The following is a 144,179-nucleotide window of genomic DNA, read 5'->3' as shown; positions in this document are numbered from 1 at the left end:
GTAGAGGGCGCTATAAATCCACGGGTTCATGTACTTTTTATTTGCATTGTAATCCCCATAGGGGAGGATCTTAGATTGCTAGAAACAGACTATCAAATATGAGTGACTGACTGTCGTAAACGATACAGAGACACCTCCCTGACAATATAACGATACACAGACACCTCCCTGACAATATAACGATACAGAGACACCTCCCTGACAATATAACGATACAGAGACACCTCCGTGACAATATAACGATACAGAGACACCTCCTTGACAATATAACGATACAGAGACACCTCCATGACAATATAACGATACAGAGACACCTCCCTGACAATAACGCAGAGACAGCTTGTTTATTTTCGGACCACAACGCTTATATGAAACGATTTTAAGATGAGCCCATGTTGTTCTCCATAGAGAACCGGGCAGAACCAGGGGAGTGACGTCAGGACTTAGACTTCAGCCTAGGTAGGGCCCAGTTAGGGCCGGGCCTTAATTGTCAGAGAACTCCAGGTTGTCGGGGGGGTCACCTACATGTGCAACGAGGGCCTTGTGGATGGAGGCGTCGGGGTCACCGGTCCGGCCTGGCTCCCCTCCCTCCGGCTGGCTCTCTGCGCTCTGGGGGTCCGCAGGGGGGTTCTCCTGGTGGTTCTGGAGGCCCGCGGGGGGATTCTCCTGGCTCTGGGGGTCCGCGGGGATTTTCTCCTGGCTCTGGGGGTCCGCGGGGAGGTTCTCCGGGCTCTGGGGGTCCACGGGGAGGTTCTCGTGGCTCTGGGGGTCCGCGAGGGGCTTCTCCTGGTGGTTGTGGAGGTCAGGGAGGACGGGGAGCCTCTCGTCTTGTTGGGACGGGTGGTTCAGGATGGACGCCACACACAGCTCCACTTGGAAGTGCAAAAAGTTGTTCCAGGAGTACTTGAAGAACAGATCCTGTGGAGGACGGCGAACACAAAAACGAACTTTATTTGCACCTTTCATGACATGAAATGCAGCTCAGAGTGCTTTACAATGGAGAACACAAAGCAAGGGCATAACACATTAAAATAATAGCAGTGAGGACATGAATAACAACAAGGATTTTAAAAGCTCAACTAAAAGCAAGAGTGTAGAAGTAGGTCTTGAGCTGTGCTTTAAAAATGTCTACAGAGGCTTCCTGTCGAAGGTACAGTGGGAGTAAGTTCCACGCCGTCGGCCCCCAGAAGCAGAAAGCTGCTTCACCGTGTGGCCATGTTTTTTAGGCATATCGAGCAGGCCAGCAGCGGAGAACCTGAGAGGGCGGTTTGGGACATATCTAGGCAGGCAGTCAGAGGTAGGAAGGTTTGGGACATATCTAGACAGTAGAGGTAGGAAGGTTTGGGACATATCTAGGCAGGCAGTCAGAGGTAGGGAGGTTTGGGACATATCTAGACAGTAGAGGTAGGGAGGTTTGGGACATATCTAGGCAGGCAGTCAGAGGTAGGGAGGTTTGGGACATATCTAGACAGGCAGTCAGAGGTAGGGAGGTTTGGGACATATCTAGACAGGCAGTCAGAGGTAGGGAGGTTTGGGACATATCTAGACAGGCAGTCAGAGGTAGGGAGGTTTGGGACATATCTAGACAGGCAGTCAGAGGTAGGGAGGTTTGGGACATATCTAGACAGGCAGTCAGAGGTAGGGAGGTTTGGGACATATCTAGGCAGTCAGTCAGAGGTAGGGAGGTTTGGGACATATCTAGGCAGGCAGTCAGAGGTAGGAAGGTTTGGGACATATCTAGACAGTCTAGAAGGTTTGGGACATATCTAGACAGTCATAGAGGTAGGAAGGTTTGGGACATATCTAGACAGTCTAGAAGGTTTGGGACATATCTAGACAGTCTAGAAGGTTTGGGACATATCTAGACAGTCATAGAGGTAGGAAGGTTTGGGACATATCTAGACAGTCATAGAGGTAGGAAGGTTTGGGACATATCTAGACAGTCATAGAGGTAGGAAGGTTTGGGACATATCTAGACAGTCTAGAAGGTTTGGGACATAATCTAGACAGTCACAGAGGTAGGAAGGTTTGGGACATATCTAGGCAGTCACAGAGGTAGGAAGGTTTGGGACATATCTAGACAGTCTAGAAGGTTTGGGACATAATCTAGACAGTCACAGAGGTAGGAAGGTGCGAGACCATTGAGAGCTTTATAAACAAGTAAAATAAAGTAAAGAAAACAAACCTAAAAACTACGGGGAGCCAATGTGAAGAGGACAACTGGAGTGATATAATGTTCTATGGGAACGTGAGTGAGAAGCGTGAGAGTGGCCGACATACTGTGGAACAAAAACAAAGTGTCTGGAGGAGAGGTGTGAGAACGCTGAGCCGGTGGGAACAGAGGAGACATGCAGCCACTGTTGTTTTTGGCAGCAACATTTGATTTTAGTTTTAGCCATTTAATCATTTAGTCTCTTCCAATAGTTTTCATTAAGTTTCAGTCACATTTTTGTCACCTGGAATGTTTTAGTGTTAGTCTAGTTTTAGTCGACTAAATCTACAGGTGATTTAGTTGACTAAAATGTATTTTGGTGGGCCTTGAGGCCATCGTAATGACTGTTTTGACACCAGAGAGCTCCAGACTTCCCTCTCCTCCAGAGCAACATTAGTGACTTCCTCCTGGGGGATTTCGAGGTGTTCCAAGGCCAGTGAGTCGATGTATTTCCTCCAACTGCGCCTTGGTCTGCCCCGGGGACCTCCCTAGGGAGACGCCCGAGAGGCATCCTAACCAGATGCCCCGGGGTCTCCTCCATAGACTGTAAAAAATATGGACAAAGCGTTCTCTGGGTATGGACGTAAAATGAAGCCTGTCAGTCCTTGAACTGTAAGTCGCCATCTTTGTAGATCCGTTTGGGACCAGCTGGCCATTGGCTGGCCCAGACAACGAGGCGGGACTTCCCCCATTCTTCTTCGTTGGTTTTTATTTTGACTCGAACGGGGGGTGGCTCCCGATCATAGACTTTAACGGTAGCCACGCCCCTCAGAACATACGGGTCCCATTTTTTAAATAAATGGGACCATTATTTTCCAAAAATAATATTATGACATGAGACATGAGACTTTAAACTAGTGACTGGAAGCAGAAAGTATTCATGACCATGTTTATTAAGGTAATACAGTCTAGGTGAAGTTGGGCCCAAATACATGGGCCTCTATGGAGCTATTGGTTTTTTTGGGCCATGACAGCGCCACAACAGGCCATTATATGAACTTTCAGGAAGTCCCGATTCCCTTAGTGGCTTCACTAAATATCTGTCTGACTGCCCCCCGGGGTCTGCTCCCAGTGGGACGTGCCTCGAGGACCTCCCTAGGGAGACTCCCGAGAGGCATCCTAACCAGATGGCCCCGAACCACCTAAGCTAACCAGCTAAGCTAACCAGCCAAGTCGAAGGGACATAGTTCTGCCATAGTTGGACGACATGGACACCGGAGCGTTGGTTACCAGTAGTAGGTCCATGGTGGTGAGCCTGCAGAGCTCCTGGCAGACGCCGGGGGCGCTGGTCTGCAGCAGGGAGGCCACCAGACGGGCCACGTGAAGGCGGGCGTTCCCCAGAGGCTCCTCCAGAACGCCCACCGTCGTGAGTATTGCACTTTTCTGAAGAAAAAAAACAATACGTCAAATTATACAACGGGTCTTTTCCAGGAAGCAATCTGATTGGTTGAAACAACTTATCAGATGGGGGTCGGTGGCCAATTACATATAATTTTTTATATAGAAGAATAGGTTTATCAGAAAACTGTCATGATTAGAAGCTGTGTGTTAACCCATTCTGAACGGGAACACATTTTGGTGTTAGCGTCATGTTATGCTTTAGCTATTGAAAAATAGCAGATCTACAAGCTCATAGCGCGCCACCGGGTGGCGCGCTACGAGCTTGTAGGTCTGCTATTTTTGAAAAATCAAACAACGACTGACATTTTTAGAATCTGATCTCAGGTCAGAATGGGTTAATCAGACCAGTGTGTGTCCAGTAGAAACCTCGTATGAATCTGATGAGGTCAGAATGGGTTAATGTTCTGGTGTTCAGTACCTTGGGGGGGTTCATTAGAAGCTGTTGGAAGTCTTGTAGATGGGGCTCAATGGCATTTAAAATACTGCTGTTGACAGTGTAAGACCTTTCATAACCCTGAGAATACAGATCCATCAGCCCTTCCAACCTGAGAGGGAGACAGAGAGAGAGAGAGACACAATTTAGGCATTCATCAGACGCAGTGTTGTTTTCGTCGACTAAAACGAATGTTTTAGCTGTTGAAAAATAGCAGATCTACAAGCTTGTACAAGCTTGTAGGTCTGCTATTTTTGAAAAATCGTGAAAATGTGTCGGAAATCTTTGAATATATTCTTTCAGAGCGAACGTTTTTAACTTTAATCTTTGCTTATGGGGGAGGGGAGTCCCTGGAACTACATATTTTCAGATGGGGGTCGGCGGCCAATTACATATCATATTTTGGGGTCCTTGACATGAAATATTGAGCACCACTGATACAGAAACATGAGGTATTTCAGAAAACTGTCATTTTTTAAAAATTTCAACGTCTGGCCTAAATGGATTCATTTAGCGTCAGACCTCCTGGTCTCCAGTAGGGTTTAAACTAGGACTAGACTACACTCACCCAGACCTCCTGGTCTCCAGTAGGGTTTAAACTAGGACTAGACTGGACTAACCCAGACCTCCTGGTCTCCAGTAGGGTTTAAACTAGGACTAGACTAGACTCACCCAGACCTCCTGGTCTCCAGTAGGGTTTAAACTAGGACTAGACTGGACTCACCCAGACCTCCTGGTCTCCAGTAGGGTTTAAACTAGGACTAGACTAGACTCACCCAGACCTCCTGGTATCCAGTAGGGTTTAAACTAGGACTAGACTAGACTCACCCAGACCTCCTGGTCTCCAGTAGGGTTTAAACTAGGACTAGACTAGACTCACCCAGACCTCCTGGTCTCCAGTAGGGTTTAAACTAGGACTAGACTAGACTCACCCAGACCTCCTGGTCTCCAGTAGGGTTTAAACTAGGACTAGACTGGACTCACCCAGACCTCCTGGTCTCCAGTAGGGTTTAAACTAGGACTAGACTGGACTCACCCAGACCTCCTGGTCTCCAGTAGGGTTTAAACTAGGACTAGACTGGACTCACCCAGACCTCCTGGTCTCCAGTAGGGTAAGTAGCACTTGAGTTCCGTTAACGACAGAGGCCTCGCTCCTCTCCCCCTCGAACATGGACTTGAGCAGCCCGGCCACGCTGTCCTGTCTGGGAGAGGAGAGGAGAGGAGAGGAGAGGAGAGGAGAGGAGAGGAGAGGAGAGGAGAGGAGAGGAGAGGAGAGGAGAGGAGAGGAGACATTAGTAAAACCCTGTCCTGTCTTGGAGAGAGAGAGACATTAGTAAAACCCTGTCCTGTCTGGGAGAGAGAGAGACATTAGTAAAACCCTGTCCTGTCTGGGAGAGAGAGAGACATTAGTAAAACCCTGTCCTGTCTGGGAGAGAGAGAGACATTAGTAAAACCCTGTCCTGTCTGGGAGAGAGAGAGACATTAGTAAAACCCTGTCCTGTCTGGGAGAGAGAGAGACATTAGTAAAACCCTGTCCTGTCTTGGAGAGAGAGAGACATTACTAAAACCCTGTCCTGTCTGGGAGAGAGAGAGACATTAGTAAAACCCTGTCCTGTCTGGGAGAGAGAGAGACATTAGTAAAACCCTGTCCTGTCTTGGAGAGAGAGAGACATTAGTAAAACCCTGTCCTGTCTTGGAGAGAGAGAGACATTAGTAAAACCCTGTCCTGTCTTGGAGAGAGAGAGACATTACTAAAACCCTGTCCTGTCTGGGAGAGAGAGAGACATTAGTAAAACTCTGTCCTGTCTTGGAGAGAGAAAGACATTAGTAAAACCCTGTCCTGTCTTGGAGAGAGAGAGACATTAGTAAAACCCTGTCCTGTCTTGGAGAGAGAGAGACATTAGTGAAACCCTGTCCTGTCTTGGAGAGAGAGAGACATTAGTGAAACCCTGTCCTGTCTTGGAGAGAGAGAGACATTAGTAAAACCCTGTCCTGTCTGGGAGAGAGAGAGACATTAGTGAAACCCTGTCCTGTCTTGGAGAGAGAGAGACATTAGTGAAACCCTGTCCTGTCTGGGAGAGAGAGAGACATTAGTAAAACCCTGTCCTGTCTGGGAGAGAGAGAGACATTAGTAAAACCCTGTCCTGTCTGGGAGAGAGAGAGACATTAGTGAAACCCTGTCCTGTCTGGGAGAGAGAGAGACATTAGTAAAACCCTGTCCTGTCTGGGAGAGAGAGAGACATTAGTAAAACCCTGTCCTGTCTGGGAGAGAGAGAGACATTAGTAAAACCCTGTCCTGTCTGGGAGAGAGAGAGACATTAGTGAAACCCTGTCCTGTCTTGGAGAGAGAGAGACATTAGTAAAACCCTGTCCTGTCTGGGAGAGAGAGAGACATTAGTAAAACCCTGTCCTGTCTGGGAGAGAGAGAGACATTAGTGAAACCCTGACTCTGACCCTCACACTGTCCTGCCTGGGAGTTTTGATTTGATTTGATTTAATTAGAAAAGCAATCATAATACAACATTTTTATAATCAGTGATTCAAGGATTTCACAGTAAAGTCCAGAGACTTATTTCCACTGAGGCCCTCTCACACTGAACAATACTTTAGAATACATCACAAATACATAACGGTACATATACATTACATTACAAGTACGTACCTATCCATCCCTCTAAGGGAACTTTCACACCGGACATGTTTGGTTCGTTTAAAACGAACCATGGTCCGCTTACCCCTTTGGTTCGGTTGGTGTGAACGTGCATCCGAACTCTGGTGCGGATCAAAGAACCTAACCAGGGTCCGCTAAAAAAAGGCAGAACCACGGTGCGGTTCGTTACTGGTGTGAACGCATTCGGACTTTATAGAGGACCAAATACAGGACGATAGCCAAAATAGCCATCGGCAGTTGTGAGGCTGCATTAATAATTAGTTCTAAAAGCATGTCTTTTTTTACGGGGATCACTATTGATATGACAGCTAGCTGTCTGATTTTAATAGTAGATGCATATATGTCTGTCGAGGCGCAGTGCAAATTTAATGGCAGCGTACGCGGTTCACATGCGCAAAAAATAACAGATGTACAAGTTATCGACACGGAATGGTATGTATGGTATGGTACACGATGTACGATCTGTTTATTTTAAGCATGTGCCGCTGCCACCACGCAACGTTATGACGAAGCATGCAATGCATGAGACTTCATGTGAGAGTTTCTTTCCCCTCCTTTTTACTGTCGGAATTTTTCATTAAATATTGTGTGTGTCTGTGTGTGTGTGTGTGTGTGTGTGTGTTTGTGTGTGTGGGCGCGCGCGCGCGCACATGGGGGGAGAGACCCGATATATTTATATGGGAGAGACGCAGAGACAGAAATATTTAAAATCACCCTGTCACGCTCTAGCGCACGGCCGCACATATAGCCAATGGAGCAAATGTTAAATAACTAACTGACCACCTTCAAGTTTAAACCATAAGATGACATGGAAATGCCCGCCGATTTGATCTGCAGAAATAACATATCTAAATCAGGTCAAGGTGCACACATGGAAGAAAAGTCATTTTTTTATCGGGGATACCTTGTTGTAGGCTCCGTGAATTGTATGCGGCAGCAAGCACATTATTGTTCAAACACCTGCTCCTGTTCATCTGTTGCTCTTTAATAAAATAATTAATAAGAATGAATGCAATAGCAAGTTGTTGCTGTCATGTTGCTGTGTTCTCTTCTCTCTGTGTGACTGAAGGTTGCGCCCAAAAATTGTAGACAGTGATTTCCCCTCATGTTCTTTTCCCCTCCATCGTAAAATGACCTTTTCTTTTTTTTTCACTATTTGGTTCGCTTAAAATGTCATTTGTTTACATATTTGGTACGCTTTACAAAGTCCTGTGTGAACACCAAACGGACCAAAATCTAAATGCAAATATTTGGTCCTTGGTCCGGACCGTCGAAGTGAACTTTGGGTGTGAAAGCGCCCTAAGATGACCATTTATAGGGGAACCTTTTCCAGTAGCCATTGTTTAGTCTTCTGTTTAAATGTCCTCAAATTGGATGTCAGTTTAACACTGGTTTCCAGTGAGAGGGAGGCAGACATTAATAAAACCCTAACTCTGACCCTGACCATCAGCCACACTGTCCTGCCTGGAAGGGAGTGTGACTGACGCAAATATTAGACGGAAGCTCTGATCACGAGTAAAATACAGATGCTTCCGTCATACAGTCTGGAGCAACGGAAGCTCTGATCATGAGTAAAATATAAATGCTTCCGTCATACAGTCTGGAGCAACGGAAGCTCTGATCATGAGTAAAATATAAATGCTTCCGTCATACAGTCAGGAGCAACGGAAGCTCTGATCACGAGCAAAATATAAATGCTTCCGTCATACAGTCTGGAGCAACGGAAGCTCTGATCATGAGTAAAATATAAATGCTTCCGTCATACAGTCAGGAGCAACGGAAGCTCTGATCACGAGCAAAATATAAATGCTTCCGTCATACAGTCAGGAGCAAAGCAAGCGCTCAGCAGACCCATTGACATGTAAATGGTAAAGGTTTGGCAAATGGTTTATCCAAGGCGCTTTACACACACACACACACACACGGCAACTCTCCACTTACGATTCTAACACGGTCAATAGTGGGTCCGCCTCCATGTTCTCCTGCATCTGATTGGCCTGGTCTCGACTAAGGCGGATGATGTCACAAAGCGTCTGGGAGGCGTTTGATTGTCTCTGAAAGCAACAATCAGTTCAGTTTATTTTATTTATAGTACAAAATCACCCCCAACATAGCGATAAAACATAAAATGTACATAAAATGGACAAATCAACAGGAAGTTATCATTTTTATGAAAAAATAAAACCACATGAGTTTTGGTGATGCTCTTTATTGTCTGAATCAAAGTGGTCTTACCCTTTAATGATCTTAAATCCCTTTATTTTCGATTGATTTGTAGTAATAGTACATAAACATTAAAGGTATATTCAGTGATTTCACTCAAAAAAACGTAGGTTTCGTTTTTGGCTGTGGGACCCAGCCTTTCGTCCAATCAGGATAGAGAGTCAAAAACGAAACCTAAGGTTTTTTGACCCCCAGGGGTTAACTGGGGACAGGGAGGAACTCCTTATATGGCCAGCACACTCTATAGTAGGGAGGATTATCACAACAAAACAAAAAAATAAGTGATATTTGAATTAAGTGAAATCACTGAATATACCTTTAAAGAGACTTTTGTTGTTACTGTACAATACTTATATAACGGTTGACACACATGCCTAAAATATCTCTTATTTGCGCCGCCCTCGTTGAAAACAATGTATTTCCAACTCCAGCTTGTCTCAGTCCAGGCTGCATGAACGTGCGTTCGAGCGCTCGGTTTCTGCCCCCTCAATGTCGCAACTCTATTAGATGGCTCTGCATTGAATCATGAATCATTGACTCACCTCTTCATCTCTATTAGATGGCTCTGCATTGAATCATGAATCAACTATTAGATGGCTCTACATTGAATCATGAATCAACTATTAGATGGCTCTGCATTGAATCATGAATCAACTCTATTAGATGGCTCTACATTGAATCATGAATCAATTCTATTAGATGGCTCTGCATTGAATCATGAATCACCTCTATTAGATGGCTCTACATTGAATCATGAATCAACTCTATTAGATGGCTCTACATTGAATCATGAATCAACTCTATTAGATGGCTCTGCATTGAATCATGAATCACCTCTATTAGATGGCTCTACATTGAATCATGAATCATTGACTCACCTCTTCATCTCTATTAGATGGCTCTGCATTGAATCATGAATCATTGACTCACCTCTTCATCTCTATTAGATGGCTCTACATTGAATCATGAATCATTGACTCACCTCTTCATCTCTATTAGATGGCTCTGCATTGAATCATCTCTATTAGATGGCTCTGCATTGAATCATGAATCATCTATTAGATGGCTCTGCATTGAATCATGAATCACATCTATTAGATGGCTCTGCATTGAATCATGAATCACATCTATTAGATGGCTCTGCATTGAATCATGAAGCACCTCTATTAGATGGCTCTGCATTGAATCATGAATCACCTTAATTAGATGGCTCTGCATTGAATCATGAATCACCTCTATTAGATGGCTCTGCATTGAATCATGAATCACCTCTATTAGATGGCTCTGCATTGAATCATGAATCATTGACTCGCCTCTTCACCTCTATTCGATGGCTCTGCATTGAATCATGAAACATTGACTCACCTCTTCATCTCTATTAGATGGCTCTGCATTGAATAGTGAATCATTGACTCACCTCTTCATCTCTGCCTGTGTGGATGAGCTCTTTGAGTCTCTGGATCAACTTCTCCTCGTTCAACCACTGAGGAGAACAACACAAGGTCATTAACCCATTCTGGACGGGAGGAACCCCTTTTGGTGTTTTAAGCATTATGTCATATACTTTAGCTACTAAAAATAGCAGATCTACAAGCTCGTATAGGTCTGCTATTTTTGAAAGATCTTGAAAATGTGGTGCAAATCCTTGAATATATATTCTTTCAGAGCGAACGTTTTTGACTCTGGGGTGGTGGTCCCAGGAACAACATATTTTCGGATGGGGGTCGGCGGCCAATTACATATAATCTTTCGGGTCCTTGACATGAAAATGTTTGAGAACGACTGACATAGAAACATGGGTTTTTCAGAAAACTGTCAGGACTTTGAAGCCTTTTTTTTCTGAATCGTCCTCAGGTCTAAATGGGCATTCTAGGTGGGAACCCCTTTTGGTGTTATGCTTTAGCTATTGAAAAATAGCAGATCTACAAGCTCATAGCGCGCCACCGAGTGGCGCGCTAAGAGCTTGAGGGGGGGGGCGACTAAACATGGACGTGAACGCGGCTGGCTTACGTTGAGGACCTCCTGCCTCAAGGGGGCAGGCTCCACGCAGCTGATGAGTCGAAGAAGCAGGTCCATCATGGCCGAGGCGTCGATGTGTTTCAGCACCAGACCGATGAAGCCTTCCTTCCTCCTCAGGAACGAGATCACCTGATCACAGGAAGTCATCATTCAATACGTGTATATATATATATATATATCATGATTATTAAATTCAAGAACCGCTGTGTGTGTGTGTGTGTGTGTGTGTGTGTGTCCACTTCCGCATAGAGTAAAGCCTGTTTCGACACCACACTGTCCACTCCCTCCTCTACCACCTCCTTCGCCGTGCACTATACACATGAGCTACATGCACGCCGAAAGCCTGGACACTGATAGCGACAGGTTACAGCCCTGTGCTGAAAGCCTGGACACTGACAACGACAGGTTACAGCCCTGTGCTGAAAGCCTGGACACTGACAGTGACAGGTTAAAGCCCTGTGAAAGCCTGGACACTGACGACGACAGATTACAGCCCTGTGAAAGCCTGGCCACTGACAACGTGTCAACGACAGGTTACAGCCCTGTGAAAGCCTGGACACTGACGACAGGTTACAGCCCTGTGAAAGCCTGGACACTGACGACGACAGGTTACAGCCCTGTGAAAGCCTGGACACTGACAACGACAGGTTACAGCCCTGTGAAAGCCTGGACACTGACAACGACAGGTTACAGCCCTGTGAAAGCCTGGACACTGACAACGACAGGTTACAGCCCTGTGAAAGCCTGGACACTGACAACGACAGGTTACAGCCCTGTGAAAGCCTGGACACTGACAACGACAGGTTACAGCCCTGCGCGCACACAGCGTGGCTGCGTCACACACTGAACAGCTCCATCATAACGGAATGCTTATCTGTCTGGGACTCGGTCAGTGGCCAAACGGAGACGTTTTCTTAACCGCCTACCGTTAGCACGCAACAACAACAGGGTTTAACTCCACCCTGACGGGGCATTGCCTTGGCAACAGTTACAATACTGTGCACTTTTATATCTGTTGGATCATAACATATGAATACTATGATCCGGGGAAGACAGATCCCGTGCCGTCGGAACAACACAATGACAAAAATACATAGACGGATGCAATGACCAACGCTGGCTCATTAGCTCACCAACGCCACATTCCGGGCAGAATATCACCACCAAATTTACATCACACATCAATGGTGTACTTATGATTGTACTGCAGCATTTTCTTGCAAAAGAAACTAGCCTACTAATTATCCTACTTTTGTGCCCAACCCCAACTTCCCAAGACCATCTGTAAACAATCCCCCCCCCCCCCCCCTATCAGTAATGTGATCTATTACCCACACTGAACATCATTTGCTGTTCATATATTCAGAACGGGTAAGGACTAGTAAGACAATTTCCAATACCCAAAACCTGGGCCACTCGTTCACTCCAGAGCATGGCAAATGATGGAATTGGTGAATTGCCAAAATATGTGATCTTGTGGACTTCACGCAACTTACATGGACGGGAACCCCTTTTGTTGTTTTAAGCATTATATGTAATACTTTAGCTATTGAAAAATAGCAGATCTACAAGCTCATAGCGCGGCACTCTACGAGCTTGTAGGTCTGCTATTTTTTCATAGGGTTTTTCAGAAAACTGTCATGATTTAGAAGACATTTTGTAGAATCGTCGTCAGGTCTAAATGGATTAAAAAAAACAGCCGTCATCGCGGCCAAAAATGCGGCCGCACGGTCACATTAAAATAAATTAGACGGTAAAACCCCCGAGTTCACCTCTGTTATCTAATAGAGGTGTACGTTGGCACAATGCACACCTCTAGTAGACAACAGGAGGGTGAAAGCCAAGATGTCTAATTTAAAATGTATCGCAAAGTTTATTTTAGCGGCTTGAGAGCTCCGTCCAGAAAAGATCATCACAACCGTGTGAAGTGAGTGGTGCAACTAAGTGTGGGGGTTCCCGGGGGGGGGGGCTTCCAGACCCACAGGAACGCACCAAGGGTGCCGGCCCGGTTCCGGTGAGCCGCCCCGCGTCCGAAACGGTTGATAGATGACAGAGTTACCGCGTGGCGGTCCCTCTACTCTACCCTCTACTGTACTGTACTGTACTGTCACACCCGAAAGCATCATATATACCGTTAATACGTGCGTGTGTGTTTGTGTGTGCGTTAGGTTGCGCACAGGTGGTGAAAAACAACCATGCTGTTTTCGTGCTCATACCAACCCACCCAGCCAGCTACCCCAGCCACACACATAGCTCCGTAAGGGAGTGGTTGCACCACTCAAAAACCACTCTGTCAGAGCGAGTTCCTTTACCTGTTCTGTCTTCCTGGCGATGAGGTTGCCAATGGTCTTGCTGAAGAAGCTGGCCAATAGGGGGTTGAGGGGCGGCTCCTGTTCCAGGAAGTGATAGAGCATCTCCAGCAGGGATTCGTCGCCCACCAGCTTGTCGTTGATGATGCTCACGTCCGACGTCAGGAGCTCACAGGCGATGTTGGGGAACCTGAGGATGTTTTACACATTATTATACATCTAATCTAATTACAGGCCATGTTGGGGAACCTGAGGATGTTTACACATTAAGGGCCTTTCAAACGGGAAGCGAGGAACGCAGGCGTTGTCGCCTGGATCAACGACAAGTCTGCTCCAGGTCTGCTCTAGAGGGGTGCGACAACGCAAGCGTAAAAAAAAACAAAAGCGGGTCAGACTCCTCTCCTCCAGGCCCGGGTCAGACTCCTCCTCACAGTGACTCACCTGAAGAGGCTCATCTCCTCCAGGCCCGGGTCAGACTCCTCCTCACAGTGACTCACCTGAAGAGGCTCCTCTCCTCCAGGCCCGGGTCAGACTCCTCCTCACAGTGACTCACCTGAAGAGGCTCCTCCTCACAGTGACTCACCTGAAGCCTCCTCTCCTCCTCACAGTGACTCACCTGAAGCCTCCTCTCCTCCTCACAGTGACTCACCTGAAGCCTCCTCTCCTCCTCACAGTGACTCACCTGAAGAGGCTCCTCTCCTCCAGGCCCGGATCAGGCTCCGTGGTGACTCACCTGAAGCGGCTCCTCTCCTCCAGGCCCGGGTCAGGCTCCGTGGTGACTCACCTGAAGCGGCTCCTCTCCTCCAGGCCCGGGTCAGGCTCCGTGGTGATCAGCGCCACCAGCTCCGCCATGCACTGCTCCTGGGACAGGAACAGCAGCAGGCGGCGGTTCTGGGCCTTGCACTCCTGCAGCACGTCGTCCTCCTCCATCAGCTCCCGCAGCGTCACGTCCTCGCGGTCCAGCAGCTGGTCGATGTGGGACGTGGTGTGGAGGTCGAACTTCCAGAACATGGTGGCGGTGACGGTGGGGGGGGCCGCCGGGACGCGGGGCTCAGCCCTGGGGGGGGGGGGGGGGGGGGGGGGGAATTATTTGCAGCTTTTGATAAGTCAAAAACGACAACCTTCTTCTTTGTAATATGAAACTTTATATCAGTTGAACGAAGCACAAAATAACAACCTGGCCATTGATTCACATAATAGACTGTCTGCCAAAGCCCACGCATATAGTGCAAAGCCCACTGGGTAGTGGGAAGTACCATAGAAAACACCAATAGAGTGACAGAACCGTAAGTACCATAATAGTGCAAGGTAAAAAACTGAATATTTACAGCTTTGATTCACAAAACTCTGGCAGAAAAAAGTCCCATGGTTTGTTGTTGAAGAGACACCTGAACACAGCCTCCACAGCATGTTGTAGTCCAAACAAACCGCCCCGTTCACTTGCATTGAACTCATTTTCCCAGAAGCCCTAGCAGCCCAGAGCATGGCTAGATTTCGGGTTTAACGTGACGGCCTCGTCACCAGGACAAATCCACTCTTTCTTTATCATTATTAAAAAACTGTGAATTAAACACATCAAACAAATAGCGGGGAACGCCTTTTACGCAGTAGAAAAGCCAATTTTATTTTTGTTTCCTTACAGACAGACAGCCTATTAAACTTTACCAGAATTATTCAAAAGAGTAAATGTAGCAAATTAGGCTACTTTGATTACAAATGGTGTCATTGACACAGAACAGAAATGGAAGGCCAAGCCAGAATGCACATTGCATTAAGTCTTTACACATGAATAAAGTTAAGTATCAATGTTGCATTAACAACCGGCCCCTTGCTATAGAGCACCAAAGTCTGACAATATAACGATACAGAGACACCTCCCTGACAATATAACGATACAGAGACACCTACCCTGACAATATAACGATACAGAGACACCTACCCTGACAATATAACGATACAGAGACACCTACCCTGACAATATAACGATACAGAGACACCTCCCTGACAATATAACGATACAGAGACACCTACCCTGACAATATAACGATACAGAGACACCTACCCTGACAATATAACGATACAGAGACACCTACCCTGACAATATAACGATACAGAGACACCTCCCCTGACAATATAACGATACAGAGACACCTACCCTGACAATATAACGATACAGAGACACCTACCCTGACAATATAACGATACAGAGACACCTCCCTGACAATATAACGATACAGAGACACCTCCCTGACAATATAACGATACAGAGACACCTCCCTGACAATATTACGATACACAACGGACCACAACGTTTATATGAAACGATTTTAAGATCACCCCATGTTATTCTCCATTACTTCTGTGAACCGGGCAGAACAGGATGAGCGAGTTGACGTCAGGACTTGGGCACTGGTATTCCTACCCTACAGTTCATACCAGTGGGTGAAATGTGGTTGTTCAGAGATCAGAGCTGGTCCTACGGTAGCCTACGTACCAGAGGGTGAAATGTGGGTATGTTCAGAGATCAGAGGCGGCCCGCGGGCAGGCAGGCATCGGTGTGTGTGCAGACGGCAGAGGGTGTGGCGAAGCCTGGCATTTATCAGCATGGGTCTCCTCCGAGGGCGCAGGGTTCGAGACGAGATGAGACCACTAGGGGGCGCTCACCATCACCTGGGAAACACACACACACACACACACACACACACACACACACACACACACACACACACACACACACACACACGTTGTCAAGATTTTAAATCATAGTATTTTGAATAGAATTCCATTTAGTAGTTTTAAAGTCATAGTATTTTGAATAAAATTCCATTTAGTTAAGTTTTAAAGTCATAGGGCTCCATTAAGTAATTCATATAATATGACATATAATATTACAGTTTTATGAGCTGGGGGCGTGTTGTATGTCATATTGCAATTTTGGGCATGTTAAGAAGCGCTTTCGACACCCTGTGGATTGCGCAAAACGGCCTTGAATTAGTCATGGGTGTGTTTAAGGAGTGTTTGAGACGTACCCAATCAACATGTCCGTACTATTCCCTTTACCAGTCAGCTGATGTCACATACGGAATGCGCACTTTGGGGGTCGTGGTATTACATTTCTTCAGGCTGGCACCATAGAAGACATGACATGACTTTGTCACATTTGGGTTAATTATTCCTATTGCACTGCATGCTGTCACCTTTATGCCTCAAAATAATTTGTTTCTATTGAAAAACACCAGTAAAATAACGTTTATTATATTTTATTTCATTCAAGTCATGATGAAGGAATGAGTTGAATGCTGCTGCTTAATGCTGTGCCTGTGGCCCCGATGGTGTATGGTCTTCGCTCGTAGCATTTTATTGAAGAAGACTTGAATCGGGTGTGATACAGCATATGAAAGCAAACTTCCCAAGGATTATGGAGATGTTTTTATTTAAGGTTTAAGGTTTAAGGTTGAGAAATGAAAGAATTATGGCCGTTTCTAATCAACATTTTACAAAAAAAAGACGCAAAAAGAGGCTGTTGCCATGTCTCATAGAAACAAGTAAATAGGTCCATAAATATAAGCACATATAACAGGGGTCTGTAACCTATTTTAAATGAAGTGCCATGTTTTTATTTTCTAGATAGTGAGTCTGCCATATCCAGATTAATTTTAATGACACCACATTAAAATAAAAAAACATATTTTGATTGTCCACAAATATAAAGTTCTTCCTTCTTTTTAAATATGTTCTTGCACATTGTTATAATGATCATTATATATATCCCCCTGCAGTCAGAGATCATAGTTTTAATGAATGAATGTGATGCATTGTGAGCTGGTATAGATCTGCTATTTTCAAAAGTAGGGGGCGCTCACCATCACCTGGGAAACACACACACACACACACACACACACACACACGTTGTCAAGATTTTAAATCATAGTATTTTGAATAGAATTCCATTTAGTAGTTTTAAAGTCATAGTATTTTGAATAAAATTCCATTTAGTTAAGTTTTAAAGTCATAGGGCTCCATTAAGTAATTCATATAATATGACATATAATATTACAGTTTTATGAGCTGGGGGCGTGTTGTATGTCATATTGCAATTTTGGGCATGTTAAGAAGCGCTTTCGACACCCTGTGGATTGCGCAAAACGGCCTTGAATTAGTCATGGGTGTGTTTAAGGAGTGTTTGAGACGTACCCAATCAACATGTCCGTACTATTCTCTTTACCAGTCAGCTGATGTCACATACGGAATGCGCACTTTGGGGGTCGTGGTATTACATTTCTTCAGGCTGGCACCATAGAAGACATGACATGACTTTGTCACATTTGGGTTAATTATTCCTATTGCACTGCATGCTGTCACCTTTATGCCTCAAAATAATTTGTTTCTATTGAAAAACACCAGTAAAATAACGTTTATTATATTTTATTTCATTCAAGTCATGATGAAGAAATGAGTTGAATGCTGCTGCTTAATGCTGTGCCTGTGGCCCCGATGGTGTATGGTCTTCGCTCGTAGCATTTTATTGAAGAAGACTTGAATCGGGTGTGATACAGCATATGAAAGCAAACTTCCCAAGGATTATGGAGATGTTTTTATTTAAGGTTTAAGGTTGAGAAATGATAGAATTATGGCCGTTTCTAATCTCAACAATTTACAAAAAAAAGACGCAAAAAGAGGCTGTTGCCATGTCTCATAGAAACAAGTAAATAGGTCTATAAAAATAAGCGCATATAACAGGGGTCTGTAACCTATTTTAAATGAAGTGCCATGTTTTTATTTTCTAGATAGTGAGTCTGCCATATCCAGATTAATTTTAATGACACCACATTAAAATAAAAAAACATATTTTGATTGTCCACAAATATAAAGTTCTTCCTTCTTTTTAAATATGTTCTTGCACATTGTTATAATGATCATTATATATATCCCCCTGCAGTCAGAGATCATAGTTTTAATGAATTAATGTGATGCATTGTGAGCTGGTATAGATCTGCTATTTTCAAAAGTAATCTTGGAAAAGTTTAATTTAATCTTTGGATTAGCCGTCCTTAGTTGGGCAAATGCATTCATCTGGGGATCCTTGACATGGGAATGTGCTGTGTGAGGATCACTGGTTTAAACAACATTAGGAGAAAAGCCCAAATAACCACTTTAGAAACAAGAAAAGCAACCACAACTAGTAGGCTACAACTACCAATATTTACAAGCAACTTTACAGAAAAAGAAGCCGCTTATAATAAACAGACATGGCAACACTCCAGCAGCCTCCCAGAGCCGCTCAAGTGTAAAATCAAACAGTGCTTTTTGCGTTTATGAGGTGGTCAGACCCACGTCTAATCGTTATGCGCGTTTTTAGGTCAAGGGGCTTAATAGCAAATTGCGCAAAGCGAAAATAATTAACATATGGACACTCCCACAATGCTAAAATATTCAGGAACGCCGTATGCCATATGTGTGTGCGTTCAACACTGGCCAATATGCCTTTCATAATACGATTGTGCGCAGAGCGAGGGCAATTTATGTATTACCCCATTGTAAAACGGATCTTCAAAATGGCACCCATAGTATTTTGAATAGAATTCCATTTAGTTTTTGTCATATTTTACTCACCTAATGTTTTTCTGTTTAAGTCGACTAAATCTGCAGTTGATTTCGTTGACAAAACATTGTTTTGATGAGCCTTGATGGCGTTTTACACTTGCATGCTCAAAATAGCCGATCTACAAGCTCACAACGTGTCGCAGCGCGGATGGATAGTTAGGAACCAAATGGACCCTTATGGGTCTGTAACTCTGAGAGTGTAACACATGGAACCAAATGGACCCTCTGTAACTCTGAGTGTAACATATGGAACCAAATGGACCCTCTGTAACTCTGAGTGTAACACATGGAACCAAATGGACCCTTATGGGTGTGTATGTATGTAAACTCTTAATTTCCATTTTCCAGCCATTCAGTTGCAGTTTATTTATTTATTTATCTATATATTTTAAGAATCTGGGTACCCCCCAAATTAATTTGGTGACCCAAACCCATAGAAGACCACCCCCCCTACCCCCCCCCCCCCCCCCTACCGAGGGGTCGCGACCCCCAGGTTGAAGAGCACTGTGCGCCAATAGAAGACCTTGCGTAAGAACAGGGCTGAGTGTTGCCATGACAACAGATCCACAGTAAACACACACCAGTAGTCTGGGAGCTTGCTGTGATTAGTCACGGAGGTCACGACCTCACAGTGCCCTCCTCCTGGGCAAACACAGGTGTACGAGGAGGTCGCGACCTCATAGTGCCCGCCTCATAGTGACCTCATAGTGACCTCATAGTTCCCCCCGCCTGGGCAAACACAGGTATACGAGACACAGGTCTGACGTAACAAATTTTGACCGGAGTTCTACAAAATGTTGTGAGTGTGACGGTTATGTTTCTGTGTCAGCGGTTCTCAAACTATTTCAGGTCAAGGAGCCCCAAAAATATATGTAATTGGCCGCTGACCCCCATCTCAAAATATGTTGTTCCAGGGACCCCACCCAGAAGCAAAGATTTGAGTTAAAAACATTCGCTCTGAAGAATATATATTCCAAATCTGTGACACATTTTCACGATTTTTCAAAAATAGCAGACCTACAAGCTCGTAGCGCTATGAGCTTGTAGATCTGCTTTTTTTCAATAGCTAAAGTTTAAAATAATGTACATCAGTAAAGAAATACAAACTGACAGAGTTACGCAAACTGCGTTCACTTCATGGGGCTTCAGTCCAATGGAGGCTCTCCTACAATGATCTTAAATCCCTTTATTTTAGATTGTTTTGTAGTAATAGTACAACGTAGACATTAAAGAGACTTTAGTTGTTCTGTTAATTCTGGGTGTCCTTGACATGAAAAAGGTTGAGCACCACTGACACAAAGAAACATGGGTTTTTCAGAAAGATGTTAGGATTTTAGAAGCCTTTAAAAAAAAAAAAAAAAAAAACTCAGTCCAAAATGGGTTAAGATCGAGTGACTGCAGTTTTTTCCCCCAGATGTGAACTGTCCCTTTAAACGATACAACCAGTTTTATCAATGACAAGCGACAGGGACAGAGCTTCTTTGTCCAGACTTGCCCCAGTCTGGCAGCCGTGGCTTTACAACAATCCTATTAAACTGGCTCGACAGAAAGAAACGCTGATAACCCCGGCCGATGATTTATCCACACAGAACCGGAGTTTAAAAACACACACAGACGACGTATTGTGGTGCGTTTCGGACAACAGCAAACTAGTATGAACTGGATTAAGATCTCTGTCTGTGCCTTCTCGAGGACGAGGAATTACGTTGTTTTTTGTTGACACAATGGAAATATTCTATAGCACGTTAAGCATGCCCACATGTATAACATGATGCCATACAAAACAAGATAGCTGGCCTGGGCCGTGGCTCAGTGGTCCAGGCACCTTGGCTGGTATGTCATTGTCACCATGCAATAACAAGAAGAAAAGGTGACAGTATAACTAGCTTGTGCTACAGTATGTAATGTGATTATGTCACAATATGATGTCTGTGTTCTACGGCTGCCGGCATGTAATGTGCAGGGATGCACCGAAAGGGAAATTCTTGGCCGAAACCGAATATAGGATGGAAACAGTTGGCCGAAAACCGAATACTACCCGATTTATGACAAAAGAAATGGTTATGGCAAAACTTAACTCAAATAATAATCACTATTATGGGTCCATAAAACATTTATTCAGCTCTTTTGAATGCATTGATTGCATACACTATTCAGTGATATATTTTCTGCCTATTCGGGCTGAAACCGAATAGGCCGACATTTTTTAGCCGTTTTCTGCCGAATATTCTCTGCGGCCGAATATTCTCTGCGGCCGAATATTCGGTGCATCACTAAATGTGATGTCACAATATGTTTGTTTTGATACAGACAGTCATGGCGGCAAGACTAACTGTTCAGGAAAGGAGAAAAACTTTTAAATCCAAAATGAGTTAATAGCACAGGCAGACTCTTCACATATTAGAGCATGTCTGAAATAAGTGTCAGAGCTGATTCGACATGTAAATATGAAATAAATGAATTAAACGTGTAGCTAGATAGGTGTAATTTCAGGGGCGATTCACACTATGGTCCCGGGTGCGCACTCGGGACCACTTGGCAGATGTTGTGGTAGTGTGAATGATGCGTACCGTTCCCGGGAGCGGATCGCCCAACCGTCCCCGGGACCGCATGGGGGGAGGGTCTCTGGACCATTGAAGTGTATTCAGATGCGGATCGTTCCAATGTGAATGCATGCGTACCTAAAGAAGGAAGTGGACTGTTTTTTTTAAAGAACGTGACATAATCTCTAGTCGACGAGCCAAGCGTCAACAAAAAAAAACACAGCCGCTGCACGATGCGTAACACCAGCGCATTTCTCAACGCCGCCCTTCTCCTGTTGAATCTGCTTATACGGGCAGCACCGCAGTACGCGCTGATCTTATTCTGCGGACTACACGTGGCTCTTGGGCTTTGCTTGGCACAGTTTCCAAAGTAAAACAAAATAATAATAATGCTATTAGTAGAATCCATAGCAAACTAATACACTGGAGCACAGAACTGACTGACACAGTGAATAGCAGGCAGGCTGACAGTGAAGTAGTATAACGGCAAAAAGCCAAAGAGGCAATGCAATGCAGTGTGTCTGGATTTATTTGAGACAATGTCGCAGAGTTGATGGTCAGTGTCCGGGCACGCCAGCCATCAAGCAAACCGCCATCTGGAGGATTAAAGTGTGTTATGCAAGTGTACCCGGGTGCGCTGTTGTATCTCGGGCAATGTGAATCATGGCCATCGGGGACCAGGCAACCGTATTTGGAAACGGTTCCAATGAAACGGATTCAGTCCGTCTCAGTGTGAATTGCCTATTAGAGACCACGGAAGTGAAGCTTTTTCAAGCATGTTTTTGCAAGACATCACTCTAAGCCATATATCCAAAACTGGTGGGTCAAACTGAACAACCAATCTGTCAATTTGAATGCTTTCACATGACGTGAAAAAACGGAAATTCAATTTTTTTTTAAAAAAAAGTCAAATTTAGTCACATATAATGTCCGTGTTCTACGTCTGTTGCTGCCGACCCACCATCATGAAAAGTTGGGTTTGTTTGTTAGTCAGTGATTGCCGTTTGAAGCTGCATTGAAACCACAAGCTCTGTGCGTGCACGCACACACACACACACACACACACACACACACACACACACACACAGTCACACACACAAAAAGTTACCATGTTGTCATCATCTCTTCCTCATTCACTTAGCAGGCAGCGCAAGAAGAATTTCATGAAAAATATTATGTCTTCAAAATCCTGACAGTTTTCTGAAATAAACCTTACGATTCTGTATCAGTGGTGCTCACTATTTCATGTCAAGGACCCCAAAAATGTTATGTAATTTGCCTCCCTCCGCCCCACATCTAAAAATATGTTGTTCCAGGGACCCCCCCAGAAGCAAATATTTGAGTTAAAATGTTCACTCTGTAAAATATATTCAAAGATTTGAGGCCCATTTTCACGATTTCTCAAAAAATAGCAGACCTACAAGTTTGTAGCTTGTAGATCTGTTATTTTTCAACAGCTAAAGTATAACATGATGCTTTAAAACACCAGAAAGGGTCCCCGCCAAAAATGGGTTAAGAGAGAGAGAGAACAGCGTCCCATATTATGTTTACCTTAACTCGTCTCAATTTTGTGTAAGACCCATAAGCTTGTAAGGGAAATAATTCTACTCTACTTTAAGTCCAACATTAACCCATTCTGGGCGGGAACCCCTTTTGGTATTTTAAGCATTATGTTATACTTTAGCTGTTGAAAAATAGCAGAACTACAAGCTGTGAATTAACTCAGTCAGTCAGTCAGTGTCAGTCAGTCTGTGAATTAACTCTCAGAGTGTCCGTCAGTCAGTCTGTGAATTAACTCTGAGTGTCAGTCAGTCAGTCAGTCTGTGAATTAACTCTCAGAGTGTCAGTCAGTCAGTCTGTGAATTAACTCTCAGAGTGTCAGTCAGTCAGTCTGTGAATGAACTCTCAGAGTGTCAGTCAGTCAGTCAGTCTGTGAATTAACTCTCAAGAGTGTCAGTCAGTCAGTGAATGAACTCTCAGAGTGTCAGTCAGTCAGTGAATTAACTCTCAGAGTGTCAGTCAGTCAGTCTGTGAATTAACAGCCCAAACACGTCTCAGACTCACAGACCTGTCCATCATGGACAGAAGCAAACCAGTGTTGTTTTCGTCGACTAAAACTAAGACGAAAAATGTCCGTCGGCTACCTTTTTCCACTGACGGAAACTAGACGGAAACTACATGAAAACTAAGCTATGATGACTAAGACCAAGACTAGTACCGACTACTGACTACTGACTATTTCAACAAATCAACAAATAAAAACTAGACTCAAATGTTAGGAAGGGACTATAGTGGACAAGAGATCCAGTACAAGTCATTTTACACTTGGTTGCATGTGCGACGCGTTGTGGGCTTGTAGATCGGCTATTTTCAGCAAGTGAAAAAAAATATTGATCAACGTCATTAGGCCCGTCTAAACACATTTTGTTTGACTAAATCAACTGTAGATTTTAGTTGACTAAAACTAGACTAACACTAAAACATTCCAGGTGACAAAAAATGTGACTAAAATTAAAAGAAAACTATTCAAGAGACTATGTGCTGTATTTTGCGTGTCTTAAGTGCCAGGTCTTATTACCTAACTTGAGTAAACTAAAGACCTGGAGGCGTGATCAATGCTCTTTGGCCACTCAGAATAGCCAAATGGCATGGATCACGCCTCCAGGTCTTTCGTTTACTCAAGTTAGGGAATAAGACATGGTACTTAAGACACACAAAATACATCCCAATATGACTAAAACTAAACTAAAACTGAAGGAGGAAATCCAAGTCCTTCCGCTCGGTGACATCGTGCCCTGCCGTGGCGTGGCGTAGCGTGCCACGCTCAGAGCGGGCGACCATCTGGCATACATTTACAGTGTACACTGTAATCTGCCATACATTTACAGTGTACACACAGACACAAAAGTCTGCAATAATAACAACCCGTAGAATACAAGCAAGGGTCGTCCCCCGCGGCCCGCGGACGGTCCGACAGGAAAGCAAAAGCCCCGAGTTCACCACCGAAATAGAACTGACCAGATGACGGCTCCACCGAAAAGCCTACTGACCTGCACTTAGAATGGAACAGCCTAACTGACCACACAGAATACAATAGAACAGGGCTTCTACTGACCTCTTAGAATGTAATAATGGTGATGTTTTAGGGCCAACCAGAGCCATCTAATAGAAGAGGTACGACATTGAGGGGGCAGAAACCGAGCGCTCGAGCGCTGTTCATGCAGCCTGAACTGAGACGAGCTGGAGTTGGAAATACATTGTTTTCAACGAGGCCGGCGCAAATAAGAGCTATTTTAAGCATGTTGTGTGCAACATGACAAACTGTTTTAAAGTATTGTACATTAAAAACTAAAGTCTCTGTAATGTTTATGTTGTACGATTACTACAAAACAATCTAAAATAAAGGGATTTAAGATTAAAGCTGGGCTGTTGCCCCGGGTACAATGCATTTCTGCCTATACTTCCGGTCCAGGACTTGTCCCAGTTGGTTGTCCCCCATTCTCAATAGAAGTCAACGTAGGAGAGTCGCCATTGGACTGAAGCCCCATGAAGTGAACACAGTTTGCGTAACTCTGTCTATATCTTAAGGCTCTGGGGCCTACCAGCTGAAGAAATCATGACATTTCTTTCTGATGACCATTCATGCTTCTGGCAGATGCTTAAAAACTTGTATTCTATTGCTAGTTTGCTCACTTCAAATACTCTTTCATCTTAAAATAACTGACTGCAGGTGGTTTAACCTTTTTCATAATCAAGGCTCATTAATTGTGTATTTGTCATTTGAGCCACGTACCACCATTTGATGACATTAAGCATCTCAGACCCATTTGAGCCACAGACCACCTTTGACGACATTAAGCCTCTCAGACCCATTTGAGCCACGTACCACCATTTGATGACATTTAGCCTCTCAGACCCATTTGAGCCACGGACCGCCGTTTGATGACATTTGGCCTCTCAGACCCATTTGAGCCACGGACCACCATTTGACGACATTAAGCCTCTCAGACCCATTTGAGCCACGGACCACCATTTGACGACATTTAGCCTCTCAGACCCATTTGAGCCACGGACCACCGTTTGATGACATTTAGCCTCTCAGACCCATTTGAGCCACGGACCACCGTTTGATGACATTTAGCCTCTCAGACCCAAAACTAACCGTTTCCGTGCTTTGAATGGATTACTCCAGGTTAATGTCGCTGCCATATCGGAGATACGCGACTTTTGTTTTATGTGTTTAATCCGCCGCAATGTAATAATTAAAAAGAAAATCCGTCTTCGCCGCAGAGAAAAAGTGTAGATGCATCTGTTGTGATGAGGAAACTGAAATCGTCACATGCTGTGGGCTGCTAGGGCTTCTGGGAAATTGAGGCCAATGTAAACGAATGGGGTTCAACGCCTCATGGAGGAGGGTCCTGTGCTGCGTCTTCCGGGTGTACCAAGATGGCGGGTGGTCCAGCCGTTTATAACAAACGGTGGAAGCTTTTTTCGCTCGATTTTCGCGGATTAAAAGCCCAAATAATTCAGCGTATGCTCTAAAGGTAATACAACAATCTCGGCAGTGAAGGGGGGTTGATTAAAAGTCTGATAAATCGTTTTCCGCAGTCAAACTGTTAAAGAATATTTTGTTATCGTTGGATATCATCTTAATTGTGTAGACTTCTTGTAAATTAACAGTAAAGGGCCTTTCAAACGTGATGCGATATAACATGGTGCATTTATATAGCGCCTTTATCCAAGGTTGCTTTACATAGATTGTGCACAAGTAAGACGCGCAAACGCGGGAAGCGAACGCAGCTCGTGTGTGTGTGGTTGTGTGTGTGTGTGTGTGTGTGTGTGCTACAGCTGCGCCCTGTGTGTGTGTGTGTGTGTGTGTGTGCTACAGCTGCGCCCTGTGTGTGTGTGTGTGTGTGCTACAGCTGCGCCCTCTGGTGGCGGGCGGGTGGTGTAACAGCGGGACAGACACACAGACACACAGACACACACACACACACACACACACACACAGACATTCAGCCCTTGCTGTCATAGTAAGTGGCTCACTGCGTTCGCAATTACATTCACCCATTCACACACACATTCATACACCGATGGCAGCAGAAACCAAACCATGCAAGGCACCAACCAGCACATCAGGAGCAATTAGGGGTTCAGAGTCTTGCTCAAGGACACTTCGACACCAACTCTGGGGGAGCCCGGGTTCGAACAGGCAACCTTGTGGTTTAATACCATCCAGCCACTCTACCCCTGAGCCACCGCCGAATAAGGACGGAATCATTATGCCGTAGTTTTACGTTGTCAACTATTCCCTTCACCTCCACCTGCCGCATTGATTGATTGATTGATTGGATTGATTGAATACTTTATTAACAGTTTGCAGAATCATTTGTGGTGGTCTTTTTATGTATATATGCATATTGTTGCTGTCGGGGGGGAGAACCCACCCAACTAATTTTTATTTTATTTTTAATTTCATAAATCATTGCTGTTACGTTTATCTTTTTGTGTTGGTTAAAAGATATATTGAACCAATTAAAAGTATTATAAAAAGTGCTTGGGACAAAACCTCTCAACACTATTGGACCCTCAAACTGTCTGCTAAAGCAGCCAACTCCACCACCTCTCCTCCTCTCAAACTGTCTGCTAAAGCAACTAACTCCACCACATCTCCTCCTCTCAAACTGTCTGTTAGAGCAGCTAACTCCACCACATCTCCTCCTCTCAAACTGTCTGCTAGAGCAGCTAACTCCACAACCTCTCCCCCTCTCAAACTGTCTGCTATAAAACAGCTAACTCCACCACCTCTCCCTCTCAAACTGTCTGCTAAAACAACTAACTCCACCACCTCCCACCCCTCTCAAACTGTCTGCTAAAGCAGCTAACTCCACCACCTCTCCTCCTCTCAAACTGTCTGCTAGAGCAGCTAACTCCACCACATCTCCTCTCAAACTGTCTGCTAGAGCAGCTAACTCCACCACATCTCCTCCTCTCAAACTGTCTGCTAGAGCAGCTAACTACACAAGCTCTCCCCCTCTCAAACTGTCTGCTATAAAACAGCTAACTCCACCACCTCTCCCTCTCAAACTGTCTGCTAAAGCAGCTAACTCCACCACCTCACAATACAGACGATGAGGCAGCTAGTATTGCTTTGTTTTAAATCTTTAAAAAGAATCACACCTGTTGGGACAAATGTTGGGTTACACTTACACACACCAAAAGCTGCACATAAATAGGCCCTCAAAAATATAAGGTTTTCTTAATTTCCTACATTTTGTTTGAGTTAGGTGGTTGATTTTACAATATAAATTGGGGGTCCCAGAGATACAGTAGAAATGCCATTAAATGGGGGGGTCCGTAGCCTAATGCATGTCAAACTGGGGAGTCCTTGAAATTAACCCATTTTGGGCGACAACCCCTTTTGGTGTTAGCATTATGTTATGCTTTAACTATTGAAAAATAGCAGATCTACAAGCTCTACAAGAACTTGTAGGTCTGCTATTTTTGAAAAATGTGGTGCAAAGCTTTGAAGTTTGAATATATACTCTTTCAGAGTGAACGTTTTTAACTCAAATCTTTGCTTCTGGGAGGTGGTCCCTGAAATAACACATTTTCAGATGGGGGTCAGCGGCCAATTTCATATATTTTTGGGTGTCCTTGACCGATTCTGAAACACGTTTTAACAAAACATTTTAAAAAAAGACATTATTTTTAGGTCTAAATGGGTTAAACGGGTTGAGAATCACTATAGAGCCGTACAAATCTTCTCTTGACTTATTGGGGGGGGGGGGGTGTCCTGGAGGGGTCTGCGGGCAAATTAGTGTAAATTTGGGGGTCCTTGACAAGACATGAAGGTTTGTGAAGCAGTGATATAAATGTAAAGTGATATGTCGTGCTCGTGCAGCAGTGCACATCAACTGGCCTGTGGTGGTGGTGGTGTGGTGAGAGAGCAGAGCAGAGCTCAGCTCAGATTTCTGTTTACCTCGACTTCCAATCCCAGCGCTAACATTAAGCACAACATTAACAGTATATATATATATATATATATATTCAATCACACATTTCTGACCACACTCGCGTCCAAAGAACAAGCCTTTCAAACATCAGTATAACTCATTCGCCAGAACTAGAAGGTAGTAGTTTATTGTCTTCAGTATAGTAACAATGTAGTTACTTCTTTTTTTGGCCTCAACCAACTTTGTAATCCTCTCTAGTATTCACTCTGAAGAACCAGATTCATTCGTTTAACAACAACATGAATGGATCAACAGCCCACAACAACAAGTCAGTCAATAGTTCATCTCATTGCTTTGTCTGTTGGTTAAAGTTAGCCGACATTTAATAGCTCCCATGTTACAGTTGGTTAGTTTGGACTAAATGGCCACTGCACTGCAGCCACACAATCAGTTAAGTTCCTCCTTTTCTCAACTTAAGCTACCAGAACTAGCTGACAGACATAGTTAGCATGTCATGCTAACAACCATCAGTGGGGTTCTCGGCCAGTGTGTGGGGGTCATGGGGACCACCTAAGCGGTGGTCCTTCAGTCCTTGGCTTGAAAGGGGGGTTCCAGTCAGGCCAGAGAAGAGTTGGTAGCCAAACGGACCCCTTATTAGATCAAATGGACCCCCCATTGTTGCTAAACATCCTGCATTACTTAATGTACAAGAAGTACACACGATTAGAGAATGTAGAAGAGTTGTTATTTTGATCAACGTTTTGCCAGTAATGGTATTACCAACATCAATACAGCATGGATTGGAATTGTGGACGAAAATCGTATTATCCAACAACAAAATTATCTTTAAGTCTCGGGTTCTCTGAGTCTCTGAGAGGCTAAATGTCATCATTTAGTGTCTCAAATGCACGAATAAATAAATAAATGGACCTTGACATGAGAAGGTAAAACTAGTAGACTAGTTGAGCAGACAGACAGTCACCCAACTCTCTCTCTCTCTCTCTCACACACACACAAAGCTAAAAGAAAGAGTTGAACTTTGATGATGCAGCAGCACTCAGAGAGAGACAGCGACATGTCCTTCTGAACAACACAACAACTTACCTTCAATGATTCAAAGAGTTGTCTCTCCTCTGGTTCTTTATAATGTATGGGCTGTGGAGCTCAAACAACAACACAACACACAGCAGCTAAACCAAACTAGCTAACTTCCATTAGCTTCAACAACAACAACAGCAGCTGAAGTGTGTTTGTTGGTTTGTTGTGAAGAAGGAAGGAAGGAGTCTGGACTGCGACAGACACAGACACACAGACAGCAGGGCTAAAGTTAGCCGTTAGCTGAACTTAGCTACCGTTGTGTGTGACTGTGTGTGCGTGTGTGTGTGTGTCTGTGTGTATGTGTGTGTGTTGTCTCTCTCTCTCTCTCTCTCCTCCTGGCCGTTTATATAAAGTCTTGTCAAACTAAGTGTTGTGTCGCATTAAAACATTAACAGCTCCAATAACGGCCTCTCTTTTCACTCCCAGACAGATTCTTCTTTAGGCTACTTCTTCTTTAGACACCGAGCCGAACGAAGTCGAGTTGAAAAACAACACGAAGCTAAGTTTGTAGCATTCACACACAGTCAGTCACACACAGAGCGAGGAGGAGAAAAAAAAGCAGGAAAAACTCAGTCATATTTTTTGCTGAATCAAAATGGCGACGATGGGGGTGACGAGGACGCGCCGCGCGGAAGAATACCGCTTTGGTTCCTGGGGCCCGCGGGCACGCGCGTTGACTTTCAGAGAGTGGAGTGGAGTGGAGAGTGTGTGTGTGTGTGTGTGTGTGTGTGTGTGTGTGTGTGTGTGTGTGTGTGTGTGTGTGTGTGTGAGAGAGAGAGAGAGAGAGAGAGACAGAGACAGAGACAGAGACAGAGACAGAGACAGAGACAGAGACAGAGACAGAGACAGAGACAGAGACAGAGACAGAGACAGAGAGAGAGTGGCTGAGCACAGACAGTGGTTCTCAAACTTTTCTCATGTCAAGGACCCCCACATTGACACATAACTATAGCCACTAGCCTGCGGATCCCCATTTGAAAAGATATGCCAGGGACCCACATAAGAGAAGATCTTTACGGCTCTGACTAGCAGTGATTTGCAACCATTTTAATTTCCAGGACCCCCAGTTTGACATGCATTAGGCAGCACAGACCCCCATTTAATGGCATTTATATCTCTGGGAGCCAAATTTATAATGTAAAATCACTGTTAATTTAACCCTGAGAGTGTACAAATGGACCCGTTACGCTGTTTAAGGGTCCATTTGGTTCAATTAATTTGTACATTGATTGATGATTTTTATTAACAGATTGGAGAATTACAGTACAGTACACACAACTCAAAACAAAACTGTTAACTGTGGACGACACCATAAAGCATTACAGTGCACTTGTTTACAATAGGGCCCACCATGTTCAATTCATCATAACAATTACAGACGAACAAATATACTCTACTCTAGCAAAAAATACAAGAAATCATCATAGAGGAGGTAAAAAAGGAAAGAAACAAACATACTGTACAATGTACATACAGTGAGGGGAAAAAGGGGTGGGTGGGGAAACTCTCAGAGTTACAGACCCATATATGATAAGGATACATTTGGTTCCTATCCTAACCATCTCTGATTTAGCTATTTGGACCCCCTGAAACTATAGGGGTCCCCTGGTCGCAAGCCCCCCCCCCCCCCCCCCCCCCACCCCGATCTCTCTCCCCCTTTCCTGTCAAACTACTGTTAATCTGTCAATAAAGGCAAAAAGGCCCAAAAAATATGTTAAAAAAATATCCAACTGAACTCACACTGTTATTACTGAACTGAGAGTACAGTAAACAAACTTAACTCAGCGGCCAGAGGGATCATACCATGTTAAGCTTTTGAGCTTTTCAAGTGGCCCTTTATCCCTGGTCCAGAAAAGGTTGAGAACATCTGCAGGCCTACTCCTACAAACCAGGTCAAACTGTTATCCTACGTATATGTTACCGCTGTAATAACCTCTTCTAAACCAGGTCAAACTGTTATCCTATATGTTACCGCTGTAATAACCTCTTCTAAACCAGGTCAAACTGTTATCCTACGTATATGTTACCGCTGTAATAACCTCTTCTAAACCAGGTCAAACTGTTATCCTATATGTTACCGCTGTAATAACCTCTTCTAAACCAGGTCAAACTGTTATCCTATATGTTACCGCTGTAATAACCATATTCATAAATAACCAGTAAGACGCTGAGGGCAAGAAGCGACCTCGCCATGCACGCATCCACCTGGGTGACAGCAGACTGCTGGGCATGCGCTGGTGCTTTGGCATGGGGGGTCAGATCAACATATCCGCCTGGGTGGCGCTTTGGCATGGGGGGGTCAGATCAACATATCTGCCTGGGTGACAGCAGACTGCTGGGCGAGCGCTGGCGCTTTGGCATGGGGGGGTCAGATCAACATATCTGCCTGGGTGACAGCAGACTGCTGGCGAGCGCTGGCGCTTTGGCATGGGGGGGTGAGATCTTAATTCCGGGCCTGTTAAGAACTCTAGTTTTCGCCGGCTGTCCCGGCGCAGCCACACTAATAAATTTGGGGCGAGCCCGTCTAGAGTTTCAATGGACAGGTATCAGTCAAAAGGGAGACATCGAAGATGAAGGATGGATGGGGAAGGATCATCATATTATGGAATGTCAGAACTCAGAACGGGTCAGCTCCATGTATGGAGATCTAAGGGTTTGAGGTTTGAGGTCAGATGTAAAGTTGCTGGCCAATATTGATGACATCAGGGATCTCCACGGTCCACCCCTGATGATGTCACGTCACGTCACGAGATGTCACGTGCCCCCTCCCGACAAACCAACACACTGACGGCCGGGAAATGCACGATTCCATCGTTAACTGCGACCTTTGGTCACAAAAATTCGCAATAACCTAAACTAAATTCTATTTCTCCACGTAGCCTACTGTGTTGTTGTTTAACAGAAAGTTGAACATTCTTTTTGTGAATGTCATTTGAGTATTAATTAATGTACTGGTATATAATGTATATAATGGTTTATTATAAATAAATAATTAAATAGTGTCATCACTGTATATGTTTCTTTTTACCTCCTTTATGATGAATTCCTTTTCTGTTCTTTGGCTATATAGAAGTGTCTATTTGTAGGCCTATGTCTCTAAATGTTTTGATGAATTGAACAAGGTGGACCCTCTTGTAAGCAAGTGTAATGCTTTATTGAGTCGTCCACTCACGTAGTTGTTTTGTGTTTGTTGAATTTTTAAGTTTGTTGAATTTAAGTATTTTTAAGTGTAGATTTACAGTACATTTTAAGCACACACTCATACAAAGACTGTCAACTGTGAGTGGACGACCAATTAAGCATTACACTTGTTTACAGCAGGGTCCACCACATTGTTCAATTCATCAAAACATTTAAAGACATACAGACATTTAGAGACATACAAATAGACATTTCTATGTAGCTAAAGTACAGAACAGGAATTCATCATATGGAAGCAAAAAAGGGAAAATATACAATATACAGTGAGGAAAAATGGGGGGTGGGGGGGGGATTCAGATTTTACAGAGGCCAGTTTCGAATTGCAGCGTAGGTGCCTTAGAGGCGGTTTTGAGAGCGGTTTGATGGAGTCAATTAATGACTGTTGGTATGGGGTTGAGTCTTATGGGGGGGGGGGGTTGGGGGGCGTGGAGTTTTGTCCTTGTTGTGACGGATCTGGGTTGTACCTGGTTTGTGGCGATCATCTGGTGTTGTGTGGGTGTATTAGTCCTTGGTTGTTTTCGGTGGGTTGTACTCTTATGGGTATTGGGGTACTTGGGTATCTAGGTGGTGTATCGAATCTTGTGGACCAGACCCATTGCAAGATGCTGTACTCTGTTCGTCGACCCTAAGCCATCCCAGCCTGTCAAAGTGGGCAGGGGTGAGGTGGGTTCGGGGGTGAGGCCAAGTAGGAGCCTGACCAGTTTGTTTTGGGAGGTCTGGAGCCTTGTTTTAAGGGCCTTTGAGGTGCTGTGGTACCAAGAGGTGGATGCATAGTCAAAGAAACCTTGTACGAGGGCTCCTGTTAAGGTCTTCAAGGTGTTTTTGCTGACCAGTGAGGAGATCTGTAAAGATCCTTGTGCAAACTGTCAATGATCAATGAATCAATGAATCATGAATCAATGAATCAATGAATCAATCAATCAATCAATCAATCAATCAATCAAAAGTGCGGTAGTGCCAGACAGTGCCAAACTTGCTAGTCGCCCTGACAACCAACCAGCCAATCACAGAATCAGCAGCAGTCCAGGCCCCCCGGCCTATGGGACCTCAGACTCTCCATAGCCCCCTCTCTCTTCCCTATCCCACAATGCATTGCGTTCGTTCGTAACGTTAATGGATCATGGACCAAAATGGTAAGTTAGCCGTTAGCCACGTTAGCATAATAATACATACTAATATTTATTTTAACAGCGGTTATGATTCTTTAACATGCTCAGCGACGTTATGACACGTATAATAATTAATATTAAACACGATGTATTAACAGTAAAACTCGTCCACACACACAGAAACCTGTTAGCAGGTTTAGCTAGCCTGTGCTAACACACACACACACACACACACACACACACACACACACACACACAGCAGCGCTATAGAACTAACTGTTCTTTATTCAGAACACATTTGTGGGGTCCGGGGACCCCCAGGGGTCCTTGAGGGAGTTCCAGGGGGTCCCCGGCTAAATGACAGTTTGTAACCAAATGGACACCTTTGGGTCTGTAACTCTGAGTGTACAAATGGAACCAAATAGAGACCCTGACGGGTCCATTTGTACACTCTCAGAGTTACATAACATATTGATTTTACATTATAAATCGGGGGTCCCAGAGAATGAAAAGACTACATTAAATGGGGGGGGGGGGGGGGGGGGGGGGGTTTGGGAACCACAACCACTGCTTTACGTTTACCTTGTTAACGCTAGATAAAGTTGTCATTTCCACGCCTTGCCTCTGTGTTTGAGGAGGCGCATACATACACACAAGTTACATTTATTTAAGATAATTTATAGAGATTGATATTAATGAGATATAAAAAAGGACCTATAACTAGCTGCAATTAAGCAACGTTACTGCGATTAGTTGAATTGCATTATTTATTAGGGGGATATTTTATGTTTATTTTTTTATCTTTTGATGAATAGAAAATGGAGAACTTTTACGTAAACAAGTCTTTTCCTGGTTTCCTTGAACTACTAACTACCCCGTGATTCTACAGTCAATGAAATGAATCAATCAATTTGACTCAGAGCATGTAGTGTAGAAATGTAAATGTCAGTCTCTTAAAGTTGTGCCCCACCCTGTCTGTCTGTCTGTCTGGCACTGCATTTTCTTTGGCTATATAGAAGTGTCTATGTGTAGTACGTCTCTAAATGTTTTGATGAATTGAACAAGGTGGACCCTCTTGTATACAAGTGTAATGCTTTATTGGGTCGTCCACTCACAGTTAACAGTCTTTGTATTGAGTTATGTGCTTGAAATGTACTGTAATTCTGCAAACTGGTAATAAATATTTCAATCAATCAATGTCAGCTGAACTTGAAAAAAAGCTCAGAATCACTGTGAGGTCATAAGTAACCCTGACCCTTAAGTTAAGGGTCAGGCTTACCTGGTCCAAAGGGGTTAAGGGCCGTAACCCTGTCATTTGAGAGCACCATTTGATTTCATTTAGCCTCTCAGACCCAAAGCGTTCAGGCCGCAGACAATATTCCATGCTGTAATTGATGTTGGTACCATTAGCAGAGATAACAGGAAAAAAGATTGACCAAAATAACAATTCAATACAATCCCTAATTGTGTAGAGTCTAGACGTCTTGTAAAATAAGCAATGCAAAACTGTTTAACAATTTAAATCTTGAGAGATCACCCCCAACCCTAGCCGTAATTTGCAACTCTAGATTTCTTTTTATAATGGGATGAATCTAGAGTTGCAATACCCTCCAATGACGGCAATGAGTGCTTCTATTAAACAACGTTAAACTCACCAACATTGCAGCTCTAGGCCAAGCTTTTAATCTGCTAAGCTAGTAAGCTTTTGTTTAATAAAAATCCACTGTAAACATGTTATGAGCTACTTTCTGTCAAGAAATTCTCTGCGGGTGATTCTTGAGTGTTGGAGTTTGGAAGCACTCGTCAAAGTCACTGAACAGCCAATGCGTACCACCTGTTTCGAATTTGCACATAATGCAGGAGGCAGCAGTGTGACCCGTTAATTAAAACGAGTGCACGTTGTTACAGGTCAACTTATTTTTTGTTTCCTACATTTGGTTTTTTATTATTATTATTAGAAAACATTTCCTAAAAAGCTAACCTTTTGTAGAAATGAAAGACAAATCTTAAGAAATTCCATGAATTAGAACACATATTTAAGAAGTAGTGAAAATAGAAAATCTACAAGCTCATTGTAGATCTGCTATTTTCACTAGTTTGGGTCCCCGGCGGGGGCGAATATCAAATTTCTGTCACGGGGGCTGAACAGTTTGGGAACGACTGACTACTAATTTAAAACACTACTAAAAGAACGTCTTTTTTTTCTCCCCCTCCTCCGCAGACAATGACCTCCAGGGCAGCGACGGGTCTGGGAGTCTGGGCGGGCCAGACGTCCGCAGACGCATCCCCATCAAGCTCATCTCTAAACAGCCTCTGAGGAAACCTCCCACCAGACCCCCCAGATCCACCAGCAGCAGGCCCTTCAAACCGCCGCCAGGGGACGAGGGACCGCTCGCATTTAAAGGTCTTTAAATAAATACTTTTTGAAATGTCTATGAGGAAAATAAACGGGGAATCATTTCCTGGGTCCTCGTAGGGGGCGGGACTGAGACGCTCTATAGCAGGGGTACTCAACTGGCGGACCGCGGTCCGCGACCGGACCGCGGACCACCTCTTTGCGGACCACCCAAAAAAAATAAAATAATAAGTTTTTTTTTTTTTTCTTTTAAGTTAATAATATAAATAACATCAGATGGTACATTTCTCATGTGAAATTGCTGCAAAGGCCCCCAAAATGTCCCCCAAGGGCCTCCAAAATTCTGGCGCGCGCTATGCGCTGCGCGCAGTGTGGCCTGCCAGGGCGTATAACTCCCGGCCTGATTTGGAGTTCCACTCCGGGCCTGCACTCTGCACTCTGGTTGGGTGGAAGGGGATCTGATTTGTATAAGCTTGGCTTGACCATACTAAACGGGCATAGAGCCCCGCTCTCCGAAGGACGCCGCGCATGGGACCGGACCTCGGTCTTATTAAAAAAAAAATTGTGGACCTTCATCATTTCTAGTTGAGGACCCCTGCTCTATAGGCCTACTAACAATACGTTACGCTCCTGTTTGTGTGTGTGTGTGTGTGTGTGTGTGTGTGTGTGTGTGTGTGTGTGTGTGTGCTTGTAGATGGGCTTTTTTTTTTTAAATATTTGATTGTTTGTTGTTTATTTATTTTCGTGTCCTGGACACAAATGTGCCATTTCACAATTTCATGTACAGCATGTTTACATTACATAAATCATTAGATTACAGCCCAGACTTATACAGAGTACTCTGTCTTCTTTCCCAAGCTTGACAAATAAAATCAGCCACAACAAAAGTCCCTTTGGCAAAACACATCTCCATGTTTTCATAGTCACTTAAATCTAGGAAATCCCCACAGATAGATATCTTATTAGCCAAAATATCCCTCCCTTATGTCATCATATTTAGAGCAATAAGTTCACAGAACAAGCAATATCTCTCTTCTTCAGGAGTGGCATTAAACCAGTGCTAATGGTAATGTTCCTGACCGTATTATTTGTGCACAGAGAGAGCGTTGTCTTTTGTTTAAATTATACTTCACATAAGGTTCTAATCTACGGTGTATATGTCCTTTATAAGGCAGTCGGTTTGCAACTTAGGTTTATACCATAAGTGCTTTAATTTGAAATGTACCCTGATTCTACGTAATGTGAATAAAATGTTCAATCAATCAATCAGATAAATACCCATACCCATATGTGGCCGATACATCGGGTGCGTTCCTATTCTTGAATGATACAGAATGGAACTAGAAAAAGTGCCCTTCTGGGCACAGGTCTCCACCAGGTTATCCACAGATCCGTGCAGTTAGAGGTAAAAACACTTTTCGGCCAGTTATAGCGCCACCTTGAGGCTGAGTTGAAATTGTTCATGTGGCATTTTGTCCTCGGCCTAGTGGGAATGTGGGTGCACAATTTCACGGAAATCACGCGATGTGTTCATGATTTGCAGCATTTTGTTTGAAACTGAGCACTCCTGTGAACTTTGGAAGCCAATCTTAACCAATCAGGATGGAGTGTGAGAAATATGAAAGACCGGTTTGGTTGAATGGCTCTAGAGAGACTGTGTACCAATTTGCGTGATGTTTGGACAAAATCTGTAGGTGTGCTGTGCAAAAACCTGTTTTGCACAAAGCGGCCTCCTGGTGGCGCTATAACAGGCCGTTCTGGAAAGTTTGGGGCAGAGGTTCATGGTTGGCATCCAGGGAGTGTGTGTGAAAAATTTGGCATCGACCGGGTTAACGGTGGCTGAGATTAGCTGGTCACGGACGGACGGACGGACACACGGACACACGGACGGACGGACGGAGTGCAAAACATACTCTCCCCATGCCTTCGGCTGGTGGAGACAATAATCCAAGACCCTCTATATTTGTGATGTCAGTGGAGTGTGTGTGCTTCAGGTCGTGCGTTACTCAGCGTTAACTCGTCCGACATTTCTTTTCTGTTTCACAGAGAACTTTGTATTTAAGAAGGAGGAGAAATTCGACTGTGGCGCCAAGGCAGGTGACGTCTTTGGGAGTCAGAGGAGGTTCCCCCAGCAGCTGTTCTGGGACTATAAGGTGCATTTCACTTCCCCTCTTCGTCCTTTCTCCTTAAATCCTGAAACTTTTATTTTTTTATTCTGTATTTACCCAGGGTAGTAGCTGAGCACAGGTGCTCATTTTCAGCAACGCCCTGCACACATAGAGAAGCACAGACAGACACACACACTAAAACCTGGGAGCTGACCAGTACAACCACAGTCTTAAACTGTTGGCCACTAAGCAGCTCCAGGGGGAGCAGTTGGGGGTTCAGTGCCTTTCTCAAGGGCACTTCAGCGGCGTTGAAATAACGGGACAGATCTTGTGGACTTCGCATAATGCATATCGAAGGTCTTGCGAGACGTTGCCTAAATAGTAAGTCCTTAAAGACGATCACTTGTTTTGGCAACGTCAACCGACTTCGCCACAGAACGAGACATCCTCGCTTCAGAGATGTCATTTATTAATATGACTTTTTGGGACAGCTTTCCATTGTTCTATTTTTGTTATATCCTCCCACTATATTTGAATAATATGTAAAATGAGCATAAAATAGATTCTAAAGACCAACGACGACAATGCAAGTATATAAACTATGTTGTTCTTTCTTCCAACAGTTGAATCTGATCGGCGAGAAGGACGACATTCCAGTTCACTTCTGTGACAAATGTGGTTTTCCGATTCACATCTACGGACGGATGGTACGCACCGTACTGTACCGTACCGTACCGCTGTGCATTAACCCATTTTGGGTTAGCATTATGCTATGCTTTAGCTATTGAAAAATAGCAGATCTACAAGTAGGTCTGCTATTTTTGAAAAATCGAAGAACGACTGACATAGAAACATAGCTTTTTCAGAAAATTGTCAGAATGTAGAAGACATTTATAGAATCTGATCTCAGGTCAAAATGGTTCCAGGACGGGAACCCATTTTGGTGTTCAAACATTATGTCATACTTTAGCGATTGAAAAATAGCAAGCTCGCAGCGCGGAGTGCTGCACTGCGAGCTTATAGATGTCGCAAATCTTTGGATATATATTCTTTCACAGTGAACGTTTTTAACTCAAATCTTTGTTTCTGGGGGGGTCCCTGGAACAACATATTTTCAGGTGGGGGTACGCAGCCAAATACAGATAATTCTGGGGGTCCTTGACATGGAAAAGATTGAGCACCACTAATATAGAAACTATTTTCAGCAAGTGTAAAATCAGCCATTACGACAGCATCAAGGCCCGCTTTAGTCGACTAAAATCTTATGATATTTCGTCGACTAAAACTAGACTAACACTAAAACATTCCAGGTGACTAAAACTAAATGAAGTTTCATTCCAAAGACTATGACTAGACTAAAATAGAAATTTGCTGCCAAAAACAACAACACTGCTGCGATGAATCTAAAATATGGTGTGTCTCCTCAGATCCCGTGTAAGCATGTGTTCTGCTACGAGTGCGCCCTGAATCACGAGAAGAAGGGAGACAAGATGTGTCCCGGGTAAGCTGCTGCTCACACGCTAACGGTACGCAGATCTACAGGCTCACGATGCTCTCGTCTCGTGGAGAACGTGAGCTTGTAGATTGGCTATCCTTTATTTCAGTGGGTTTTCCACCAGTGGCCCTTGAGGAAGTTCCAGGTGGTCCCCAAATGATGGACAGTTGGTAACCAAATGGACCCTTATAGATCTTTAACTCTTGAGAGCGTAGCATATGCAAATAGACCCTTACGGGTCCATTTGGTTTCATTTTACTCTCTCAAGAGTTACATTATTGTTAAACATCTGCATTACTTAGAAGTCTACACAATTAGAAAATGTAGAAGTTTTATTTTATCAACTGACGGAGAATTTCCATCTTACTACTGTGTTTGCTATATAGCACTCACTGAAGTTAAGTTGACATTTAGTAACCAATTATATTCACTAGATTTACTATTCTTTTCATATAACGATATTGCTGTTCATCGTATCATTATTTTTAATCTTTTCTCTTGGTTCTCTTCCAAAAAGTCAGGGTCCAATACACAGATAACGATGCATTCACGCTGACTCCCACTCGACTCTCTCACCATTGTCTGTCTGTTCTCCCTTTCCTCAGTTCCTCTCCCTTCCTCTCTCTCCCTCCCTATCCCCCCCCCCCCCCCCCCCTCTCTCTCTCTCTGGTTGAACTGGGACAATATAATACTTGTATTCTCCTTTTCTCATGTTATGTTACCTGGAGATCCGGCCATGAGCACATCTGTCAACTAACGTCCACGTATACGTGTGATAAATATCACTTTGAACCACTTGAGACATACTTATTCCTCAACCGTTAGTGTACAAATTTGCCACATCACAACGTTTGCCTGTTGTCTCTCCTAATGATACCAACAACAATATTCTTTAGTTTTGGGTCTGAGAGGCTAAATGTCAACAAACGGTGGTTCCGTGACTCAAAATGCCCAATAAATAACGGGCCCTTGATATGAAAAGGGTTGAAAACCACTGCTTTGTTTTATCCCATTTGTCATGTCATACTTTAGCTATTGAATTGCGAAAATGTGTCGCAAATCTTTGAATATATATTCTTTCATTGTGAACGTTTTAAATCTTTGCTTCTGTGGGGGTCCCTGGAACAACATATTTTCAGATGGGGGGTCGGCGGCCAATTACATAATATTTGGGGGTCCTTGACATCAAAATGTTTGAGAACGACTGACATATAAACATGTTTATTTTTAAAGAAAACTGTCAGGATTTAGAAGACATTTGTAGAATCATTCTCATGTCTAAAACTCTAAATGGGTTATTTAACCCATTTTGGTGTTAGCATTATGTTATGTTTTAGCTATTGAAAAATAGCAGATCTACAAGCTCATAGTGCGCCACCGAGTGGCGCGCTACGAGCTTGTAGGTCTGCTATTTTTGAAAAATCGAAGAAAGACTGACATAGAAACATAGCTTTTTCAGAAAACTGTCAGGATTTAGAAGACATTTATAGAATCGTTCCCAGGTCAAAATGGGTTAATGGTTATTTCCCTGCGTTGCATGTCCACCAGGCTGACCATGTACAACTGCACCGACCCGGTGCAGCGCATCGAGCAGAGTCTGCGCGGGGCGCTGTACATGTGCAGCATCGTGCCGGGATGCAAGCGCACCTACCTGTCCCAACGAGACCTCCAGGTACACCTTTAATATAATACACCTGTCCCAACGAGACCTCCAGGTACACCTTTAATATAATACACCTTGTCCCCCAACGAGACCTCCAGGTACACCTTTAATATAATACACCTGTCCCAACGAGACCTCCAGGTACACCTTTAATATAATACACCTGTCCCAACGAGACCTCCAGGTACACCTTTAATATAATACACCTTGTCCCCCAACGAGACCTCCAGGTACACCTTTAATATAATACACCTGTCTGTCCCAACGAGACCTCCAGGTACACCTTTAATATAATACACCTGTCTGTCCCAACGAGACCACCAGGTACACCTTTAATATAATACACCTGTCCCAATGAGACCTCCAGGTACACCTTTAATATAATACACCTGTCCCAATGAGACCTCCAGGTACACCTTTAATATAATACACCTGTCTGTCCCAACGAGACCACCAGGTACACCTTTAATATAATACACCTGTCCCAATGAGACCTCCAGGTACACCTTTAATATAATACACCTTGTCCCCCAACGAGACCTCCAGGTACACCTTTAATATAATACACCTGTCCCCCAACGAGACCTCCAGGTACACCTTTAATATAATACACCTGTCTGTCCCAACGAGACCTCCAGGTACACCTTTAATATAATACACCTGTCCCCCAACGAGACCTCCATGTACACCTTTAATATAATACACCTGTCTGTCCCAACGAGACCACCAGGTACACCTTTAATATAATACACCTGTCCCCCAACGAGACCTCCAGGTACACCTTTAATATCAAGGTTCAAGGTTAGCTTTATTGTCCCTTGCGGGAAATTGGTTTGCAGCCAGATCATAGTAAAATACACACAAAATACATACAACAACAACATTCAATGCAAGACTAAGAACAGGGCACTAGAGACAGAGAATTCATGACATACAGTAGTAGCAAAGTCAGCAAAAGTGCATTAGTGGGCAGTAAGTGCAGAGGGGCAAGAATAAAGTGCTATTTGCAGTTCAGCAGTAGAATAGCAGCTGGGACAAATGATAATTTGAACCGATTAGTCTTTGTGGCGGGCACCCTCAGCCGACGACCTGAGGGCAACAGGAGGTTCTCTTAAGCATCTGCCTCTTGTACAGATCTATAAGTTGGGCTTGGGTTCTCCCAGAAATACCGTACCAGGCAACCATACGAAACATAAGAACAGATTCAATAAAACTCCTATAAAAAAGTGTCATCATTACAGATGAGACATTAAAATAACGCATTTTCCTCAGAAAAAAAAGACACTGCTGGACTTTTTCAACGGTCAACGAGACCTCCAGGTACACCTTTAATATAATACACCTGTCCCAACGAGACCTCCAGGTACACCTTTAATATAATACACCGTGTCCCCCTACAAGACCTCCAGGTAAACGACCTACGTAATGATTTGTTGTCGACCCTCACCTTTTCAGGCCCACGTCAACCACCGCCACCTGAGAGCGGCCAAGTCGTCGGTTGGCCCCGGAGGAGGGGGGGGGCCCCGGGGGGAGCCCGGCCTCCACCTGCCCCCGGGGGCCTCCTCCGAGGTGCCCGAGCGCTTCCGTGTGCCCCCACCCCACCTCAACCCCAACAAGAACCACGGGCACCTCCCGGCGCCGCTCAAGCATGGAGGAGGTAATAATTATGAAAGTAATGTTTTAGTGTTCATATTTAGGGCGTCTTAAGTACCAGGTCTTATTACCTAACTTGAGTAAACTAAAGACCTGGAGCAATGCCATTTGGCTATTCTGAGTGGCCAAAGAGCATTGATCACGCCTCCAGGTCTTTAGTTTACTCAAGTTAGGTAATAAGACCTGGTACTTAAGACACGCAAAATACAGCCCTTAGTCTCTTTGACGCATCTAGGGGCCGCAATCTGCATTCAAAGATGTTCCTAGAAGCTTTGTCATTGGTCAAAAAAAATAAAAAATAAAAACTTCGGAAATGACTAATCAGGAAGTAGTCAGGCAAATCGACCAATGATAAAAGTATTTTGGTCTAAATGTTCTGTCACTCCTTTTTCTTTTGGATTTTGTAACCTTATAGGTGGTTGTATTGTTTAACCCCTTTTGGGCGGGAACCCCTTATGTTATGCTTTAGCTATTCAAAAATAGCAGATCTACAAGCTCATAGCGCGCCACGAGTGGCGCGCTACGAGCTTGTAGGTCTGCTATTTTTGAAAAATCAAAGAACGACTGACATGGAAACATAGCTTTTTCAGAAAACTGTCAGGATGTAGAAGACATTTTTAGAATCTGATCTCAGGTCAGAATGGTTTAAGTAACTTAACCCTCCCCCCACCCACCCAGGTGGAGGTCACGGTGACCCGTACGGCCAGCCGCCGCCCCCCGGGCCCCACGACGCCCCGCCCCCGTCCTCGGAGACGTTCCGCATCTCCACGGTGACCACGCGTCAACACAGCAACCTGATCACCGTGCCCATCCAGGACGACTCCGCCTCCTCCTCCTCGGCCCCGCCTCCCCGCGGCGGCCCCGGGGGTGGGGGTGAGCCCCCCAGCGGCCCCGGCGGGGGCCCCCCCCAGGGCCCCCCGGGGTCCCAGCAGCAGCAGCAGCCCCCTCCTCCCCCTCCCCACCACCATCCCGGGGTCGGGGAGTACCCCGGCGTGCCGCCCGGCCAGGGCGTTCCGCCCCACTCTCACCACATGATGGCGCCGCCCCCTCCGCAGCAGCACTACGGGCCCCCGCCGCCCCCCCCTCCCCCCATCAGCCACCCCGGCATGCAGCACGGGCCCCCCCCCTCCGCAGGGCCAGGGCCCTCAGACGGGGCCCCACATGGTGTACGGCCAGGGGGGCCCGCCGCCCGGGGGGCCCATGTCCTCGGCCCTCGCCCCGCCCAACACCCCTCCCCCGGGGCACATCATGGGCCAGATGCCCCCCTACATGAACCACCCGCCCCCCCCGCCGGGGCCCCCCCACCCCCCCCAGGGCCCGCAGCAGCAGCACGGCGGGCCCCCCAACGCGGGGGGCCCCCACCAGCCGCCGCCCCACCACTACAACCCCAACGCCATGCAGCAGTTCTCCGAGGAGGGGGGCCAGGGCACCCTCAGCCCCCCCTTCAGCGGGCAGCCCCCCGGGGGGGGCCTCAGCCCCGGGATGGGGTGGCCCGCCCCCAGGGGGCCCCCGCAGCATCCGGGGCCCCCGCGGATGCAGGGCCCCCCGCCCGGGCCCCCGCAGGGCCAAATGCCCGGCCCCCACCATCCCGATCAGTCCCGCTACAGGCCGTATTACCAGTAAACCGTCGCCCAGAACGCCCCCATACCACTCGTCTGAATAATGTGATAGTAAACCTCAGGGTCGCAGCGGGACATTTTGATAAGTTACGCCAAATTCCAAGACCCACCCCAGCATGGTGGGGGAACGGTGACATTGTTGACCCGATGAAATATGTTTTCATAATCAAGGCCCATTATTTATCATGTGAGCCACGGAACCACCATCTGATGACATTTAGCCTCTCAGACCCATTTGAGCCACGGACCACCGTTTGACGACATTTAGCCTCTCAGACACCGAAACTAAAGGATATTTTGTTATCTTTGGATATCATCTAATTGTGTAGACTTCTATGTAAATTAACATGAGATGTTTAACCCTTACGGGTCCATTTTACACTTAAGAATTAAATATTTATAAGGGTCCATTTAGTTACCAACTCTCTGCATCATTTAGCATGGGGACCACCAGGAACTCCCTCAAGGACCACTGGTTGAAAACTCTCATTCTCAGTTCTCGTTCCCCTTTTTGGTGTTTTAAAGCATTATGTTATACTTTAGCTTTTGAAAAATAGCAGATCTACAAGCTCATAGCTACGAGCTCGTAGGTCTGCTATTTCAGAAAAATCCTGAGAATGAGGCGCAAATCTTTGAATATTATATTCTTTCAGAGCGAACGTTTTTAACTCAAATCTTTGCCTCTGAGAGGTTCCTGGAACAACATAATGTTAAGCTGGGGGGTCGGTAGCCAATTACATGGGGTCCTTGACATGAAATATTGAGCACCACTGATACAGATGATTATTTTTTAGAAAATTATTTCGAAGACATTTATTAATTTCGACGTCAGGTTAAAGACCTCCATGTGAGTTTGTGTGAGGTTCACGAGACAGTCACATATTTCAGCAGGTCACCAACTTCACCGTAACCCCCACCATGCTGGAGTGGCCGAGCTTTGGGGTGTTGGAATGTGGCCTCTCTAGTCAGATGTGTACGAGGTGCACAGTGGCGTCAACCTGACGCCGCCAGATCGCGGCAGTACCGAGTTCACATGAAGTTCCTCCTTGCCTGCATCTATTCTGGGATCTCTCGGGCAGAAACGATGAATCCGGAAGCGGCGGAAAAACAAAAATCTTGATATCTCCATAATAATTTGGAGTTGTAGTCGTCCTGTTGGGTTGTGTTTTATATTTGTGCTGTGGCAGCGCTTCAATATGTCATCAGTCTGGCGTTGATCCCGCCTCTAGCGGCCCCATACAGCCGCATATCGCTCCGGACAGAATTGGACCGGAGTACATCGTCTCTGCCTGAGAAAGATCCCAGACTTTCCCTGCTGGCAGAATGCAAATGTTGTCCAGCAGGGGGAGTGGTTTCGCCAGGCTACAGTGGAGTCTCTCGTACTGAACCTGCATTGATGAGTATAGGATATAAACTTGGCAGATGAGCAGAATTGTCCTTTTTTCTTTTTTAATAGCTTACGTTCAGTGTGTCTATAATTATTATGTCACCCGATTTCACGCATATTATGTACATTTAAGACATTAAGTTTGGCTCAATAAATTTTTAAAGATTCCCATCTGATCATCTGTGTTTGATATGACTGGAGGGTTCGCTATACGATCGTTTAGGTCTCGGCCGTCTTTTGGGGTTTGTGATCCAAGGCATGGGTTCTCAACGTTTTTGACTGGGGACCCCCGGAAATGCTTTGGTCAATGGTGCATTTATATAGCGCCTTTATACAAGGCGCTTTACATAGATTGTGCATTACATTCACACACATTCAGTCATTCACACACCTTTACATAGATTGTGCATTGCATTACATTCACACACCGATGGCGGAGGAAACCATGCAAGGCACCAACCTGCACATCAGGAGCAATCAGGGGTTCAGAGACTTGCTCAAGGACACTTCGACACCAACTCTGGGGGACCACAGGGTTCGAACTGGCAACCTTGCGGTTACCATCCGGCCACTCTACCGCTGAGCCTCCACCGCCCCTTTGGCCATGTCTGCGACCCCCTCCCCATCACCAATAGAGAAAATACAACAAATACTGAAACCAGATATAATCATTTAGGAAAATCACCCACATTAACCTTTTTTTTCCTTTAAAAAAAAAAACTTTATTTCAGAAAGTTGAAAATTAACGTTTTGTTAAAAAATGTTTTGTAAAATAATCCAACATTTCTGTAAAATTGTACAAAAGTGCATAGTAGTACAAAGAGCAGATTAAATATGACCATGATATCATGATAAATGATCCAGTGATGTAATGAGTCCCAGGATGCAGTCTTTTATAAATGAGTCCCACTTCAACCACGTTAGGAGTCATATTTTTGCCATTTTTACAAATTGCAGCATTTAACTCCCATTTAATTTTATATGGTTATAATGTGGTTATATTCATGTAGAAAACGGAAGAAGAAATGATTATTATAACTAAAGCTAGCAAAATAAACTAGAATAAAAAACAGTACAGTAGTGCATCCCGTGGATGCAGAGGTCATTGTTTTATTGTGTCCCTTAACTATAAACTGCGTTTTGGGATGCAAAATGCACCCTATTTTAATCTCTGTGTATAGACAGTGAATATACGGTGTGTTGTGTTGCAACAAGGCTGGCGTCTCCATTCCTTTCCAGAAGACGGTTTCCTTCCTCTACATTTTGGTACCTGAAAACTGCAAAAAGGAACAAAAAACATTTGTTGTAATGCAGTGTTGATTTTGTCGACTAAAACTAAGACAAAAAATGTTCGTCGACTATCTTTTTTCACTGACAAAGTAAATGGAAACTAAACTAAGACCAAATATGCTGACAATTTCGTCAACAAATAAAAACTAGACTAAAAAGGGACTAGTGGACAAGAGATCCAGTACTAGAAAAAGTGCCCTTCTGGGCACAGGAGGATAGGAGTGTGTGTGATGTTTGGCAAAATGTTTCATGTTTTGTGTGTGTGTGTGTGAGAGACGCGGCTTGGCCTGTTGTAGCGCCACCATGAGGCTGATTTGAAAACTGTCAAGTGGCATTTCTTCCTCAGCCTAGTGGGAATATGCATGCACAGTTTCACTGCAATCGGACACTGCGTTGAGTAGTTGTAGCGATTTGTACAAAACGGGTACAAAGCGGGCTACTCCTGAAAAGTTTAGTATAGGCAATGAAGGTGGATTATGAGAAATTAAACAAACCCGTCTTGATCACATGACTATGGAGAGCATGTGTACCGATTTGCGTGAAATTTGGATAAAATCTGAAGGAGTAATATTAGCCCATTCTGAACGGGAACCCATTTTGGTGTTCGCATCATGTTATGCTTTAGCTATTGAACAATAGCAGATCTACAAGCTCATAGCGCGCCACCGAGTGGCGCGCTACGAGCTTGTAGGTCTGCTATTTTTGAAAAATCGAAGAACGACTGACATTTCTAGAATCTGATCTCAGGTCAGAATGGGTTAATCAGACCAGTGTGTGTCCAGTGGAAACCTCGTATGAATCTGATCTCGGGTCAGAATGGGTTAGAAAATGGAAAATGTGTCGCCTCCTCCTGGTGGCGCTATAAAGAGCAGATGTGGAAAAATTCCAGGCAAAGGTTTTTCCTTGGCCTCTAGGGAGTTGGCATACAAAGTTATCCACAGATCCATGCAGTTCTGTTAAAAACACTTTTCGGCCAGTTATAGCACCACCATGAGGCTGAGTTGAAAATGTTCACGTGGCATTTCTTCCTCGGCCTAGTGGGAATGTGCGTGCACAATTTCACGGAAATCACGCGATGTGTTCATGATTTGCAGCATTTTGTTTGAAACTGAGCACTCCTGCGAACTTTGGAAGCCAATCTTATTCAATCAGGATGGAGTCTGAGAAATCTGAAAGACCCGTTTCTAGAGAGACTGTGTACCAATTTGCGTGATGTTTGGACAAAATCTGTAGGTGTACTGTCCAAACACTTGTTTTGCACAAAGCGGCCTCCTGGTGGCGCTGGAAATTTTGGGGCAGAGGTTCATCATTGGCATCCAGGGAGTGAAAAAATCAGGGAGAAATTTGGCATCGACCGGGTTAACGGTGCCGGAGATTAGCTGTTCACAGACGGACGGACGGAGCGCAAAACATACTCTCTCCCCATGCCTTCGACTCTCTCCCCATGCCTTCGGCCTGGTGGAGACAATAAGTCATTTTACACTTGGTTGCATGCTGAAAATAGCAGATTTACAAGCTCGCGACGCGTTGTGATCTCGTAGATCTGCTATTTTCAGCAAATGTAAAAAACAGTCATTACGACGGCATCAAGGCCCGCCAAAATACATTTTAGTCGACTAAATCATCTGTAGATTTAGTCGACTAAAACTAGACTAACACTAAACATTCCAGGTGACTAAAATGTGACTAAAACTAGACCCCTGGGGGTCCAGGCCAGGGACCCCTAGGGGTCCTTGAGGTAGTTCCAGGGGGTCCCCAGCTAAATGATAGTTTGGAACCAAATGGACCCTTATGGGTCTGTGGACCAATGCTCTATAGCTGGGGACCACCTGGAACCCCCTCGAGGACCACTGGTGGTCCCCGGACCACTGCTCTATAGCTGGGGACCATCTGGAACCCCCTCGAGGACCACTGGTGGTCCCCGGACCACTGCTCTATAGCTGGGGACCACCTGGAACCCCCTCGAGGACCACTGGTGGTCCCCGGACCACTGCTCTATAGCTGGGGGACACCTGGAACCCCCTCAAGGACCACTGGTTAAAACCCACTGCTCTACAGGGTTGCTATTCAGTATTTAAGTCCGACGTCATTTTGTAGCGCTACGTTACGTCCGGGTCCAAGTGGCACCAGCCCCCGTCCACATCTCATTGTAAATAGAATATATAAACGTGTGAATATTTTTACAATGATGTTATTTTTCAGAAAGGAAGCCATTGAGGGTTAAAATGGGTCTTAATGCTTCCAACTCGAGTAGAATTATACAAGTTTATACAAGTGTCCATGACAAAGAAAATATATGATGTGGAGACAATAAAGACTATTATTATCATTATTATTGAATGTGGTAACAGTCCTTGCGCAGTACAATATTTCGGGGGCATATTTAGAATGTGTGCAGGCTTGAGTATGTTGAATCTAGTTTGCAATTCATGAGGATTTAGTTGACACAATGAAATAAAATGGCGATAGTATTCCGTGTGGGGCAGACGGCCTGTCACAGCCAGATTTGGGAGAGCAAATGAGACTTTCATGGTTGTTTTCGTCTCAGATTTAGTCCGACGGAGCGTCACAGTATAACTCTATTATGGGGACACAAAAGCGACACAAAAGTAGGACCCGGAAGTATCTCTGGAGGGGGCGCTCACGTCACGGCTAAAATACTGAATGCTGAGGTTAAAGTAAATGTTAATTTGCTTTATAGATATCCGATACATCGCGGCTGGCTACCCATGGCCGTTTCTCATCCTTACCGCTGGAGGACTGGGGTGTTTTTCCAGCACGGTCAACACGGCGTCATGAAGCGTGGGGAAGAACAGGGAGCTCTGGATCTCCTCGTCGAAGAACATGCAGCTGTGGAGCTTCTCCATGATGCATTCTACAGCAGCAAACACATGGGAACCGGTTCAGTTATTTTCCACCGGTTGGTTCCCAATGGGAACCGGTTCAGTTCTTTTTTCCATGAGCCAGAGCTCCAAAATTGCTGGGAAAAACTAGACCTATATTAAATAGTTTATAGGATCAATACAAGTAAATATGATATTGATAACCTTGATATGATATTGATAACCTTTCCACAGTAGTAGCTTTTTCATATTTTCTATTTTGCATATTTTCCTACATTATTCCTCATTTGCATATTTAAAAAGGTAAAATTTGTAATAGAATAATAATTAACATTCCAATCTTGGAGCTCTGGCTCATGGACCAAGAACCAAAAAGAACTGAACCGGTTCCCACTGGGAACCAACCGGTGGAAAATAACTGAACCGGTTCCCATTGGGAACCAACCGGTGGAAAATAACTGAACCAACCGGTGGAAAAGGGGCCTGAGTGTTGGAGGAGAGATCACTCACCATCACAGGACACGACGTACACCTCCACGTCAACAATCACTCACCATCACAGGACACGACGTACACCTCCACGTCAACAATCACTCACCATCACAGGACACGACGTACACCTCCACGTCAACAATCACTCACCATCACAGGACACGACGTACACCTCCACGTCAACAATCACTCACCATCACAGGACACGACGTACACCTCCACGTCAACAATCACTCACCATCACAGGACACGACGTACACCTCCACGTCAACAATCACTCACCATCACAGGACACGACGTACACCTCCACGTCACCAATCACTCACCATCACAGGACACGACGTACACCTCCACGTCAACAATCACTCACCATCACAGGACACGACGTACACCTCCACGTCAACAATCACTCACCATCACAGGACACGACGTACACCTCCACGTCAACAATCACTCACCATCACAGGACACGACGTACACCTCCACGTCAACAATCACTCACCATCACAGGACACGACGTACACCTCCACGTCAACAATCACTCACCATCACAGGACACGACGTACACCTCCACGTCAACAATCACTCACCATCACAGGACACGACGTACACCTCCATGTCAACAATCACTCACCATCACAGGACACGACGTACACCTCCACGTCAACAATCACTCACCATCACAGGACACGACGTACACCTCCACGTCACCAATCACTCACCATCACAGGACACGACGTACACCTCCACGTCAACAATCACTCACCATCACAGGACACGACGTACACCTCCACGTCAACAATCACTCACCATCACAGGACACGACGTACACCTCCACGTCACCAATCACTCACCATCACAGGACACGACGTACACCTGCACGTCAACAATCACTCACCATCACAGGACACGACGTACACCTCCACGTCACCAATCACTCACCATCACAGGACACGACGTACACCTCCACGTCAACAATCACTCACCATCACAGGACACGACGTACACCTGCACGTCAACAATCACTCACCATCACAGGACACGACGTACACCTCCACGTCAACAATCACTCACCATCACAGGACACGACGTACACCTCCACGTCAACAATCACTCACCATCACAGGACACGACGTACACCTCCACGTCAACACGGAGGAACTCCTTCAGGGTCTGCAGTGAGAAGGAAAAACAAACCCGCTTTAGACGCTGAGATCTGCGTCTTCTTTTCAACTCAATGCCTAGTATAGCCTGTCTGTCACTCCTTCACTATCAACTACATCACACTGCTTGTCAACTCAATGCCTAGTATAGCCGGTCTGTCCCTCCTTCACTATCAACTACGTTACGCTGGTTTTTAACCAGTGGTCCTTGAGGGGGTTCCAGGCAGAGCCATCTAATAGAAGAGTTACGATATTGAGGGGGCGGAAACCGAGCGCTGTTCATGCATCCTGAACTGAGACAAGCTTGAGTTGGAAATACATTGTTTTCAACGAGGGCGGCGCAAATAAGAGCTATTTTAAGCATGTGTGCAACATGACAACCGTTTAAAAGTATTGCACAGTAACAACTAAAGACTCTTTAATGTTTATGTTGTACTATTGCTACAAAACAATCTAAAATAAAAGGGATTTAAGATTAAACCAAATGGACGCTCTCAAGAGTTACATTATTGTTAAACATCTGATCTGCATTAACTTAATTTACAAGAAGTCTAAACACAATTAGAGAATGTAGAATAATGTTTTTGCCGTTTGCCTCTTATCACTTCTGATGGTTAGCACGGTTACCACATCAATACAGCATGGAATTGTGACAAAATCTTATCCGATGACAACAGCGTAATATTCTTTAGTTTGGGGTCTAAGAGGCTAAATGTCATCAAATGGTGGTCCGTGGCTCAGATGGGTCTGAGAGGCTAAATGTCATCAAATGGTGGTCCGTGGCGTGAACTGTGAGAATCAAAATTGTGCAAGTGAGAGCAATCGTTCCTTTTGACAAAGACTTAATTATACGCACAAGTCACGACTATATGTTGCTCAACGGAATGTTATACATTATCGCCGATATTTATTGAGCAACGTGGTTCTGTGACAAACGGCTTAACCCATTGAGACCCGAGGACGATTATACAAATGCCTTCTATGTCAGTCGTTTTCAAACATTTTCATGTCAAGGACCCTCAAAGATATATGTAATTGCCCACTGAGCCCCATCTGAAAATATGCTGTTCCAGGGACCCCCCCCCCCTCCCCAGAAGCATACATTTGAGTTAAAAACGTTGGCTCTGAAAGAATATATTCAAACATTTGGACCACATTTCCACGATTTTTCAAAAATAGCAGACCTACAAGCTCATAGCGCGGCACTCGGTGCCGCGCTATGAGCTTGTAGATCTGCTATTTTTCAACAGCTAAAGTACAACATAATACATAAATGCTTTAAAACACCAAAAGGGGGCATTAGAGAATGAGCCTGACCGTTTTGAGTCCCTTAATGGCGGCGATGTCCAGAAAAGAAACGGCCCCAAAGTCCAGGATCAGACTGTGAATGTCCACCAGGGGGAGCTCCGAGGTCCGTGTGGTCTGCACCGTCCGCACGTCCAAGTCCTTCACCTCGCTCTGGTCCGTTTGGTTAAACACATTAAAACACAAAGAGCGTCCAATAATACGTTAACACATTTTAGACCTGGGAACGATTCTACACATGTCTTCTAAATCCTGACAGTTTTCTGATTTTTTTTTTCTATGTCAGTGGTTCTCAGACATTTTCATGTCAAGGACCCCCAAGATTATATGTAATTGGCTGCCGACCCCCATCTGAAAATATGTTGTTCCAGGGACCCTCCCCCCAGAAGCAAAGATTTGAGTTAAAAACGTTGGCTCTGATGAATATACAGTAATATATTCAAAGATCTGCACTACATTTCGACGATTTTTCAAAAATAGCATTCCTACAAGCTCGTAGCGCGGCACTCGGAGCTTGTAGATCTGCTATTTTTCAATAGCTAAAGTCTAACATAATGCTTAAAACACCAAAAGGTCTTCTCACCTCCGTAACGCGTGACCTCGTCTTCTCCGTTTTCCTGAGCGCCTTGTTCCTCTTCCTCAGAACTCGGAGAGGGTTGAACCCCACCTGAAACACAGAGAACGGAACCCCACCTGAAACACAGAGAACGGAACCCCACCTGAAACACAGAGAACGGAACCCCACCTGAAACACAGAGAACGGAACCCCACCTGAAACAAAGAGAACGGAACCCCACCTGAAACACAGAGAACGGAACCCCACCTGAAACACAGAGAACAGAACCCCACCTGAAACACAGAGAACGGAACCCCACCTGAAACACAGAGAACGGAACCCCACCTGAAACACAGAGAATGGAACCCCACCTGAAACACAGAGAACGGAACCCCACCTGAAACACAGAGAACGGAACCCCACCTGAAACACAGAGAACGGAACCCCACCTGAAACACAGAGAACGGAACCCCACCTGAAACAAAGAGAACGGAACCCCACCTGAAACAAAGAGAACGGAACCCCACCTGAAACACAGAGAACGGAACCCCACCTGAAACAAAGAGAACAGAACCCCACCTGAAACACAGAGAACTGAACCCCACCTGAAACACAGAGAACGGAACCCCACCTGAAACACAGAGAACGGAACCCCACCTGAAACACAGAGAACGGAACCCCACCTGAAACACAGAGAACGGAACCCCACCTGAAACACAGAGAACAGAACCCCACCTGAAACACAGAGAACGGAACCCCACCTGAAACACAGAGAACGGAACCCCACCTGAAACAAAGAGAACGGAACCCCACCTGAAACAAAGAGAACGGAACCCCACCTGAAACACAGAGAACGGAACCCCACCTGAAACACAGAGAACGGAACCCCACCTGAAACAAAGAGAACGGAACCCCACCTGAAACACAGAGAACGGAACCCCACCTGAAACAAAGAGAACGGAACCCCACCTGAAACACAGAGAACGGAACCCCACCTGAAACACAGAGAACGGAACCCCACCTGAAACACAGAGAACGGAACCCCACCTGAAACACAGAGAACGGAACCCCACCTGAAACACAGAGAATGGAACCCCACCTGAAACACAGAGAACGGAACCCCACCTGAAACACAGAGAACGGAACCCCACCTGAAACAAAGAGAATGGAACCCCACCTGAAACACAGAGAACGGAACCCCACCTGAAACACAGAGAACGGAACCCCACCTGAAACACAGAGAACGGAACCCCACCTGAAACACAGAGAATGGAACCCCACCTGAAACACAGAGAACGGAACCCCACCTGAAACACAGAGAACGGAACCCCACCTGAAACAAAGAGAATGGAACCCCACCTGAAACACAGAGAACGGAACCCCACCTGAAACACAGAGAACGGAACCCCACCTGAAACACAGAGAATGGAACCCCACCTGAAACACAGAGAACGGAACCCCACCTGAAACACAGAGAACGGAACCCCACCTGAAACACAGAGAACGGAACCCCACCTGAAACACAGAGAACGGAACCCCACCTGAAACACAGAGAACGGAACCCCACCTGAAACACAGAGAACGGAACCCCACCTGAAATAGGGACAACGCTCCACACGTCCCAGACTATTCTCTAAAACACCCTGGACAACACTCCACACGTCCCACCCACCCATCCATCCATCCATCCATCCATCCATCCACCCACCCATCCATCCATCCATCCATCCATCCACCCCCCCCCCCCCCCCCACACACACACACACACACACACACACACACACACACACACACACACACACACACATACGTACAGCTTCTGAGAGCTTGTCCCTGAAGAAGTCGATGTTGGCAAAGAAGAGAGGCGAAGGTATCCTGAAGATCTTCACTCCTCTGGGTTCATACATCTGACAATGGAACACATACTGATAACATTACATGGGTTCTATAGATCTGATAATAATGGAACAGGGGGATGTTACCCGTGTAACTGCCTAAATACTCCCTTAATGTCAAGGAAGTCCACACCCACAATACCAGAGGGAGTACAACAAACCATGTGCAACCCAGATTCGGCACAAACAATCCCTTGTTTGTGCCGAATCTGGGTTGCACATGGTTTGTTGTATTCATTTCGCTCCTATGCCACCTGACCATTTGGAACACCCTTCAACAGTAATTTAAGTCAAGACGTGTGAATCCCTAGACTCCTTCAAAACCGCTCTCAATGGGCACCTATACGGACGGCTGCAATTCAAAACTTTTTTTGGTGAAATTATTAAGAAATATATAGTTTTGTTTTGGATCTGTTTTTTTTTTAATTCTTCCTGAAAAACGTAACAAAAACTTAAATAAATAAAGACTTACGTGTAGGCCATTAGTTTAACGAGGTGACGACATTGTTGATATTTTTTTTTTTTAGTCATTTATCTGCTTCTTGTCTTGACGTCAAGGACTTTATTTAACCGCTGTGCTGTGGTCCAGCCACCAGGTGTCACTAATTGATCACTGAACCTATACTGTCCTTCTACATCGCTTTGAGCATGACATAAAAGGCCTATTATACCCATAGTCCAGTTATAGGTGACGATGATGAGGTGACCACTGTTTCGGTGCAGTGGTGTTTTTGGCAGCAAATCTCTATTTTAGTTTAGTCATAGTGTTTGGAATTAAACTTAATTTAGTTTTAGTCACATTTGAGTCACCTGGAATGTCTTAGTGTTAGTCTAGTAACTAGTTTTAGTCGACTATATGTCAAAAGATTTTAATCGACTAAATCTACAGTTGATTTAGTCGACTAAAATGCATTTTGGCGGGCCTTGATGCCGTCGTAATGACTGATTTTACACATAACCGATCTACAAGCTGTGCTTTTAGATCTGCTATTTTCAGCATGCAACCAAGTGTAAAATGACTTACACTGGATCTCTTGTCCACTAGTCCCTTCCTAACATTTTAGTCTAGTCTAGTTTTGTTGTTTTGTTGTAGTTTTAGTAAAAACAGAGAGATGTGTTTGGGGCGAGCGGTGAGTCTCTTACCACCGCGGCTCAGTGACATCATGTTGTAGTTTTAGTAAAAACAGAGACATGTTTGGGGCGAGCGGTGAGTCTCTTACCACCGCGGCTCAGTGACAATGACATCATGTTGTAGTTTTAGTAAAAACAGAGAGATGTTTTTGGGGCGAGCGGTGAGTCTCTTACCACCGCGGCTCAGTGACGTTAGGTTCTAGTTTTCGGTGGTCACCTCTTCACCGACTATGAAATGAATAGGCCTTAAGGCAGAGTCATTTGAAAAAAAACGTTGGGAAAAATGGTATTTATATAAGAATATAAATAGCGTGTATAAGAGAAAATGAACTGCCAGTTCGTGTACAGGACAATTAAAAGGGGGTTAAAGTACAGTACAATAAAGTGGAGATTAAATCATGGGACCCTTTGTAAATGTACCTTTTTCTTTTTGTACAATAATGAATGTATATGTTGTGTCTTTGTTGTATCTTACAGATGTGTAATCCTTCCGGTCCCTGTAGAGGTCCGTGCCAGTGATGTTAGCTAGGACGGAGCACCGCGGGCTGGACAAACAGAAAGGATGTTAGCTAGGACGGAGCACCGCGGGCTGGACAAACAGAAAGGATGTTAGCCAGGATATGGAGCACCAGGGCTGGACAAACAGAAAGGATGTTAGCCAGGATATGGAGCACCAGGACTGGACAAACAGAAAGGATGTTAGCCAGGATATGGAGCACCAGGGCTGGTCAAACAGAAAGGATGTTAGCCAGGATATGGAGCACCAGGACTGGACAAACAGAAAGGATGTTAGCCAGGATATGGAGCACCAGGGCTGGACAAACAGAAAGGATGTTAGCCAGGATATGGAGCACCAGGGCTGGACAAACAGAAAGGATGTTAGCCAGGATATGGAGCACCAGGACTGGACAAACAGAAAGGATGTTAGCCAGGATATGGAGCACCAGGGCTGGTCAAACAGAAAGGATGTTAGCCAGGATATGGAGCACCAGGACTGGACAAACAGAAAGGATGTTAGCCAGGATATGGAGCACCAGGACTGGACAAACAGAAAGGATGTTAGCCAGGATATGGAGCACCAGGGCTGGACAAACAGAAAGGATGTTAGCCAGGATATGGAGCACCAGGACTGGACAAACAGAAAGGATGTTAGCCAGGATATGGAGCACCGGGGACTGGACAAACAGAAAGATGGAGGTTGAGAACCACTGAACTGAATGTACGACATGATGATGATGATGATGATGATGTGAATGTCGAGTCATTCTTTCTTACAACTGAGCCCTGAAGACCACGGTGAGGAGCTCCACTCCCACGCCCACGGCCAGCCCCAGGTCCAAACCCAGGAGGATGGACGCCAGGCAGGTCACCAGCCACACCACCTGGAGAGGAGAGGTTACTGACCACACCACCTTCAATCTAACAACATTAACGTGACAAAACGTGACATCTCTTACACAGTCTGGTTTGTCCCTCTTCCAGAGGTACGGAACTTCTCGGACCTGCAGCAGCATTCCCTTCAGGTTGACGACCACCAAGGCACCCAGCACTGACTGGAACACAGAGGTCAAAGGTTACGACCACCAAGGCACCCAGCACCGACTGGAACACAGAGGTCAAAGGTTACGACGCCCAAGCACCCATCACTGACTGGAACACAAAGGTCAGAGGTTTTTTGTTTTTTTTTGTGGCTTTCGCCTTTATTTTATATTTTTTTATAGAGGGACAGTCAGTAGGCTGACTGGAAATGGGGAAAGAGATGGGGGAGTGACATGCAGTAAAGGCCGTCGGGATCGGGAGTCGAACCCGCGGCACACTGCCAGACTGGATTACCAGCCAAGGTGCCCGGACCTCTGAGCCACTGCCCAAAGGTCAAAGGTCAAAGGTTACGATGACGACCACAGCACCCAGCACCGACTGGCAACACTGGCAACACAAAGGTCAAAGGTTACGATGATGACCAAGGCCCCCAGCATCGACTGGAATGACATAGATGGCCATTAAAAGGGCCTCACTATACAGTACAATGAAATCACAGACATGATGGGATTACAGCGGTGTCAGTCTCACCCTGGGCAGAGACTCCAGGGTTATTACAGCGGTGTCAGTCTCACCCTGGGCAGAGACTCCAGGGTTATTACAGCGGTGTCAGTCTCACCCTGGGCAGAGACTCCAGGGTTATTACAGCGGTGTCAGTCTCACCCTGGGCAGAGACTCCAGGGTTATTACAGCGGTGTCAGTCTCACCCTGGGCAGAGACTCCAGGGTTATTACAGCGGTGTCAGTCTCACCCTGGGCAGAGACTCCAGGGTTATTACAGCGGTGTCAGTCTCACCCTGGGCAGAGACTCCAGGGTTATTACAGCGGTGTCAGTCTCACCCTGGGCAGAGACTCCAGGGTTATTACAGCGGTGTCAGTCTCACCCTGGGCAGAGACTCCAGGGTTATTACAGCGGTGTCAGTCTCACCCTGCAGGGCAGAGACTCCAGGGTTATTACAGCGGTGTCAGTCTCACCCTGAGCAGAGACTCCAGGGTTACTCTACAGTGGTGTCAGTCTCACCCTGGGCAGAGACTCCAGGGTTATTAAAGCGGTGTCAGTCTCACCCTGAGCAGAGACTCCAGGGTTATTAAAGCGGTGTCAGTCTCACCCTGGGCAGAGACTCCAGGGTTACTCTACAGTGGTGTCAGTCTCACCCTGGGCAGAGACTCCAGGGTTATTAAAGCGGTGTCAGTCTCACCCTGGGCAGAGACTCCAGGGTTATTACAGCGGTGTCAGTCTCACCCTGGGCAGAGACTCCAGGGTTATTACAGCGGTGTCAGTCTCACCCTGGGCAGAGACTCCAGGGTTATTACAGCGGTGTCAGTCTCACCCTGGGCAGAGACTCCAGGGTTATTACAGCGGTGTCAGTCTCACCCTGGGCAGAGACTCCAGGGTTATTACAGCGGTGTCAGTCTCACCCTGAGCAGAGACTCCAGGGTTATTACAGCGGTGTCAGTCTCACCCTGAGCAGAGACTCCAGGGTTATTACAGCGGTGTCAGTCTCACCCTGGGCAGAGGGTCCAGCAGGAAGCCTAGAGCCAAGGTGACGATCATGGCCATCAGTGCCGAGATCAGCCCTGCAACCTGCAGTTGTAAAATAAATAAAATAAAATAAAATAAACGTATGAGAATTTTCACACATTGCCATAAAATTATACGACGTGTGGTAGTAGTAGACCCATGATATAAAATGCATTGTAAAATTAAACTACTTTATGAAGAGGATCATAAAATCTATTTTGGAGTGAAGAAATCCTAGCAGTATAATAGTATAAAAGTAAGATGATATTTCCAGTATAGTCCTGACGTCACTCGCTCATCCCCTGGTTCTAAAGTCCTGACGTCACTCGCTCATCCCCTGGTTCTAAAGTCCTGACGTCACTCGCTCATCCCCTGGTTCTAAAGTCCTGACGTCACTCGCTCATCCCCTGGTTCTAAAGTCCTGACGTCACTCGCTCATCCCCTGGTTCCAAGGGGTTTGCGGAAGTCTTTCTCGATGGAGAATAACATGGGGTCATCTTAAAATGGTCTCAGATAAGAATTGTGCTTAAAAATAAGGTCAGGGAGGTGTCTCTTATCGTTTGCGACAGTCAGTCACTCATGATACAGTCTGTTTCTAACGAAAATGTAACTAATTCAGCAGCAGTAACAATAGCGTTTTCTCTCAGTCAGTTGATTCTTCATATCCATATGAGTGAAGTGGCCTGGATGACATGTTTATTTAGTTCAGTTTTAAGTTCTAAGTTCTAAGTAATGACCAGTAAAAGTAGGATGATATTTCCATTATAATGACCAGTAAAAGTAGGATGATATTTCCATTATATTGACCAGTAAAACGTGGAAGGATATTTTCACCTGTGTCTTCCCTCCAGAGCTCTCCTGCACAGCCGTCCTGGAGAGAGCCGTGCTGACGGCAAACGACCTGAAGGTGGCGCCGAAGATGTTGCTAACCCCGAAGGCAATGAGCTCCTGTGATGGAGAAGTGGATGAAAAACATGTCACCGTCTTAGACTAACGGTCCATTAAGTCATTTTTAAAGATGAGGGTTTAGTTTTTTTTTGGCTTTTCTGCCTTTATTGATAGTATCAAGTGAAGACTGTCAGGAAAGAGAGAAGGGGAGAGACACGCAGCAAAGGTCGTCATGAACGGGACTCGAACCCGCGACGCGCTGCCAGGCCAGAGCCTATATGTGGCATGATGCGCCTGGACCGCTAGGCCAGCGGCTGCCCCGACACAAGGTTGTTGGTTTTGTTGTTTTTCGCCTTTATTTTATATATTTTTATGGAGGGACAGACAGTAGGCTGTCAGGAAATGGGGAGAGAGATGGGGGGGTGGGGGGGTGACATTCAGTAAAGGCTGTCGGGATCGGGAGTCGAACCCGCGGCACACTGCCAGACTGGATTACCAGCCCTAATACTAGCCCTATACAGCCAATGGGATATTTCTGGCAGAAGCCCTTGGCCTTGACGGATGATTTCACCCTGGGACATTAAAGCGTTATTCTATGGCTTTTCGGTGGTGAGGTGACTACCGAACTACAACATGACGTCACTGAGCCGCGGTGAAGAGCAAACCACCGCCACCGCCCCAGCCCTTCTCTCTGTTTTTACTCACCACCGCTCAACGTTGTTTCAGCTCCGGTGGTCGCCTCACCAGTGGTCGCCTCACCACCGGAGCGGTGGTCACCATACCACCGAGAAATCCAGATTATGAATGAGCCTTAAGCCTCACGGCTTAGTGTTAAAAATAGAGGCATCAGGTCACCTGGTTCCCATCGATGATGTAATCATTGCTGATGTCACTCACCTGGTTCCCAGCGCTGATGTAATCATTGCTGATGTCACTCACCTGTTCCCAGCGATGATGTAATCATTGCTGATGTCACTCACCTGGTTCCCAGCGATGATGTAATCATTGCTGATGTCACTCACCTGGTTCCCAGCGATGATGTAATCATTGCTGATGTCACTCACCTGGTTCCCAGCGATGATGTAATCATTGCTGATGTCACTCACCTGGTTCCCGTCGATGATGTAATCATTTCGAATAGCGTACACCTTGGCCACAGAGAAGGCCACGGAGAAACCCACGATGGCGATGGCGAAGGTCTCTACCGCCCCCTCCTGGAAGACCTCCACGCTGGGCGCTATGGGAGACTCATACCTGGAACATTCAGAGCCAACAGGTGGTTCACCTTCACTCCATACTGTCTATAGATGGCGCTGTTATCCCAAGCTCTTTACGTAGATTAACCCATTCTGGGCGGGAACCCCTTTTGGTGTTTTCAGCATTATGTCATACTTTAGCTATTGAAAAATAGCAGATCTACAAGCTCATAGCGCGCCACCGAGCACTGCCCATTTACTATAACAAGCAATTTATCATAAATAGATGAATAACTATAAATGCTAATACATGTTTTTAATCAATAGATGGAAAGGTTATATACTGAGGAGGAGTGGTTTAATATGCTGCTCTGCTCACCCACTAACCATTTATATACTGAGGAGGAGTGGTTTAATATGCTGCTTACCCACTAACCATTTATATACTGAGGAGGAGTGGTTTAATATGCTGCTCTGCTCACCCACTAACCATTTATATACTGAGGAGGAGTGGTTTAATATGCTGCTTACCCACTAACCATTTATATACTGAGGAGGAGTGGTTTAATATGCTGCTTACCCACTAACCATTTATATACTGAGGAGGAGTGGTTTAATATGCTGCTCACCCACTAACCATTTATATACTGAGGAGGAGTGGTTTAATATGCTGCTCACCCACTAACCATTTATATACTGAGGAGGAGTGGTTTAATATGCTGCTTACCCACTAACCATTTATATACTGAGGAGGAGTGGTTTAATATGCTGCTCACCCACTAACCATTTATATACTGAGGAGGAGTGGTTTAATATGCTGCTCTGCTCACCCACTAACCATTTATATACTGAGGAGGAGTGGTTTAATATGCTGCTCTGCTCACCCACTAACCATTTATATACTGAGGAGGAGTGGTTTAATATGCTGCTTACCCACTAACCATTTATATACTGAGGAGGAGTGGTTTAATATGCTGCTCACCCACTAACCATTTATATACTGAGGAGGAGTGGTTTAATATGCTGCTCACCCACTAACCATTTATATACTGAGGAGGAGTGGTTTAATATGCTGCTCACCCACTAACCATTTATATACTGAGGAGGAGTGGTTTAATATGCTGCTCACCCACTAACCATTTATATACTGAGGAGGAGTGGTTTAATATGCTGCTCACCCACTAACCATTTATATACTGAGGAGGAGTGGTTTAATATGCTGCTCACCCACTAACCATTTATATACTGAGGAGGAGTGGTTTAATATGCTGCTCTGCTCACCCACTAACCATTTATATACTGAGGAGGAGTGGTTTAATATGCTGCTCACCCACTAACCATTTATATACTGAGGAGGAGTGGTTTAATATGCTGCTCACCCACTAACCATTTATATACTGAGGAGGAGTGGTTTAATATGCTGCTCACCCACTAACCATTTATATACTGAGGAGGAGTGGTTTAATATGCTGCTTACCCACTAACCATTTATATACTGAGGAGGAGTGGTTTAATATGCTGCTCTGCTCACCCACTAACCATTTATATACTGAGGAGGAGTGGTTTAATATGCTGCTCACCCACTAACCATTTATATACTGAGGAGGAGTGGTTTAATATGCTGCTCTGCTTACCCACTAACCATTTATATACTGAGGAGGAGTGGTTTAATATGCTGCTCACCCACTAACCATTTATATAGTGAGGAGGAGTGGTTTAATATGCTGCTCACCCACTAACCATTTATATACTGAGGAGGAGTGGTTTAATATGCTGCTCACCCACTAACCATTTATATACTGAGGAGGAGTGGTTTAATATGCTGCTCTGCTTACCCACTAACCATTTATATACTGAGGAGGAGTGGTTTAATATGCTGCTTACCCACTAACCATTTATATACTGAGGAGGAGTGGTTTAATATGCTGCTCACCCACTAACCATTTATATACTGAGGAGGAGTGGTTTAATATGCTGCTCACCCACTAACCATTTATATACTGAGGAGGAGTGGTTTAATATGCTGCTTACCCACTAACCATTTATATACTGAGGAGGAGTGGTTTAATATGCTGCTCACCCACTAACCATTTATATACTGAGGAGGAGTGGTTTAATATGCTGCTCACCCACTAACCATTTATATACTGAGGAGGAGTGGTTTAATATGCTGCTCACCCACTAACCATTTATATACTGAGGAGGAGTGGTTTAATATGCTGCTCACCCACTAACCATTTATATACTGAGGAGGAGTGGTTTAATATGCTGCTCACCCACTAACCATTTATATACTGAGGAGGAGTGGTTTAATATGCTGCTCACCCACTAACCATTTATATACTGAGGAGGAGTGGTTTAATATGCTGCTCACCCACTAACCATTTATATACTGAGGAGGAGTGGTTTAATATGCTGCTCACCCACTAACCATTTATATACTGAGGAGGAGTGGTTTAATATGCTGCTCACCCACTAACCATTTATATACTGAGGAGGAGTGGTTTAATATGCTGCTCACCCACTAACCATTTATATACTGAGGAGGAGTGGTTTAATATGCTGCTCACCCACTAACCATTTATATACTGAGGAGGAGTGGTTTAATATGCTGCTCACCCACTAACCATTTATATACTGAGGAGGAGTGGTTTAATATGCTGCTTACCCACTAACCATTTATATACTGAGGAGGAGTGGTTTAATATGCTGCTCACCCACTAACCATTTATATACTGAGGAGGAGTGGTTTAATATGCTGCTCACCCACTAACCATTTATATACTGAGGAGGAGTGGTTTAATATGCTGCTTACCCACTAACCATTTATATACTGAGGAGGAGTGGTTTAATATGCTGCTCACCCACTAACCATTTATATACTGAGGAGGAGTGGTTTAATATGCTGCTCACCCACTAACCATTTATATACTGAGGAGGAGTGGTTTAATATGCTGCTTACCCACTAACCATTTATATACTGAGGAGGAGTGGTTTAATATGCTGCTTACCCACTAACCATTTATATACTGAGGAGGAGTGGTTTAATATGCTGCTCACCCACTAACCATTTATATACTGAGGAGGAGTGGTTTAATATGCTGCTCACCCACTAACCATTTATATACTGAGGAGGAGTGGTTTAATATGCTGCTCACCCACTAACCATTTATATACTGAGGAGGAGTGGTTTAATATGCTGCTCACCCACTAACCATTTATATACTGAGGAGGAGTGGTTTAATATGCTGCTCACCCACTAACCATTTATATACTGAGGAGGAGTGGTTTAATATGCTGCTCACCCACTAACCATTTATATACTGAGGAGGAGTGGTTTAATATGCTGCTCACCCACTAACCATTTATATACTGAGGAGGAGTGGTTTAATATGCTGCTCACCCACTAACCATTTATATACTGAGGAGGAGTGGTTTAATATGCTGCTCACCCACTAACCATTTATATACTGAGGAGGAGTGGTTTAATATGCTGCTCACCCACTAACCATTTATATACTGAGGAGGAGTGGTTTAATATGCTGCTCACCCACTAACCATTTATATACTGAGGAGGAGTGGTTTAATATGCTGCTCACCCACTAACCATTTATATACTGAGGAGGAGTGGTTTAATATGCTGCTCACCCACTAACCATTTATATACTGAGGAGGAGTGGTTTAATATGCTGCTCACCCACTAACCATTTATATACTGAGGAGGAGTGGTTTAATATGCTGCTCACCCACTAACCATTTATATACTGAGGAGGAGTGGTTTAATATGCTGCTCACCCACTAACCATTTATATACTGAGGAGGAGTGGTTTAATATGCTGCTTACCCACTAACCATTTATATACTGAGGAGGAGTGGTTTAATATGCTGCTCACCCACTAACCATTTATATACTGAGGAGGAGTGGTTTAATATGCTGCTCACCCACTAACCATTTATATACTGAGGAGGAGTGGTTTAATATGCTGCTTACCCACTAACCATTTATATACTGAGGAGGAGTGGTTTAATATGCTGCTCACCCACTAACCATTTATATACTGAGGAGGAGTGGTTTAATATGCTGCTCACCCACTAACCATTTATATACTGAGGAGGAGTGGTTTAATATGCTGCTTACCCACTAACCATTTATATACTGAGGAGGAGTGGTTTAATATGCTGCTTACCCACTAACCATTTATATACTGAGGAGGAGTGGTTTAATATGCTGCTCACCCACTAACCATTTATATACTGAGGAGGAGTGGTTTAATATGCTGCTCACCCACTAACCATTTATATACTGAGGAGGAGTGGTTTAATATGCTGCTCACCCACTAACCATTTATATACTGAGGAGGAGTGGTTTAATATGCTGCTCACCCACTAACCATTTATATACTGAGGAGGAGTGGTTTAATATGCTGCTCACCCACTAACCATTTATATACTGAGGAGGAGTGGTTTAATATGCTGCTCACCCACTAACCATTTATATACTGAGGAGGAGTGGTTTAATATGCTGCTTACCCACTAACCATTTATATACTGAGGAGGAGTGGTTTAATATGCTGCTCACCCACTAACCATTTATATACTGAGGAGGAGTGGTTTAATATGCTGCTCACCCACTAACCATTTATATACTGAGGAGGAGTGGTTTAATATGCTGCTCACCCACTAACCATTTATATACTGAGGAGGAGTGGTTTAATATGCTGCTCACCCACTAACCATTTATATACTGAGGAGGAGTGGTTTAATATGCTGCTCACCCACTAACCATTTATATACTGAGGAGGAGTGGTTTAATATGCTGCTCACCCACTAACCATTTATATACTGAGGAGGAGTGGTTTAATATGCTGCTCACCCACTAACCATTTATATACTGAGGAGGAGTGGTTTAATATGCTGCTCACCCACTAACCATTTATATACTGAGGAGGAGTGGTTTAATATGCTGCTTACCCACTAACCATTTATATACTGAGGAGGAGTGGTTTAATATGCTGCTTACCCACTAACCATTTATATACTGAGGAGGAGTGGTTTAATATGCTGCTTACCCACTAACCATTTATATACTGAGGAGGAGTGGTTTAATATGCTGCTCACCCACTAACCATTTATATACTGAGGAGGAGTGGTTTAATATGCTGCTCACCCACTAACCATTTATATACTGAGGAGGAGTGGTTTAATATGCTGCTTACCCACTAACCATTTATATACTGAGGAGGAGTGGTTTAATATGCTGCTTACCCACTAACCATTTATATACTGAGGAGGAGTGGTTTAATATGCTGCTTACCCACTAACCATTTATATACTGAGGAGGAGTGGTTTAATATGCTGCTTACCCACTAACCATTTATATACTGAGGAGGAGTGGTTTAATATGCTGCTCACCCACTAACCATTTATATACTGAGGAGGAGTGGTTTAATATGCTGCTTACCCACTAACCATTTATATACTGAGGAGGAGTGGTTTAATATGCTGCTCACCCACTAACCATTTATATACTGAGGAGGAGTGGTTTAATATGCTGCTTACCCACTAACCATTTATATACTGAGGAGGAGTGGTTTAATATGCTGCTCACCCACTAACCATTTATATACTGAGGAGGAGTGGTTTAATATGCTGCTCACCCACTAACCATTTATATACTGAGGAGGAGTGGTTTAATATGCTGCTTACCCACTAACCATTTATATACTGAGGAGGAGTGGTTTAATATGCTGCTTACCCACTAACCATTTATATACTGAGGAGGAGTGGTTTAATATGCTGCTTACCCACTAACCATTTATATACTGAGGAGGAGTGGTTTAATATGCTGCTCACCCACTAACCATTTATATACTGAGGAGGAGTGGTTTAATATGCTGCTCTGCTCACCCACTAACCATTTATATACTGAGGAGGAGTGGTTTAATATGCTGCTGTCACGGCCCCTTGGCCTGGCCTGCAGGGCCTATGCTGTGTATATGGTGTACTGCCCTGTCTGTGTTTCTCCCACAGATCATGTGGGCGTCGGCCCACTTGAGACTTCTCATTAGGTGCATTAGGAGCACCTGATCAGTGCTCCTGAAACCCTATAAAAGAGGGCTTGCCAGCCATTCTCTTGGTCCTACTCCAGATGACAGCACCTTTCTGTTTGTTGCTCCTCACTGTTTGATTTGCACACTACAACACACCTTCACCATATTAACCACACATCCACACTGACACCACTGATCTTACTGACTTCCACATCTCATACATTCTGTAAGCATTATCCTTTATATTAAGTTATTATTAGTTCTCTCTTACAAATAAATTATTGTTATTTTGAACACTGCTCTGTGTCCTCCTCAATTTGTCATGGCCCAACGGGCCGGGTTATGACAGATTGGGGGCTCGCGGCCACTTAAAGCAACTCGGGTTGGCTGTGACTCTGCGAACAGGTAAAAGTACTTTCCTGTATTGTTTGAAGCCTACATTGGCAACTTTAGTCACAGCATTGTTGAGGAGGTGCATAGTGGTGTTTGAGTAACAATTGTTTTGAGTAACTAATTAACTAATTGAGTAACACTTTGTTTAAATTACAATTTGTTTTGAATCATTTGAGTAACACTTTGTTTGAATTACAACTTGTTTTGAGTAATTTGAGGAGCAATTTGTTTAATTAACATTTTGTTTTGTTAACAATTTTGAGTAATTGATTTATCAGTTTGGTTAAATACAATTATTTAAATATTGTTTTGTGCTGTCAATTAGTTGCCACTTATGGTGGTAATTGGGGCAGGTGTTGCAGGTGGGTCTAGACAATCTGAGGGGAGGTGTTCCCCACCCTTGTAGGTCAGCGGCGTTTCCCCATATGGGATCTGTTTGTTTGATTTTTGTTTGTGTTGTTTTGGGTTTAATAGATTGCTGTCCCACACAAGCTGGGATAGGGTGGTACCCCTGAGATGCCCAGTGTTGGCAGGGGAACTCGGGAGGCCCACTGAAGACTAGGGCAAGTTATGGTAGTTTGGTTTTTGGTTAGGCAGTTTAAGTAGGGGGAACACCGCTCCTGTAGGTGCACCTGTTACACCTGTCCTAAATTGGCAAGGAGGGAACGTTTGTTCCAATTTGGAATTTAGTTTTCTATTAAAAAAATAAAAATAAAAATCATAAAAAAAAAAAAAACTACTTTGTAGATTGGTGTTAAAAAAAAACTTGTTACTTGTTTTTGCCTTGAAAAATGGCTACTGCTGAAGAGTTTATTGAGACTCCATGTGAGGAAACTCTAGGTAGTTTGTGTAAGGACCAGCTGCTTAGAGTGGCGGATTATTACAAAATTGATATCCAGGACAGAAGGATAAAGGACACTAAAATAAGATCGCTTTTGGTAGCCAATTTGATAGCTATGGGGATCCTAGAGGAGTCCTCTGAGGTGGTGGTTAGTCAGCCTATCCTACCCACTGGCCAGCTTCTTACATTTGAGCAACAAAAGGAGTTGATTATGCTGCAGACACAGCAGCAGAAGTCGGAGTCAGAGGTACTGCGGCTGCGGGTAGAGCAGTCTAGACTTGAGTTGATAAAAGAAGGTAAACTCTCAGCTGATCAGGCTGGGGTGTCCAGTAGTAGGGCAACGGCCTTGGGTTCTCAAGACCGTGAGTTTGACATTTTCGGCAATTTGCGCCTTGTGCCCAAATTTAATGAAAAAGACCCAGAGACTTTCTTTTCCATGTTTGAGCGAGTAGCCGATGTTCGTCATTGGCCAGAGTCTGCCCGCACGTTAATGCTCCAATGTGTATTAACAGGCAGGGCGCAGGAGGCCTATTCCTGTCTTAGCCCTGCGGACAGTCAAAGTTATTCCAAGGTTAAGTCAGCGGTACTAAAGGCGTTCGAACTCGTTCCAGAAGCCTACCGCAAGCGCTTCCGCACATGGCGGAAAACTGACAACAAGACTCATCTAGAGTTTGCACGTGACTTGTCATGCTATTTTGCTCGCTGGTGTGCCGCACTAGATGTGGGGGATTACGATGGGTTGTGTAACCTGATAGTCCTTGAGCAGTTTAAGAACACCTTGCCTGAGCACATTGCCAACCACATCAGTGACCGGAGAGTTGAAACTGCTGCCGAAGCGGCTGCTTTGGCAGACGAGTATGTGCTGACGCACAAGCGCTCTAATGGAGATCGGCGCTCCTTTGGCCAGCCTCGTGCTGGTAATGATGGTGGTGAGGGCGCACGTGGCAAAAATGGCTCTCCTGGTGGTTCAGGCATGGCGGTGTTGGAGGTGAAACCTGAGCATGGCACACGTGAGGAGAAAATATGCAACTTCTGTCACAAGAAGGGGCACTGGAAAATTGATTGTTACGCTCTAAAAGCGAAGACGTCAAAGTCTACCTCTTTCCCTGCAAAAGGTGCGGCTATGGCTGTGCCTGCATCAAGCATGGGGGAGGTACAGGTCAGGGAAGTCAATGGGTCATGTCAAATTCTTGAGGTTGATGCATCCTATAGGCCGTTTGTCAGTGAGGGCTTTGTGTCACTGGTAGGAAGCAATGTCAAGGTGCCAGTAACAATATTGCGTGACACAGCAGCTTTTGACACGTTTATTGAAGCATCAGTGTTGCCATTTAATGCAGAAAGTGCTACAGAGTCCTCTATTCCTGTTTTGGGGATGGGTTTAACTGTCCTCCATGTGCCTGTTCACAACGTCATGCTATACTCCGATTTCTTCCAGAGTCTGACAGGCGTGGCAGTGCGTCCCGCTTTACCTGTGGCAGGGGTCAATGTCATCCTGGGTAATGGTTTGGCTGGGGCACGTGTGTGGGCGGATGTACCACCACCTTTAATAGTCGATTCAGTGCCATTGGTAAGAATTCAACCTGATGAAAATGAAACTGAGTTTCCTGAAGTGTTCACAGCTTGTGCAGTGACACGTGCTATGGCGCGTGCACAGTCTGATGCAAATACCATAGAAAAAAACAAAAATGTACTTTCAGGACCAATGTTTTCCTTAGCTGATTTTCCTTTGTCAGTCTCACAGGATGACCTGAGGGTGGAGCAGCAGGCTGATCTCTCACTCAAATGTCTGCTGGATCAGGTGGTTACTGATGTGGAGATAGAGAGCAGCGCTCGTGGCTACTTCCTTCAGGATGGGTTGCTGGTAAGGAAGTGGGTCCCACATGGCGAGGGTTTTGTGGGTGATCCCATTCTCCAAATTGTGTTGCCAGCTAACTTTCGTGAGTCTGTCTTGAAATTGGCACATGAGGGGTCAGGGCATCTTGGTGTCCGGAAAACTTATGATCGGGTGCTGAGGCATTTTTACTGGCCGCGTTTGAAGCGAGATGTGGCAGCGCATCTCAAGACTTGCCACACATGCCAGTTAACAAGTAAACCAAATCAGATCCTCAAACCTGCTCCTCTGTTGCCAATTCCAGCTATCAGTAAACCCTTTGAACATTTGATCATTGACTGTGTGGGCCCACTTCCTCGCTCGAAATCTGGTGCAGTATATCTTCTCACTGTAATGTGTCAAACTACTCGTTACCCTGCAGCATATCCATTACGCACTATTACAGCGAGGTCAGTTGTGAAGGCCTTGTCACAGTTCATTTCTATTTTCGGCATTCCCAAGGTCATCCAGAGTGACAGGGGAAGCAACTTCACCTCTCACCTCTTCTCACAGGTACTGAAGCAGCTTAATGTCAAGCACAACCTGGCCTCTGCTTATCATGCGCAGAGTCAAGGTGCATTGGAGCGGTTCCATCAGACATTGAAGTCATTGCTGCGTGCCTATTGCACACAAATGGAGGGGGATTGGGAGGAAGGTTTGCCTTGGTTGATGCTTGCAGCCAGGGAGGTTACACAGGAGAGCACTGGGTTTAGCCCAAATGACTTGGTTTTTGGCCACACTGTGCGGGGGCCTTTAGCCATTTTGAGTGACCAGTGGAAAGGTGTTGAAGCTCCTCGTAACCTGCTAGACTATGTCAATGGTTTCCGGCGTCGACTTTATGCAGCTGCAGAGCTAGCTAGAGAAAAGTTAGAGTGTGCCCAAAGTAAGATGAAGAAACTTTATGACAGGCGCACAGAGCTGAGGGTTTTCAGCCCTGGCGATCGTGTGTTGGCATTGTTGCCAATCATAGGCTCGCCATTCCAAGCCAAATTTTCAGGTCCTTATACTGTAGTCAAGAAAATTTCTGACTTGAACTATACGATTTCCACTCCTCTGCGGAGGAAATCCACTCAACTGTGCCATGTTAACTTGTTAAAGCCGTATCATGATCGTGCGTCCGCTTCGCCTGATGCTCAGTCGAAGGTGGATGGTGTTCATGCTGCGTGCTTAGCAAGTAGAGCGTCGGTGATCACTTCTCCTCATTCGGTTGCGGATGAGGAAGAAGACGGTTTGCCTGCTGTTGACCCAGCATTGTTACAAGGTCGGTTAAGAAACTCTGAGACACTCGGTAATCTGGATGCTTTGTTACATCATTTGCCAGGGAGAGAGAGAGCAGATTTGACTGAGGTTATCCGGGCTTTCCCATGCCTGTTCAATGATACCCCTGGTCAAACTCACCTGATCGAGCATGACATTGAGGTCGAGGGTGCTCTCCCTATCCGGCAAAGGTTTTACAGAGTAAATGTTGAGAAACGAAAGCATCAAGATGCCGAGATCACTTACATGTTGGAAAACGGTATAGCTGAGCCGTCTGCGTCGAGCTGGGCGTCGCCCTGTCTCCTTGTTCCGAAATCTGACAACACTTTCAGATTTTGCACAGATTTTCGAAAAGTAAATGCTGTTACTAAACCAGATTCATTCCCTCTTCCTCGTATGGAGGATTGTGTAGACGAAATTGGTCATGCCAAGTTTGTGAGCAAATTTGATCTATTGAAGGGATATTGGCAAGTGCCTTTGTCCAAACGGGCACAGGAAATTTCTGCCTTTATCACTCCAAAGGGTCTGTTTTCCTACAAAGTAATGCCATTTGGGTTGCGGAACGCACCTGCGACATTTCAGCGACTCATGACATATGTGCTGGGAGATCTTGAGGGTTGTACAGTCTACCTCGATGACGTTGTTGTGTTTTCGGACTCATGGTCTCAACATGTGGAACGCATTCATGCTCTGTTCAGGCGCCTGGCCGAGGCTGGTCTCACTGTGAACCTGGCAAAGTGTGAATTTGCTAAGGCCACAGTGACCTACCTTGGTCGAGTGGTTGGACAGGGTCAGGTTCGACCAGTTGGGGCAAAAGTGAGTGCAGTTGCACAGTACCCAGCTCCAACCACCAAAAAAGAGTTACTGCGATTTCTTGGTCTAGTAGGTTATTACAGATGTTTCTGTCGTAATTTCTCTACTGTTGTGGCTTCCCTAACTAATCTGTTAAAGTCCAGTGTTGAATACATTTGGTCTGAAGAATGTCAAAAAGCATTTGAATCCATCAAGGGTCTGTTATGTTCTGCTCCTGTTCTTGCAGCACCTCGTTTTGACCGTCCATTCACTCTACAGGTGGATGCCAGTCACGTGGGTACTGGTGGGGTTTTATTACAGACAGACGACTTGGGAATCGACAAACCTGTGAGCTTTTTCTCAAGAAAGTTTAACTCCTACCAGTTGAATTATTCCACTATAGAAAAGGAGGCTTTGGCTCTAATATGGGCATTGAAACATTTTGATGTCTATGTAGTGTCTGGGGCTGCGCCTGTGGTGGTCTACACTGACCATAATCCACTAACCTTTCTAAATTCACTGCAGTGTCCCAATCAGAGATTAATTCGCTGGTCCCTAATGTTGCAGTCTTATTGGCTGGAAATCAGATACATTAAGGGGGTAGAAAATGTTGTGGCAGATGCCCTTTCCAGAGTGCCTTAAAATGGAGGCAAAAATATAACTTGTGTTTTTCTTGTCTCATCTTCTGGTCCTCCTTTTCTGTCTGCTCCTGCCTCCTGCTCCTCTCCTCTTAGATGCTCCAGGAATCCATGGTCAATCTTGGTTGCTGAGGGGGGGAAGCGGTTGTGCTGGTTGTGGACAGGAATGGTTGGAGCGGAAATAGTTTGGAGGCAAGTTGGGTTTAAATTCACTTTCAAATTTTCATTATTGTTATATAGTAAAAAAAAAGGTTTTTCTTGATTGATTTGATTTAATTTGTTAAGTTAAGGTTTAGACCAACTCGGTCCCTTATGGTCCCTCATTTTGAAGGGGGAGGGTGTCACGGCCCCTTGGCCTGGCCTGCAGGGCCTATGCTGTGTATATGGTGTACTGCCCTGTCTGTGTTTCTCCCACAGATCATGTGGGCGTCGGCCCACTTGAGACTTCTCATTAGGTGCATTAGGAGCACCTGATCAGTGCTCCTGAAACCCTATAAAAGAGGGCTTGCCAGCCATTCTCTTGGTCCTACTCCAGATGACAGCACCTTTCTGTTTGTTGCTCCTCACTGTTTGATTTGCACACTACAACACACCTTCACCATATTAACCACACATCCACACTGACACCACTGATCTTACTGACTTCCACATCTCATACATTCTGTAAGCATTATCCTTTATATTAAGTTATTATTAGTTCTCTCTTACAAATAAATTATTGTTATTTTGAACACTGCTCTGTGTCCTCCTCAATTTGTCATGGCCCAACGGGCCGGGTTATGACACTGCTTACCCACTAACCATTTCACCAACGACAGCAACGTCAAATCTCTCCTCAAAGTTGAAGCCATAAGACACTCCGCACGCTACGACGGTCTGTGGGAACGGGGAAAAACACTCCAATAAATATCTCGGCCCCACCCCTCTCCAATTGTTTGTATTGTGTTTAGTTTCCAAGATGGCCGCAGCACCAGGAGGGGATGGGGCGGAGGTGAGCGGGCGGGGTTGACATATGCCCTTACTGGGCTGCATTAGCACATTCAAGACACCTGTCTTGTGTCTTTGTATAATGGCCGCTCCAATGCATTTCCAATGGAAGCCCATATGGTTTGACCAAACATTTTGTTTGATGAGGGGAGCTGTGTTCAGACACAAGTCAGGTGTCAGACACAAGGCAAGTGTCTTGAATGCAGCCCAGTAAGGGCATATGTCGACCCCGCCCGCTCACCTCCGCCCCACCCCCTCCTGGTGCTGCGGCCATCTTGGAAACTAAACACAATATAAACAGTGGGAGAGGGGTGGGGCCGAGAAAGGCCAGAACATATCTGGTAAATGTTAAGAGATTGTACCCAGAAACTAATGATTTGATTGGAGTCAAATATAATACACAGAATTTACATGTATAATTAAGTACTATCTCACCATTATGACCTCTACAGGGATGGGATCTCACCATTATGACCTCTATGGGGATGGGAACGGGCAGCTTGGCTTTGTATCTGTCGTTGATCTCCTTGGCGAAGAAACCCACCACCATGATGATCAGAGACGTCACCAGGTCACAGATGTTGGTGGAGCTGATCTGACCGAAGAGGATCTCCAGGGTCTGAGAAGGAGAACATAATCTGACATATATGATGGACAGACAGACAGATCATTCTTATATAATGGACAGACAGACAGATCATTCTTATATGATGGACAGCGGTCTGGTCAGACTTACATATATGATGGACAGACAGACATGTCATTCTTATATGATGGACAGCGGTCTGGTCAGACTTACATATATGATGGACAGACAGACAGGTCATTCTTATATGATGGACAGTGGTCTGGTCAGACTTACATAATGATGGACAGACAGACAGGTCATTCTTATATGATGGACAGTGGTCTGGTCAGACTTATGGACAGACAGACAGGTCATTCTTACATATAATGGACTGACAGACAGGTCATTCTTACATATAATGGATTGACAGACAGGTCATTCTTACATATATGATGGACAGACAGACAGACAGGTCATTCTTACATATATGATGGACAGACAGACAGACAGGTCAGACTTACATATATGATGGACAGACAGACAGACAGGTCATTCTTACATATATGATGGACAGACAGACAGACAGGTCAGACTTACATATATGATGGACAGACAGACAGACAGACAGGTCATTCTTACATATATGATGGACAGACAGACAGGTCATTCTTACATATATGATGGACAGACAGACAGACAGGTCATTCTTACATATATGATGGACAGACAGACAGACAGACAGACAGACAGACAGGTCATTCTTACATATATGATGGACAGACAGACAGACAGACAGACAGACAGACAGACAGACAGACAGACAGACAGACAGACAGACAGACAGACAGACAGACAGACAGACAGGTCATTCTTACATATATGATGGACAGACAGACAGACAGACAGGTCATTCTTACATATATGATGGACAGACAGACAGACAGGTCATTCTTACATATATGATGGACAGACAGACAGACAGGTCATTCTTACATATATGATAGACAGACAGACAGACAGGTCATTCTTACATATATGATGGACAGACAGACAGACAGGTCATTCTTACATATATGATGGACAGCGGTCCGGTCAGGCCGGGCACCTCCAGCCCCAACACGAACTTGAGCTGAGACACCACGATGTGGACGGCAGCGGCCGTGGTGAACCCCGACACCAGAGTGTCCGACAGGTAGACCACCATGAAGCCTGCCTGGAGGACACCCATAGCCAGCTGACACGCGCACACACACACACACAGGCACACGCACGCACAACGTTCATCAACATGTAAAGTACTGTTTTACACACCATTATTATAATGTTCTTATTTTGATCATAAGACCCAATTACTGGATGTCAATCTCCAGGTTTTCTTCAGAATATGTATAACACCTTCCTTTCTTTTGTTTTCTTTAGGGCTTTAGTTACGTGAAGTCATAGTTCTGTTTCATACATTGTTCCACTCCGTTATTGTTTGCCAAAAGACAGTGATGTCTGATTATGACTTAAAATAAAACATGTCATTGTACTTTTGACCTGGCTTTTTTCATGTGATATATGGTATGGCCTTTTGGTGTTGGAGCCCATTTTAAAGGTAAAACAACAACCTTTCGTTGTGCAGCCACTCTGACAGTGAAAAGGACGAGGACGATAAAACGGACGGAAGGAGGGAATGGACAGAGAGACAGTTGTACCTGGATGACCCCCATGAGGAAGGTGATGGACGAGGCCACCAGCACCCTCTGGTGTTCCTTAGACAGCTCGTCGAAGCCTGTGATGTTGGCGGGAGGACCCACGTCGGGAACCAGCCTCGTCACCACGACCCCCAGCATCAGACTCAGCACTGGGAACGATCCTGGAAGAACAAATTATAGGCCAACATCAGACTGGGAACACTGGGAACGATCCTGGAAGAACAAATTATAGGCCAACATCAGACTCAGCACTGGGAACGATCCTGGAAGAACATATTAGGCCAACATCAGACTCAGCACTGGGAACGATCCTGGAAGAACATATTATAGGCCAACATCAGACTCAGCACTGGGAACCATCGACTGTATCATGTGTTATTAATTAATGAATTTGTATCTTTGATACATCTGGAGAGGTTGCGTTGCGACAGACCGGACAGTCTAGCCACTTTTGAATATATATGGGGCCCTATTACTGCTCACCTTGACTCTGCTGTGTAACCGCTGACCTGTTTGCCCTGCTGCTGTATATATATATATATATATATTTATGTTGTATCATATATTATATATTTATGTTCTGTTTGGCTACTGCTATATCCATGCCCTCCTGCTCTACTCTTTTGATGTCTGATGATGGTCGTGTTCATCTTATGCTATCTTATCACGATAGGCCCGCCACTCGTTTTATATACATTGCCCAGTCTGGTGTATGTGTCATTATTATGTGTATGTCTTGTTTGTCATGTCTATAAAAACCTAATAAAAATTAATATAATAAAAAAAACACTGGGAACCATCCTGGAAGAACAGAGGCCAAACACCACACCAGTCTGTGTCTCATAGGAAGAGTTGTTGGTGTGACAATAAAGTTGAAGCCTTGAACCTTGAGATGGGAAATACACATTATGACTCTCTTCCAGGGTAGGGTGGACCTTATTGCACTTACGGCCACAGTGACGATAAGAGACACTTACCTTACTGTATGTTTACAGTATGTAAACATACTGTGTAAACAGTATCATGACCTAGTACCCACAGATATGTGTCTGGAACAGTGACACTCACAGACCCCCCATTTGAAAAAATATGCCAGGGACCCCCATAAGACCCCCAGGGACCCCCATAAGAGAAGATTTTTACAGTTCTAGCAGAGATTTTCAACCATTTTAATTTATTGGATCCCCCCCAGTTTGACATGCATTAGTCGAGGGACCCCCCCATGTAACGGCATTTCTATCTCTGGGACCCCCGATTTATAAAGTAAAATCAATGTTAATTTAATTCTGAGAGTGTACAAAATGGAACAAAATGTACCTATAGATATGTGTCTGGAGGTTCCCAGGAAGAAGTATGTGAGCATGGGGAAGAAGGCTGTGTACAGAACAAAATGTACCTATAGATATGTGTCTGGAGGTTCCCAGGAAGAAGTATGTGAGCATGGGGAAGAAGGCTGTGTACAGGCCGTAGCTCGGAGGCAGGCCGGCTAGGAGGGAGAAGGCCAGGCCTGAGGAGAGAGAGAGACAGGGCCGTTAGAGTCATATAGGTCACCGAGAGGGACATTTTATGGGCTTTTATTTATTATTTTAAAACAGTTTAAAACAGTTTAAGAGCCATAAACGTCAAGACGTATAATTGCCAATTAAGTACCGGATGCCACGGACGACAAGACGTCTTCCCTTGGGAATTCAATTATTATTATTTTCTTTTTTTAATTCCATCCATATTTAGAAAATTCCTCTAATCTGGTGTACAGGTGATGACATGCACATTACATGCATAATTCTTTCTCTCTTTATAATGGGAGAATTGGCACTCAAAGCCTAAACTGGTGACCACCAGGTGGCGCTGAAAGTTATTAATGTATGATTTATTGATTAGGATAGCACAGAAAAAACATTTCACCCGCATTTCACCCGCAGAAAAAACATTTCACCCACATGCCAACCTGGGGAGAGCAACAGACTGACCTCATGCTTCCTTCAATGCATGAGGAGTCCAAGCTGCTTCTTTTCACCTGACAGGAGGGGGAGTTTCCCCGGTTGGACGTAGCGCATGGAAGGAACACGTTATTCTGACCAGTTCCTTTTCCCTGCAATCCATCTAAACTGTATTTTGTTGCAGTTCCACTAATGATGAATTGAAGCTGTGTTACCTTCATGATGAATTGAAGCTGTATTTCATGATGAATTGAAGCTGTGTTACCTTCATGATGAATTGAAGCTGTATTTCATGATGAATTGAAGCTGTGTTACCTTGCATAATGGCCACCATCCCCGTGATGAATTGAAGCTGTGTTACCTTCATGATGAATTGAAGCTGTGTTACCTCCATGATGAATTGAAGCTGTGTTACCTTCATGATGAATTGAAGCTGTGTTACCTTCATGATTCATTGAAGCTGTGTTACCTTGCATAATGGCCACCATCCCCATGATGAATTGAAGCTGTGTTACCTTGCATAATGGCCACCATCCCCATGATGAATTGAAGCTGTGTTACCTTGCATAATGGCCACCATCCCCATGATGAATTGAAGCTGTGTTACCTTGCATAATGGCCACCATCCCCATGATGAATTGAAGCTGTGTTACCTTGCATAATGGCCACCATCCCCGTGCTGATGCCAGCCACCAGGTCTCCCGGCAGCCATTCTCTCAGCCGGTAGATTCTCATCCAGCCGATGAACGGCAGAGCGCTCAGCGTGGCGTTCTTCAGCCGTTTGGAGTCACAGCTGTACAAACGAACGGCACAACGTACGGTATTTATATATGTGGCAATTAACTCAAAGACAGATGTGTTCATTAATGTCATGCATCCTTTTTCTTAAGATATTTTTTGCGGCTTTTACGCCTTTTATTCGTTTTTTGAAGGGACAGACAGTAGGCTGACAGGAAACGGGAGAGAGATGGGGGAAGACATGCAGTGAAGGCCGTGTCGGGCTCGGGAGTCGAACCCGCGGCACACTGCGACTGGATTACCAGTCGGGTGCCCAGACCGTTACGTCACCGCCTGGACCATGTCATGCATCCTTTATTCACAGGCCTTAATTATCCTAGATCAAAACTGGCCCAGGGCTCCGGGAGGGACTGACGATTCCTCACGGTTTCCTCCGCCATCGGCGTATAAATGTGTGTTTGAACGGGTGAATGTAATGCACACAGTCTATGTAAAGGTGTGTGTGTGTGTGTGTGTGTGTGTGAATGGGTGAATGTAATGCACACCGTCTATGTAAAGGTGTGTGTGTGTGTGTGTGTGTGTGTGAATGGGTGAATGTAATGCACACAGTCTATGTAAAGGTGTGTGTGTGTGTGTGTGTGTGTGTGTGTGTGTGTGTGTGTGAATGGGTGAATGTAATGCACACAGTCTATGTAAAGGTGTGTGTGTGTGTGTGTGTGTGTGTGTGTGTGTGAATGGGTGAATGTAATGCACAGTCTATGTAAAGGTGTGTGTGTGTGTGTGTGTGTGTGAATGGGTGAATGTAATGTACACAGTCTATGTAAAGGTGTGTGTGTGTGTGTGTGTGTGTGTGTGAATGGGTGAATGTAATGCACAATCTATGTAAAGGTGTGTGAATGTGTGTGTGAATGGGTGAATGTGATGCACAATCTACTGTATGTAAAGGTGTGTGAATGTGTGTGTGTGTGTGTGTGTGTGTGTGTGTGTGAATGGGTGAATGTAATGCACAATCTATGTAAAGGTGTGTGAATGTGTGTGAATGGGTGAATTTTTAAGTGGGACTCTATAAAGACTCTATAAAGGCCTATTCATAGTCTGGATCTTCGGTGGTGAGCTGACCACCGGAGCTGAAATAACGTTGAGCGGTGGTGAGTAAAAAACAGAGAGAAGGGCTGGAGCGGTGGGCGGTGGTTTGCTCTTCACCGCGGCTCGTGACGTCATGTTCCGAAAATCCAGACTATTAAGTATGAGCCTTAAGGCCACCATACGCGTCGCTCTTCGTTCATGCACGGCCCCGTTCACTTCCTGGTTTACCGCTGCAGAAAGAATGCCTCGTCTCTCCTAATCCAGGGAGCTCTCCGTGGTTTTGATCTGATGGATATACTAAGCGCTTCATTTCTGACTTCTCATCCGCCTCTCGTTCAAAGTATGAAACGCTTTGGATTATTTCGAGATATAATGGAAACGAGAGCAAGGTAAGCTTTTTTGGGGGGGGACCACCTACGTGCAGTAGTGTTTGACGTGGTCCCACAGCGTTTTGCGTCTCCTGTGGACCCTCTGGTGGTCCTCGGAGAAGCGGTCCTCTGAATACACAGGTCTGACCACCAGGTATTGTCTCCTGGAGGTGGTCATCTTCACACCCGGACGCTGGGTGACCTTCTACGTTCTTCAATAGGCCTAGCTGTCACAATGATTACGTCATCTCAACAATTTGAGATAATCACAATTGTTGTTGCATAATCGTCAAATCGTTTCCATTTTGAAAAATGTCCAATAACAGAATGTCAACAAGCTTATAGATCTATATAAGCTTGTAGATCTGCTATTTTCGCTGTATATATATATGAAAAATTATTAAATGTGTCAGTGATTTGATTTCTTTGTGCATAGGTTATTTGTCATATCTGCCCTGATGTGCAATTTGTGATTACGAAACCTAAAAGGCAAAAGCTATTTCAAATTGTAACCAATGTTCAATGCAAAAAAAGAAAACATAATTTACGTGACAATTAATCGTCAGCTTAAATTCAAAAAGTTTAATGGTCACACGCCTACCTTGTTCCTCGTTCCTAGCTCCTCAACAGCGAGCGTAAAGTGAGTTGCGTGCGGGGAGAGAAATGACCATAACAGAAGCCTTGTCCCGCAGCGTGGGCCCTGCTGACCTGTGCTCGTCCAACCTTATCTGTAATCTAATCTGGGATCTGTGAACATCCTCGTTTTGCCTTTCTTCTGCTTAATTATTAACACACGATGAAGCGTAATCCACTGTGACACTCTCCTTTTCATGGAAATCACAAAACGTGACTTATTGTCCCTGTCATCTCTTTGTCACGAATGAGTACGGATGGATGAGGATACGAATGCAGGCGACGCAGGAGACAGAAGTAAACTTAGAAATATGTTTATTAACAAAACAAAGGTTCTTCCATATAAAGGGCAAAGATAATAACAGGAATAGAAATACAGGATCGACACACTCCCTCGACAGGGAACTAGGAACCAACAACCACACAATGCAAACACAGGACTTAAATAGACACAGGAATAACAGGGCACAGGTGGGACCAACATACAATCAGCTCTATGATAGGCTGGGAGACTAACTGGACACAGGTGGGACCGAGATACAATCAGCTCTATGATAGGCTGGGAGACTAACTGGACACAGGTGGGACCAAGATAGAATCAGCTCTATGATAGGCTGGGAGACTAACTGGACACAGGTGGGACCAAGATACAATCAGCTCTATGATAGGCTGGGAGACTAACTGGACACAGGTGGGACCAAGATACAATCAGCTCTATGATAGGCTGGGAGACTAACTGGACACAGGTGGGACCAAGATACAATCAGCACTATGATAGGCTGGGAGACTAAGGCAGGATTCATTTTAGATCCGAATAAAAGTCGGTTCGAGCCTACAATGTGACGTCATTTGAGGTTCGGGGGGGGGGGGGGGGGCTCTTCTGTGCTACTGAGAATTTCTGACGTGCCAAAAGTCATTTCGGCACTACAGCGCTAAAACAGGAGTATGAATCGGCCCTAACAGGACACAGGTGGAACCAAGATGCAATCAACACTAGGATAGGCTGGGGGACTAACAGGACACGGGTGGAAACACTCACTGACACATCACAAGGTAGGTTAGACTGAACTAGACAGACAGAGGACACACTACAAAATAAGATACACAAAACCAAGGCAAACAACAGTGTAACAGACATGACATGAGGCAGGGAAACGAGGACAGAAAAAGAGGCAGAGAGGGGCAGAGCCAGGGCAGGGAACAAAACAGAAGAGGCGGGGCAGGGCAAACATACTGGGCCAGCTGAACTGGACAGGGCAGGGCAGGACTTTCAGCCGTTCCTGACATCACGGTGACGTCACAACAACAATCTAATAAAGGCACCAGTGAAAGCCCTTCACCCCGTCATAAATTCTTAATCCTGTCCTCTAAACGTGACAGCTTGCCCCCCTCAAAAAGTTCAGTCATGGCGAACGAGAACGAAGCGCTGGTTTTCGACAACGGTTCCGGCATGTGCAAGGCCGGCTTCGCGGGAGAGGACGCCCCCCGCGCCGTCTTCCCGTCGCTCGTGGGCCGCCCCCGCCACCAGGGGGTGATGGTGGGCATGTGCCAGAAGGACAGCTACGTGGGCGACGAGGCCCAGAGCAAGAGGGGCATCCTGACGCTGAAGTACCCCATCGAGCACGGCGTCGTCTCCAACTGGGACGACATGGAGAAGATCTGGCACCACACCTTCTACAACGAGCTGAGGGTGGCCCCCGAGGAGCACCCCGTCCTGCTCACCGAGGCCCCCCTGAACCCCAAGGCCAACCGGGAGAAGATGGCCCAGATCATGTTCGAGACCTTCAACGTCCCCGACATGTACGTGGCCATCCAGGCCGTGCTGTCCCTGTACAGCTCGGGGCGGACCACGGGCATCGTCATGGACTCCGGGGACGGCGTGACCCACACCGTGCCCATCTACGAGGGCTACGCCCTGCCCCACGCCATCCTGCGTCTGGACCTGGCGGGCCGCGACCTCACCGACCACCTCACCAAGCTCCTGACGGAGCGCGGCTACTGCTTCACCACCACGGCCGAGAGGGAGATCGTGCGCGACGTCAAGGAGAAGCTGTGCTACGTGGCCCTGGACTTCGAGCAGGAGATGGCCGTCGCCGTCTCCTCGTCCTCCCTGGAGAAGAGATATGAGCTGCCCGACGGACAGCTCATCACCGTGGGCAGCGAGAGGTTCCGCTGCCCCGAGGCTCTCTTCACGCCGCGCGTCCTGGGCATGGAGTCGTGCGGCATCCACGAGACCACCTACAGCAGCATCATGAAGTGTGACATGGACATCCGCAAGGACCTGTACACCAACACGGTGCTGTCCGGAGGCTCCACCATGTACCCGGGCATGGCCGACAGGATGCAGAAGGAGATCTCGGACCTGGCGCCGTCCACCATGAAGATCAAGATCACCGCGCAGCCGGAGCGGAAGTACTCCGTCTGGATCGGAGGCTCCATCCTGGCCTCCCTGTCCACCTTCCAGCAGTATTGGGTCAGCAAGCACGAATACGACGAGTCCGGCCCCTCCATCGTCCACCGCAAATGCTTCTGAACGGACGTCCTCTGGTTCCCCCCAGAGTGCCCCTCACCTCACACAAGTGTGAAAGAATAGGTTTTTTGCTGCCTGAAAATATCAGGGACCTCCAGAAGCAAAGATTTGAGTAAAAACTCAAAAGACTTGCACACATTTTCATGATTTTTCAAAAGACTGTGCAGATCTACAAGCTCGTAGCCTATGTATGAGCTTGTATACCTACTATTTTTCAATAGCTAAAGTTTAAAATAATGAAGTGGTTTAAAAGCTAAGGTGACACAGATGCATTCCAATGGGTTAATTATTTCTCCTTGCGGAAATAAACTTCGCGCCAAGCAGCCATCACAACACACACACACAACACATGTGTTGTGACAATAGAGCGTCGCAGTCCCGCCCCCCCTACCAGGGCCCAGGAAATGATTTCCCGTTCATTTTCCTCATAGACATTTCAAAAAGTATTTATATAAAGACCTTTTAAGCCTTGTCGTGACAAATCATGACAACAAACACAATTATTTGGGCCGAACAAATAATTTGAAAGAAGAAAAAAACGGCAGGTTACAACACTTTTTTTGTTGTTTTTCTTCTTTGTACATTTATTGTTGTCATAATTTGTCACGACTCGAGTTGGCTTCGTACGACGCTTAAAAGGTCTTTAATAAATACCTTTTGAAATGTCTATGGGAAAAATGCATTGGGAATTATTTCCTGGGCCTGGCCTCATCATGCAATACTATACACAACTCCTGTGAGCAGGGCTGGACTGGCTACAGGGCATACCGGGCATTTTCCCGGTGGGCCGCGACCGTAGGGGGCCGCCATGAAAAGGCAGGCAGGCAGGCCAATAGGCGGCAGGCCACCAGGAAAGGTCCGGGCGTGCTGCCATTCTGCCAGTGCCATCATGATAATTTCACTGTACCTGTATCAGTGGGTGAGAAATAAACCCTCTACAAAGGGTTGTGTAGTTGTCTGTTGGTTTGTATCATTTATGTTGTTCTGTAAAAGTGGTGGTATTAGGGCTTGTTTGTTTGTGTGTGCCGTGACGGAGCGGGCGGCAGAGTTTCTGCTATCTGCGTGCTGGTTGTGGTGGGCCGGTCTGGGCCAAATTCACGCGAAGATGCCGAATTTTTGTCCCAGTCCAGCCCTGCAAGGGGGGAAACAGGATAGGCTACCAGTCATAGTTTGAGAGGTATCACAATCACATCATATTACACGTTTTATACACGGAACAAAATGACCTTGAAGCCTGAGCCTGCAACAGTGATACTTCGTTGACCGTCGTCCAACAAAAAAATGGTTTAAGTAGGAATTGGTTTGCTTCTCCCCGACCCCCCCCCCCCCTCCCAAGCTGACAACAACACTGACAACATCATGTGGATGAGCATTGACAGCATTATATTGCAAATGATTCATGATTCCCATTTTCCAAATCAGCCCCTATCAGCCAAGAGTGTAAGACAGTTATGAAAAATGATATTATTAAGCATTGGAACACACATTTTATTTCACCGTTCATAAAACTGTCCATTTCACGTTATAATATTCACATAATCACATATTATTCTCATCTTAAATATGGGGCCAGAGCCCCCTATGTGTCGGCCGTCAAATTGCAGACTCGTCCGGACTCTCAGTTTGTTGCTGGGATAAAGAAAGGTCGATAACAAAGTTGATTTTCTCCTGATTTGTCTCGCTAAAATTTTACTATGCATGTCTTGTAAATGTTGTGTGCCTTGTGATGATTGGGTATCCAGTATTTAGTTCAGTGACCATGGAGTTAAGGAATGGTTCATAAGCTGTGTTCACGTTCACTCTCCGATTGGAAATGAATAGACTCCAACATTCTTTCTGTCTCCTAATAATGTGTCCGCCCACTTCATGCAGATACGGGAAGTAAAGAAAAGTTGGTACCTCTTGCTATAGAGTGTCGCAGTCATGCCCCATACCATGGCCCAGGAAATTAATCTCTGTTCATTTTCCTCATAGACATTTCAGAAAGTATTTATTTAAAGAAGTTTACGCTGTGGACAAAGCCAACTCTTGTTGTGACAAATCATGACAACAAACACAATCTTTCGGGCCAAACAAAGAATTAGAAAGTAGAAGAAAACGGCAGGTTACAACACTTTTTTTGTTGTTTTTCTTCTATGTAATTATTTGTTTTGTCCAAGATATTGTGTGCGTTGTCATGATTTGTCACGACTCGAGTTGGCTTCGTACGACGCTTAAAAGGTCTTTAAATAAATACTTTCTGAAATGTCTATGAGAAAATGAACGGAGATTCCCATAGACAGCCCATTCATCCAAACAGAACAGTCCTATCTGATTGTATTAAGCAACGCGAAACTCACCAACATTGCAGCTGTTTGGAAAGCTTGAATTATCCTCTTTTTATCTGCAAAGTGTTTGTTTCATAAAAATCCACCGTACACACGTTATGAGCTATACTTGCTGTCACAACATTCCTAGGCAGAGTTTGGAAGCGCTCGTTATGAGTAAAGCAACGTCCTGCTGCCTCCTGCATTATGTGCAACACCTGAAACACGTGTGTGAGCTTGTAGATCTGCTATTTTCAAAATGTTTTTTATACTCATGGTACTTTAAGTACATTTTGATACCAATACATTTGTGTTTTTACTTTTACTTGTAATTGGATATTTCTATATTGCAGTGTTGATACCTTTAGTACAAAAGTACAAAATATGAGTGCCTTTTCCACCACTGTCTTGGGCCCTTCAAGAAGTTCAAAATTCATGATTAATTTGGAGCCATAACTCATGATTCATTTGGAGTCAACTGTATTTTATTTAGTCAGTGCACATTATTTCCTTTCCTTATAGGACATTTCTTCGAATTGAACAAAAACATACAAAATATTTTACAAGAAATGCTGTCATGAAAATACAAAACATGAAACAAAATATATTGTTAGTCAACTTTTCTACAAATCCTCTATTTACAGTGTAAAATGCAACAATAGTTCCAGTTTAATTGTTGACAATAATAAATATAAACATACAGAGATTTGGCAATATAGAAATTTCTCATGATTCATTGTTAAAGTCTATTTTTTTAAACTTATTTGTAAAGAAATATATTAATATTAAATATTATTTTGCACTTGGTGCACTTGGTACATTCTTCCCTCAAGGGCCATGGAGAAACATTTGGTTTACTAGAACTTGGTTTCTGGATCCGGAACCTGAGGGTGGAGAAACAGACGTTTAATTCAGTCAGACAACTCTTAGATTGAATTAGGAATAATATATTTAATGAGCATAATTGAGCATAGATATACAGTGAGTATGACGCATAGTTTGTCTCGATATACATTCCCTGTAGCATGATCATTTTAGTTAAGTTCTAAAAATGGAATAGAGCACCGAAGTCTGACGTCAATATCGGTACAGGGTGCAAATCCACGGGTTCATGTACTTTTTATTTGCATTGTAATCCCCATAGGGGGATTTTATATCGCCTCAAATGAGTTGAAAAACAAACAAATCATCCAGGCCGTTTCACTCATATTCTGACTCATATTCTAGGCACTTACCCTAGCCCCTTAGATAGAACTTTATGTAGACTTAGATAGCGTTTATACAGACTTATAGCATGTTTCGTAGACAGCACTAGAATTGCATTTTATGCAACTATGTATAGTTTCATTATATAGATACTCCACTGTTACGTTCTTAGCTTACACATGTTTCATGATAACTACTTTTTATGTATGTGATGTATGCCATGCTTTTTGTTTTTGCTTATTGTAAATCGCTCTGGATTAAGAGCGTCTGATAAATGCCTAAATTGTAAATTGACTGACAGAGATCATATGAGTGACTGACTGTCATAAACCATACAGAGACACCTCCTTGACAATATAACGATACAGAGACACCTCCCTGACAATATAACGACACAGAGACACCTCCCTGACAATATAACGATACAGAGACACCTCCCTGACAATATAACGATACAGAGACACTCCCTGACAATATAACGATACAGAGACACCTCCCTGACAATATAACGATACAGAGACACCTCCCTGACAATATAACGATACAGAGACACCTCGCTGACAATATAACGATACAGAGACACCTCCCTGACAATATAACGATACAGAGACACCTCCCTGACAATATAACGATACAGAGACACCTCCCTGACTCTAACGCAGAGACAGCTTGTTAATTTTTGGACCACAATGCTTATAGTAGACGATATATAGATCACCCCATCTTATTCTCCATAGAGAAATTACTTCTGTGAACCAGGGGAATCGAGGGGACAAGCGAGTGACGTCAGGACTTCGGCGCTCTATTACAGGGAATGAATTAAGAACCCCCCCCCCCCCCCCCCATGCAGGAAGATCTAGAGACAGAGCTTACAGGTGGATGCTGGGGAGGCGGTGGGTGGGATTTGCAAAAGCAGCAGGTTAGCAGCAGGGAGGCAGGGAGACAGCAGCAGCAGCGACACACAACAGTAAGCAGGAAGGCAGACAGCGAACTAGCTCCCCCCCCCCTCCCCAGGTGGGCGGGTACCGCGACGGAGGGGCGCCGTCTCAAGCTAACTTGCGCCACGAGAGAGAAACACAACCGAGCGAGCCAGTTGCCGCGTCGAACGTTACGAAGCTTGAGCCGATCAGACCCGCCAAGAGTTGCGACCCGTTAGGGACAGAATAGTAAAAAAAATAGCAGACCTACAAGCTCGTATGAGCTTGTAGATCGGCTATTTTTCAATAGCTAAATCATAACATAAAGTTTAAAACACCAAAAGGGGTTCCCGCCTTAAAAACTGTGGTTCATTAAATGCAGAAAATAAACTAAACTAAACTTTTAGCAGATCTACAAGTTCACAATGAGTCACCTACATAAATGAGAGCATTTTTGGGGGCTTCTCTGCCTTGTAGCGAGTGTAGATAGAGGGGAAATAGGGGGAGAGAGACGGAGAGAGACATGCAGGGAAGGTCGTCGGGATCGGGACTCGAACCCGCAATGCAGTGCCTATATGTGCCTATAGGTGCCGGGACCGCTGGACCACGGCCCAGGCCATAAGGGCATTTTTATTTGAAATGTTTTATTTTTTAAATAAGGAAGGAAGGAACACGTTATTCCAACCAGTTCCTTTTCCCCTCCATCAGGCGCCCCGGCTGGCCAGGGGGAGGCGGTATGGAGCGTCGCAGTCCCGCCCCCTTTCATGACGACGCCAGGGCCCAGGAAATTAATCACAATGGTCACAAGGTATTTATTTAAAGACCTTTTAAGCGCCGTACGAAGCCAACTCGAGTCGTGACAAATCATGACAAAACACACAATATTGTGGACCAAACAAATAATTACATAGAAGAAATTGGTCCCGAGAAATTGTGTTTGTTGTCATTATTTGTCACGACAAGAGTTGGCTTTGTCCGCGGCGTAAACGTCTTTAAATAAATACTTTCTGAAATGTCTATGAGGAAAATGAACGGAGAATAATTTCCTGGGCCCTGGCAGGGGGCGGGACCGCGACGCTCTATAGAGAACAGGATTACTGCATGTTCTTTTGTGAGGGTAAATTGTTCCGTACCATTTTATCTCGGCTCCTTAAACTGCCTCCTCTGCCCATTGGATGGTGGACGGTCACTGTTGTCATCACCTACAACACAGCAGTGGTGGAACGTAAGTTAAGTACATTTACTCTAATTTCTGTATTTAAAGGGCAACTTTAGTTTTTTTCAACCAAGGTTCATGTTTTAGGTTGTTATTAGAGAAATTAAAAGATGAGTGTTATTTTTTTTTCATTTGCTGCTTTCTTTCATTTTAGGGATTTTAGCTGTTTTTGACAATACAATAAAACCGGCGGGGGCATTCGAGCATGGGGCTAAATAGGTATTATTTTACAAAATATTATGGCCATTTTTTTTTATTTTATTTACTATAGTCCTAATAAACCCCAGGAAATTACATCTGGCCACAAAGAAATAACAGTATCTACTGAATGTGAAGGTAGCCTACTGGGGGGAAGCCACACTGTGTGTCATAGGCTATGTCAGTTTGACACATTCAGTAGAACTCGTGATCTTTTGTGGCCAAATGAAATTTCCTGGGGTTTATTAGGAACTATAGTAAATCATTAAAAAAGAAATCGCTATAAAATGTTGTAAAAAAATACATATTTAGCCCCATGCTCGAATGCCCCCACCCCCTGTCAAAAACAGCTAAAATCCCTAAAACGAAAGAAAGCAGCAAATGAAAAAAAAAAAACACTCATCTTTTACTTTCTCTAATAACAACCTAAAACATGAACCTTGGTTGAAAAAAACTAAAGTTGTCCTTTAAGTAACATTTTGAGGTACTTTTTTACTTTACTGGAGTATTTCCAATTTCCAATACTTTTACTTCTTGCGGTTAGGGTTTGAGGTAGGTTGTCGAGGTAGACAGTCGGACCAATACTATGTCTGAACTAAAGCCTGTACGCATCACTGAATCTGTTCAGTGATTGCTACATTTGAAAAACATCACTGAATCTGTCCGGTCTACAAGCTCAAACGAGCTTGTAGGTCTGCTATTTTTGAAAAACCGTGGAAATATTTATTTCAGTAAACTGGAGGATTCCTTTTACATTTTGAGGTCAGGCCTAAATGGGTTAAACACATTATCAGTGAATATGTCGGGTACCTTTTCATGGTACATTATTCAACACATTATCAGTGAATATGTTGTGTACCTTTTCATGGGGGTACATTATTCAACACGTTATCAGTGAATATGTCAGGTACCTTTTCATGGTACATTATTCAACACATTATCAGTGAATATGTTGTGTACCTTTTCATGGGGGTACATTATTCAACACGTTATCAGTGAATATGTCAGGTACCTTTTCACGGGAGTACATTATTTAACACATTATCAGTGAACATGTCGGGTACCTTTTCATGGTACATTATTCAACACATTATCAGTGAATATGTTGTGTACCTTTTCATGGGGGTACATTATTCAACACGTTATCAGTGAATATGTCAGGTACCTTTTCACGGGAGTACATTATTTAACACATTATCAGTGAACATGTCGGGTACCTTTTCATGGTACATTATTTAACACGTTATCAGTGAATATGTCGGGTACCTTTTCATGGTACATTATTTAACACATTATCAGTGAATATGTTGTGTACCTTTTCATGGAGGTACATTATTCAACACGTTATCAGTGAATATGTCGGGTACCTTTTCATGGTACATTATTCAACACGTTATCAGTGAATATGTCGGGTACCTTTTCATGGGGGTACATTATTTAACACGTTATCAGCAGAGTTGGGGTCCGTTACTCATGAAAGTAATACACTACATATTACATATTACTTTTGAAAAAAGTAATGCCTTACATTACTTTATTACTCCCTGGAGAAAGTAACTAGTTACATTACTCGTTACATTACTTTTGCGTTACTCTATAAAATCGCCTGAGATGCATTGTCAAATAATAAATCTTATCCTACGACAACAACATAATATTTAGTTTGGGGTCTGTGAGGCCAAATCTCATCAAATGGTGGTCCATGGCTAAAATGCAGAATACATACTGGACCTTGATATGAAAATGGTTGAAAACCACTGTACCACGTGGTTATAGGCAAATATTAACTTTCCCAATATATTTTCAAATAAAAATAATGAGACTGAGATAAATCAGTAGCCTATATGTTCACAGTGCTTTAGGATCCCTTTCTTTATGATGTGGAGTCCCCTGCTCCATTGCTCATTAAATGTAGTTTTTCATTTCGGCATATTTGGTTTATTTATCTCTGCATTAACTAACTAGTGATTGTGAGAGCACACGTTCTACAACAAACAAACAGACCCTCCCACTGGCAGTGTTGCCAGGTTTTAGAAGAGAAACAAGCAGCCATGTCTATGAAAACAAGCCCAAAAGAAGCCTGACTGGTCTATTATAAAACAAGCCCAAAGTCGCTTATAATAAGCGGACATGGCAACACCCCAACGCCTGCTCTGTCTCTGTGATAGTGGGAGACTGGGAGCTTGCTGTGCAGCGGAAAAGTGCTGTGGAGATTTTAATACCGAGACAACGTAAATGACAGTTATGACACAAGCACTGTAGGCTATATCACAAAAAAACAGACAATGATGTGTCCGGCCAGAGGTTGAGTTGGGAGGAGGACAGGTGGGTCTAAAACCGGACGTCTGGCCACCCTACGAGTCCACGACAGTAACGAAAAATGCTGTGCTGCTGATGATCTGACACCGGTTTGACATGTTCTAGTCCGTACTGCGTTGCCAGCGCACCATTAGTGTTCATGTTCAACTCATCTCCGTTGTGTGCATTATTCTCCAAAGCAACACTGCTGAAAGCAGCCACATGACGCAAGTAACGAGGCGCTGCAGCGACCAGTAACTGTAGTGTGATTATCAAATTTGGAGGAGTAGTGTCGTTATATTACTCGTTACCGACCAAAGTAGTGTCGTTACAGTAACAAGATTTTCCGTTACTCGTTACACCCAACTCTGGTTATCAGTGAACATGTCGTGTACGTTTTCACGGGGGTACATTATTTAACACATTATCAGTGAACATGTCGGGTACCTTTTCACGGGGGTACATTATTCAACACATTATCAGTGAACATGTAGGGTACCTTTTCATGGTACATTATTTAACACATTATCAGTGAATATGTCGGGTACCTTTTCATGGTACATTACTTAACACATTATCAGTGAATATGTCGGGTACCTTTTCATGGAGGTACATTATTCAATACATTATCAGTGAACATGTCGGGTACCTTTTCATGGTACATTATTTAACACATTATAAGTGAATGTGTCGGGTACCTTTTCATGGGGGTACATTATTTAACACGTTATCAGTGAATAAGTTGGGTACCTTTTCATGGGGATACATTATTTAACACGTTATCAGTGAACATGTCGGGTACGTTTTCATGGGGGTACATTATTTAACACGTTATCAGTGAATATGTCGGGTACCTTTTCATGGGGGTCCATTATTTAACACGTTATCAGTGAATGTGTCGGGTACCTTTTCATGGGGGTCCATTATTTAACACGTTATCAGTGAATATGTCAGGTACCTTTTCATGGTACATTATTTAACACATTATCAGTGAATATGTCGGGTACCTTTTCATGGGAGTACATTATTTAACACGTTATCAGTGAACATGTCGTGTACGTTTTCACGGGGGTACATTATTTAACACTTTATCAGTGAACATGTTGGGTACCTTTTCACGGGGGTACATTATTCAACACATTATCAGTGAATATGTCGGGTACCTTTTCACGGGGGTACATTATACAACACATTATCAGTGAACATGTCGGGTACCTTTTCATGGTACATTATTTAACACATTATCAGTGAATATGTCGGGTACCTTTTCATGGTACATTATTTAACACATTATCAGTGAATATCTCGGGTACCTTTTCATGGGGGTACATTATTCAACACATTATCAGTGAATATGTCGGGTACCTTTTCATGGAGGTACATTATTCAACACATTATCAGTGAACATGTCGGGTACCTTTTCATGGTACATTATTTAACACATTATCAGTGAATGTGTCGGGTACCTTTTCATGGGGGTACATTATTTAACACATTATCAGTGAATGTGTCGGGTACCTTTTCATGGGGGTCCATTATTTAACACGTTATCAGTGAATGTGTCGGGTACCTTTTCATGGGGGTACATTATTTAACACGTTATCAGTGAATATGTTGGGTACCTTTTCATGGGGATACATTATTTAACACGTTATCAGTGAACATGTCGGGTACGTTTTCACGGGGGTACATTATTTAACACGTTATCAGTGAACATGTCGGGTACCTTTTCACGGGGGTACATTATTTAACACATTATCAGTGAACATGTCGGGTACCTTTTCATGGTACATTATTTAACACATTGTCAGTGAACATGTCGTGTACCTTTTCATGGGGGTACATTATTTAACACATTATCAGTGAATATGTTGTGTACCTTTTCATGGGGGTACATTATTTAACACGTTATCAGTGAATGTGTCGGGTACCTTTTCATGGGGGTCCATTATTTAACACGTTATCAGTGAATATGTCGGGTACCTTTTCATGGGAGTACATTATTTAACACGTTATCAGTGAACATGTCGTGTACGTTTTCACGGGGGTCCATTATTTAACACTTTATCAGTGAACATGTTGGGTACCTTTTCACGGGGGTACATTATTCAACACATTATCAGTGAACATGTCGGGTACCTTTTCATGGTACATTATTTAACACATTATCAGTGAATATGTCGGGTACCTTTTCATGGTACATTATTTAACACATTATCAGTGAATATCTCGGGTACCTTTTCATGGGGGTACATTATTCAACACATTATCAGTGAACATGTCGGGTACCTTTTCATGGTACATTATTTAACACATTATCAGTGAACATGTCGTGTACCTTTTCATGGTACATTATTTAACACATTATCAGTGAATGTGTCGGGTACCTTTTCATGGGGGTCCATTATTTAACACGTTATCAGTGAATATGTTGTGTACCTTTTCACGGGGGTACATTATTGAACACATTATCAGTGAACATGTCGGGTACCTTTTCATGGGGATACATTATTTAACACGTTATCAGTGAACATGTCGGGTACCTTTTCACGGGGGTACATTATTGAACACATTATCAGTGAACATGTCGGGTACCTTTTCACGGGGGTACATTATTGAACACATTATCAGTGAACATGTCGGGTACCTTTTCGTCGCTGTACAACATCTTCTCGGTGGCGGACTCGGGGTGTTTCTCCAGGATGTGCAGCATGGCGTCGTGCAGCGTCAGGTAGAACATGGACGGAAGGACCTCGTCGTCGAAGAAAGCACAGCCATGAAACTTCTCCAGGATGTACGCTGTGTAGAGACAGACAGACAGACACCATGAAACGTCTCCAGGATGTACGCTGTGTAGAGAAAGACAGACAGACAGACACCATGAAACGTCTCCAGGATGTACACTGTGTAGAGACAGACAGAGAGAGACATCAGATCAATGCTTCTCAAACTGGTTTGGCTTCAATATACTATAGCCCCTTTTCCTTATTTGTTGCTCAAAGTACCTCATTTTCCTGATTTGTGGTAATCCCTTTTAAAGACTTACTGTCGCACGCCACGATGTAGACGTCAACTTCAACTCGGATCAGTTCTTTCAGTGCCTGAAACAAAAAAAATCATCCCCTCCCTTATATTTTTTGCAGTGGTGTAAAGTAACTAAGTACTTTTACTAAAGTACTGTACATACTTGAGTACAATTTTGAGGAATTATTTTGGAATAGTATATAACTTTTACGTCTCCACTACAATTGTTTGAAAACTTTAATTACTAGTTACTTTGTAGATTTTGATTATTACATATACATTAACCACTTCAGCACTAAATACATTTCGGCCATTTGAAAATAGCTGATATGCAAACTCACAATGCGAGCTATTTGAGCTTGTACAGTATATCTGCTATTTTCCAAAAGTTCTGCTCAACGAGCACTTTTACTTTTGGTACTTTAAGTACATTTTGATGCCAATTCTTTTGTAATATTTTGATTCCAGACTTATCCATATTCCAGACTTTCCAGAGTATCTGTACTTTTTTCACCACTGAAATGGTTAATGATGCATTTATATAGCGCCTTTATCCAAGGCGCTTTACAGAGATTGTGCATTGCATTCACCCATTCACACACCTTTACATAGATTGTGCATTACATTCACCCATTCACACACCTTTACATACATTGTGCATTACATTCACCCATTCACACACCTTTAAATACATTGTGCATTACATTCACCCATTCACACACATTCACACACATTTACATAGATTGTGCATTACATTCACCCATTCACACACCTTTACATACATTGTGCATTACATTCACCCATTCACACACACATTCACACACCTTTACATAGATTGTGCATTACATTCACCCATTCACACACACATTCACACACCTTTACATAGATTGTGCATTACATTCACCCATTCACACACCTTTACATACATTGTGCATTACATTCACCCATTCACACACACATTCACACATCTTTACATATATGGTGCATTACATTCACCCATTCACACACACATTCACACACCTTTACATAGATTGTGCATTACATTCACCCATTCACACACACATTCACACACCTTTACATAGATGGTGCATTACATTCACCCATTCACACACACATTCACACACCTTTACATAGATTGTGCATTACATTCACCCATTCACACACACACACATTCACACACCTTTACATAGATTGTGCATTACATTCACCCATTCACACACACATTCACACATCTTTACATAGAGGGTGCATTACATTCACCCATTCACACACACATTCACACACCTTTACATACATTGTGCATTACATTAACCCATTCACACACACACACATTCACACATCTTTACATAGATGGTGCATTACATTCACCCATTCACACACACAATCACACACTTTTACATACATTGTGCATTACATTCACCCATTCACACACACATTCACACATCTTTACATAGATGGTGCATTACATTCACCCATTCACACACACATTCACACACCTTTACATACATTGTGCATTTCATTCACCCATTCACACACACATTCACACATCTTTACATACATTGTGCATTACATTCACCCATTCACACACACATTCACACATCTTTACATAGATGGTGCATTACATTCACCCATTCACACACACATTCACACACCTTTACATACATTGTGCATTTCATTCACCCATTCACACACACATTACAATTTACAATTTAGGCATTTAGCAGACGCTCTTAATCCAGAGCGACTTACATTTAAGCAAGAACAAAAGCATGGGAATACATGAAAGCATTTATCATGAAACATGCGTAAGCTAAGAAGGTAACAGTGGAATATCTATATGATGAAACTATACATACACTATACATATAAACTATACATATTCACTACTATGCTATACATATGTACTATGGCGTGCTATGACTATATACAATACAATTATAGTGCTGTCTACATAACATGCTATAAGTCTGTGTCAAATGCTATCTAAGCCAACAGAAATGCTATCTAAGGGGTTAGGGTAAGTGCTATGGGCCATGATGGAGTCTGAAAAGGTGGGTTTTCAGGCTACGGCGGAAGATTGGGAGTGATGCTGCAGTTCTGACTGCAATGGGAAGTGCATTCCACAGTTTTGGAGCCAGAAGGGAGAAGAGTTTGGGACGTGTGGAGCGTTGTCCCGGCGTTTTTAGTGAGGGTACTTCCAGTTTCCCTGCGTTGGCTGATCTGAGTGCGCGGGAGGGTTTGTAGGGTTCAATCATACTTGTAAGATATGGGGGAGCCATACCTTTGGTTGCTTTGAATGCCAGCATCAGAGTTTTGTATTCTGTGCGGGCAGCGACCGGGAGCCAGTGGAGGGAGCGGAGCAGGGGGGAGACATGTGAGAATTTTGGCTGGTTGAAGACCAAGCGAGCTGCTGCATTTTGGATCAGCTGGAGAGGCTTAAGTGCACATGCTGGTAGGCCAGTAAGGAGGGAGTTACAATAGTCGAGTTTTGACAAGACTGTTGTCTGGATTAGGAGCTGGGCTGATTCCTGGGTGAGGAACGGTCTAATTCGTCGTATGTTATAGAGTGTGAACCTACATGATCGAGTGACAGCTGTGATGTGAGCTTTGAACGAGAGCTGACTGTCCAGGACAACGCCAAGATTCCTGGCTGTTGGGACAGACGTTACCAGGGCGTTGTCTACGGAAATAGTTAGCTCCCGCATAGGGCAGGACTTAGCCTTCCGATGGCAGCGGAAACCATGCAAGGCACCAACCAGCACATGGGGAGCAATTAGGGGTTCAGAGTCTTGCTCAAGGACACTTCGACACTAACTCTGGGAGAGCCCACAGGGATCGAACTGGCAACCTTACGGTTACCATCCAGCCACTCTACCCCTGAACCACCGCCACCCCTACCCCTGAAGGTTAGAAGCAGGGCTGACCGATTTGAGGCTCTTGAGGGCAGAGATGTCCAGGAAGGACACGGCAGAGAAGTCCAGCACCAGGCTGTGGAGGTCCAGTCTGGGCACGCTGATGTTGGCGGGGAGCTCAGAGTTCCAGTCGATCTTTATGGGAAGGTCCTTGAAGTCCACGGGCAGGTCCAGGTCCTCCAGGTTCTTCTCGTCGTCGTCCCCCAAGTCGTGCATGGGACCGCACGAGCTGTTGGCGAAGCCTTTCTGCAACGCGCACGGCAGAGAGCAATTAGCAAAGCAACGGCGCCAGTGTTGTTTTTGGCAGCAAATTTCTATTTTAGTCACCTGGAAAGTCTAGTTTTAGTCGACTAAATGTCATAAGATTTTAGTCGACTAAATCTGCAGTTGATTTAGTCGACTAAAATGTCTTTTGGCGGGCATTGATGCCGTCGTAATGACTTTACACTTGCTGAAAATAGCGGATCTACAAGCTCGATGCGTTGTGGGCTTGTAGATCGGATATTTTCAGCATGCAACCAAGTGTAAAATGACTCATACTGGATCTCTTGTCCACTAGTCCCTTCCTAACATTTTAGTCTAGTTTTTATTTGTTGATGAAATTGTTGTCTTAGTTTTAGTCATCATAGCTTAATTTTCATTTAGTTTTCGTCAGTGAAAAAAGGTAGTCGACGAAAACAACACTGTAGAGAGCATTTATTAGCATTGTGATTTAGAATTCAGGCCTGATTCACTAAGGCTGTTTACATCCATATTTTGGGTGTAAAAGGAGTTTTCCAAAATGTCCACGTTATGGAGACGATTTTGTCCACAATTCCATGCTGTATTGATGTGGTGCCATATCAACACAGCAATGACCATTCTACTACATTCTCTAATTGTGTTTAGACTTCTTGCAAATGAAGTAATGCAGATGTTTAACAATAACTTAACTCTTGAGAGCGTAAAGTGAAACATTTGGTTTCACTTGACACTTTCACGAGTTAAGATCTAATAAGGGTCCATTTGGTTACCATTAACACTATACTCACCGCACTCCATTTCAGGTCTCCTTTCTTCAGAAGCTTTCGGATCATCCTCAGAGCCTTGTTTCGCTTCCTCAACACCCTCAGAGGGTTAAATCCGATCTGAAACCACATTGGTGTAAATAAATGATACAGTAATAGGTTTGTTTAATGCCCCCCCCCCATTAATGACATCTATTATTCGTGTTTTTTTGCCATGTTGAAATACTAAAGAAGAGAACCTCAAATTGCCATCTATTGCTGTACTTTAATATATTTATATTTTGATGAGAAATATTGTTTATGGAATATATTCCATGGGGTAATATAGCCGTGTTTAGTGGAAGCCCCATTCATGTTAATTTAACTCAGATTTACAGAACCATAAGGGTCCATTTGGTTACAAACTATCCCACTGAGCAATAGCCGGCAATTAGACGCGCGTCTAAAAATGCGATAAAAAACGGCTAAAAATGAAAGTTTTTTAGACGTCTATTCTTAGATTAGACGTTGATTCGCGGTTGTTTAAACGTCTATATATATAGAGGGATCAGTGGGATCATTTAGCTGGGGACCCCCTGGAACTCCCTCAAGGACCCCTGGGGGTCCCCGGACCTCACTCTGGTAACCACTGGTTTATGGCCTCCAGTTTCCCAGCTCATTTGATCTTCCTCGTCTTCATGGCGATTGGCTGAAATCCAATTTGGAGTCGTTTTAAGTCCACTAAACAAACGGCTCCTCCTTTTAACTTTGGACGGTTATATAATCATGAAACATTGATAACGAAACGAGAGATCAAAGCGATCTGGGCTCTCTGGAGATGGACATACGTACGGCTTCCACCAGCTTGCTCCTGAAGAAGTCGATGTTGGCAAAGAAGAGCGGAGCAGGAATCCGAAATATCTTCACTCCCTCCGGCTCGTAAATCTGTGAAGACGACAATGTTTACGGTCTAGGACAGCAGACCAGTGGGTTTATCAACCCTTTTCATGCCAAGGTCCATTTATTTATTCATGCATTTTGAGCTACGGAACCACCGTTTGATGACATTTAGCCTCACAGACCCATTTGAGCCACGGACCACCGTTTGATGACATTTAGCCTCTCAGACCCATTTGAGCCACGGGACCACCGTTTGATGACATTTAGCCTCTCAGACCCATCTGAGCCACGGAACCACCGTTTGATGACATTTAGCCTCTCAGACCCATTTGAGCCACGGACCACCGTTTGATGACATTTAGCCTCTCAGACCCATCTGAGCCACGGACCACCATTTGATGACATTTATCCTCTCAGACCCATCTGAGCCACGGAACCACCGTTTGATGACATTTAGCCTCTCAGACCCATTTGAGCCACGGAACCACCGTTTGATGACATTTAGCCTCTCAGACCCATTTGAGCCACGGACCACCATTTGCAGGAGCAAAGCCCACTTACGCTGAGGAAGTCCTTCCTGTCTCTGTAGATGTCTGTCCCTTTGATGTTGGCCAGGACACTGCAGCGCGGGCTGTAAGATCAACACCACATGTTAACCCATTCTGAACGGGCACCCATTTTGGTGTTGGCATCATGTTATGCTTTAGCTATTGAAAAATAGCAGATCTACAAGCTCATATCGCGCCACCGAGTGGCGCGATACGAGCTTGTAGGTCTGCTATTTTTGAAAAATCGAAGACACTTTTAGAATCTGATCTCAGGTCAGAATGGGTTAATAATGAAACTGTCAGGATGTAATAGACATTTTTAGAATCTGATCTCAGGTCAGAATGGGTAAATGTCCAGGACGCTGCAGCGCTGCAAGGTCAGCACAACATCTCAGCGGCTGCCTTCATATGCTTGTTTGTCGTGTTTATTTCGAATATGCCAATAAAACAGAAACAATTCTTTGCATTTCGCATCGCAAAGAAAAACTATTTAAATACATAGATTAGAATATAGCAAGAAGAAATAAAAGGAAAAGATAAAAGACAAGGAAAGAAATCTAAGCAATATGCACCACTTTATTCATTCTGAATACATACACAAATAAAAGGCAAGATGCATAAAACTACAGTAATAATCCTACTATAAATGTGCCACGTCTCTGTGTGTGTGTGTGGGTGCTATGACAAGTTGACAACGGGTACCGTCCTAAAGTCGGCTCTTCGGTGCTACTGAACATTTCTGACGAGCGGAAATCATTTCGGCACTACAGCGCCGAAACAGCAGTAAAATAGGAGTATGAATCGTCCCTAAGACAGGATGGAATGTGAAAAATCAAACGGATCCGACTTGATCAGATGTAAATGGTACTTACAACTGAGCCCTGATGACCACGGAGAGAAGCTCCACTCCCAGGCCCGCAGCCAGACCCAGGTCCAAACCCAGGAGGATGGACGCCAGACACGTCCCCAACCACACCACCTGGAGAGGAACCACCACACATTAAATGGTGCATTTATATATCGCCTTTATCCAAGGCGCTTTACATAGATTGTGCATTACATTCACCCATTCACACACCGATGGCAGCGGAAACCATGCAAGGCACCAACAACCAGCACATCAGGAGCAATTAGGGGTTCAGTGTCTTGCTCAAGGACACTTCGACACTAACTCTGGGGGAGCCCGGGTTCGAACTGGCAACCTTGCGGTTACCATCCAGCCACTCTACCCCTGAGCCACCGCCGCCCCTAAACACCTTACACACCTGGACACCCACACATTAAACACGTTGGCAGGTATCGATACACTTTTAGACCGACATGTTTGTGCCAGCATGGATGATTACATTTATTTCTTGATCGCCTCTTGTCTTGATTTTTTAAACATGACGTCATGGGCCGCTATGCTCCATAGCAGGCTTGATAAGCCCAAAGCTTATTGATACTGGGTACTCAATAAGCTTAGCTTACTGATAACGGGTACTACTCAATAAACTTAGCTTACTGATAACGGGTACTCAATAAGCTTAGCTTACTGATAACGGGTACTCAATAAGCTTAGCTTACTGATAACGGGTACTCAATAAGCTTAGCTTACTGATAACGGGTACTCAATAAGCTTAGGTTACTGATAACAGGTACTCAATAAGCTTAGCTTACTGATAACGGGTACTACTCAATAAGCTTAGCTTACTGATAACGGGTACTACTCAATAAGCTTAGCTTACTGATAACAGGTACTCAATAAGCTTAGCTTACTGATAACGGGTACTACTCAATAAGCTTAGCTTAATGATAACGGGTACTACTCAATAAGCTTAGCTTACTGATAACGGGTACTACTCAATAAGCTTAGCTTACTGATAACGGGTACTACTCAATAAGCTTAGCTTACTGATAACGGGTACTACTCAATAAGCTTAGCTTACTGATAACGGGTACTCAATAAGCTTGGTATCAGATTTCTTCGGGTATCGGTTATCGAGCTCCATCCCTATCGGTGTGTGAATGGCCTGCATGCGTGAATGTACAGTAATGAACAATCTATGTAAAGCGCTTTGGATACAAACGATTTACTATATATACTTTGTTACATAAATATTTATATACTGTACCATACCTAGATGGTTGGTTACTTACACAGTCTAAATGTAATGTACACTAATATAGATATACTGTACCATACCTAGATGGTTGGTTATATAGATATACTGTACCATACCTAGATGGTTGGTTATATTTATATACTGTACCATACCTAGATGGTTGGTTACTTACACAGTCTGGCCTGTCTCGTCTCCACAGGTAAACCACGTCTCTGAACTGCATCAGCATTCCCTTCAGGTTGACGATGACCACGGCGCCCAGCACTGACTGTTAACACAGAGGTCAAAGGTTACGATTCTTTCAGAGCGAACGCTTTTAACTGAAATCTTTGCTTCTGTGGGGGGGTCCCTGGAACAACATACATTCAGATGAGGGTCGGCGGCCAAATACATATAAACAAGGTTAGCTTTATTGTCCCTTGGGGGAAATTGGTTTGCAGCCAGATCATAGTAAAAATACACACAACAACAACATTCAATACAAGACTAAGATCTAAGAACAGGGCACTAGAGACAGAGACATTCATGACATTCAATAGTAGCAAAGTCAGCAAAAGTGCATTAGTGGGCAGTATGTGCAAAGAGGCAAGAATTAAAAAAAAAGTGCTATCTGCTGTTCAGCAGTTGAATAGCAGCCGGGACAAAGGATAGTTTGAACCGATTGGTCCTCAGCCGGAGGTCCAGACTCCAGTAGGACTGGTTTACCTTTGGGAGGGTGTTACCTTTGGGAGGGGGTTACCTTTGGGAGGGGGTTTACCTTTGGGAGGTTTACCTTTGGGAGGGGGTTACCTTTGGGAGGAGGGGTTACCTTTGGGAGGGGGTTACCTTTGGGAGGAGGGTTTACCTTTGGGAGGGGGTTTACCTTTGGGAGGGGTTTACCTTTGGGAGGGGTTTACCTTTGGGAGGGGGTTACCTTTGGGAGGGGGTTTACCTTTGGGAGGAGGGTTTACCTTTGGGAGGGGTTTACCTTTGGGAGGGGGTTACCTTTGGGAGGGGTTTACCTTTGGGAGGGGGTTACCTTTGGGAGGGGTTTACCTTTGGGAGGGGTTTACCTTTGGGAGGAGGGTTTACCTTTGGGAGGAGGTTACCTTTGGGAGGGGGTTTACCTTTGGGAGGAGGGTTTACCTTTGGGGGGGGTTTACCTTTGGGAGGGGGTTACCTTTGGGGGGGGGTTTACCTTTGGGAGGAGGGTTTATCTTTGGGAGGGGGTTTACCTTTGGGAGGGGGTTTACCTTTGGGAGGAGGGTTTACCTTTGGGAGGAGGGTTTACCTTTGGGGGGGGGTTTACCTTTGGGAGGGGGTTTACCTTTGGGAGGGGGTTTACCTTTGGGAGGTGGGTTACCTTTGGGAGGGGGGTTACCTTTGGGAGGGGGGTTACCTTTGGGAGGGGGTTTACCTTTGGGAGGGGGTTACCTTTGGGAGGGGGTTACCTTTGGGAGGGGGTTTACCTTTGGGAGGGGTTACCTTTGGGAGGGGGTTTACCTTTGGGAGGGGTTACCTTTGGGAGGGGGTCCAGTAGGACTGGTTTACCTTTGGGAGGGGGTCCAGTAGGAATCCCAGGGATAAGGTGACGACCATCACTATTATCGCCGACAGCAAACCAGCGACCTGGAGGACAAGATAGATTAACTTTAACGGTGCCGGAGATTAGCGACACACACACACACACACACACACACACACACACACACACACACACACACACACACACACACACACACACACACACACACACACACACACACACGATGACGGAGTCATACCTGAGTCTTCCCCCCCGTGCTCTCCTGAACGGCGCTCCTGGACAGAGCCGTGCTCGCCGAGAACGAGTTGAAGGACGCTCCGAAGATGTTGCTGGTCCCGAAGGCGATCAGCTCCTACAGCACAGGACCAGGGGGGGGGGGGGGTGGGAGGTAACTGAGTATATTAAGCCCTTTTGGTGTTTTAAAGCATTATGTTATACAATTTACAATTTAGGCATTTAGCAGACGCTCTTAATCCAGAGCGACTTACATTAAGCAAAAAAGCATGGGAATACATCACATAAGAACATTTATCATGAAACATGCGTAAGCTAAGAAAGTAACAGTGGAATATCTATATAATGAAACTATACATATAAACTATACATATATACTATACTATGCTATACATATGACCTATGACGTGCTATGACTACATACAATGCAATTATAGTGCTGTCTACATAACATGCTATAAGTCTGTATCAAATGCTATCCAAGTCTACAGAAATGCTATCTAAGGGGGTAGGGTAAGTGCTATGGGCCATGATGGAGTCTGAAAATACTTTAGCTATTGCAAAATAGCAGATCTACAAGCTCGTAGGAGCTTGTAGATCTTAAATGCTTAATGTTAAAATGTGGCTCAAATCTTTGAATATATTATATTCTTTCAGAGCGAACGTTTTTAACTCAAATCTTTGTTTCTGGGGGAGATCCCTGGAACAACATACATTCAGATGAGGGTCAGCGGGCCAATTACATATACTTTTGGGGATCCTTGACATGATGTTTGAGAACGACCGACATAGAAACATGAGGCACTCCAACATAAAATAAGCGAGACTGGCTCAGATGCAATTTCTCATGTTTATTTGAGAACGCTGACGCGTTTCAGCAAAAACAACCTGCTTCAGAGCAGACAAAATACTTTCTTTAAGTCTACAATAGAGAGTGACATCATCATTAAACCCGGAAGTTATGCAGGAATGCCTACAAAAAACTACTTTCTGGCCTTGACAGCCCCATACACACAAACAGAAAAGTCCAATCTGATTGCATTAAACAACATTAAACAATGTTAAACTCACTTTGCCTTTTGCTTTGCCACTCGATGTGCCATTCACTTTAAGCATGCGCATACCCTCTATAGTGTAAATAGTGTTACATATGTGCTACACGCAGCTACAGTAGTGGCTGCTTTTATATACCGGTATGCACAAAATGTATTCAGAATGAATGAATTCCAAACAGAGATTCATGCCCAGCTGTTTACATGGAACCTGATTAGCGTTCGTTTACAAGACCAAAGCATTCATGTAAACGCAGTGTGATTAAGCAGTGCCCACCTGGTTTCCATCGATGGTGTAATCGTGCTTGACCGAGTAGACCTTGGCGACGGAGAAGGCCACGGCAAAGCCTACGATGGCCATGGGGAACGCCTCCACCGCCGTCTCCTGGAAGATGTGCAGGTTGGGGGCGCTGGGGGCCTGGTACCTGGGAACGGACCAGGTGACGTTAGATTGGGTTGGGGGCGCTGGTACCTGGAAGCGGACCAGGTGACGTTAGATTGGGTTGGGGGCGCTGGTACCTGGGAGCGGACCAGGTGACGTTAGATTGGGTTGGGGGTGCTGGTACCTGGGGGCGGACCAGGTGACGTTAGATTGGGTTGGGGGCGCTGGTACCTGGGAGCGGACCAGGTGACGTTAGATTGGGTTGGGGGCGCTGGGGGCCTGGTACCTGGGAACGGACCAGGTGACGTTAGATTGGGTTGGGGGCGCTGGGGGCCTGGTACCTGGGAACGGACCAGGTGACGTTAGATTGGGTTGGGGGCGCTGGGGGCCTGGTACCTGGGAATGGACCAGGTGACATTAGATTGGGTTGGGGGCGCTGGGGGCCTGGTACCTGGGAACGGACCAGGTGACGTTAGATTGGGTTGGGGGCCTGGTACCTGGGAATGGACCAGGTGACGTTAGATGGGGGGGGGGCCTGGTACCTGGGAACGGACCAGGTGACGTTAGATTGGGTTGGGGGGGCGCTGGGGGCCTGGTACCTGGGAACGGACTAGGTGACGTTAGATTGGGTTGGGGGGGGGGGGGGTGCTGGTACCTGGGAATGGTCCAGGTGACGTTAGATTGGGTTGGGGGGCGCTGGTACCTGGGAACGGACCAGTTGACGTTAGATTGGGTTGGGGGGCGCTGGTACCTGGGAGCGGACCAGGTGACGTTAGATTGGGTTGGGGGGCGCTGGTACCTGGGAACGGACTAGGTGATGTTAGATTGGCCCACTGAGCCGGGTCAGTTTGAGCAGGTTTGAGAAGGCCGGTTTACAGACACAGTAATGTAAAAAGAAAAGGAAAAAAAAGGAAATTAAAGAAAAACATGTATTTTGGCTGCATATCTGTGTGCAGTTGTGTGTTTGACTATGACAAAGTAAGCCGACACGAGTCCTTTTTTACAAAAGAGTCATTGCATGTCATTCATGTGTTTTTATTGTGTTTTCAATTTTGCACTTCATTTTTCTGTGAATGCTCTGTGTGGTAGTGTGCAGCAAATGCTTAGTTGTGTGTGTAGCCTACTCAATGAATGGTATGTGTGTGTCATTTGGAAATATAGCTGTGTGTATAATATACCAAATGAAAGCACGCGTTCCATTTTGGGAACAGTTAAATAAGAGATTCGATGGCATGCATTTGACCTCAATCTGTAAGGTGACCGCGACCTGTCGGGGCAGCCGACCTGCCGGTCACTCCCACTGAAGCTCCACTAAAATATACTCCCTGTAATCAAGTGATGTCATACACAGAGAGGTAACAAGATTATGTTTTCCTCCCAGAATTTTCCCCAGTGAGGGGTGGGAGAGGCTGCACAGCGGACGGCTGGACTTTGAATTTCTCTAACTATAAACTTTCATGACAGCAGACAGCCTAAGTACAAATATAATTTATGAAAAGTGAAGTCTGTTCACAGAAGTTGTTGTAGGATATGTGGGGATTATCTGATGAGGTACCATTTGAGTGTGCGAAACCTTACATATACTAAATAATACTAAATTGTTTATAGGGTCAATATAAGTAAAATAATATAGCTTTTCCACAGGAGTATCTTTTTATATTTTTCCAAAAAGAATACAAACAGCCAATAGCATATTAAAAAGTTATCCCCCTCACTGGTGAAAATTCCGGGAGGAAAAACGAGCAAGCACTGGGGTGAGTTGTCCAGTATTCCAAAGAGAGAGAGAGAGAGGTAGAGAGAGAGACATTCAGAACGTCTTACCCTTCAGGAATGTGACCGACCACGTCGACCTTAAATCTGTTCCTGAAGTCGTAGGCGTAGGAAATCCCACAGGCGATGACCGTCTGAGAACGGAAACCGTCAGAAACACAGCGTCAATGTCGTCGAGTCCTGCACCGTTGCTACACTCCCACTTTCTTTAGTAATATCAGTGTTGTTTTTGGCAGCAAAATTTGATTTTAGTTGTTTTTTTTGTCGTAGTCTCTTGAATAGTTTTCATTTAGTTTGACTAAGTCTACAGTTGATTTATTCGACTAAAATGTATGTTGGCGGGCCTTGATGCCTGTTGTAATGGCTGATTTTACACTTGCTGAAAATAGCCGATCTACAAGCTCACAACGCGTCGCAGTAGATCAGCTATTTTCAGCATTAAAACAGAGTGTAAAATGACTTATAGTGGATCTCTTGTCCACTAGTCCCTTCCTAGACATTTTTAGTCTAGTTTTTATTTTTTGACGAAATTGACAAAAAGTATATTTAGTCTTAGTTTTAGTCATCATAGCTTAGTTTTCATTTAGTTTCCATGTAATTTTCGTCAGTGAAAAAAGGTAGTCGACGAACATTTTTCGTCTTGGTTTTAGTCGACAAAAACAACACTGTATACATACTCCAGCAAAGTTAGTCAGTACTCGAGTAAATGTACTTTACATTATTTTACAACACTGCCGGTTTCAGGATGAGGAATTGGTTAATGATTTGTCGGTGTGATTTCCCTTTGAAGTTTTGGAATTTCCTTTTATAATACAATGCCATATAATCAAAGACACTGTAGTCACTATAGTCATAAATAAGAACATAATGTATGATACTACTGTTTGCCACATTGACACTGACTCAGCTAAATACAGTCACTCAACTAACGCACTTAATGGTGGCGGTGTCAAAGGTCCCTCGTGGGGTTGGCGAAAAGGGCCTTTCGTTCTGTGTGGAGTTTGCATGTTCTCCCCGTGTCCTCAGGCCCTAGAGTTTAGGGTAGGTACCCTCACATGTTCTCCCCGTGTCCCCATAGGGTAGGTGCCCTCACATGTTCTCCCCGTGTCCTCTAGGGTAGGTACCCTCACATGTTCTCCCCGTGTCCCCATAGGGTAGGTGCCCTCACATGTTCTCCCCGTGTCCTCTAGGGCAGGTAGCCTCACATGTTCTCCCCGTGTCCCCTAGGGCAGGTACCCTCACATGTTCTCCCCGTGTCCCCTAGGGTAGGTACCCTCACATGTTCTCCCCGTGTCCCCTAGGGCAGGTACCCTCACATGTTCTCCCAGTGTCCCCTAGGGTAGGTACCCTCACATGTTCTCCCCGTGTCCCCTAGGGCAGGTAGCCTCACATGTTCTCCCCGTGTCCCCTAGGGCAGGTAGCCTCACATGTTCTCCCCGTGTCCCCTAGGGCAGGTAGCCTCACATGTTCTCCCCGTGTCCTCTAGGGTAGGTACCCTCACATGTTCTCCCCGTGTCCCCATAGGGTAGGTGCCCTCACATGTTCTCCCCGTGTCCTCTAGGGCAGGTAGCCTCACATGTTCTCCCCGTGTCCCCTAGGGCAGGTAGCCTCACATGTTCTCCCAGTGTCCCCTAGGGTAGGTACCCTCACATGTTCTCCCCGTGTCCCCTAGGGCAGGTACCCTCACATGTTCTCCCAGTGTCCCCTAGGGTAGGTACCCTCACATGTTCTCCCCGTGTCCCCTAGGGCAGGTAGCCTCACATGTTCTCCCCGTGTCCCCTAGGGCAGGTAGCCTCACATGTTCTCCCCGTGTCCCCTAGGGCAGGTAGCCTCACATGTTCTCCCCGTGTCCTCTAGGGTAGGTACCCTCACATGTTCTCCCTGTGTGACCTCTATGGGGATGGGATCTCACCATTATGACCTCTATGGGGATGGGAACCGGCATCTTGGCTTTGTATCTGTCGTTGATCTCCTTGACGGCGAACACCACCACCATGATGATCAGAGACGTCACCAGGTCACAGATGTTGGTGGAGCTGATCTGACCGAAGAGGATCTCCAGGGTCTGAGGAGGAGAACACGAAGAGTTAACACACCCTGGGCACGTTTTCCTGTGGGTCTGGAAGTTCCGGGACCCCCCCCCCCCCCCCCACACGGGTGTGATTCCTTTACTCACATATATGATAGCGAGCGGTCCGCTGAGGCCCGGGACCGTCAGGCCCAGGACGAACTTCAGCTGCGACACCAGGATGTGGACGGCGGCGGCGGTGGTGAAGCCAGAGATCAGGGTGTCCGACAGGTACATGACCACGAAGCCCACCTGGAAGATCCCCATGCCCAGCTGGACAGGGAGATACAAGAATATATTTAATAGATCCCCATGCCCAGCTGGACACGCACAACGCCAGGCAGGGAGATACAAGAACATATTTAATAGATCCCCATGCCCAGCAGGACACACAACGCCAGGCAGGGAGATACAAGAACATATTTAATAGATCCCCATGCCCAGCTGGACACGCACAACGCCAGGCAGGGAGATACAAGAACATATTTAATAGATCCCCATGCCCAGCAGGACACACAACGCCAGGCAGGGAGATACAAGAACATATTTAATAGATCCCCATGCCCAGCAGGACACACAACACCAGGCAGGGAGATACAAGAACATATTTAATAGATCCCCATGCCCAGCTGGACGCACAACGCCAGGCAGGGAGATACAAGAACATATTTAATAGATCCCCATGCCCAGCAGGACACACAACGCCAGGCAGGGAGATACAAGAACATATTTAATAGATCCCCATGCCCAGAAGGACACACAACGCCAGGCAGGGAGATACAAGAACATATTTAATAGATCCCCATGCCCAGCAGGACACACAACGCCAGGCAGGGAGATACAAGAACATATTTAATAGATCCCCATGCCCAGCAGGACACACAACGCCAGGCAGGGAGATACAAGAAGATATTATTTTAACCCATTTTGACCTGAGGACGATTCTACAAATACCTTCTAAATCCTGACAGTGTTCTGAAAAACCCTATGTTTCTATTTCAGTCGTTCTCAAAAAATGTCTTGTGAAGGACCCCCAACAATATATGTAATTGGGCCGCCGAGCCGACCCCCATCTGAAAATATGTACAATCTGCATTCATAGATGTTCCTAGAAGCTGTGTCATTGGTCGCAAATCGACCAATTAATTGCATTTTTATAGCGTTTTATTAATTTTTTTATAGCACTTTACAATGGTTCATTCATTCATACATTGGGAGGTGAAGCGGCAAACAGTCACTTCTCACATTGGCAAGCTCACACCGACCGACTCATTGGAGGCAATGTAGGGTTCAGTGTCTTGCCCAAGGACACTTCCACATGTGGACAGGAGGAGGAGCCGGGACTCGAACCGCCGACCCAGGGATCATTGGACGACCTGCTCTACCTCCTGAGCCACAGCCGCCCTATGACAAAGCTTCTAGGAAAATCTTTGAGTGCAGATTGTGGCCCCTAGATGTGTCACGGCTAAGACACACACTTGTTAGAAGAAAAACTAAACAAAAAGCGTTGAAACCTTTTTTTCTTCTTTGTAATTATTTAATCGGCCCCAAAACATTGTGTTTATTGTCATGATTTGTCACAACTCCAGTTGGCTTTGTCCGCGGCGTAAACGTCTTTAAATAAATACTTTTGCAAAAGTCTATGAGGAAAATGAACGGGGAATTATTTTCCGGGTCTCTCGTCGTCATGAAAGGGGGCGGGACTCCGACTGTAATCAACCCCTGAACGTTATCAAAGTGACACTATAGCTGTAATCAACCCCTGAACGTTATCAAAGTGACACTATAGCTGTAATCAACCCCTGAACGTTATCAAAGTGGCACTATAGCTGTAATCAACCCCTGAACGTTATCAAAGTGGCACTATAGCTGTTATCAACCCCTGAACGTTATCAAAGTGACACTATAGCTGTAATCAACCCCTGAACGTTATCAAAGTGACACTATAGCTGTTATCAACCCCTGAACGTTATCAAAGTGACACTATAGCTGTAATCAACCCCTGAACGTTATCAAAGTGGCACTATAGCTGTTATCAACCCCTGAACGTTATCAAAGTGACACTATAGCTGTAATCAACCCCTGAACGTTATCAAAGTGGCACTATAGCTGTAATCAACCCCTGAACGTTATCAAAGTGGCACTATAGCTGTTATCAACCCCTGAACGTTATCAAAGTGGCACTATAGCTGTAATCAACCCCTGAACGTTATCAAAGTGACACTATAGCTGTAATCAACCCCTGAACGTTATCAAAGTGACACTATAGCTGTTATCAACCCCTGAACGTTATCAAAGTGACACTATAGCTGTTATCAACCCCTGAACGTTATCAAAGTGACACTATAGCTGTTATCAACCCCTGAACGTTATCAAAGTGACACTATAGCTGTTATCAACCCCTGAACGTTATCAAAGTGACACTATAGCTGTAATCAACCCCTGAACGTTATCAAAGTGACACTATAGCTGTTATCAACCCCTGAACGTTATCAAAGTGACACTATAGCTGTTATCAACCCCTGTATGTTATCAAAGTGACACTATAGCTGTTATCAACCCCTGTATGTTATCAAAGTGACACTATAGCTGTTATCAACCCCTGTATGTTATCAAAGTGACACTCAGGACAAAACAATGACACACGGGTGAGACTTGGCTTGAATACGATGACGAACTGACTCACAGTCACGTTGTCAGCATTTTAGCGGAGTCACCGTTATGGAAGCTGTGTTATTTTAGCCAGTGGTGTAAAAATAAATAAGTACATTTACCTACGCAATTCTGAGGTATTTGTACTTTACTTGAGTATTTCCAATTTTCTGTACTTGTACTTCTACTCCACTACATCTCAGATCCAAATATTGTACTTTTACTAAACTTTAGTTACTAGTTACTTTGCAGATTTTTATAATTTTTTACAAAACATACATTAACCACTTCAGCCCTATATATATACACACACACATACATTTCGGTCATTTCAACTTTTCAAATGTATAATCATATTTTGAAAATAGCAGATTTACAAGCTCACAATGCGACGAAGTGTGAGCTTGTAGATCAGCTATTTTCAAAATATACATTTGAATACTTGAAATGGGCCATTCTGCACAATGACTACCGACCGGTACTTTTACTTTTAGCACTTTAAGTGCATTTTGATTTGATATTGTTGCAGCATTGATTTTTTTTACTCAAGTCAAAGATTTGAGTACTGTGTGTTATCCCATTTTGGGCGGGAACCCATTTTGGTGTTAGCATCATGTCATGCTTTAGCTATTGAAAAATAGCAGATCTACAAGCTCATAGGGCGCCACTCGGGCTCGCGCTTGTAGGTCTGCTATTTTTGAAAAATCGAAGAACGACTGACATAGAAACATAGCTTTTTCAGAAAACTGTCAGGATGTAGAAGACATTTTTAGAATCTGATCTCAGGTCAGAATGAAAACTGTCAGGATGTAGAAGACATTTTTAGAATCTGATCTCAGGTCAGAATGAAAACTGTCAGGATGTTTTGAAGACATTTTTAGAATCTGATCTCAGGTCAGAATGAAAACTGTCAGGATGTATTGAAGACATTTTTAGAATCTGATCTCAGGTCAGAATGGGTTATTTCACCTGCATGATCCCAGTGAGGAAGGTGACCGAGGAGGCCACTATCACCCTCTGCTCGTCCCGCGTCAGGCCCTGGAACCCCGTGATGTTGACCGCAGGGGGTCCCTGATCTGGGACCAGCCGGGTCACCACCGACCCGATCATCAGGCACAGGACGGGGAACGGACCTGGGAGGGGGAGGGGGGAGGGGGGGGGGAGAGAGAGAGAGAGAGAGAGAGAGAGAGAGAGAGAGAGAGAGAGAGAGAGAAGCAGAGAGGAGAGAGAGATAATAGCAGAAAGAGGGCGAGAGAGAGAGATGGGGAGAGAGAAGAAGAAGAGAGAGAGAGAGAGAGAGAGAGAGAGAGAGAGAGAGAGAGAGAGAGAGAGAGAGAGAGATGGGGAGAGAGAGAAGCAGAGAGGAGAGAGAGAGATAATAGCAGAAAGAGGGAGAGCGAGAGAGAGAGATGGGGAGAGAGAGAAGAAGAAGAGAGAGAGAGAGAGAGAGAGAGAGAGAGAGAGATTGGGAGAGAGAGAGAAGCAGAGAGGAGAGAGAGAGACTTTTTAAGCTGCTTTAAGATATTTTGGATGGCCCACTAAACCCCACACACACACACACACGCACGCACGCACGCACGCACACACACACACACACACACACGCACACGCACACGCACACGCACACGCGCGCACGCGCACACGCACGCGCACACGCACACGCACACGCACACACACACACACACACACACACAGGCCCTTACCCACTGAGATGTGTCGGGACGTGCCGAGGAAGAAATAAACAACGACCGGAAAGAAGGCGGAGAAAAGACCATAACGGACCGGCAGGGAGGCCAGCAGGCAGTACGCCAGACCTGAGGAAAACAAGTAATTACAGAGTTAAATATATAGAGGCTAGCAGGCAGTACGCCAGACCTGAGGAAAACAAGTAATTACAGAGTTAAATATATAGAGGCTAGCAGGCAGTACGCCAGACCTGAGGAAAACAAGTAATTACAGAGTTAAATATATAGAGGCTAGCAGGCAGTACGCCAGACCTGAGGAAAACAAGTAAATACAGAGTTAAATATATAGAGGCTATAGCAGGCAGTACGCCAGTCCTGAGTAAGTAACTCAAAAGTAAGTAAGTAACTCAAGTTTTCAAATGAATGTAGTGGAGTAGAACCAACCTATATAGGTAGACGGAAATCGGAAATACTAAAGTAAAAGTATAAATGTAATGCCTCGACACTGTACTTAAGTACAGTACAGTACTTAGTTCCTTTCCACCACTGCTTAACCCATTTTCTGAAATACCTCATGTTTCTATATCAGTGGTTCTCAATATTTCATGTCAAGGAACCCCCACAATCATATGTACAGTAATTGGCTGAAAATATGTTGTTCCAGGGACCCCCCCCCCCCATCTGAAAATATGTTGTTCCAGGGACCCCCCCCCCCCCCCCACCTGAAAATATGTTGTTCCAGGGACCCCCCCCCCCATCTGAAAATATGTTGTTCCAGGGACCCCCCCCCCCCCCCCCAAATCAAAGATTTGAGTTAAAAACGTTCGCTCTGAAAGAATAATATATTCAAAGATTTGCGCCACATTGTCACGATAAAAAAAAAATAGCAGACCTACAAGTACAAGCTTGTATAGTGCGGCACTCGCAGATCTGCTATTTTTCAATAGCTAAAAGTATAACAAGTGTTATGCTTAAAACACCAAAAGGGGGTTCCCACCCCAGAAAGGGCTAAGATACACTGTGGTGTGTTAATTAGTGAAGATCAGAGCAGGTGTACTGCAGACCCAGAGAGATCAGGGTAATGTTACTGGTAATGGAGGATGGATGGCGTTATTTAGTCACTGAACACCAGAGTACAACCAAATGTACTCCATGGCATCGGTCCAACGCAAGAGGAGCCACATAATGCCCACAGGAGGTGTTGTACAGAGCCTTAGAGATAGACAGAGTTACGCAAACTGCGTTCACTTCATGGGGCTTCAGTCCAATGAAGTGCTGGAATCTGGTGCAAACGCACAGGTCCTGGTCGTACTCCTGGTGAGAGCAGGAGAGGACCTGGTGAGACGTAGGAAGTGCCCGGCCAGGAGTCAACCCACAGTGCCTACTAGTCCCTCCACGCGCCGGATGGCATGCCCAGTACCGGCAGAGTAGTTCTGGAGCAGCAGGACTGATCGAGGGTAGCTACTGGGACGTACGTCGGGACTTGATCAGCCCGGCTGGGTCACCCGAGTGAGGGGTATGAGGTTGGAAGACCCAAAACCCCCGAGGACCTTGGGATACATCACTGAGGATACGTCCCAGTTGAGGACCTTGGTATACATCACTGAGGATACGTCCCAGTTGAGGACCTTGGGATACATCACTGAGGATACGTCCCAGTTGAGGACCTTGGGATACATCACTGAGGATACGTCCCAGTTGAGGACCTTGGGATACATCACTGAGGATACGTCCCAGTTGAGGACCTTGGGATACATCACTGAGGATACGTCCCAGTTGAGGACCTTGGGATACATCACTGAGGATACGTCCCAGTTGAGGACCTTGGGATACATCACTGAGGATACGTCCCAGTTGAGGACCTTGGGATACATCACTGAGGATACGTCCCAGTTCAAGGTTGTTTATTAGTGTCCCCGAAGAGCAAAAGGTTTTACAGCAGGTCATAAGGCTTGAACCACATTATAAATACATCAGTCAGATCAAAGTTATTGCTGCTGGTCGCAAGCGTGCGCTGCACCCGGCCTACTTGTTGTACAGTTGAGGACCTTGGGATACCTCACTGAGGATACGTCCCAGTTGAGGACCTTGGGATACTTCACTGAGGATACGTCCCAGTTGAGGACCTTGGGATAAATCACTGAGGATACGTCCCAGTTGAGGAACTTGGGATACATCACTGAGGATACGTCCCAGTTGAGGACCTTGGGATACATCACTGAGGATACGTCCCAGTTGAGGACCTTGGGATACATCACTGAGGATACGTCCCAGTTGAGGACCTTGGGATACATCACTGAGGATACGTCCCAGTTGAGGACCTTGGGATACATCACTGAGGATACGTCCCAGTTGAGGACCTTGGGATACATCACTGAGGATACGTCCCAGTTGAGGACCTTGGGATACATCACTGAGGATACGTCCCAGTTGAGGACCTTGGGATACATCACTGAGGATACGTCCCAGTTCAAGGTTGTTTATTAGTGTCCCCGAAGAGCAAAAGGTTTTACAGCAGGTCATAAGGCTTGAACCACATTATAAATACATCAGTCAGATCAAAGTTATTGCTGCTGGTCGCAAGCGTGCGCTGCACCCGGCCTACTTGTTGTACAGTTGAGGACCTTGGGATACCTCACTGAGGATACGTCCCAGTTGAGGACCTTGGGATACTTCACTGAGGATACGTCCCAGTTGAGGACCTTGGGATAAATCACTGAGGATACGTCCCAGTTGAGGAACTTGGGATACATCACTGAGGATACGTCCCAGTTGAGGACCTTGGGATACATCACTGAGGATACGTCCCAGTTGCATCCTATAGCAATGTTTTTTTAGTTCAGTGTTATTTATTTTCTTCTTCCATTTCCAGTTTAGTTCAGCTTCTAACCCTAACCCATTAAGATCTGAAGCTGATTCTACAAATGCCTTCTCATCACACTTGTACAATGTTCAATGTACAATGTACGGTCTCTCAGGTCTGCCTCCTCCCTCACCCTGAAAGTCCTCCCAGCCCGTCTCTCCACCATGGGGCTCAAGAGCCTTCAGCCGCTCTGCCCCTCACCTCTGGAACTCTCTCCCCCCTGACATCAGAAACATGGACTCTATCACCATATTTCAAACTCACCTCAAAACCCACCTGTTTAGGCAGGCCTATGACTCTGTGTGACCTCTGTGTCTTCTGCTGCAAGCTGTGCCATAGTTTTCTTTTCTGCTTTTAACTGTGTTCTTGTACTGTTTTTAACCTGTACGGCAACCTTGAGTGCCCTTATTATTATTATTATTGCTTGTTCGCAGCGTACTGTACCTTGCAGTACGGCCACCAGCCCCGTACTGATTCCAGACACGATGTCGCTTAGCAACCACTCTTTGATCTGGTAGATCTTCACCCATTGGATGATGGGCAGGAGAGAGAGGGCGGCGCTTTTCACCCGCTTGGAGTTACATCTGAGGGGAAACAAGTTGAACAAACATCAGTAAATAATATGGTTTACGTCACTGTTTCTTTTAGCTCGCTTGGGCCTCATTCACACCTAAAAGACAGGTGTCTTTTAGATGTGAACGAGGCCTTGGAGTTACATCTGAGGGGAAACAAGTTGAACAAACATCAATAAATATATGGTTTACATCAGTAGTCATTTGTTGGTCATGGACAATTTTTGGGGGGTCCCATACATACAAATTGGTTTATGAATTAAATTCATGAAGAAATCAAAGAGAAATTCCATAAATTAGAAAATATAAATGTTTAAGAAGTGGGTGAAAGTAGCAGATCTACAAGCTGCCGCTTCACGCAACGTTGTTTTCACTAGTTTGGGTCCCGGAAGGAAACCTCCTAACTCCATTGGTTCCTCAACCTATCTGCCAAACCAGCTAACTCCACCTGTTGTGTTAGTAAAAAAGAAAAAATCACACATAGGTCAAAAATATATATTGAACCAATGAAAAGCATTAAAAAGCGCTTTGACAAAAACCTCCTAACTCCACTTGAGTTGGACGTTTTTTTTTCATTTCCTGAAAAAAAATAACATTTTGGAGTTAGGCGGTTTCTTCCAGACAGCAGAAATATTGAAGACCAAACAAAATGCCAACATTTTGTACAATTGACGTACCAAACCATTCCTCCCTCGGACCCTCCCTCCAAACGGGAGAAATTACAACTTACACTTGAAAAAAGTTCATCCTTTTCTTCTTCTTCTTCTTCTTCTTCTTATTATTATTACTATATAGACCAAATCTAAGCCCGGCTTAGATTTATTTTTCTCAGAATCTATGGCCAGAACTTTATAGTTTTTATGTAATCCAAGTCTGACACTATACTCTGCTTAGTGTATTCTGAATCATGTTCAAACAAGGGTAGGCGCAATAAGCCTCGGCTTCTGCCTTCACCTTTTCGGTACCACTAGTACCACTAGTGGATATTAATGTATGTACTGTACGTCTGTATGTACTCCTTTTTTACTTTTATTGACCGAAATAAAATCTATCTATCTATCTGTCTGTCTGTCTGTCTGTCTGTCTGTCTGTCTGTCTGTCTGTCTGTCTGTCTGTCTGTCTGTCTGTCTGTCTGTCTGTCTGTCTGTCTGTCTGTCTGTCTGTCTGTCTGTCTGTCTATCTATCTATCTATCTGTCTATCTATCTATCTATCTATCTGTCTATCTATCTATCTATCTATCTATCTATCTATCTATCTATCTATCTATCTATCTATCTAAAAAAGTTCATTATATAATAAAGTTCCAAACTTACGTGAAGAACAGCCGGAGGTGGTCCAGCAGGGTCTTGCGCTGGCGGTAGATCTTCTCGTGCTTTTCGGCGAAGTCCTCTTCGGAGTAGACGGGCCGCGCCACCACGTACTGCCGGGCCGAGGGTCGTAGCATCGTGACGATGGCGTCCACCTCCTTCCTGGAGCGCTGACCGACCGATGTGGTGCCCTATGTCTCTCTCTCTCTCTCTCTCTCTCTCTCTGTGTGTGTGCTGCCATGAGATATAAGGACCAATATTACGTTAGAATTAATGGCGCACGCGGCGTCTTTGAACAGTCCATTAATAGAACACACTACAAAAGGCCCAGGTCTGCTTCCTGGTCTGGCCGTCCGCTAACCACATCAGCCCAGATGACCACAGCTCTGGACCACGCACGCACACACGCACACACACACACAAAACCAAAAGATTTTATACCTAAATCGTTACCTAAATGTAACGATTGCGACAAACCCTACACGCACGTGTGCACGCACGCACGTGTGCACACACACACGCACGTGTGCACGCACACACGCACGTGTGCACGCACACACGCACGTGTGCACGCACGCACGCACGCACGCACCATACCCATGTCATTGTGACTTCAACAGTTCACAGTATGAGCTGTGTTAAATGGAATTTGACGACATTGAGTGGAACTTCCCTATACCTAAATCGTTACCTAAATGTAACGATTGCGACAACCCCTGCACGCACGCACGCACGCACGCAGAGATGGCTACTATAGTTCCACACTCACTCCAGAGAGCCACTATAGTTCCACACTCACTCCAGAGGGCCACTATAGTTCCACACTCACTCCAGAGGGCCAATATATTTCCACACTTACTACAGAGGGCCACTATATTTCCACACTCACTCCAGAGGGCCACTATAGTTCCACACTTACTACAGAGGGCCACTATATTTACACACTCACTCCAGAGAGCCACTATATTTACACACTCACTCCAGAGGGCCACTATAGTTCCACACTCACTCCAGAGGGCCACTATAGTTCCACACTCACTATAGAGGGCCACTATAGTTCCACACTCACTCCAGAGGGCCACTATATTTCCACACTCACTCCAGAGGACCACTATATTTCCACACTCACTCCAGAGGACCACTATATTTCCACACTCACTCCAGAGGGCCACTATATTTCCACACTCACTCCAGAGAGCCACTATATTTCCACACTCACTCCAGAGGGCCACTATATTTCCACACTTACTACAGAGGGCCACTATATTTACACACTTACTCCAGAGGACCACTATATTTCCACACTCACTCCAGAGGACCACTATATTTCCACACTCACTCCAGAGGGCCACTATATTTCCACACTCACTCCAGAGAGCCACTATATTTCCACACTCACTCCAGAGAGCCACTATATTTCCACACTGCTACTATAGTTCCACACTCACTCCAGAGGGCCACTATATTTCCACACTCACTCCAGAGGACCACTATATTTCCACACTCACTCCAGAGGGCCACTATCTTTCCACACTCACTCCAGAGGGCCACTATAGTTCCACACTCACTCCAGAGGGCCACTATAGTTCCACACTTACTACAGAGGGCCACTATAGTTCCACACTCACTCCAGAGGTCCACTATATTTCCACACTTACTACAGAGGGCCACTATAGTTCCACACTCACTCCAGAGGGCCACTATAGTTCCACACTTACTACAGAGGGCCACTATAGTTCCACACTTACTACAGAGGGCCACTATAGTTCCACACTCACTCCAGAGGGCCACTATAGTTCCACACTCACTCCAGAGGGCCACTATAGTTCCACACTCACTCCAGAGGGCCACTATAGTTCCACACTCACTCCAGAGGGCCACTATAGTTCCACACTCACTCCGTGGGTTGAGCAGCACTGCCACATACTGTCAGGCAGAAACCTCTTATGTCTGTATTTAAACTTTTTTCTTAAAAATTAATGCCCAACTTTGTAATTACCATATTTTAACCCATTTAGACCTGAGGCCGATTATAAAAAAATGGCTTCTATACTGTAAATCCTGACAGTTTTCTGAAACCCCCTATGTATTTGGCCGCCGACCCCCATCTGAAAATATGTTGTTCCAGGGACCCCCCAGAAGCAAAGATTTGAGTTAAAAACGTTCTGTCTGAAAGCATATATATTTGCTTTGTGACACAAAAATAGCAGATCTACAAGCTCGTAGCGCAGCACTCGGTGCCGCACTATGAGCTTGTAGATCTGCTATTTTCAACAGCTGAAGTATAACATAATGGGGGGCGGCGCCGGTTGCCCATGTAGGCACACAGGACCGCACCCGTCACCCGGGCTGGACTGGGACAAAAATTCGGCCCGGTCATTTTTGCGTGAATTTGGCCCAGACCGGCCCACCACAACCAGCACACAGATAGCAGAAACTCTGCCGCCCGCTCCGTCACGGCACACACAAACAAACAAACCCTAATACCACCACTTTTACAGAACAACATAAATGATACAAACCAACAGAAAACTACGCTCTCACAAGAATGATGCTGGCAAAAGGATTCAAGATAGAAGAGGGTTTATTTGTCACTCACTTTGCCTGCCTGTCAATTATTTTTAATCATAACTTCAGCGGCCCCATAGGGCCCAGCGGTATCACCCGTTACCGCCACCCGCCACCACGTCGATTTATTTGAGTTTTGGATCCACAGAAGTAGCTACGACTACACCTCCAAAAACTCTTTCACTTACAATTACTACAATTTGACCTCACATTGTGACGGTGTCGCACACACACACACACACACACACACACAGACACACACACAGACACAGACACACACACACACACACACACACACACACACACACACACACACACACACACACACACACACACACACACACACACAAATACCTCAAAGTAAAGTGACTCTCTCTCTCTCTCTCAGATCCAGCGTATCATATCCAGTGTCTGGGTGCAGGAGGGGGAGAAACAACAACAAACAACAAAACACCGAAAAAGGTTCCCCTCTTTTTCAAAGAGTCTTCATCCAACGTGCGCGCCGCAGAACCTCCGGAGATGAAGTGGGAGCGTGGAGAATGCGTCCATCCATAAATCCCATCTCGCTCCTCCACGAGGCCTTATCACGACATGTAATTATTAACAGCCAATATGATGGAGTTCTTGGTGAAGGCAGAGAGAGAGAGGGCTATGCGTACATATGTGTGCGCCTGGCCTTATCCTTGACCATTGTTCTTAACTGATAACCATCCTGGCACCGATGGGAAAACTTTTCTTTTTCTTTTTTTTTGGCGAGGGCTTTCCGCCCCCTCGCAGCGGCATGCGGAATGATATTGTGAATTTACAGGATGGGGAGGATACTTACTGTACATTACAGTAGGTAGGAGTTTTTTTTCTGGGGGGGTCCCTGGAACAACATATTTTCAGATAGAGGTCGGTGGCCAATTACAGATAATGTTTGGGGTTCTTGACATGAAATATTGAGCACCACTGATAAAGAAACATGAGGCTTTTCAGATATTGTCATGATTTAGAAGACATTTTTTAAAATTTCGTCATCAGGTCTAAATGGGGGTCTTACACTAAGTTGTTCATATACTGGTAGCCAAAAAAAGTTCCTATCAGGGTTGGAGTAGGATTTAGCAAATACACTTTAGAAACAAGTCCAAATAAGCAACTACACTTTAGAAACAAGCCCAAATAAGCAATTACACTTTAGAAACAAGCCCAAATAAGCAACTACACTTTAGAAACAAGCCCCAATAAGCAATTACACTTTAGAAACAAGCCCAAATAAGCAACTACACTTTAGAAACAAGCCCAAATAAGCAACTACACTTTAGAAACAAGCCCAAATAAGCAACTACACTTTAGAAACAAGCCCAAATAAGCAACTACACTTTAGAAACAAGCCCAATTAAACAACTACACTTTAGAAACAAGCCCAAATAAACAACTACACTTTAGAAACAAGACCAAATAAAGACAGCTACTATTATTTACAAGAAACTTTACAGAAAAAACAAGCCCAAATAAGTCGCTTATTATAAGCAGACTTGACAAGGAGTGCAAAAAAAAGAACAGACAAAAGAGAACAACAAAAAGTACAATATTTGCAGTGTAGTCTGTATTTGAGATGTAGTGGAGTAGAAGTATAAATAATAGACAAATGGAATTACTCAAGTAAAGTACGGTAAAGTAAAAATGGTACGTAACGTGCAAAGTAAGTAACCCATTTTGACTTGTCTTCTACATCCTGACAGTTTTCTGAAAAAGCTATGTTTCTATGTCAGTTGTTCTTCGATTTTTCAAAAATAGCAGACCTACAAGCTCATAGCGCGCCACTCTGTGGCGCGCTATGAGCTTGTATATCTGCTATTTTTCAATAGCTATAAAGCATATCATAATGCTAACACCAAAAGGGGTTTTGGGCGGCCAAAATGGGTTAAATAAAATGAATGTACTTCTTCCATTCCGGCAGCAAGTGGGGATGACATCGTGAACTTGTGTCCAGGATGAGGAGGATGTGAGCAGAGAGACACTGGTCATTGTTTAATTAAAGTGGAAATCAAGTGGTCTTGGAGGGAAACGGAGCGCCGTGCGTCTGACGGACACTCAGGACCAAAATAGTTAAGGCTTCCAGAAACGCTGTCGATTTCCTTGAGTAAAACCAATGGTTGAAAAAAAAATACCTTTTTTTCCACTGACGAAAACCAAATTAAAAATGAAATAAAAAACCAAGCTGTGATAACGTCTAAAACTATGATTAAATATATTTAAATAAAAACTAGACTAAAACTACTGGAGGAGAGATCCAGTAGAACTAAAAAGACATTTCATGTTTGGCTGCGCTCGGGTATATATTGCACTCAGATCTACAAGCCGCACAACGCGTCACACTGCCTCCTCCTGGCCAGCCGGGGCGCCTGATGGAGGGGAAAGGAACTGGTCTCTACACTGCCTCCCCCTGGCCAGCCGGGGCGCCTGATGGAGGGGAAAGGAACTGGTCTCTATACTGCCTCCCCCTGGCCAGCCGGGGCGCCTGATGGAGGGGAAAGGAACTGGTCTCTATACTGCCTCCCCCTGGCCAGCCGGGGCGCCTGATGGAGGGGAAAGGAACTGGTCTCTATACTGCCTCCCCCTGGCCAGCCGGGGCACCTGATGGAAGGGAAAGGAACTGGTCTCTATACTGCCTCCCCCTGGCCAGCCTGGGCACCTGATGGAGGGGAAAGGTACTGGTCTCTATACTGCCTCCTCCTGGCCAGCCGGGGCGCCTGATGGAGGGGAAAGGAACTGGTCTCTATACTGCCTCCCCCTGGCCAGCCTGGGTGCCTGATGGAGGGGAAAGGAACTGCATGGATGGAATAACGTGTTACTTTGCGCTACCGTACGTCCTACCGGGGAGAAACTCCCCCCTGTCTCTCTCTCTCTCTCTCTCTGTGTTTCTGGCGCCCCCTACTGGTACTTATAAGTCATATACTCATGCTCATGACCACTGCCACTGCCACATAGGTAGGTGTACACGGACATTGCTGGTTGTAGGAGTGGTTGCACCACTCAAAAAAAGAAGAATAAATTAAACAAAATATGTGCACTGCATGTGTGTGTGTGTGTGTGTGTGCGCGTGCGTGCTTGTGTCTGTGCATACGTGCGTGTACGGGGCACTTCCTGGACTAATATAAACAGTTCAGGAAGTGTGTGAATGACCTTATGGAGGTGTCAGTTCAGACTCAAGTCAATGTAATATCTCACCATGTTGTTTATCTTGGATTAAGCATCCAGTGTGTGTGTGTGTGTGTGTGTGTGTGTGTGTGTGTGTGTGTGTGTGTGCGTGCGTGTGTGTGTGCGTGCGTGTGTGTGTGCATTGTCTATGTGTTTTCCAAGAAGTTTCTGAATGTAACTATACGGTCATTTAACTTGCGATAACACTTTATCAAAACACCTAATCATCAACATGGCCTAATAGATAAACAACCTCATGGTTTTGATCAGCGTTTGTTCAATAACAAGACCTTTATAGGAATGATTGATCGCATAATCATTAACACATCTGATAAAAAGCTGTGACACCTTCGGCTGTCAATTAAACCAAGGACAAATTCACCTGCCCTGGCAGGTAAATAAAACACTAAGGGTTGCCCACCTGCCCCTGGCAGCTAAATACAACACTAAGGGTTGCCCACCTGGCCCTGGCAGGTAAATAGAACTTCAATGGTTGCCCACCTGCCCCTGACAGGAAAATAAAACTTCAAGGGTTGCCCACCTGCCCCTGGCAGCTAAATAAAACACCAAGGGTTGCCCACCTGGCCCTGGCAGCTAAATAAAACACTAAGGGTTGCCCACCTGGCCCTGGCAGCTAAATAAAACACTAAGGGTTGCCCACCTGGCCCTGGCAGCTAAATACAACACTAAGGGTCGCCCACCTGCCCCTGGCAGCTAAATACAACACTAAGGGTCGCCCACCTGCCCCTGGAAGCTAAATAAAACACTAAGGGTTGCCCACCTGCCCCTGGCAGGTAAATACAACACTAAGGTTTGCCTACCTGCCCCTGGAAGCTAAATAAAACACTAGGGGTTGCCCACCTGCCCCTGGAAGCTAAATACAACACTAAGGGTTGCCCACCTGCCCCTGGAAGCTAAATACAACACTAAGGGTTGCCCACCTGCCCCTGGAAGCTAAATACAACACTAAGGGTCGCCCAACTACCCCTGGCAGCTAAATACAACACTAAGGGTCGCCCACCTGCCCCTGGCAGGTAAATAAAACACTAAGGGTTGCCCAACTGCCGCTGACAGGAAAATAAAACTTCAAGGGTCGCCCACTTGGACCTGGCAGGTAAATAAAACATTAGGGGAGGTGGAGTTTGCTTTCAGGTTGCCCGACCGGGCAAGTGCTGGTTTGAGAGGCGTGGACTGGTGTCAAGGCACCCATAGGGTGTCATCATGCCATGACAGCCACTCTGAGCGGGCCAGACCTATACAGTATATATTATACAGTATGCGCGTAATCTGGGAACGCGACAACACGGACAGACCCTAGATGTGATAAAGGTCATAGGTTTGGTTGGGAACGAGCGAGGGGATGAGCGAGTAACTTCAGGACTTCGGTGCTCTATGTACTCCCTTACAAGTAAAAGTACGGAAATCAAAATGTACTTCAGTAAAAGTGCAAAAGTATTGGCATGAAAATGTACTTACAGTATTCAAGCTACAATGCGTCGTATCAACATCGCGATGCATTTTGAGCTTGTAGATCGGCTATTTTCAAATGGCCGAAATCACAATCTACAAACTAACTAATCTTAATAAAAAAACAATTGTTGAGTATAATTACAATATTTGCCTCTGAGATGTAGTGGAGTAGAATTGAATGTACAGATTTGGAAATACTCCAGTAAAGTGAACACATCACACCCATGTGAAGTGAGTGGTGCAACGCTGTGTGGGGGTCCCTGTTGGCTTCACAGAAGTTCCAGACCCACAGGAAAGGAGGGAGGGCTGGTTCCGGCGAACCGCCCCACGTACGAAACGGTCGAGAAATGACAAAGTTACCATCTGGGGGGGGGGGGGGGTACCCAGGGGGTCCCCCGAAACATCCAGACCACCAAGAATGTGCCCAGGGGGCTGGCCCGGTTCCGGCGAGCCGCCCCGCGTCCGAAGCGGTCGAGAAATGACAGAGTTACCAACCAAGCTATTTCCGTGCGTGGACAGACAGACCCAGGGACCCAGGGACACAGTGGTTAATTGCACCACTCAAAAAAGAAGAAAAAAACTCAAAATGTTACCTATGTGCAGTACTTGAGTAAATGTACTTAGTGACTTTCCCCCAGTGACCTTGGCAATCTGTCAGCACTGTGAGGATGCCTTCCACTGTAGACAAAAATCTTGCCAGACGAGATCTCCAATGAACAACACTACACACGGTGACACCGCTGGTTTAGACGGCCTGCAGGGAATGTCTTTTAGATCTGTCCAGGATTTAAATGTTTCTCAACCCATTCCGAGCATTAGAATAGTTTTGCATGAAAAAAAAACTCCTTAGGGCTAAAAACGTTCATAAAGTTATCATCATACTATCATCATCATACTATAATTCTAACAATGTCTGCGTGTGTCTGTGTGTGTGTCTGTCAGAAACAGTGCCGTAACTCCTTACTGCCTGCACCAATCACTCCCTTTTCACACAGGCATTGACCATATGAATGTGGAGGGCGTAACGAAGCCCTTTTTTCGATTTGACACAGTAATGATTATTAATTAATTGATTAGTCAATTACAAACGCACCCGGGCGCAGTACCCCCCACGGCCACAAGGGGGGGGGGGGAAATATCTCACAACGGGTAAGGGCTAGTAACTATAACTAAATGCATTTGAAATTCAATAAAAAGGTTACTCTTCAGGATTCCAATTCAAAAATAGCTCAAAATTATTCAGGTTTTCAATTAAAATACAAATAGCTGATCTACAAGCTCAAAACGCGTCGCATTGCGACGTGTTTTGAGCTTGTGGATCGTCTATTTTTGCTATACGACAGTAATATGCACTGTGGCCCTCTGGAGTGAGTGTGGAAATATATTGGCCCTCTCCAACGTCAAAGTTTCCCACCCATGCTTTAAACTTTAACCAATTTAGGCCTCCTGACCTCATAATGAAAGTGAGAAATGTTTTGTCTTATAGGTTGTTAATGGTAATGGTACCCCAACTGTCATCCCCTTAATTTACCTTGAATGATTACAATTGCAATTTCTGTAGGGTCATGAAACCTTATATCAGGGGTTCTCAAAGTTTTTGGCTGGGGGGGACCCCCAGAAATGCTTTGGCCATGTTTCGCGACCCCCCCCCCCCCCCTCCCCACCACAAATACAAACTGACTGCAAAAATAACCTTAATAATAGAGAAAATATATCATGAATTAATACTGAAACCAGATACAATCATTAAGGAAAGTTTATGCATGCGCCACGTAATATGTAAACTCTTAATTTCCATTTTCCAGCCATTCAGTTGCAAAAGAAAAAAATATAATAACAATAATATTAAAAATATAATTTGGGGACCCCCCCCAAAATAATTTGGCGACCCCCCACGGGTTGAGAACCCCTGCCTTAGATTGAAAGGCCTACTGTAAGTGGGCCTGAAGTGGACTGTAGGCCAGGCGGGACAATCAACTACTTCACCTTATAACTGTACATCTCTCTGAGCAAACATTTCGTCTGAAAATAGATTCTCGGAAATGCCTTGAAAACACGCAACACGTTTCTTCCATAAAGTATATATATACTCCTCCACGGTCTCCAATAAAACTCTCTCCCCACGGCGTCTGGAAGATTGTCGGCAAACCGAAGCACACATAAGGCAAAAAATATATAATAATAAACGTGAACAAAGCATAAAAGGTGTCACTTTTATGGCACAAACTTTAACCCCAACAGGGCTGTAAATATATCTACAAGCTGATAACGCTGTGAACACGTACTATGTCCTTATTTGACAAGCATGTCAAACACACACACACACACACGTTGTAATCACGTTGTAATCAACGATTAAATTAATCACAACGCGACGATAATCAAAGAGATAAGGCATGTATAAAGTTATGTCAGTTCTGGTGCCAAACCTACACCTACAGTATCTCAAATTCCACTGGTGGAAACTAAGTACATTTTACTTAGGAAAGTACCGCACTCAAGTACAATTTTGAGGTATTTGTACTTTACTGGAGTATTTCCAATATCCAAATACTTTTTACTTCTACTCCACTACGTCTCAGAGGCAAATATCTTACTTTTACTCCACTAAAATTAAACAATTAAACTTTAGTTACTTTGGAGATTCTGGGCTGGATTTTGAAGGTCCGTTTTACAATGGGGTAATACATACATTGCCCTTGCTTTGCGCACAATCGTATTATGAAAGGCAATTTGCTATTAAGCCCCTTGACCTAAAAACACTCAGCGCATAACGATAAGACGTGGGTCTGACCACCTCATAAATGCAAAAAGCACTGTTTGATTTTACACTTGAGCGGCTCTGGGAGTCTGCTGGAGTGTTGCCATGTCTGTTTATTATAAGCGGCTTCTTTTTCTGTAAAGTTGCTTGTACATATTGGTAGTTACTAGTTGTGGTTGCTTTTCTTGTTTCTAAAGTGGTTATGTGGGCTTTTCTCCTAATGTTGTTTAAACCAGTGATCCTCACACAGCACATTCCCATGTCAAGGATCCCCAGATGAATGCATTTGCCCAACTAAGGACGGCTAATCCAAAGATTTAATTAAAATTTTCCAAGATTACTTTTGAAAATAGCAGATCTACCAGCTCACAATGCATCACATTCATTCATTAAAACTATGAACTCTGACTGCAGGGGGATATATAATGATCATTATAACAACGTGCAAGAACATATTTAAAAAGAAGGAAGAACTTTATATTTGTGGACAATCAAAATATGTTTTTTTATTTTAATGTGGTGTCATTCAAATTAATCTGGATATGGCAGACTCACTATCTAGAAAATAAAAACATGGCACTTCATTTCAAATAGGTTACAGACCCCTGTTATATGCGCTTATTTTGGGATTATTTTTATAGACCTATTTACTTGTTTCTATGAGACATGGCAACAGCTCTTTTGTTGCGTCTTTTTTTTGTAAAATGTTGAGATTAGAAACGGCCATAATTCTTTAATTTCTCAACCTTTAAAAAAAATAAAAACATCTCCATAATCCTTGGGAAGTTTGCTTTCATACACATCCGATACATATCACACCCGATTCAAGTCTTCTTCAATAAAATGCTACGAGCGAAGACCATAATATACCATCACGGGCCACAGCATTAGCACCACGCATTCAACTCATTTCAAATATAATATAATTATAATTTAAATTAAAATATAATTTTACTGGTGTTTTTCAATAGAAACAAATTATTTTGAGGCATAAAGGTGACAGCATGCAGTGCAATAGGAATAATTAACCCAAATGTGACAAAGTCATATGTCATGTCTTCTATGGTGCCAGCCTGAAGAAATGTAATACCACGATCCCCAAAGTGCGCATTCCGTATGTGACATCAGCTGACTGGAAAAGAGAATAGTACGGACATGTTGATTGGGTATGTCTCAAACACTCCTTAAACACTCCCATGACTAATTCAAGGCCGTTTTGCGCAATCCACCGGGTGTCGAAAGCGCTTCTTAACATGCCCAAAATTGCTATATGACATACCACACGCCCCCAGCTCATAAAACTGTAATATGATATGTAATATTATTGGAACTGGTTAATGGAGCCCTCTGACTATTATTACAAAACATACATTTACCACTTCGGCCCCTGTAGTGTATATAAATTTCGGCAATTTGAAAATAGCCGATCTACAAGTTCAGTAGATGCTTCAGTGATGCTTGCGGAACTCGACTTCCGTCTCGTTCCTTACCGCATCACTGTCGTGGCAATAATCACGTTAACGCACACCCTCTTGTGTAATATTGCTTAATTATTTCATTGTTTTGCACCAGCAAAAAAAGAAAACATTTAAAAGAAAATCTACATTTAATTTGTGCACTCATCTCATTCAGGTGTGAAAACAGACACTTGGAGAAGAGTATTGTCTATTTATTGATTGATTGAATACTTTATTAACAGGCTTTAGGGTCAATAAGCCCCTATAGGGGCCTATAGGCTTGTTTCCATTGTGGTCCTCTGTATAATATCGGAGTCGGTCAGAATCGGTATCGGCAGATATGCAGATACCCTGCAGATAATCGGAGATCGATCATCATTTCATAATCGTGCACGCCTACTAAAAACGCCTCCATCTAACATAAACATGATGACATGATTAGATAAATAACACAGTCATGTACAGTATGTACAGTATCGAGCACCTTAATCCATTCTGACCTGAGATCAGATTCTAAAAATGTCTTCTACATCCTGACAGCTTTCTGGAAAAGCTGTGTTTCTACAGTATGTCAGTCGTTCTTCGATTTTTCAAAAATAGCAGACCTACAAGCTCGTAGCGCGCCACTCGGTGGCGCGCTATGAGCTTGTAGATCTGCTATGTTTCAATAGCTAAAGCATAACATGATGCTAACACCAAAAGGGGTTCCCGCTCAAAATGGGTTCAAATGAACTGACACAGTAGAAGGTGTGAGGTTTTCTTTTAAAACTTTGGTTTGATTTTCCCCTGTTTGTTTTGTCTGATAATCTGTACTGGATTGCACTAATTATTCTCGAACTGCACCTTCATTTCTAAACTAAATGTCTTGTATGGAACCATAGACTGTAAAAAATATGGACAAAGCGTTCCCCGGGTCTAACATGAACGTAAAATGAAGCCTGTAATGATATGCTAATTCCTGATGTAAGTCGCCATCTTTTGGTACCAGCTGGCCATTGGCTGGCTCCGTTTTGTACCAGCTGGTCATTGGCTGCCCAGACAACGAGGCGGGACTTCCCCCCTTCTTCTCCGTTGGTTTTTATTTTGACTCGAGTGGGAGGAGAAGACTCTTGAGTGGGAGGGGAATCCCGATCATAGACTGTAACGGTAGCCACGCCCCTCAGAACATACGCGACTTTATGGTAATTTTTTTAATTAATGGGACCATAATTTTCCAAAAAGAATATTATGACATTAGAAATGAGACTTTAAACTAGTGACTGGAAGAAGAAAGTATTCATGACCATGTTTATTAAGGTAATACAGTCTAGGTGAAGTTGGGCCAAAATACATAGGCCTCTATGGAGCTATGGGGCTTTTTGGGTCCAGTCCAGCGCCACAACAGGCCATTATATGAACTACCGATTTCAAATGAGGCTTCACGAAATATCTGGCTGACTGCCCCCCTGTATGGAACATAATCTCTGCTGTCGGGAGGAAACCTCACAACTCCAAAATGTTCATTTTTCAGGAAATAAAGAAAACCTTATATTTTTAAAACATAGTAATTCAGCCTCATCAAAGTTGGTGCTGTAACTTTATATATTGTCAATTACTTGCATGAGAGGGGGAGAGGTGGTGGAGTTAGTTGCTTTAGCACATGGGTTTTCAACAGGTGGTCTGTGGACCACTGGTGGTCCGTGGAGGTATTGCATGTGGTCCCTGACCATGCATTTAGTAATGTAGGATTTGTTTTCAATGTTCTTTCCACTAGTTGAGAAACCGTGAACTAGTGACCTGTGATGAGTCCATCCATGTTGTCATTTACTGACAAGTTGGAGTTCAAGAAATTCAACAGAAAAAGGGAGTTATTGTCTGGTTGAGTAATTATTATTAGGACATTTTACCAGTAATAATCAGACATTTTACCAGTACCAGTGTCAACGGTTGAGAAACAGTATATGTATACACATGGGATGCATAGCAAGTGTTAACTTACAAAAGCACTAATCTTAGCCCCTATCCCCAGTTCCCCGCCCAACACAATAGTGGTCCCCAGGTTGATTCAAAGTCAGGGTGGTGGTCCCTGGTTCACAATCAGTTGAAAACCCCTGCTTTAGCAGACATTGTGAGGGTCCAATGGACTTAAGAGGTTTTGTCCAAAGCACTTTTTACTACTTTCCATTGGTTCAATATAACACACAGACGTAAAGCGTGTTCAATAGCACTGATTCATGAAACAACACACAGACGTAAAGGGTGTTCAATAGCACTGATTTATGCAAAAACAAATGGAGTTATGAGGTTTCCTCCCGACAGCAACGATATATAGCCATGAATTTAATTGTTGTAATCTTATGCACCATGTACACAAGACGAAACAATAAAGTTGTAATCTTATGCACCATGTACACAAGACGAAACAATAAAGTTGTAATCTTATGCACCATGTACACAAGACGAAACAATAAAGTTGTAATCTTATGCACCATGTACACAAAACAGAACAATAAAGTTGTACTCTTATGCACCATGTACACAAGATGAAACAATAAAGTTGTAGGCCTACTCTTATGCACCTGTACACAAGATGAAACAATAAAGTTGTAATCTTATGCACCATGTACACAAAACAGAACAATAAAGTTGTACTCTTATGCACCATGTACACAAGATGAAACAATAAAGTTGTAGGCCTACTCTTATGCACCTGTACACAAGATGAAACAATAAAGTTGTAATCTTATGCACCATGTACACAAGACTGAACAATAAAGTTGTAGGCCTACTCTTATGCACCTGTACACAAGATGAAACAATAAAGTTGTACTCTTATGCACCATGCACAAAAAAGTAGCACAGAAAAGTAGTACAAAGTACAACCTTTTTAACCTTGCAGGAAACTGGCAAAAAAAGGGGGAAAAAAAAGTAAATAAAAGTAACCAAAGAAAGCGACTCACCCTGCAGCCTGCAGTCAGTGTGTGCCTTCTGGCTCGCTGTGGACTCTCCGTCATTCATCCAGGAGGACTTCCCCTGCTGACAGACACGTGCAGAGAGAGTGTTACGGGAGGCAGGGGCAGATAAGTACAGTAAGAGGGCATGCATGCACTTTTTGGAAGAAAATAGCCGATCTACAAGCTCTCAACGCGTCGCGCCGCGACGCGTTGAGAGCTTGTAGATCGGCTATTTTCCCGGCGCGACCGACCCAGTTGGCTTTGATTGAAATATTTATTAACAGTTTGCAGAATTATACAGTACATTTCAAGCACAACTCAATATAAAGACTGAGATAACTGTGAGTAGACAACCCAATAAATACAGCATTACACTTGTTTACAAGAGGGTCCACCTTGTTCAATTCATCAAAACTACTGCCTATACTGGAGTTGCGGCGACGACATGGATTAACGAAAAACAAATTATTTCAACACGAAATGCTGCGTTCTCAAGATCAGAGAGAGTTCAGGGGAAAAAAAGCAAATTAATTCTTGGGTACATATATGGCATGGAAAGGAGAGGGGTGGGATTTGCATTTACTTCACCGTGTAGGAAAATGCTGCATTCGTGGTCTGGAGAGGACAGTTGTTTTTACAGATGGGGTAAAAAAAGATCGAGCCTCCTTTGATGACTATGTGTGCACACGCCTGTCGTCGTCGTCGTCCCCCCCCCCCCCCCCCCCCCCCCGAGTATCAGGTGGTCCCTGGAGGAATTCCCCTGGGAATCAGGTGGTCCCTGCAGGCCGTGTGGGAAAGTAATGCCGGCCTGTGATTAATCCATCTAGACCTGAGGACCAGATTCTACAAAAATGTCTTCTTGAAAAACCCTATGTTTCTAATGCATGTCAGTGGTGCTCAAACTATTTAATCTCAAGGACCCCCAAAATATTATATGTATCTGACTGTCGGACCCTCAACTGAACATGGTCTGGTCACCCTAGAACTGAACATATGTTGTTCCAGGGACCCCCCGACTCAGAAGCAAAGATTTGAGTTAAAAACATTCGCTCTGAAAGAATATATATTCAAATATTTGCACCACATTTTCACGATCTTTCTACGTTATCCCACGATTTTGTAACCTATTTCTTCACCCAGTCAACGATTTTTCAAAAAATATATATATATGAGTTTGTAAATCTGCTATTTTTCAACAGCCTAATGTTTAAAACAACGGCTAAGCGACACAAATGCATTTCCCGTGCTAAATGGGTTAATGTTGTGTTGTGTTAATGTTGTGGTGCTGTGTGTGTGTGTGTGTGTGTGTGTGTGCGCGTGCATGAGTGTGTGTGTGTGTGTGCGCGCATCACGCTCGAGAGCAAAGCAAACACGTCGCTGTCAGCTCAGACCTTCAGCATTTTTACACAGGACTCGACGTACAAGTTTCCTTTGTGTAATCTCGTCCGGCCAATCAACGGTAGCATAATAAATGCTAGTACTGTACATCATGTAACACAGTTAACGGCACGTTCAATTATTGCATCATGTTATTGTCACAATCTATTATTAACCTATTGAGACCTGAGGCTGAGTCAACTGTACAAATGTCTTCTAAAATCTTTCTGAGAAACCTCATGTTTCATCAGTGATTCTTCAAACAATTTTTTCTGTCAAGGACCCGCAAATATTATATGAATTTGGCCACCGGACCCCCATCTGAAAGTATGTTGTTCCAGGGACCCCCCCCCCCCAAAAAAAAAGGATATGAGTTAAAAACATTCGCTGTGAAAGAATATATATTCAATTATTTGCGCCACATTTTCACGATTTCTTTCTCCTAAAATAGCAGATCTACAAGCTCATAGCGCCGGCACTTAAACAGTTGGTTGTTTGCATATGGCTATAGAGATCTGGTGTAATTGCTGTATGGCCATAGTATCACAGAGTAGCACTCTGCTCTACATGCCACGCAAGCCTGGCTTAAAGTGATGCCGTCTTTGGGTGCGTTCGTTTCGCTGCTTCTCTATGCCCTCACAACCTACCCATCTGTCTCGCTTTCGCTGCCCCGTCTTTGTTTCGGTCTGGTTTCGGCGTCCCGCCTCTTTCGTCTGTCTGTCTGTTAGCCCTGGTCCAGTGCTTACAGTGAGTCTCTCTCTGACGCCCTGTGGAAGTCCCTTCCGCAGCCCTCTAGCGATTTTCTCACTCCCGTACTATTGTTTACAATTCCCAGCAAATAAACAAAACGACGTAACTATACTCACCGACACAAAGCCTGCTAGAACTTGGTAAAAGTCTATTCTCGTAGTTGGGAAGTGTCTCAGGTCCCCAGCTTCTCTCTAAAATGCACTATTTTAATCATTAAATAAAATGAATCCAACCAGATCGGCGCAGAAGAAACCCGGAAATGCCGTAGTAGAATAAATGGTCCCCAGCTTCTCTCATTTTAGAGAAGCTGGGGACCTAAGATGCTTCCCAGCATCGAGAATAGACTTTTACCTTAAGGTCTAGCAGGCTTTGTGTCGGTGAGTAGTTACGTCGTTTTGTTTATTTGCTGGGAATTGTAAACACTCGCATGGGAGTGAGAAAATCACTAGAGGGCTGCGGAAGGGACTTCCACAGGGCGTCAGAGAGAGACTCACTGTAAGCACTGGACCAGGGCTATCTGTCTGTCTGTCTGTCTCCCTCCCTGTCTCCCTCCCTCTCTCTCTCCCTCTCTCTCTCTCTCCCTCTCTCTCCCTCTCTCTCTCTCTCTCTCCCCCAGGTTCACACAGGGTCTTGGGTCATCCCAGGTGGTCGTCCCCTCCACCCTGGGGACCACCACTAGGATCCCATAGCCGCTGCCTCCCCCAGGGGACCCCTGGGAAATGAAGTGTTTATAATGCAGATCATCCATGGCCGTGTGGACGCGCACAGTGGTGGAAAGTAACAATTTAGGTATTCCTCAGACACTTTATCACACACATCAAACATATATGTAATTGGCCGCCGACCCCCATCTGAAAATATGTTAGATCTGCTATTTTCCAAACGCTAAAGTATAACATAATGCTTTAAAACACCAAAAGGGGTTCCCTCCCAAAATGGGTTAAACTATTATTACAAGACGTATTAGGCCTGCAATTACAAGCGACTGATATTTTTTTCCCCTCACCTCTGCTGGATATCATAGGTCTAAATATGGTCATCTTCCTGGCTGGAAGGGGGCGGGGCTCTTTGAAACCTGTCCAATAAAAGACAAGAAGAGGAACAAAGACAGCCTAATGAATGAACGGGACGTTAACACGTTGAGGCCCGAGACCACATTCTACAAAACAAACAAGTCTTCTAAGTTTTCAGAAAGACCCAATATTTCTATATTTTCAGTGGTTCTCAAAACTATTTCATGTCAAGGACCTCCTAAAATTATATACTGCATTTGGCCGCCGACCCCCCATCTGAAAATATCTTGTTCCAGGAACCCCCCCCCCCAGAAGCAAATATTGTAGTTAAAAACGTTTGCTGTGAAAGAATATATATTCAAAGATATTCTTCACGATTAAAATAAAATAAAGAAGTCACACCTGTGTGAAGTGAGGGGCGCTCTTATCATCATACGTCATCTCATTCTGGCCAATCACAATGTGCTCTCCAATGTTTGTGTTTACACAGACCCTCAAAGCTGGATATATAGGAGGGTCTATAGCGCCCCCTCAAAAATAGCATTTTTTATATCAACAGCTTAAAGTCTAAAATAATGGTTTAAAAAGTGGTTTAAAAGGTGACACAGATGCGCTCCGGGCCTTAAGGGGTTAACGTTGCTATGTTGTCTTCTTTTCTTTATGTTTCTAGTTTTTAAAACTGCCCTTGATTATGATTTGCTACATGTTGTTTGTGTTTTTTTAACCTTGTACTGTACAGCACTTTGGAACCTTGCTCTGAAAGGTGCTATATAAATAAAGTTCATTAACGTCACGCTGACAGACAGAAACCCGTCGTGCCGGTTGTTGAGTGACAGCCCTCACCCCGTCAACAAGTGTGTTTTCATTGCCTGTCACCCCCCGCCCGACAATGCAGTCCCGTGTGTTTTCATTGGCCAATTTACAATTTGGGCATTTAGCAGACGCTCTTAATCCCGTCTACATAAAGTGCTATTTTAAGTTACAAGTTGAGCCTGTGCATACGCCTGTAGGTAGGAGGTTGAGGCCAGGGCAAGTGCTACGGCAAGTACTACCTACGGCAATAGTGCTGCAGAATGTCGCCCTTGGTCACCAGATTAGTTTTAGGGACCACTAAAGGCCTATTCATAGTCTGGATTTTCGGTGGTGAGCTGAACACCGGAGCTGAAATAACGTTGAGCGGTGGTGAGTAAAAACAGAGAGAAGGGCTGGAGCGGTGGCGGTGGTTTGCTCTTCACCGCGGCTCAGTGACGTCATGTTGTAGTTCGGTGGTCACCTCACCACCGAAAATCCAGACTATGTATGAGCCTTAAGTTGGAGGACCTCAAGCAGCGGACCGGCACAGCCATAGCCTGTTCAAACCATTTCCACGCCCACGGCCGGGCAAACGCTACACGAGCATCAAGAGCAGCACCACCGGACTCTTGAACAGTTTCTACTTGTCAACAATTAGACTGCTGAACAAGAACTAGGACTGGTGACACCGCACAGACTGAACTGAATTGGTCTCCTTTTAGTAGAGACTACTTTATATATATACACATAGGCTACATCACTTTACTTTTTATTTTTTACATATTGTACCATGTAGATGTCATGTCATGTACTATGCACTTTTCTTCTTTTAACTGCAATGATGAGCCTGCACAAACAAGAATTTCACCCATGTTACTTGTAATGTGATGTGACAATAAAGTTTGATTCTGATTCTGATTCTGATGTGCTTCCAGAAGGTCTGATATACATTCAGGTTGCCATGTCATGTCACGGACCGTGACAACTGGTGGGTGTGACCACTTAAACAACCGCTGGAACAAAACATTTTGAGATGAGAACCGTTTGAGCACCAGTGACAGAAACATTAGGTTTTTTCAGATTTGTAGAATCTGGTCTCAGGTCTGAGTGAGTTCATGAATAAGGGCTTCACGACATCCATGCGTCTTACCTCCCGTACGCTATCAAAATGATATCAAAGAATCGTGTTAGAAAATAAATGTGTGCAGACTTACATTCTCTTCCTTAATTAGTCCTTCACGTTGCGGTAAATGTCTGTCCCAGGTTATGTTTCCGAGCATGGTGGAGGAACACGCCAGACTTTGGAAGGAAGAAAAGGAAAGATTAACACGTCCACACACCGTGTGTCGGGAAGGAAAAGGACTAATGTAAATAATGTCTGTAATGTTAGCAGGCCATCGCGATAAGAAATGCATATTCCAAGGTCAAACTGTTCCGTTGATTTTAGAGAGGAAACCAGAGGGCCTTCCATGCAGCCTTTATTTTTAAATGAAAGAACTTTGCAACATGCTGCATCACACTATAATAGTCAACTTGTATCCACTCTTCCATCCATCCATCCATCTTCAACTGCTTATCCGTAGTCGGGTCGCGGGGGGCAACAGCTCCACTAGAGAGCTCCCAGACTTCCCTCTCCAGAGCAACATTAGTGACTTCCTCCTGGGGGATCCCGAGGCGTTCCAAGGCCAGTGAGTCTACGTGTTTCCGCCAACTGGTCCTTGGTCTGCCCCGGGGTCTCCTCCCAGTGGAGATATAATCCATCTGGTCCTTGGTCTGCCCCGGGGTCTCCTCCCAGTGGAGATATAATCCATCTGGTCCTTGGTCTGCCCCGGGGTCTCCTCCCAGTGGGACGTGCCTCGAGGACCTCCCTAGGGAGACGCCCGAGAGGCATCCTAACCAGATGCCCTGAACATACATCAGCTGGCTCCTTTCCAGGCGAAGAGGCAGCGACTCTACTTCTTAACTAAGTCTTACCTCTTAATCTCGTGATAGAATAACAATCATATAATTGAATGATCTAATGGAATAATTAAAACTCCTTCAAACGTTCAATAACCGCAAAGATACCACATAGTAAGTGGGACATTCTGTGGGACATTCTTCTGCAGTACTTTGTACTACCTTTGTACTTTCACTCAAGTGCATTTTGAATTCCGTTCTATATTGAAGTATTGATACTTTTACTTCAGTACAGCGTTTGAGTTCTCTTCCCACCACTTTATGTACAGTATGGTCACACAACCGACGTGGAACGCAGCCTGCTGCTGCCTGACTTAGCGGCGATGACAATAAGGAACGGCTCAATGAAAAATAATTAAAAAACAACAACAACAAACGCTGTGTGTGTGTGTGTGTGTGTGTTCAGAAGTGGGTGTGATAGGAAGCAGGAAGTGCTCGGACCCTCTGGGAATGCTGCGGACAATACTGGCGCCGTCTGAGAGACAGACAGACAGACAGAGAGAGAGAGAGACAGGCAGGCAGGCAGGCAGGCAGAGAGAGAGACAGGCAGGCAGGCATGCATGCAGAGAGAGAGACAGGCAGGCAGGCAGAGAGAGACAGGCAGGCAGGCTGGCAGGCAGGCAGAGAGAGAGACAGGCAGGCAGGCAGGCAGGCAGGCAGGCAGAGAGAGAGAGACAGGCAGGCAGGCAGGCAGGTAGAGAGAGAGAGACAGGCAGGCCGGCAGGCAGGCAGGCAGGCAGGCAGACGGTTCCTTGGGACTAGGGATGTCCCGATACACTTTTTTCCTTTCCGATCCGATCCCACAATTTCTGTGTTAGCCGATACCGAATACCGAATACTGAATACCTATACCAGAGAATAATATTTATAATAATAATAAAAAGAACATTACTTATTTTATCTTGTGTTGTTAATAGCAGACTCCTCACTCAAATGTGCACTTCACATGCAACTCCAAAGCAAACGCCACATGCCTTAATATTGTATTCCTGCCACAGTGTCAACCCCTTATATTACCCCGGATCACTGGTTAGACTGGCATATTCGCCGAAACCGATACGACCCGATATGACCAAATAAGGGCCGATACCGATACAGTATCGGGCCATCTCTAGTTCCAACCCAGAATGACATTTCATGATGGTGGTCCCATCTGGGAAAAAAAACACTCCAGGAGCAAACCCGACACCAGCAAATCCATTTCCGAGAGAGAGTACAATAAAATACTCCGGTGTTCCTTTATAACTCTGAAAGTGCACGTACTACAAATGTAACCAAAAATGGACCCTTACGGGGTACATTATGAAGGGCCCGTTTCCAACGTGAATGAGAGCGTCTGTGTGAGTCTCAGTGAGTGGATCACAACCTGAGCTTGTCTACAATCAGGTGTATTGTTGTTAAATGTCAACATGACGCTGCCTGGCACCACTTTGACAAGAACAACCACTTTGACAGAACCAAATGGACCCGTTAGGGTCCATTTGGTTCTGTTCTGTACACTCTCTGAGTTATAAATGAACATTGCTTTTACAATATAAATTGGGGGTCCCAGAGATAAAAATGCCATTAAATGGGGGGTCCGTAGACTAATGCATGTCAAACTGGGGGTCCTTGAAATTAAACAAGTTGAGCATCACTGCTAGAGCCGTACAAATCTTCTCTAATGTAATGCATGGCAAATCTTTTCAAATGAGGGGACCGCGGGCTGACTATAGTGTCAATTTGGGGGTCCTTGACATGAAAAGGTTTGTGAAATCCTGGCCTACCTGGCATTGTTGTGGTCAGTGTCCCTGGAGGCGTCCTCACGTCAGTGTTGTTTTCCTCGACTAAATCTATGACGAAAAATGTCCGTCGACTATACCTTTTTTCACTGACGAAAACTACATGGAAACTAAATGGAAACTAAGCTATGATGACTAACTATTAAGACTAAATATATGGACAATTTCGTCAACAAATAAAAACTAGACTAAAATGGACTAGTGGAGAAGACATCCAGTATAAGCAAAAGACACAAGTCATTTTACACTTGGTTGGATGCTGAAAATAGCAGATCTATAAGCTCGCAACGCGGCTCGCAACGCGGCTACATTTTAGTCGACTAAATCAACCGTAGATTTAGTCGACTAAAACTAGACTAACAATAAAACATTCCAGGTGACGAAAATGTGACTTAAAATCTAAATGAAAGCTATTCAAGAGACCACGACTAAAACTAAAATCAAAATGCGCTGTCAAAATCAACACTAGTCCGGCTCGCATCACGTCTTCATCGGATTCTAAACAATGAACATGCCAGAATATTATTAATAATAATAATAATTAATAATAACCAGCCACTAAGAATCTGAAAGTCTTTCCTACAGCCATGTTCCTCTTTTGATCCTACAGTCCTGTGTGTGTGAATTCTTATGGATGGGGGGGGGGCGTCGCACCCTGACAGAGGAAACAGAAGGGACCGACCACCCCTAGGTTCCGCTGTGTGTGTGTGTGTGTGTGTGTGTGTGTGTGTGTGTGTGTGTGCGTGCGTGCGTGCGTGCGTTTAGGGACTAACATGTTCACGACTGAATGTCCACTTTAGGTGAACCGTTGATAATTAGGTGAACCACTAATTACGCACAAAAACAATAGCAAACGGCTACGACAGCATAAACATTGACACAATTGACCTATAGCTATAAGCCCCTCCCCAAACTGGTCCAATCACAGCTAAGCGCCTAACATGGGTTATAGTCGACAAACCTCTCCACCAATAGTTTTCCTATAATGATAAAACATTGTTTTAACCCATTCTGGCCTGAGATCAGATTCATACGAGGTTTCCACTGGACACACACTGGTCTGATGAACCCATTCTGACCTGAGATCAGATTCTAAAAATGTCAGTCGTTCTTCGATTTTTCTAAAATAGCAGACCTACAAGCTCGTAGCGCGCCACTCGGTGGCGCGCTATGAGCTTGTAGATCTGCTATTTTTCAATAGCTAAAGCACGACATGATGCTAACACCAAAATAGGTTCCCGTTCAGAATAGGTTAATAAAGAACATATTTTTCCAGTGCATATGGCAGGCCTTGTTGACGGATTTGGAAGAGATTTTGAAGGTCTAGGTTCCAAAAATGAACCAGTATTTAATGTGTAAAATCCATGAGATTTACATTGGAATGAATGAGCCTGGCTGGAAAGTGTCCAAGTGGGAGTGTCTACTGTCTAAGTGGGAGAGGCCGGGTCTTAGCTAAAGGTGAACAACACATTAGATACATATATATATAATCCTTCTCTGACACGGTATACAGTATATATTTATACTACACTAGACCTGTGCCCGTCGGGCCACTGGCCTACTTGGGAACGATGCAAGTTGGGAACCTTAGTATGCAATACCCGTTGTCATAGCACCAGTTTTAACCGTCTGCCTGCGTCCCACATGGAGATCTGTCTGTCTGTCTGTCTGTCTGTCTGTCTGTGTCTGAAGAGTGCAAACTGACTGTGAAAGGTGGACTGGTTAATTAAGTAATCAAATAGCAGGTGTGGGGTTGCCATGGCAATCAATTTTCAGCATGCAACCAAGTGTAAAATGAATTATACTGGATCTCTTGTCCACTAGTCCCTTCCTAACATCTTAGTCTAGTTTCTATCTGTTGACGAAATTGTCAATACACTTAGTCTTAAAGGTATATTCAGTGATTTCACTTAATTCAAATATCACTTATTTTTTTGTTTTGTTGTGATAATCCTCCCTACTATAGAGTGTGCTGGCCATATAAGGAGTTCCTCCCTGTCCCCAGTTAACCCCTGGGGGTCAAAAAACCTTAGGTTTCGTTTTTGACTCTCTATCCTGATTGGACGAAAGGCTGGGTCCCACAGCCAAAAACGAAACCTAAGGTTTTTTGAGTGAAATCACTGAATATACCTTTAATTAGTTTTAGTCATCATAGCTTAGTTTTCATTTAGTTTCCATTTAGTTTTCGTCAGTGAAAAAAGATAGTCGACGAACATTTTTCGTCTTTGTTTTAGTCGACGAAAACAACACTGCCACCCGGGGGGTGGGTCCATCGGTTCTTGTGCTGCACTCCTACAATAGAGCAGAGCAGTGATGTAAACAGGTTTTCAATGGAATGAGTCCCAGGATGCAGGGATGGTCTTTTAGATCAGTGATGTAAACAGGTTTTCAATGTAATGAGTCCCAGGATGCAGGGATGGTCTTTTAGATCAGTGATGTAAACAGGTTTTCAATGTAAAGAGTCCCAGGATGCAGGGATGGTCTTTTAGAAATGATTCCCAGGGACATTTTATGAGTCCCACTTCAACCACGTTAGGAATCAGATTTAGCCTTTTTTCAAATTGCAGCATTTAACTCCCATTTCATTATGGTTAGTATGGTTATAATGTGGTTATATTCATGTAGAAAACAGAAGAAGAAATGATTATTATAACTAAAGCTAGCAAAATAAACTAGAATACAAAACAGTACAGTAGTGCATCCCGTGGATGCAGAGGTCGTTGTTTTATTGTGTCCCTTAACTATAAACTGCGTTTTGGGATGCAAAATGCATCCTCTGAAAAATACATTATTTCTTTTATTTCACAGAGATTTATATCAAATATTCATATCAATTATTTTAATCCTATAGCTTGAATCAAGCCATGCAGGGTCCTGGTGAATTGGAACTATATAAAACCTTTGATTTTGTGAAGAAAAAAACATGTTTGAATATTTTATTATATTATGATATCTCTGCTGTCGGGAGGAAACCTCATGACTCCAAAATGTTAATTGTTCAGGAAATGGAAAAATACACATTTTTCGGGAAATTAAGAAAACCTTATATTTTTTAAAACAAAGCAATACAGCCTCATCAAAGTTGGTGTTGTAACTTTATATATTGTCAATTACTTCCATGGGAGGGGGAGAGGTGGTGGA

The 144,179-nt window shown here is 44.5% G+C and overlaps 5 protein-coding genes across 8 annotated transcripts in view; 2 read left to right on the top strand and 3 right to left on the bottom strand.

Annotated features, from left to right (window-relative positions):
- The window catches only part of LOC310853279 (serine/threonine-protein phosphatase 6 regulatory subunit 2-like), a 43,401-nt gene extending 13,341 nt beyond the window's left edge, over window positions 1-30,060 (bottom strand). For 2 of the 3 annotated variants that reach the window (XM_083757549.1, XM_083757550.1), the window contains exons 1-11: window positions 29,476-30,060; window positions 15,763-15,938; window positions 14,053-14,325; window positions 13,272-13,458; window positions 10,951-11,088; window positions 10,358-10,423; window positions 8,659-8,771; window positions 5,135-5,248; window positions 4,032-4,158; window positions 3,443-3,595; window positions 526-918 (exon numbers count right to left, since the gene is read on the bottom strand). In XM_083757549.1, coding sequence (XP_083613675.1) covers window positions 526-918; window positions 3,443-3,595; window positions 4,032-4,158; window positions 5,135-5,248; window positions 8,659-8,771; window positions 10,358-10,423; window positions 10,951-11,088; window positions 13,272-13,458; window positions 14,053-14,279 — 1,518 coding nt within the window. In that variant the 5' untranslated portion in view covers window positions 14,280-14,325; window positions 15,763-15,938; window positions 29,476-30,060. The other variant, XM_083757551.1, reaches the window with a different exon arrangement.
- Window positions 30,061-33,753: 3,693 nt separating this feature from the next.
- On the top strand, window positions 33,754-44,814 carry LOC310853283 (E3 ubiquitin-protein ligase Hakai-like). The gene is given in 9 exon segments (XM_083757558.1): window positions 33,754-33,803; window positions 36,001-36,183; window positions 38,182-38,288; window positions 38,867-38,950; window positions 39,671-39,744; window positions 41,287-41,410; window positions 42,857-43,058; window positions 43,733-44,154; window positions 44,156-44,814. Coding segments are annotated over 9 exon segments (1,731 nt in total). The 5' UTR covers window positions 33,754-33,790; the 3' UTR covers window positions 44,678-44,814.
- A 5,259-nt stretch (window positions 44,815-50,073) lies between these two features.
- On the bottom strand, window positions 50,074-81,282 carry LOC310879784 (chloride anion exchanger-like; the record flags this gene model as incomplete). Its single annotated transcript, XM_083794614.1, has 18 exons — window positions 50,074-50,225; window positions 51,804-51,858; window positions 53,166-53,306; window positions 53,737-53,820; window positions 55,524-55,616; window positions 57,211-57,280; window positions 58,011-58,117; window positions 58,193-58,288; window positions 59,781-59,858; window positions 60,630-60,743; window positions 61,790-61,937; window positions 74,514-74,596; window positions 75,174-75,326; window positions 76,345-76,509; window positions 76,973-77,133; window positions 78,369-78,479; window positions 79,566-79,705; window positions 81,155-81,282. 18 exons carry the CDS (start codon window positions 81,280-81,282, stop codon window positions 50,074-50,076), a joined length of 2,079 nt encoding a protein of 692 aa, XP_083650740.1.
- A 1,884-nt stretch (window positions 81,283-83,166) lies between these two features.
- Window positions 83,167-84,270, top strand: LOC310853287 (actin, cytoplasmic 1-like; the record flags this gene model as incomplete). Its single annotated transcript, XM_083757565.1, has 1 exon — window positions 83,167-84,270. The coding sequence occupies exon 1, from the start codon at window positions 83,188-83,190 to the stop codon at window positions 84,268-84,270; it is 1,083 nt and encodes a 360-aa protein (XP_083613691.1). The 5' UTR covers window positions 83,167-83,187.
- Window positions 84,271-87,156: 2,886 nt separating this feature from the next.
- Window positions 87,157-141,603, bottom strand: LOC310853282 (chloride anion exchanger-like). Of its 2 annotated transcripts, XM_083757556.1 has the most exons (24): window positions 141,024-141,603; window positions 138,513-138,597; window positions 136,500-136,568; window positions 133,373-133,448; window positions 119,001-119,228; window positions 117,559-117,698; window positions 114,270-114,380; window positions 113,536-113,699; window positions 110,023-110,187; window positions 109,759-109,911; window positions 107,898-107,980; window positions 105,972-106,119; window positions 104,647-104,760; window positions 104,414-104,491; window positions 103,056-103,151; window positions 101,651-101,757; window positions 100,792-100,861; window positions 100,183-100,275; window positions 99,376-99,471; window positions 98,357-98,590; window positions 95,455-95,509; window positions 95,056-95,207; window positions 89,830-89,898; window positions 87,157-87,457 (listed from the first exon to the last, which is right to left on the bottom strand). In XM_083757556.1, the coding sequence occupies exons 5-24, from the start codon at window positions 119,129-119,131 to the stop codon at window positions 87,431-87,433; spliced, it is 2,286 nt and encodes a 761-aa protein (XP_083613682.1). In that variant the 5' UTR covers window positions 119,132-119,228; window positions 133,373-133,448; window positions 136,500-136,568; window positions 138,513-138,597; window positions 141,024-141,603; the 3' UTR covers window positions 87,157-87,430. The 2 variants fall into 2 exon arrangements, with proteins under 2 accessions (XP_083613682.1, XP_083613683.1); XM_083757557.1 differs by lacking the exon at window positions 98,357-98,590.
- Between the last annotated feature and the right edge of the window lie 2,576 nt (window positions 141,604-144,179).

Source organism: Protomyctophum parallelum (genome assembly GCF_964188405.1).
Source record: "Protomyctophum parallelum genome assembly, chromosome: 22".
Lineage (NCBI taxonomy): Eukaryota > Metazoa > Chordata > Actinopteri > Myctophiformes > Myctophidae > Protomyctophum > Protomyctophum parallelum.
This window is presented reverse-complemented; position numbering and strand designations above follow the sequence as displayed.

Coding starts and splice junctions, on each gene's coding strand:
- LOC310853282 (XM_083757556.1), bottom strand. CDS start 119,131: ATGCTACGACCCTCGGCCCGGCAGTACGTGGTGGCGCGGCCCGTCTAC. Junction 100,276..100,791: donor ACAGGAAGGACTTCCTCAGC/GTAAGTGGGCTT, acceptor TCGTCTTCACAG/ATTTACGAGCCGGAGGGAGT. Junction 89,899..95,055: donor TGTTGTACAGCGACGAAAAG/GTACCCGACATG, acceptor GCTGTGTTGTAG/GTGATGACAACAGTGACCGT.